The sequence below is a fragment of the Peromyscus eremicus genome, chromosome X (assembly GCF_949786415.1).
Source record: "Peromyscus eremicus chromosome X, PerEre_H2_v1, whole genome shotgun sequence".
In the NCBI taxonomy this organism is placed as follows: Eukaryota; Metazoa; Chordata; class Mammalia; order Rodentia; family Cricetidae; genus Peromyscus; species Peromyscus eremicus.
Window position 1 is genome coordinate 6,193,714 of NC_081439.1, and position 144,179 is coordinate 6,337,892.

The window sequence follows — 144,179 nt, forward strand, 5'->3', positions numbered from 1 at the left end:
CTGCTGAATCCAGGGATGAAACGGAGTTGCTGCGGTAGTCTGATGATTGCTTAGACACAAGGGAATGTGAAGTAACGTACCTCATCTCTGTATCTGGAAGAGGCATCTCTGACATTGTGAATGTTTTTAGCGCATTTGGAGAATGGGACTTGAGGCTGCCACAGCATCCCAAGAAACCAATTTGACACATGTAGCAATGCAACAACAGTGGACTATGGAGACCACCAGCACTAGATAATTAAAGTCTTGTGTAGCAGGTAAAGCAAAATCCAGTCATTCACAGAAGAAAATAGCAGTAGAATATGTCACATAAGAGTTCCTCTCACTTACAAGAAATCAAGCTAAGCAGGAGACGGTTGAAATAGCAGCTGCACATTGTTGCCAGGAACAAAGATTCCTTTCATTCTATTTTCTCTTCCCAGTTTGGGGTTCTTATCTTTTATAATGCCTGCTAGTCCAAGGTGGCTGTTGGAGCTCTGGTCATTACACATACATGTGAGCTGAGCAGCAGGAAAATGTGTGATGAAAGAATGGCCTTTTGAGATGAGTTAGTTCTCTGAAAAGACTCAGAATATTTATCTGTCTGTAATTTAGTCTCATGCTCATACAGCTATAAAAGAAACTAGGACATGAAATTATTTCTTTGCTGGCTGGCTATACACTGTAAGAAAGGAAAGATGGCTACTGGGAGGGAATAGACAGCTGCTGTTGTATTAATTCCCATGTGTATGCACATTTATTTGTGTTTTCAGTAGAGTCAATTTCCAGCAAGCTATTTATCCCAGGTTCTTTTACAACTGTAACTCACTCAAGTTGATTCTCTAAATATTTGAGCTTTGAAAGCAGAAAAGCATACTTGAGAGTGAATCTTGACAATCACCGGGTGAGTACTTCTTATAAGCTCCACAGTTTATAAGTAACTTTCTCATTATATCCCTGCAATCTACCTCATAAATAATAAAAATTCCAATTTACAGATAAGTAAACTGAGGTTCAGAGAGGCCATAACAGATACCCAAGACAGTTCAGTTTGGACTGAATTAATTAGAATCTGATTATTTGAAGCAGGAATAACCAAGCTTTCTTGCAAAATCAAGTCTTCTCAACTGAAAACAAAATGTGTCAGCAGGGTACATTCATGCCACTCAACCATAGAGAGTGAGTTGGAGGGGACGCAAGAGAATCTGTCCTGCTCACATCTTTCATTTTTCTTCCTACAGCTACAATCACCCCAGGGACCAATGTGAATCTGTGATTAAGCAGACTAGTGGGCCCCTTCATGAAGACAATAGAGCGGCCATCCTGCTGAAGCCTCAGCATACTAGGATTGACCCTAAAGATCATTCCTTCTCAGCCTCCACAGGCCACCTTCGCCTCTCCTCTACCTGAAGCCCCATTCCCTGGTCATTCTCCCCAGACAGGAATCTTTCTCTACCCAGAGCTCAGATCAAATGTCATCTCCCATATAAAGACCTTCTGGTGCCTCTGATAGGATGAATTCCTCTCCCTCATCCTTCTCTGCCCAGCTGTCTTTCAGACAATGGTTTGTCTTCAGCTGTGACACAGATTTGTCTGAGCTACCTGCCAGAAAAAGCAGGGTAGCCTTCTACTCCAGTGGTTCTCAGTGTGGCCCCTGGGTTGGGGAGAGGCAAGCAGCAGCACCTGGGAACTTGTTAGAAGCCACCTCCTTGCAACTCAGACACTCTGGGTGTTTTAACTAGAGTTTTTATTGCTGTGAAGAGACACCATAACCCATAACCATGGCAACTCTTATAAAGGAAAATGTTTAATTGGGTAGCTTACTATTCAGAAGTTTAGTTCATTATCATCATGGAGAGAAGCATGACAATATGCAGGCAGACATGGTGCTGGAGGGGTAGCTGAGAGTTCTACATCTGGATCCCCAGGCAGCAGGAAAAGACAGTGAGCCACTGGATCTGGTTTGAGTATCTAAAACCTCAATACCCATCCCCCAATGACACACTTCCTCCAACAAGGACACACCTACTCCAATAAGGTCACACCTCTCTATAGGCCTATAGGAGCTATTTTCATTCTAATCACCACACTGGGGAAGGCCCTACCATCTATGCATTTGATGATGGACAACAGCTCTATTTTCTTTTATTCCCTCCTTTCTGCCACAGTGTCTGGCTGCTGGGAACTGTTTTGCTGGCTCAGTTTAAACACTTCCAACACATAGGCATGACTAAGAGAAAGCCCAATTCTGCTGCTAGGTTCACCTCTGCTTGTTAGAGTCGAAATGTCTTAACCTTCTTTACTGGACTGGTTGTCAGAAAGGAAGAAAACCCTGTCGGGTTACATTAGGTAGAATAAATTGCCAGCTGACACTCTTTGCATGTAGTAGTCACAACTATTATAAATCATCGATGAAAGTTTAATGACAGCTTTCTTGCCCCACCTCCCTGTACACAATATCTTGTTAGCAAGTCATGGAGATGCTAAGCTAACAATATATTTACTGCATCTTCGAAGAATCTGACATTTCTTTGAGTTATGTTTCTTTTATTGTGTGAAACATCATAAAAAGAAGGACTAGTAGCATTTCATTTCTTTTTCTATTACACTGTCTTGCTGTTTTTATGATACTCTTTATAAAATATATAGGTATATAATAACACAAAAATTTGTTTCTGTAATAGACTAGATTACACATTATGTCCCATGGCCCCATGGTGTGTCTGTTTCCTACCTACCCAAATTTGTTCACATGGGAAATAATTCTGTCTATAATGTCATCTTTAAAGGGCGCCTCCAGTAATCACAGTGTTGCTGGCAAAATTGAGGTTTGCTTCCCTGCCTCCCATTATTGCTTTTCTAATTTGACTATGGCTCATCCAGAACTAGAAAATGTAGTCAGCTGGCCTACTGATTCCTTGCCCTAAAAATCATCCCCTTGTGCCTCAAGCTAAACTTATACCTTCTGCTTTAACTTGCTATTCAGAAGACAGATGCCGTATTTTCTTAATCCCCCTGAAGGATGGTGATCCTGCTGTTCCTTTCCATCTTTCCAAGTGTCAGCACTACCAGAGACTAATGTAGGTTAAGGAAGCAGAGGTGTGGAGATATTTTGTTCAAATATGAGATACGTGCTACATTTTTTGACTCCTGCCACCCCTCCATGGTTTTAATAGAGAACATCAGAATGCTTTGCCACAGAAATCTGAAAGGGTATGGGTACAGTAGCTTGGTTTCCCTTGTTTTCAGCATTCTCAGATAGACACCAAAGAATTTAGATGAAAAGGCTCTTAAAGACTGCCCTCCAAACAAAATTAAGATTTTTTTTGTGCATATATACTACTGGGGATGAACTCCAGGGTCTCATGCACTAGGCAAGAGGTCTACCACTGAACCACATACAGCCTCAAAATAATACTTTATGGAATCTAAATTTATAGTGTCTATACACAACAATTGGTAAAAAGCATGTTATATATAACTAAACAGAATCAAGAGTAAAAGGTTGAATTCCCCTTGATTCTCCTAACCATGAAACATCTTTTAAAATTTAACTCATACACATTTAGGGGTAAATTGCCTGTTGTGGTGATTTCAGTGAGAATATCCCCCCGAGGTTCATGGAGTTGACTGTTTGGTCCCCAGTTGATGGCACTATTTAAGAAGGTTTAGGAAGGTGAGTGCCCTAGCTTGCCCCCGACCCCATCCCTGGGCACCAGCCACTCTGGGGAAGACCTGCCCAACTTGGGCCCAGGTTCTGGTCCCCGGGCAGGTGCCCTTCTACCCCAACCGGGAAGGATCCCCTTCTCCAAGACCCCTGGCAGACCCTGCAGTCTCCACACCCTGCCCCCACGCCCATCTGCCTGAGACCCAAGCCTCTTCCTGAGACTTAGAGGCCGGCCCCCAGCTCCCATCTTGCCCAGGACTTCCCTTCTGAAGCACAGGTGAGTGCCCTAGCTTGCCCCCGACCCCATCCCTGGGCACCAGCCACTCCGGGGAAGACCTGCCCAACTTGGGCCCAGGTTCTGGTCCCCGGGCAGGTGCCCTTCTACCCCAACCGGGAAGGATCCCCTTCTCCAAGACCCCTGGCAGACCCTGCAGTCTCCACACCCTGCCCCCACGCCCATCTGCCTGAGACCCAAGCCTCTTCCTGAGACTTAGAGGCCGGCCCCCAGCTCCCATCTTGCCCAGGACTTCCCTTCTGAAGCACAGGTGAGTGCCCTAGCTTGCCCCCGACCCCATCCCTGGGCACCAGCCACTCCGGGGAAGACCTGCCCAACTTGGGCCCAGGTTCTGGTCCCCGGGCAGGTGCCCTTCTACCCCAACCGGGAAGGATCCCCTTCTCCAAGACCCTTGGCAGACCCTGCAGTCTCCACGCCCTGCCCCCACGCCCATCTGCCTGAGCCCCAAGCCTCTTCCTGAGACTTAGAGGCCGGCCCCCAGCTCCCATCTTGCCCAGGACTTCCCTTCTGAAGCACAGGTGAGTGCCCTAGCTTGCCCCCGACCCCATCCCTGGGCACCAGCCACTCTGGGGAAGACCTGCCCAACTTGGGCCCAGGTTCTGCTCCCCGGGCAGGTGCCCTTCTAGCCCCACTGGGAAGGATCCCCTTCTCCAAGACCCCTGGCAGACCCTGCAGTCTCCACGCCCTGCCCCCACGCCCATCCGCCTGAGCCCCAAGCCTCTTCTTGAGACTTAGAGGCTGGCCCCCAGCTCCCATCTTGCCGTGGATTTCCCATCTGGAGGAGAGAGAGAGAGAGAGAGAGAGAGAGAGAGAGAGAGAGAGAGAGGAGAGCACCCATCCTCCCCCGGACTTCCCTTCTGAACAAGAGCTTCCATCCTGCCCTGGACTTCCAATTTGGACAAGAGAGCTCCCATCTGGACAAGAGAGAGAGACTTCCTGAATCTGTCAGCTCTGAACCAAGTGTGCGGATAAGGCCAGGAACGAACCACAAGGAGATGGGCAGACGTCAAGGCAGAAACACATACAACAAAATGAATAGTAATACACCATCACCAGGACCTAGCCCTCCTCCAACACCTAGACCTGAACATCAGAAATTGGAAGAAGCAGAAGAAAATAGCCTTATGAATGTCATCATGAAGAAGCTAGAGGCTCGTGTAGAGGAAAAGACAAAAAAATGTGAAGAACGCTGTAAACAATTAGAGGAAAGGGCAAACAAATTAGAAGAAATCAATAAAGTCCTGGAAGAGAACAATAAAATACTGAAAGAAAATCAAGAAAAATCAATGAAACAAATGAAGGAAACAGTCCAAGACCTGAAAAGGGAAATAGAAAAAATGAAGAAGACACAAACAGAGGGAATGCTGGAAATAGAAAATCTGAGAAAACGATTGGGAACTTCAGATGCAAGTATAATCAACAGAATGCAAGAGATGGAAGAGAGGATCTCTAGCGTTGAAGATACAATAGAAGAAATAGATTCATCAGTCAAAGAAAACACTAAAGTCAACAAAGTCATGAACCAAAATGTCCAAGAAATTTGGGACACCATGAAAAGACCAAACCTACGAATAATAGGGGTAGAAGAAGGAGAAGAATACCAACTCAAGGGCACAGAAAATATATTCAACAAGATCATAGAAGAAAACTTTCCCAACTTAAAGAAGGAAATGCCTATGAAGATACAGGAAGCCTATAGAACACCAAACAGACTAGACCCCCCAAAAAAGTCCCCTCGCCACATAATAATTAAACAATTAAACGTACAGAATAAAGAAAGAATATTAAGAGCAGCAAAGGAAAAAGGCCAAGTGACATATAAAGGCAAACCTATCAGAATAACACCCGATTTCTCAATGGAGACTTTGAAAGCCAGAAGGTCCTGGACAGATGTAATGCAGACATTAAGAGACCATGGATGTCAGCCTAGACTAATATACCCAGCAAAACTTTCAATCGTCATAGATGGAGTGAACAAGACATTCCATGACAAAGCCAGATTTAAACAATATTTATCCACAAACCCAGCCCTACAGAAAGCACTAGAAGGAAAATTCCAACCTAAGGAAGTCAGATACACCCTCGAAAACACAGGCAATAGATAAAGCCACAGCAGTAGACCCCAACGAAAAAAAGTACACACACATCACCACCAAAAAATAACAGGAATGAACAATCACTGGACATTAATATCCCTCAATATCAATGGACTTAATTCACCTATAAAAAGACATAGGCTTACAGAATGGATACGAAAGCAGGACCCATCTTTCTGCTGCATACAAGAAACACATCTCAAATTCAAAGATAGACACTACCTAAAAATAAAAGGCTGGGAAAAGACTTTCCAATCAAACGGTCTTAAGAAACAAGCGGGTGTAGCCATCCTGATATCCAGCAAAATAGACTTCAAACTAAAATCAATCAAAAGAGATCAAGAAGGGCATTACATACTCATCACAGGAAAGATCCACCAAGATGAAGTCTCAATTCTGAACATTTATGCCCCAAACACAAGGGCACCCACATATGTAAAAGAAACATTATTAAAGCTTAAATCACATATAAAACCCCACACATTAATAGTGGGAGACCTCAACACCCCACTTTCACCACTGGACAGATCCCCCAAATCGAAACTTAACAGAGAAATAAAGGACTTAATTGATGTCATGACTCAAATGGACTTAATCGACATCTACAGAACATTCCATCCTAACAAAAAAGAATATACCTTCTTCTCAGCACCCCATGGAACCTTCTCTAAAATCGACCACATACTTGGTCACAAAGCAAATCTAAACAGATACAAAACAATTGGAATAACCTCCTGTGTTCTATCAGACCACCATGGTCTAAAGTTGGATTTCAACAACAACAAAAACTACAGAAAACCTACAATCTCATGGAAACTGAACAATACCCACCTGAATCACCAATGGGTTAAGGAAGAAATAAAGAAAGAAATTAAAGACTTCCTAGAGATCAACGAAAATGAAGACACCACATATCCAAACCTATGGGACACTATGAAAGCAGTACTAAGAGGGAAATTCATAGCACTAAACGCCCACATAAATAAGCTGGAGAAATCTCACACTAGTGACTTAACAGCACACCTGAAAGTTCTAGAACAGGAAGAAGCAAAGTCTCCCAGGAAAAATAGATGCCAGGAAATTATCAAAGTGAGAGCTGAAATCAATAAAATAGAAACAAAGAGAACAATACAAAAAATTAATGAAACAAAGAGTTGGTTCTTTGAGAAAATCAACAAGATAGACAAGCCCTTATCCAAACTAACCAAAAGACAGAGAGAGAGCATCCAAATCAACAAAATCAGAAATGAAAAGGGGGACATAACAACAGACATTGAGGAAATCCAGAGAATCATCAGGTCATACTTCAAAAACCTCTATTCCACAAAACTGGAAAACCTAAAAGAAATGGATAATTTTCTGGATAGGTACCACATACCTAAATTAAATCAAGACCAGATAAACTATTTAAATAGTCCAATAACCCCTAACGAAATAGAAACAGTCATTAAAAGTCTCCCAACCAAAAAAAGCCCAGGACCAGATGGTTTCAGTGCAGAATTCTACCAGATCTTCAAAGAAGAGTTAATACCAATACTCTCTAAATTGTTCCATACAATAGAAACAGAAGGAACATTACCAAACTCCTTCTATGAGGCTACAATTACCCTGATTCCCAAACCAAACAAGGATACAACAAAGAAAGAGAACTACAGACCGATCTCCCTCATGAACATTGATGCAAAAATACTCAATAAAATACTGGCAAACAGACTCCAAGACCACATCAAAACAATTATCCACCATGATCAAGTAGGATTCATTCCAGGGATGCAAGGATGGTTCAACATATGAAAGTCTGTCAATGTGATACACCATATAAACAAACTCAAAAAAAAAAACCACATGATCATCTCACTAGATGCTGAAAAGGCATTTGACAAAATCCAACACCCCTTCATGATAAAGGTCTTGGAGCAATCAGGAATACAGGGAACATACCTAAACATAATAAAGGCAATTTACAGCAAGCCAACAGCCAACATCAAATTAAATGGAGAGAAACTCAAAGCAATTCCACTAAAATCAGGAACGAGGCAAGGCTGTCCGCTCTCCCCATACTTATTCAATATAGTACTTGAAGTTCTAGCCAGAGCAATAAGACAACAGAAGGAGATTAAGGGGATACAAATTGGAAAGGAAGAAGTCAAGCTTTCCCTATTTGCAGATGACATGATAGTATACTTGAGCAACCCCAAAGATTCCACCAAGGAACTGATACAGCTTATAAACACCTTCAGCAACATAGCAGGATACAAGATCAACTCCAAAAAATCAGTAGCCCTCCTATATACAATGGACAAAAAAGCGGAGAAGGAAATCAGAGATACATCACCCTTTACTATAGCCACAAATGACATAAAATACCTTGGGGTAATACTAACCAAGCAAGTGAAGGACCTATATGACAAGAACTTTAAGTCCCTGAAAAAAGAAATTGAAGAAGATGTCAGAAAATGGAAAGATCTCCCATGCTCATGGATAGGCAGAACTAACATAGTAAAAATGGCAATCTTACCAAAAGCAATCTACAGATTCAATGCAATCCCCATCAAAATACCAACACAATTCTTCACAGACCTGGAAAGAATAATACTCAACTTCATATGGAAAAACAAAAAACCCAGGATAGCCAAAAGAATCCTGTACAATAAAACAACCTCTGGAGGCATCACGATCCCTGACTTCAAGCTGTACTATAGAGCTACAGTAATAAAAACAGCTTGGTACTGGCATAAAAACCGACATGTGGACCAATGGAATCGAATTGAAGACCCTGATATTAATTCGCACACCTATGAACAAATAATTTTTGACAAAGAAGCCAAAAGTGCACAATGGAAAAAAGAAAGCATCTTCAACAAATGGTGCTGGCAAAACTGGATATCAACATGTAGAAGGCTGCAAATAGATCCATATCTATCACCGTGCACAAAACTTAAGTCCAAGTGGATCAAGGACCTCAACATAAATCCAGCTACTCTGAACCTGCTAGAAGAGAAAGTAGGAAGTAGTCTTGAACACATTGGCATAGGAGACCACTTTCTAAATAGAACACCAGTAGCACAGACACTGAGAGAAACAATCAATCAATGGGACCTCTTGAAACTGAGAAGCTTTTGTAGGGCAAAGGATACGGTCAACAAAGCAAAGCGACAGCCTACAGAATGGGAAAAGATCTTCACCAATCCCACATCTGACAGAGGACTGATATCCAGAATATATAAGGAACTCAAGAAATTAGACATCAAAATGCCCAACAGTCCAATTAAGAAATGGGCTATAGAACTAAACAGAGAATTCTCAACAGAGGAAACTCAAATGGCTGAAAGACATTTAAGGAATTGCTCAACATCCCTAATTATCAGGGAAATGCAAATCAAAACAACTCTGAGATACCACCTTACGCCTGTCAGAATGGCTAAGATCAAAAACACTGAAGACACCTTATGCTGGAGAGGATGTGGAGCTAGGGGAACTCTCCTCCACTGCTGGTGGGAATGCAAGCTTGTACAACCACTTTGGAAATCAATATGGCGATTTCTTAGAAAATTGGGAATCCATCTCCCCCAAGATCCAGCTATACCACTCTTGGGCATATACCCAAGGAATGCTCAACCACACCACAAGAGCACTTGTTCAGCTATGTTCATATCAGCGTTGTTTGTAATAGCCAGAACATGGAAACAACCTAGATGCCCTTCAACTGAAGAATGGATAAACAAAATGTGGTACATATACACAATGGAATACTACTCAGCAGAGAAAAACAATGACATCATGAGGTTTGCAGACAAATGGATGGATCTAGAAAAAATCATCCTGAGTGAGGTATCCCAGACTCAGAAAGACAAACATGGTATGTACTCACTCATAGCAGGATACTAGATGTGGAACAAGGATGACAGGACTGCTACTCACATCACCAGGCAGGCTACCTGGAAAACAGGACCCCAAGAAAGACACAGGGATCGCCCAACGACAGAGAAATGGAATGAGATCTACATGAACAGCCTGGACAGGAGTGGGGGTAGTGAAGGGCGAGGGTCGAGGGAAAGAGAGCTTGGGTGAGTGGAGATCCCAGCTGGATCAAAAACAGAGAGGGAGAACAAGGAATAGGAGACCATGGTAAATGAAGACCACATGAGAATAGGAAGAAACAAAGTGCTAGAGAGGCCCACAGAAATCCACAAAGATACCCCCACAACAGACTGCTGGCAATGGTCGAGAGACAATCCGAACTGACCTACTCTGGTGATGGGATGGCCAAACACCCTAATTGTCGTGCTAGAAACCTCATCCAACTACTGATGGATCTGGAGGCAGAGATCCATGACTAGGCCCCAGGTGGATCTCTGGGAGTCCAATTAGCGAGAATGAGGAGGGTTTATATGAGAGAGAATTGTTGAGACCAAGGTCGGATAAAGCACAGAGACAAATAGCCAAACAAACGGAAACACATGAAATATGAACCAATGGCTGAGGGGTCACCAACTGGATCAGGCCCTCTGAGTGGGTGAGACAGTTGATTGGCCTGATCTGTTTGGGAGGCATCCAGGCAGTGGGACCGGGTCCTGTGCTCATTGCATGAGTTGGCTGTTTGAAACCTGGGGCCTATGCAGGGTCCCTTGGCTCAGCATGGGAGGAGGGGACTGGACCTACCTGGACTGAGTCCACCAGGTTGATCTCAGTCTGTGGGGAAGGCTTTGCCCTGGAGGAGATTGGAATGGGGGGCGGGCTGGGGGGAAGGTGAGGGGGGCGGGAGGGGGGAGAACAAGGGAATCTGTGGCTGATATGTAGAACTGAATTGTATTGCAAAATAAAAATTAAAAAAAAAATAAAAACCGAAAAAAAAAAAAAGCTAAAAAAAAAAAAAAAAAAAGAAGGTTTAGGAGATAGGGCCTTGCTGAAAGAAGTGTGTCACTAGAGGTGGGCTTTGAGAGTTTGATTTCTCTGATTTTTCCTTACAGTTCAAGATGTAAGCTCACAGCATCCTGCTCCAGCTGCGACACTGCCCTGATGTTATGGACTCTAACTTTTTGGAACCATAAGTCAAAATAAACTTTCTCTTTTAAGTTGTATTGGTCATGGTATTTAATCACAACAGAAAAGTACCTAAAATACCTAAAATGTAGACAGTTGCTCAGCTCTCCTCATAGGGTAGTAACAGTGAATTGTGTAAGGAAGTATATTGAAGCCAGGCCAGATGACACCTGGGAAGCTGAGGCTAGAAGGTACCAGTTTTTACCTTCTTGCCAGTTATGTCAGGAATTCAAAATTTGGGGTTTTCTTAGAAAGACTTTGATTAAGTAAAAAAAATTAACAAATAGCCGGGCGGTGGTGGCGCATGCCTTTAATCCCAGCACTTGGGAGGCAGAGCCAGGAGGATCTCTGTGAGTTCGAGGCCAGCCTGGTCTACCAAGTGAGTTCCAGGAAAGGCGCAAAGCTACACAGGGAAACCCTGTCTCGAAAAAACCAAAAAAAAAAAAAAAATTAACAAATAGTAAGTGAATTAGATTTTAATTTTCTTTTTACTTTTTGAGATTATGACATAATTACATCATTCTTGCCTCCCTTTTCCTCCCTCCAACTCCTCCTATAAATCTCTCTTTTATGTCTTTCAAATTAGTGGGCTCTTCTTTCCTTAATTATATATATATATATATATATTCCTAAACATGTTCCATCTATATAATGTTACTTATATGTATAAGTTTTCATGGATCACCATTTTGCATTGGATAACTAATTGGTGTGCTTTTCTGCCACTCTTGGCCTTCATTAGTTGTCTGTAGTTCTTTGTATGGGGTTGGGGCCTTGTGAACTTTTCTCTGTCCACATCAGCATGTCTGTTGGTATCATCCATGTTCTTCAGACCAAGGGCCTAGAGGCCTCTGATTTGAACCGCTCTAAGGAGACTACCTTTCATGGTACCAGAAAGTACCATGCACGCTTCCAAAGGAGGTAAGCAATCAACAGTCCTCCCCAGCTATGGTGCCTATGAACTACACAATGACCAACATAACATGATAACCCTAAGGGTACAGTAGTAACATGTATACCTTGGTAGTCACCAACAGCTCTCTAATTGGATATAAGACACACTCAAAAAGAGAGAAATCATGCCTGGTACTGGAAACCTAGCCAACTAGTGAAGTCATGAACCACAGAGGAGGACCTACAACTGCCACTTTCCCAGACCAAAATAATCCCTAATGACAATTTAAAATGTGTCCTTATTTCCATAGATAAGTGTAGTCCTACCCCTCATCAAGGAAACTGCTCTTTGTAACAGATGGAGAACATTACGGACAAGTACAACCAATCAAGATGAGGAATTGTGGAGTCCAGTCCCAACGGTGACATCTACAACACAACTTCTGGGCCTAAGGCTCAGGGATCATGGTAGAAGAGGGAGTGGACAGATTCTAAAAACCTGAGGAACAAGAAGTTTGCTGGGAACTTGTGTTTCCTAGGAATGTCAAAGCTATACCCATAAAGTCTCAGCAGCATAACTACCTAAAAATGGGCTAAAATGGGTTATTTCAAAATTATGTGCAACCAAAATCTGTAAGACCTGTTGACTACCTTCTCAAGTGACACTGTTTGTGGTTCATGCAATAGGTCCCAAATTTGAGAGCTACTTCACTGGCATGAATCACCATTGTACTAATGAATGATGAGCTGCTGAAGCCTCAGGGACTGCTAAATCACTGACTCATTCGCTACTGAGAGGCATGTATGTTCAGATCACAGTATGTAATGGTGAGTGCTATAAACACACAAAAGCAAACCCCAGTGCCTGACAATTGACTTCTCCATCAACATCTTAAAAACATAGCTAAACCTGTACTAGCCCACTGTGCCTATGAAACCAGGGATACAAACTGCCTGGGTTCTTGTCTGAGATGCCTCTCAGTTCGGCTGTGTTAAAGAGTAGCCTAGAGTATTTCTAAACAATGAAGGCTGTTTTTTATATTTTTCTGCCATACCATAGGGTTTTCCTATAGCCTTGAATATCAGCTTGAGTCCCTGAAAACCCTCTCCACAGCAATATGCCTTTTCAAAGAATTTGGTATCAGGGCATTCTTTCTCTTGGATGAATAAGAGAGTTTGAAAGTAATTGCAGAGTTCCTAAGTTAGTAGGACTTTGGAGAATATAGGCCAACTTGAACTTGAGGTACTTAAGACCCTTGTAAAAGTTTTATGGTTCTTTCATGCATTTGCTTTTGTGCTCCAAAATGCAGAAAGACCTTGAGGGAGAGAAGAAGAAGCAAAATATTATCAGAAGGGAAAAAAATCTCGTGAATACTACCTGTAGGGGAAAATGTGAAACTGTATCTTAATTTCTTTTCTTTTTTTCTAAGTATGTTACTCCTTGTGAAAAATGAGGCCTGTGAAGGACAGGAAATGTGGCAAAGTCACGCTTTGTAACAAATCCCCAATTCCATGTATATCCTGTGACTAACTGAACAAGCTGTAACTGACTGTAAGGGCTCTAGAGTCCCTGTATTGATTGCCAAAAGTCTCACTTCCCCCAATTTCCTGTTACCTATTATTTAGCACTCATTTATTCATTTATTTACTCGGTGAATAGTTTTGTAATACCATACCACATGCAGCATTATGTAATAAAGATAGGGTAGAGCTGAGTATGGCAATAGATACTTGAAATCCCAAGAATTAGGCAGTGGAGGCAGGAGGATCATGAGTTCCAGGCCAGCATGAACTACAGAGGGAATTCTGTGCAGTCAGAACTATTTAGTGAGATGCAGTCTCAAAAACAAAACAAAGCAAACAACAACCAACAATAACAACAAAATGCAAAGGATAAAAGGATATGACAATGGAGGCAGTTGTAAGCAAAACAGATATGTGCTGATAAAGAGAAAAATATTCAAGGCCATGATACTTGTGGAAGAGCATGAGGAAGAGTATTGCAAAAAGGACTGTTAGAGTCTGGATAAAGTCTGTCACATGGGTCTTGCAATGGGGAAAAGAAGTTGGATGTGACTCCTCATCCAGATAACCTGTTTTAATGGTCAGTCTCCCCATTTCTTTAATTATGCTTCTTGTTGAAGGCAATAATAGACATTCTTCCCTTCCTTCAAATAGTATAAGCCCCTTTTCTTATTTGGTGGAAGAAACTTGCTAGCTTGTAAAAATAATCAGGCAAGCACCTAATGAAATTTCTTTGAAAACAAGGGAAAAGCAGAGCTTATTGTCTGGAAACCAAGAATTTTTAGTTCAAAGGGCAACTAGTTTGACAAGATTTCTAGAGTTAAGGAAGTTATTTACATAAGACAAACAACTCACTGTTTGTTTCCTAGGGGAATTGCCCAACCACACAAAAGAGCTCAATAATATATTACAAGAAAAACTTGTCGTAATAATCCAATAAATTGTGTTCTTTTCACGCTGAAAAATGTAATTTTAGATTTGCATTGATATATTATTGAGCTCTTTTCTTATTGATGCTTTGAGAAAGGGTCTCATACTACATCCCAAGCTGGCCTGAAACTCACCACAATCCTCTTGTTTCAGCCTACCTTGGGCTAGTAGTACAATTGTGAGCCACAATATCTGTCTTATTATTGAGCTCTTAAAAAATGATAAAAATCTCTTACAATGAACATCCAATGTTATTAAATGATCAAACATGAAATTCTGTATCTAAAAACACTCTACAACTTTCTTATATCCATTCATTTTTCATCCTTCTCTTCTTCTCTTCATTATTTTGAAACAACTGTAGTCTTACTTTAGGACAAAATTGCCCTGTTTTTTTTTCCTTAATGAAAACACATTCTTTTTACCCTGTATACTTTTCCTTATTAAAAACATATCTTACCTTCCTTGAATATTTATGTATAGTCATTTCCCCTTCACCCTTATTAGTTCTAGAAGTTTTAATTACATATCTTGATTATAATTTTTAACTATAAGTAACTCTTCCTTTGCAGAGAAAACTAGGGAGGAGATAATTATAAAGTTATAGCAGCATCCTATACAAGCAGACTAGCAAATTTTATGAACACATATTTTATCTTGTATAGGTAAATGCAATTCCCACATAATATAATTTTTTATGATAATTAATAAGCCCCAATATACTCACTTCTCTATACTAGATAAAATTATTAAACTCAAAGTATATAAACCCAAATTTAGGTTCAGTAATTAGCATTTTAGTAGTTCATCTCATTTAGAAATTATCTAGATATTTAATAACATCCACTATTGATTTACTTTAGTGTAACTCTAAGTTTTCACACTACCAAATATTTTGGAAACCGTTTTCAGATAGGCATAGTAGGACAATGAACAAAGCTAGTCATCATACACAGTTATTTCTTTGTTAGATTTTAAAATTTTATATATTGAAACACAGGCTCACTATATAGCCCAAAGTGACCTGGCACAATGTTAGTGCATCGGCCTCCCAAGTTCTGGGGTTATAACTATCAGACCCTACCTGCTTGGAGCCTCACCCAGGGACTTATGGTGCCTAATTAGAACCTAACTTCTAATGACCCAAAAGTCAAATCTCAGGAAGGGCAAATTGTGTCAATCATAAAATAGACTAATGACTCTATTGCTGAACACACCACACACTTCAGTCATAGGTTAGGGAGAAATCGAGTTTATAGTGACGAGAACTAGTTTTTACAGTACAAAAAGGTATTATGTAGTTTGCTAGAGGAAAACTGTCACCAACAGTCTTACCCAGCTTCAACCCTGATGAACAAACATGGCTCACAAATATGTGTGTGATAGTGGCACAAATGTTATGGGGACAGTCAATGACTTTCTGGTTGGATTTAAGGCCTGTTCCATGGGAGGAAATACATGTCTGGTACAGCAAATCAGGCCAAGGACCCTTGGTCCAGGCCAAAGTTGGTAAGCTAATAGCTCCAAAGGGTAAAGATACACCTATTATTAGCCTACTAGACTGATAGAGTATCAAATTACCTTCTAACTTTGTATTTTTAGGCCTGTAAATTAATGAAGCCTTCAGATCTCATTGAAGAAGGTTTTTTTGTGTGTAGTGGATGATAGTTAACTCAGAAACTCACAAATGGTCAAAGCACAGAAAGTAAGTATCATTAGATTGCTCAGCTACAATGGCACATTATATTATCCCCCCCTCTCCATCATGAAGGCTCAGGGACCACTGTAGAAGAGAGTCAGAAATATTGTAAGAGCAGAGATAGGGAGAACCAGAGCAAAATAATGTCTTCTGGACATGACAGAGCCATGCTATATTTATAAACTCATAGCAGCTGTGTTACCTGCACAAGATCTATTTGAGATCAAGCCAATCAAGATTCTAACAGGGAGGGAAGAGGACCTCACAAGATGCCACTCAGAACTGAAAAATTATTGACAGTTAATGGTTTCTGGGAGAGGGAGAGTCCTTTTTATTTAAGATTGTAACTCCTGGTTTGTGGATTACATTACTATAGAGGGCCCCATGAATATTTGGGCATCAGAAATTGGACTTCGAGGTTATTAACTACAACCACTACTGCTACCACCACAACAACAACAAAAAAAGAAGATAAGGGGTTAGCAGTGAATGAGAGAGGAGTTTGTGGAGGTAGTGGGCATGAATATGATCAAAATAAACCATATGAAATTCTCAGTGAATAAAAGTAGTATATTTAAAAATATGCCCCCTAAAAATATATCACTTCCTATGTATTCAAATGTACACCATGCAAATGGCCTAAAGATAAAACTAAGCAACATATCTCAACAAATATAAAATCACCCTATTTACTCTCAATTATAAATTCTTTCTCTGAGAAATTGCTCACTGTGTTTCTATCTCTCACAGTATATATCAATGATGATGATGATGGTGATTATGATAATTACTTTACAAGACAAATCCTCACTATTAGGTCTTGATTGCCTAGAAATCACTATCTAGAGCAGGCTGGTATTGAACTCACAGACACATGCCTGCCTCCCAAGTGCAGGGATTAAAGGCATAAGCCATCATACCTGACTATATACTCTTTCTTAAAACTTTTCTATTAGTTATCTGGTAAATATTTTGATCTTAAGGCCTTCTGCTCAATGTTTCTTTTGTGATGTTTTAAAAGATGGCCCAGAGATAGAGATAGAGACTCTCACCTTGCTTCCCTTGATCATTGTTGACCCTGGTGCTGATGTCAATTGGCCTAGCAGCCTGAGCAACTGAAGGTCTCTGATGGTACAACTGTCCAGCGAAACCTGAGGCTTCTGGGCTGGAAGAGTGTGAGCCAGGGAGCTCCTTATGGAAAGTGTTACTTCTCATTTGAAGTTGATGAGCTCCAGCCAAAGATCTACTGGTGGGTCCTAAAGGCAACTGAAAAAGAAAGAGGGTGTACTATAGTTTATCAAAATGTATAGTTTCCAGGGGCTTCCTTCTGCTAGCTCCTCACTCTCTATTGCAGTGTGCTGAGAAGTGGAAGCCCATTCATGGAAAATCTACACATACCATGAGTATGACTTTTTCTTCTCTCAATCACTATTTCTGCCTTCCCAGCATATTTCCACTTGTCTTTGGAGTGAGAGGAAGAATAGTATGTGGCTTCTGTCTCTACTCCCTACAGAATAGGCTTCCTAATCTGGGAGGCCTTGACATTCACATTTTTCAAAATGGTGAATCCCCATTTTCCTCTCAACTGATTCTTGGTCATTTTGAGTGTGCAATCTTATTTCAAGGCTGATGCAGCTTGATACACAGATAGGGCTAGCTCCAGACTAAACCTAGGTTTCACCATAATGAGATGGAAGGTCCATTTATATTACAAGTATACTAAGATAAAGGTATACCTTGAAAGTCACTATGGTAAAGCCAGGTCTGAGAGAATAGGAGTAGTACATTACCCCAAGAGATGAATGTTGCATCTCTGGTAGGACCCATGATATGTTTCATATTTATGTACCCTGTGAATCATTCTAGATGTAGTTTCAAGAAGAGAAAGTAGGAAGTAGTCTGGAACAAATTGGCACAGGAGACCACTTCCTAAATATAACACCAGTAGCACAGACACTGAGAGCAACAATTAATAAATGGGACCACCTGAAACTGAGAAGCTTTTGTAGAGCAAAGGATACGGTCAATAAGACCAAATGACACCCTACAGAATGGGAAAAGATCTTCACCAACCCCACATCTGACAGAGGGCTAATCTCCAAAATATTTAAAGAACTCAAAAAGCTAGACATCAAAATACTGAACGATCCAATTAAAAAAATGGGCTACAGAGCTTAACAGAGAATTCTCAACAGAAGAATCTCAAATGGCTGAAAGGCATTTAAGGAATTGCTCAACATCCTTAGTCATCAAGGAAATACAAATCAAAACAACTCTGAGATACCATCTTATACCTGTCAGAATGGCTAAGATCAAAAACACTAAAGACAGCTTATGTTGGAGATGATGTGGAGAAAGGGGAACACTCCTCCACTGTTGGTGGGAATGCAAACTTGTACAACCACTCTGGAAATCAGTATTGTGGTTTCTCAGAAAATTGGGAATAATTCTTCCTCAAGACCCAGTTATACCACTCTTGGGCATATATCCAAGGAATGCTCAATCTTACCACAAGGACACATGCTCAATTATGTTCATATCAGCATTATTCATAATAGCCAGAACCTAGAAACAACCTAGATGCCCCTCAACTGAAGAATGGATTAAGAAAATGTGGTACATATAGACAATGGAGTACTACTCAGCAGAGAAAACAATGACATCATGAGATTTGCAGGCAAATGGATGGAACTAGAAAATATCATCTTGAGTGAGGTAACCCAGACTCAGAAGGACATGTGGTTTGAGTATCAGACAGACTGTGCCTTGTCAAATAAACTGAGCAATGTTCCTTCTGTCTCTATTTTGTGGAATAATTTGAGGAGTATTGACATTAATTCTTCTTTGAAAATCTGGTAGAATTCTGTGCTAAACCCATTAGTCCCTTGGCTTTTTTCTTTCTTTCTTTTTCTTTTTTGTTAGGAGACTTTTAATGACTGTTTCTATTTCACTTCATGTTATAGGCCTGTTTAAATTGTTTTCTGATCTTAATATAATTTTGGCAAGTGATATGCATCAAGAAAACTATCCACTTCTTTTATGTTCCAGTTTGATGAAGTACATGTTTTTAAAGTATGCTGCTTGTGATTCTCTGAATTTCCTCACTTTCTGTTGTTATATCCCCCTTTTCATTTCTAATTTTGTTACTTTGGAAATTCTTTCTCTGCCTTTTAATTAATTTGGATACAGGTTTGTGGTGATAATTATGTTCCCCAAAATATTGTGCACCCTAATAAACTTATCTGGAGTCAGAGACCAGAAAAGCCACTAGATATAGAGGCCAGAAAATGGTGGCACACACACCTTTAATCCTAGCATTCCAGAGCACAGATCCATCTGGATTTCTGTGAGTTCAAAGCCACACTGGAAACAGCTAGGCATGGTAACAAGAGCCTTTAATCCCAGGAAGTGATGGCAGAAAGCAAAAAGGTATATAAGGCATGAGGACTAGGAACTAGGCAGGTTAAGCTTTTAGGCTTTTAGCAGCAGTTCAGCTGAGATCCATTTAGATGAGGACACAGAGGCTTCCAGTTTGAGGAAACAGGATCGGCTGAGGAACTGGCAAAGTGAAAAAGCTGTAGCTTGTTCTGCTTCTCTGTTCTTCCAGTGTTCACCCCAATACCCAGCCTGGATTTGTTTTTATTAACAAGACCTTCTAACAAATCGTGCTACATCTGGCACCCATCGTTCTTGGTATGAATTCATGAAAAAGCTGCTTACCTGTGGCCTTGTGGGCCCCAGCTCAGGCCCGAGTTACACTTGGCCAGTTGTGGTGGCACACCCCGGTAGGATTTGCTGAAAGAGACAGAGGCAAGAGGATCCCGAGTTTGAGGCCAGCCTGGGAGGCTTTCTAAGGAGAAGCTGCACCAGGGCCCAGCCACAAACAGTGGTGGGACCATGGAGGCAGCCACTGCTGCTTTGAGTTGCTGGCTTCTTCTCATCATGTTGGTGACTGCGTTGATGCTGCTACCTGGGACAAAGGGTTTACTGCTGCTGGTTCAGAGAAGAATTGCCAGGACCATCATGTTACAAGAAAGCATCAGCAAAGGTCAGTTTGGAAAAGTTTGGCAAGACAAATGGTAGGGAGCAATTGCTGTGAAGATTTTCTCTTCTAGGGAAGAACATTCATGGTTCCGAGAGACAGACATTTATCAGACTGTGATTGCTCCAAACCACAGAGGAGGCACCAAAAAAAAAAATGTCTGCAGGGAACCATGACCAAGTCTAACAGCAACTTTGAAATATTCAAAAGGATGATGGGATCCCACAAAGGTGATTCCACATGGACTGTGGTAAAGCCATTAAGATGATTAACACCACAGAAAGGAAAGATGGGCTTTGAACTACAAACTGTTTAGGATAATCTCAAGATGACTAGCTGAGATGATCCAGCCTGACAGACTACTTGAGCAAGGACTTGTGACAAGCCCTGCATTTTCTCATTATGCAGCGACTGGACAAATGACACAGGACTTGACAATTAACCCAAAAAGTTTCTTTTCAGGATTCCCTAAAGATGTCTTCACCCCTAGAAAGCAGGAAGTAATTTTAAGAAAATGATGCCCACATTCCCAAGAGGTGGGGTGGATGGTTTTTTGGTTGTTTAATGAGTTATGGATATTGTCATTGTTTATGATGGTCAGTTACAAGTTGTTAATAGTTAATGGTCAGAAAAAAAGCTGAAGAAGGAGATTAGATTCAGAGTTTTTGTTTAAAAAAAAGAAAAAGAATATAGATATGAGGTAGATCATTGTATCTACTCTGAGAAAAAAAGATAAAGAAATAATAGGATAAATGGGTAGATCATTGAATCTACTGTAAAAAGAAAAAGGGGAAGATATAAAAATGACAAAAGGTAGATTATTGAATCTATTATGAAAAGAAAAAAGAGAATATGGCTATAATAAGATGAAAAGTGAGATTATTGAATCTACTTTTAAAAAAGAACTGCTTGTTTTACATAGGATAAGTAATGAAAATTTTTTGTCTGAATCAGTCAAACGTTAATGGGCTAGACATTGTTAATGTAATTCTTGACTGTATATATTGTATATACTTATTGGATATAGTTTTTCTTGTATTATAAGCTTTTTATAATTTTAGACAAAAAAGGGGAAATGTGGTGATATTGTGCTCCCCAATATATTGTGCATCCTAATAAACTTATCTGGGGTCAGAGAACAGAACAGCCACAATATTAAACATAGAGGTTAGGCAGTGGTAGCACAGGCCTTTAATCCTAGCATTCCAGAGGCAGAGATCCATCTGGATCTCTGTGAGTTCAAGGCCACACTGGAAACAGCCAGGCATGGTAACAAGAGGCTTTAATCCCAGGAAGTGATGGCAGGAAACAGAAAGGTATTTCAGGTGTGAGGATGAGAAACTAGAGCCTGATTAAGCTTTTAGGCTTTTGAGCAACAAACAATTCAGCTGAGAGGCATCCAGTCTGAGGAAACAGGATCAGCTGAGGAATTGGCAAGGTGAGGTGGCTGTGGCTTGCTCTGCTTCTCTGATCTTCCAGCATTCACCCCAATACCTGGCTCCAGGTTTGTTTTTATTAATAAGACCTTTTAAGATTCGTGCTACACAATGCACCCCTTCTCAGTTCTGGAGCAGTTCCAGAAGAATGAAAAGAATGTCTTCATCACTTTTAGTGATTTGATCTTGCTGATCTGTCAAGGGGAAAATATAGAGACAAAAGAGGCGAAAACAAAAGTAAATATGTCCATACTTTAACCATCAGACCCTAAATACCTGAAGCCACACTCAGTGACATGTGATATGCTTAGCACATGTAATTAAAGTAGAAATCTTAATGATCCCTGGAGCCTGAACTTGAATGACCAGTTTCAGAAAGGACAAAGGAAACTGTAAATATTACTAATTAACAAGATAGGGAGATGTCTACTTCTTTTTTTTTTTTAATGATTTACTTTATTTACCCTAAGTATCCAGTAACTTATTTTGTTGTATCCATGTAGAAATTCATTAGTGAACCACTTTACCTTCCTTTTATACCATTTTTAATTTCTTTCCAAAAATTTAAAAAATTTTCTATGTTTGAAATACTTATTTTTTTGTTCTTTGACAGTTCCATACATGGATAGAATGAAATTCCATCTTTCCTATCCCCAATTATCCTGCCTCATTCATCCTGCCTTACCCTCCCTTCTTCCATCACCAAACCCTGCTTCTCAACAAGTCCCCTTTCTACTTTTATCCTCCTCTCATCCCTCTTTTCTCTCTCTCTCTCTCTCCCTCTCTCTCTCTCTCTCTCTCTTTCTCTCTCTCTGTGTGTAAAATGTACTGAATTTAAATTAGGCTGCATGTATGAGCATGGGTCGGAGATTATTTCCTGGAACATGGGCAACTTATCAGTGGTTATGTTACAACAGAAAGTGACACCCCTTTTGCCCAGGGCCGTTGACTGTCAATAGCCATCCATGATGAAATGTTGACAGGCAGAATCTTTTGCAGAGCTTGTGTACTTTGCCACCCCAGCTGCAGTGAGTGTGTAAAACAGATCATGAAACAGTGTCTTTTGGACATAGTATGCCACTTCTTATTGGCCCAGATAAGAAACTATACAAATGGCTCACAGGCTAAGACTAAGCAACTTTTCTAAACCATCACAAAATGACCCCATTCCCTCTCAGGGCTCAGATTCTCTCTCTGAGAATGTTCCTGCTGTTTTTCGGTCTCTATCACTGCACATGTATTTTATTTAAATTTTTATATCAATTATGGTCTGGTAACAACTTTAACACCCCTTCCTCATGCCTTCAGCTTATTGTTTCTGGCACGACAGACAATGTGGGTTGGTCAGAGTTGAAAGAGATAGGCGATTGAAATGGGATATCTCAAAGGATTCAAGGGAGCTGGAATAATGAACGATTGTGGCAACGGGAATAGAGGATCAGAGATGATGGGAAGGAAGAGGCCTTAAAGAAGCTAGTGAGGGAGATCTCACATTTCTCAAAGAGACAACTAAGGTTACAAGTTATCTTAGCAAAATCATGCCAGTAAGAAATGAAATAGTCAGATTTGATAAAACACATAGTTATCAGGGGTTTGGGGAGCCGATTGGGAGATTCTCATAGGAGAAGTAGGATGAAACAGAAAGGAAAGAAAGACTTCAAAAGTTACCAGGAAAATAGAGCTGGAGAGATGGCTCAACAGTTCAGAGCACTTGCTGGACTTTCAGAGGACACAGGTTCAATTCCCAGCACCCACGTGGCAGCTCACAACTGTCTATAACTCCAGTTCCAGAGAATCTGATGCCCTCTTTCTGGCCTTCATGGGTACCAGGTACACATGTTGCACAGATGTATATGTAGATAAAACATTCATACATGTAACATTTAATTTTTTTAAGAAAAGAATTCTATTCTACAGAGTCAGGTGTAATCCCCACATGGACTTAGAAAAAGAGCCAGGAAGAATTTTCCAGCTCAGAGGCAGTCCCAGGAGCTAGGACAACCCTTACAAAAAGCCAATAAGAAGAACTTTAGCTTAGAAAATCCTGGCTTGAATAGTCCCACCCAAACTCATATTGAAATAAAATTGTTAGTGTGTGAAATACGAAAAGAGTAAGAACTGAATCCAACTATGATGGTGTTTAGAGGTGGAGCCTTTGGGAGGCAATTAAGATTAAATGATGCTGTTAGATTAGGACCTTAATTCAGTAAGAGTATAATTTTACAGAAAGAGAAAAGGAACCCAAGATGTGGAGCTGTGTCTTGCTCTCTGATATTTACCAGGGACTTCAAAATCTGCAGAACAGCATTGCCAGATAGTGCTGCTCAGTCTTGAACTTCCCAGCCTTCACAACCATGAATCAAACCTTTTGTTCTTTATACCTTTCTTAGTCTGTGTCATTAAGGTCTAGTAACAGAAAATAGCCACAAATACCTTTCAAAAGAAGACCAGGACTCTATCCCAGCTTCAAAGCACATTCTTACCCAAAATCATAACAATCAGAATGTACCTGCAAGATGCTTTAGCAGACTATTATCCAGAGCTCAGGAGTTAGACTCACCCATGGTATGGGTTCCTTAATCAGTACAGCTAGACATGAAGGCAGAGGTGTCCAATGTAGTTCAGAGCAAGAGGTTCAACTTTCTAATGGTACAACTGATCCTATCCAAGTCACTGGCACCAAAACTGTTAAAGGGAAAAAATGCATTGTGCCTAATAAAGACAGTATGGAAGACTATATTCAGTACTGAATTTTGTAAACAAATTTGAGTACCACTGCAGTAGAATCTTCCAGAGGGAAAGAGAAATGGAACTTATCTCTGACATGACAAATTGGGGTTCATAGCAAAAGGCTAGATGGGGAGAGTCAACGGTTGGAATATTAATAAGAAACAGCAGGAGTAAGGGTGCTCTTGATAGACTGAACTTCCAGGACTCTTCCTTAAAGTAGGTCAGATTGACCAATTATCTAGTATATTCAGCATGAGGAATTTAGTCACATATCCAAGGGTGTCAGAACCAAGTGGGGGTTTCACTAAATTGACAATAAGATTTAAGTTCAAATTGGATTCTGTACCAACAGGTGGGGAAACCTATGGTTGGGTTTACATGTTGAGGGCTTGAAGAAGCCTGATTAAAGTCAGGCCAGAGGAGTGGTTCTTTGTTATATCCTTTCTTCTCAGTATTTGCTATTTATTATATGCAGACAATATATATTTTAATAAATACTTTTATTTTATAATTAATTTAATTTTACATATCAGCCACGGATTCCCCTATCCTCCCTCCTCCCACCCCCCAACCTTCCCCCCCATCCACCCTCTATTCCCACCTCCTCCAAGGCAAGGTCTCCCCTGGGGATTCAGCCCATCCTGGTAGATTCAGTTGAGGCAGGTCCAGTCCCCTTCTCCCTGCACCCAGGCTGAGCAAAGTGTCTCAGCATAGGTCCTAGGTTCTAAAAAGCCAGCTCATGCACCAAGGACAGGTCCCAATCCCACTGCCTGGGGGCCTCCAATATATATTTTAAATATATTTTAAATGACTTCAAGTGTTGCCAAAGAATAGAGGTGGCAGAAATGTACAGGTAGGACTATTTGCTTTGAGAGACAGTTTTTGGCCCTAGGATAATGTTTAGAGCAATTTCTGAAGGCATAGTTAAGGCTTCAGGGGGATCTTAAAAGGGCTTTTGGTCAGAAAATGTCATGAATGCTTTTAGAATTGAAAGGCTAACTCAAAAGCTTGGTGTTTGGTGGGTTGAATTTGCTGGGAAAAGGCTCTAGAGCAGTGGTTCTCTACCTTCCTAATGCTGTGACCCATTGACACAGTTCCTCATGCTGTAGTGACCCCCAAACATAAAATTATTTTCATTGTTATTCCATAACTGTAATTTTGCTACTGTCACGAATCATAATGGAAATATCTGTGTTTTCCAATAGTCTTAGGTGACCCTTGTGAAAGGGTCATTTGATACCAAAGGGGTCACAACTCACAAGTTAAGAACTGCTGATTTAGATGGATGCCTGAACAAGCTTTGTTCTGGGAACAGGCCTTGATTTTAAGGATATTATATAAGTGATTGAAGAGGGTGAAAGGATTTCAAGATTTCTGTGGTAAGAGGGTGGACGAGAGATTGGAAAGCAGCAGGGAGGTCTGTCCAGGATCTAATTCAAAGGCTGAGGTGACAGTCACCCCAAGATGTGGTAGTGACTTAAAACAGGATGGCAGTAGAAGAAATCAAATGAGTTTCTTAAAATATGTAGGCCAGCATCAGAGGACTAGAGCAAAGAGCGAGCCATCTCATCTGGACATAGAGATGCAACTAGGCTCCCGACTGGTCTAAGCAGTTGTTGGTGTGGCTATTCTCTGAGACATAGACAAAGACAGGAGGGACAGGGGACATATATTTATGTGGAGAGGGATATATATGGAGAGGGCATACGGGAGAAGTACATATATTTATGTGGAGAGGGCATATGGGAGAAGCCTCTCATCTTTCCAATTTAAGTAGTGGATTTTAAATGTTAGATAGTAAGAAAGATGTTTCACATAGCTTCACTGTGCAAAGAGTGTAGAGAAGCCCCCAAATAGTAATGATTCTCATTCATATACCACAAATGGGTATTTTCCTATTATATTTCTTAAAAAAAGAAAAGAAAAGAAAAATCCAAGATGGCGACCAGAGAGGGCCGCAAAGCCACAGCTGCTGCAGTGACGAAAGCAGGGTGCATTGTGACTTATCTCACTGTGTCCTTTGTGACATGCTCAACCCTGGCGCTGCTACTGGGGTGCTTAGGGCCTGTCCGCCAGACAGATCTAGCTCCTGCTTGAGTGCGGAGTGCGGACAAGTGGTTGCGTCGGCCCAATTCTAACTTGGCCCTCAGCTTCCCAGTCATGGCAACCTCTACCACCTCACACCGGCCCATCAAGGGGATACTCAAAAACAAGAGTTCAACATCTTCAGTGGAGGATTCCACCCAACCATCGGGAAGACCTGGCGCTCAGGATTTGCAACGTAAGAAATCGCAGAAGTGGGACGAATCCAACATACTAGCAACCCACTACCCATCCTACAAAGACTATGACTTAATGAAGACGAACGAGCCCGGCAATCCCTACGCCAGTGTGCCACATGACGGAGAAGACAACACGAGTGAAGTTCAAGGAAAGGAAGCCATGACTGCTGCTGATATCTTAGCGAAGAAGCTCGCAGCCAGTGACACCTTTGGGACCAGCTATCAGGGTGAGGAGCAAGAAAGCAGCGGTGCGCATAGCAGCAAATTCTTCCTGGACAAACAAGAGCGACAACGGCAATTTGAGTTGAAAAGAAAGTTACATTACAACGAAGGACTGAACATCAAATTGGCCAGACAACTCATATTGGAGGAGCTCCAGTCTGAAGTAGAAGAAGATGACATCCAACCACATCTCCATTCAAGTTTTTGAAGAAAAGACTACTACAGAAGAAGCTCCGACAATTTAACATCTAGAAATTCCATCATAAACGCATATAACATCTGCGGTTGCCGCTGTCATTGCCTATCCATCGCTGCTTCTTGCTTCTTAGAACCCATGCTCTTAGTGTGACACTACTTGTCCACGTAACTGTTTAATTGTGTTTAATGGTCATGCAAGAATTAAATGGTAATGTTAGAAAACATTAAACTGGCTGAAATGTCTGTCTGTTGTGGCTGTGCTTTATTTCCTGCGCCAAATTGTCTTTGGCTTCCTTTTTTAAATTGAAAATTGTCTTGAGCTCATTTTAGATTGAGAATTAGTTGAGGGAAAGAATTCAGGGGGAAAAAAACCTGTGTACCCTTTATGTACTTGGTAATATGCTGGAAGTGGTAATTAATATATTACAAAAAGCAATAGTGCCCTTCTTATAGCCACATTGATTCCCCATTTCTAGAAGTTTGTTTTGTGACTGGTGAACAAGGTACTGGAGATATTCAGTGGTACAAAGGCACATTTCTAACAAGTGAGCACATACTTACCAAGCAGAGACATTTGTCAGGGGTGGTTGCCAGGAATAGGGAGAGAAAATGGAAGAAGTACGGACTCTCCTAGGGGTCTGGCAGGGAAGGAGCCTGCTTGTTTTTCAAATGGTGTCTATTAAAGCACTATGGTTGTTATTACATACCTACTTGAATGAGAAATGGTTTCCAGATGACTAGAGAATGAGCATCCATTTTCAGAAGAAGAATGCTGTCTTCAAAGTTCCTGTTGAGCTGAAGATGAAAACAAAGAAGGTTGGAGAGATGGTCCAGTGGTTAAGAGCACATATTGCTCTTGCACAGAGCCCAAGTGGAGTTTCTAGCACCCACAGTAGGTTGCTCACAACTATCTGTAACTCCATTTCCAGAAGACTCAATGCTCACTTCTGTCCTCATGCACACTCCCCCTGCTCAGCACACATACACACAACTAAAAAGAAAATACAGGGCTTAAGACACGTTCAGCCATTAATAGAATTTGCTGTCCTTGCAGAGGACCCAGGTTCAGTTCCAGGTGCCCATGGTAACTCCAGTTCCAGAGGATCCAATGCCATCTTCTGGCCTCAAAATTAACTGCATACATATGGTGCATAGACATACATGCAGACAAAACACCCATACACATAAAATAAGAGTAAACATTTAAAAAAAATAAAGACAGGGAAACCAGTTTGAGGACGTGTTTCTACTCCAAAGAAGAGGATGGTGCAGCTCCCACTGGGCTACAGTATAGGCAATACAAAGGTATAGGGGGAAACATTTGCTATTTGCCCATATGGGGAATGGCAGAGAGATAAGAATGCTGAACAGATTAACACAGGATGTCAACAGGATATGTATACTTGAAAATTCCCTTTCCACAAGGTGATTCTTGCTTTCTTGTTTCTACAACACAGTACTACATCAGTGATCAGGAAAATATGTGGGCATTGAAAGAGGAGAAAAGAATCTCTAAAATCAAAATTTGATGAGGAATACTATCATGCATTTCTTATAGACATCTTAAACAAATTAACACTACTATTTATAAAATCTGTAATTGGAAAGTTCAGTTCACACATGGATGGATGGAACATTCAATGTCAACATCCATTCTAGAATAGGCAGAAAGGCTAAGTTTCATGTAGTAGCCTACATGTGTAAGAGGCCTTCAAAGGGCTTCAGAATATAGGCTGCAAAGATCTGGTGGAAACTGAAAAAAATTGTGTGTGCTAGTGTGTGGTGTCTGTGTCTATATGTATGCATAGGAAAAGACACTTCAGGTATTTTTATCCACCAGCATAAACATGGTTCTCTAATATAATATTATACATTATTAGTGCCTTAAAAATATAAGAGTTGTTATCATTGTGTAGGCAGAGCATTTTTGCACTACTGAACCTGCCTATGCATACTGGGTACTAAACAGTTTATTCTTCCAAGGAACCAGCTTTCTTTCATCTTCCCCTCCACTGTTTTAAAGCAGACTCTTTAAAAGGTGCATATGAACTTGGTTTCCATAGCAATTGCAAGCATCAGTGATAACCAAGAGCTTCTAAGTTATAATATACAGTCTTCCCTACTAATGAATTTCAAACTGCATTTCCATGAGACAATGGCTCAGCCACTGATAGATAAGGTCAGACGCCATCTTCAAACTTTAAATTAAATCAGGATAGATCAAAATGCATCAGTGGGAGGAGTGTCCTTTTGGGAAAGTGTTCTGTTAAAAAATACACTCTTTCTGGAGACAAGACAGTCACTTTTGTGGTTTATAATACTCAGATGGAAAAATTCTAAAACATACACAAGTCTCTTCTGGGTTATTAATGTATGTCAGCATTTTCTTATGTTACTTCTGACTGAGTTTCACCCTTAATATCTCTGACTCTAAGAAAGCATACAATAACCATCGCCCCAAAGGCATGTGTGATAGTTAATCCTAGCCAAGTCAGGAGGAATACAAGTTCAATGATAACATCAACTTACTTTTAATTTGTGCCTCCATTAAAGGAGTCTCAGTTGTCTGGTGTGCTCAGCCATTTCCACCCTGTGTAAGAGTGCTTACAGGGGTCCTGGAAGGATATTGCCCAAGGTCTTGAAAGGCTTTGCTTTGGAATTGTTTTTGAGGATAGTGTCCAGAAACAGAGTTTAACCAAGTATGGACAGGTAGATATGAAAAGATTGGCATTCCATATACAAGTATGAAGCAAGGGAATGGTCTAACCCATATAGCACACAAAGACAAACAATGCGAGACACCATTTTTTTAAGCAAGAGTGGCCTGACCAGACTTCTCTTCCTGAGATCATCCTAACTGAAAGCATGGCCGTGAACCAACCAATGTAAGGAAGACAAAGCTAGACACAGTACACTGGGTTCCAGAAAGCTGAAGACTGTAATATTCAAGCACCAAATTCCTTATTTTGTACTCAACAAAGTAACAACTGGCACTATCCCAGAGCCAGACACACAGTGACCCCCTGACCAGCTGTATCTGCCTTACCCAGAGGCTGCTAAGAAGTCCAAATTCTCAGACCATATCCCAAGACCTCCTAACTCAGCGTGTCGGGGTCCTAGACCCAGCATTCTTAAACTTAATAAGCTTCCTAGGGGAGTCTCCTACGTAATCAAGTACTACAATATGATGTTTTATTTTCCAAGCTCCATTAGGTGGGGCAGATCTCAGTGATTCTCTCTATGTATGCTTTGTGAGTACAACTGTTTGCAAAAATACATTACATTGAATTTAAGGACAGCACACAGGTTTCTGAGTTTGATCTTTGAAACCCACATGGTCAGAGGAGAAAATCCAGTCCTGTGAGTTATGTTCTAACTTCCATATGTGTACCATGACATATGGGCACACATGCACAGATACATATATGTTTAAATAAATAAACATCATTAAAATATTTAAAAAGACATTTCCATAAGTATGCAGTCAGATCTCAGCAATACTCATTCTGTCCCCATCCTTAAGAAAACATTTCTCTAGTTCTTCCCCTTGGTACGGTAAGTATTCTCCACAGAGTTACAGGGCTTTCCCACATCTCCTGCTTTACTAGGGCCACTCCATTTACTCAGAATATACACCTTCTTGTTTACACTGAGTATTTCATGCGGTCTTCTGCATTTAGTACAAACTCGACCTCAGACACCCAAGTTAGAATACCAAGTTCCTGTCCTGGAGAGAGGCCGAAAAGTATAATGGGCAGTAAATGTTTTAGACTCAAAGAATCTGAGTTGGAATCCAGTCTCTGCAACAGGTTAACTGAATCACTCAAGGAAAAGAAAGCACTTCACCAGTTGGACCTTGTTTCCTCACAGCTGCATGAGGATAACAATTATAATGCCTTCTGTGGATGGCTTTTGGAATGACTAAATGGAAAGGTGTTAGTAAAACACGTGGCTTCTATAAATATTCAGTAGGTGGTAGATGTTATTGTTCTCCTCACATGCACACATTTCTGTTCATCTCTTAATCTGCTGATCATTTCCATTGACAGTGTTAGGCATTTCTAAAGTTACTTCTCTTTTCTCACTGGACAGAGAACCTTTCATATACAGGATCTGTGCCCATGGATCTGAAGTCTCTGAGCACAGTCCATGTTGCAAAGTGAAGCTGAGAGGATGAGCTTGAACATGTCTCCCCCCTGTTAAATTGGATCCCACAATCAACTCGGGACTAGTCAAACACAATTTGGTCTCTGAGACTACTTAAGCTTCAACATCATGAACTTTCATGGATACAGGTAGTCTCAAAAGGTAACAGTGCTTACTCAAAGCAGTGACAATTGCTTCACGTAATCTTCTCTTTGAGGATGTCCTTGATGTTTTTCATCATCCCTAAGCCTGAAAAGCAGAAGATAAAATGGGAGGACACTAAGCGGGACTTAGATGTAAAGCCAAACTACAGTTTAATTTTCAAACACATTGAAATTTCTAGGACACAGTCAAGTTTGGGAAAGAAAGGCATTAATTCTGTCTCATCCAAACCACAGGGAAGATTCACATCATCATTTACAGTAACGCATGGCACTTTATATTCACAGCACATTTCTAATTCTCACTTTTGCCTTCTGAACTTCTTTTACTAATTACTATTTGACTTCAACTGCAAGTTTTAGAAAGTGGAAGTAGAAAGGAACTTTTTGACCCTTTAGTCCAACTGCTTCAATTTATTGCCCAAGGTTCTCTGTCTTAGAAACAAGGGAAACCAAAATATCGCCCTGGGGTTAGAAAGCCCAGGGAACCTATGTTTGCCTATAGCCACATGCTACCTCCTTTGTATATATGGAACATATATTAACTATAAACCCAAATACAGTGCTTCTTGTTTGGAGACAGTTCTTGTGCTTTGAAACTCAGAAAAGCCTTCCAGTAGAGTATGTCCTCTTGCAGAAAACCTGACCTCAGCCAGCACCAGACTCTACACAAACAGCCCAAGAGATAAAACCAAGTAACTTCTCTTGAAAAGAAAAAAAAAATTTCTATCAGTCTGGTCTGGCAAATACTTTCTCCTTGTACCTTGTGCTTATCATTCCCAACATGTCATGCTTTAATAATAAATGCATGTTGTGGAGAAACAGAAGCACTGTGGATGAATTCTAAGAAAAAAAAAGTATCCCTCAGAGGGAGTGAAGCCCTTACATCATAGTCAAGAGAAGTGGCTTAGTCTTATCTCATGAGCTTTTAGTGTAGGGTCATTTGAGTGGGGTTATATTTAAATAGATAAGAAGTAGGCATTTCACCATATTGTTAAGTAGTATATTTTGTAACATCCTTTCTAGACTAGCCCCTTGGAATGAAGCACCATAAGTCAATTAGAGATAGACTCTTGTTGTTTGCATAAGGCAGTGGAAATCACTAGTCACACTCTACGTTCTGGTTTATTGTTTTAAGTCTACTGCCTGTACCTTTTTCCCCTTGACATATCAGCAAGACTGAATAGCTGACAATGGCAGAAGATCTTTTTTCTGGAATTGCTTCAGAGCTGAAGCAGGGATCCACGGGCCCTGGTAAGTGCTGCTAATGTGCCATAGAGTCAAAGTATCACAAGTCATGTATTTGTTACTTTTACATTGCTGTGATAAAGCACTGTGACAAAGACAACCAACAGAATGAAGAAAGGGCTTACACTTTCAAAAGGCTCCATCATGGCAGGGAGGCATGACAGCAAGCAACAGGCAAGGCAGTGGGGTAAGAAGCTGGGGGCTCATAGCTCCAACTCCAACACAAAGTAAAGAGAGAAAAGAAAACTGAAAGTAGAGTAAGGCCTTAGGCTCTCAAACCTCACTACAAGTGACATACTTCTTCAAATAAGGGCACACATCATAAGAGTACCCCTAAGCATTGAACAAGAGTTCAAATACATGCCTCCGTGGAAGATATTCTCATTCAAATCAACAAAAGGCATAGAAGGCTGGAACTGCATTTTTGATAGGAGAGGAGGGTGGTGACTATAGGAAGTTCAAGGCTACGCTATTGCTTGGAGATCAAGATGTAAGTAACATAGCTATTGGATGTAGTTGGTAATGTATGATATCCATGAGGTAACTATCTGGAGTTTAATGTCCTTTAGACTCTCTATGAAGAACTGTTTGGATATCTTAGACTTGACAAGGGTAAAGGAGTCATGTTTTGACAAGGAAGTTTGGCTTCTTGAGAGGAATTGAAGCAAAAAAAAACCAAAAAACAAAAAACAATGAGTCAGCTCCTGACAAGTACCACCACTTATTCGGTTTTTCAATATAGAAATAGAAACCGGGATTATAAATGTGGATAAGTGATGATAACCATCTAGGAATAGTCAAAGGAGTCTCCCTGAGGGAAGGGCTCTAAGATGAATTCTCTAAACTAGGTTGGTCGTACTGGATTTACAGGGACTAAGAGGAGATAGCTTATAAAATTGTATCATAGAGCCTTCCAGCTCCAAGTGCAGCTGCAGCCCTCATCAAACAAGGTGATTTTTACACTGGACAGCACTTACTATGGAGACTCACATCTGGTAAACTTGCAGTGAATAAGTGTCCATTGAGCTCTAAATACAACATCTACATCACATGCCCACACCAAAGGCTCAGAGAACATCACAGAAGAGGAAAAGGTGAAAAGATTGCAAAAGACAGAGGTTTGGGACAACTGCTGAAAAACAGTGTCCTCTGGGCATGACAGAGCATTGCATACGTGAACTCACAGTAGCCCTGACTGCCTTCACAAGAACTGTACAAGTTGAAGTCAATCAACATTCCAGCATGGATAGAGGAGGGACACTCTGATTCATAACAGTAGCAAAATTACAGTCAAGATGTAGCAAAAAAAATAATTTTATGGTTTGGGCTCTCCACAACTTGAGGAACTGTCTTAAAGGGTTCCAGCATTGGGAAGGTTGAGAAGCACTGGCTTAGAGTCTGTGGGTGGATTTTGAGGTAGGCCCAGTCTCTTAGGTTAACGTGGGAAGGTCATCCCAGAAAGGTAGAGTCAAGCTGTACTTATCTTGGTAATATTGACAGCCATGACTGTGTACTTACTTGTAACATAACATGCTTGAGGTATGTAAGGAGTGTCTGGATCTAGGAAGAGGCCTGTCTGGAGGAAAGGTCTACCATAAAAGACTTCATAGGGGATGGACTGGTTGTAATAACAGCTTCTGGTCTGAGCTCTATAACCAAACCCCTGTGGTACTTGTGAATTCCAGCTCTAAGGCTTCTCCAGTTTTTTGAGGAATGTATAGCGCATGTACAATGGTGGTTAGTATAGGGATAGGAGCTGAGCAGCTTGAAGTAGGAGCCAAGCTGCCTGTTTAACTTATAATCCCCTTGCTTGTTAGTCTCACAGATGTCAGAGTGGTCCTCTGGGTCAGCTTGGAAATGTACAATGGACACCTGGATTGGAAGTCAGATAGTTTCTGGAGACTCAAAGCCTCAGAGTGCATGTTTAGTACTGAGGGCAGTGAGAAGACCCCCTAGCCTCCAGATGACTGCATGAATGTGCCTTAAACAGAAAGCCTTAGGAAAATCTGTGCAAATATCAACTCTAATTCATCCCTGTCTCCAGCTGGAGAGTCCTAGAGAAGGCAGCTAGTTCTGATTTGGGGGCTGGCATATGACTACTTATTGCTACATCTTGACTGTAATTTTGCTACTGTTATGAATCAGAGTGTCCCTCCTCCATCCATGCTGGAATGTTGATTGACTTCAACTTGTACAGTTCTTGTGAAGGCAGTCAGGGCTACTGTGAGTTCACGTATACAGGCTTAGTGTCTGAGATATTTAATAGTGTATGACTTGAAAGCCTTTGGCCTGCCACCGTAAAACAATTTCCACCCATGAGCAGCTGGCCTGAAGATTAGAAAGTAGAGAATTGTCTAGATCTACTTTATAACTGTGGGGAATGTATGTAGTTTCTGTACAACAGGACTGGAGATAGTCCTCAAGGTTTCGATCTGAGAGTAAGGTAGCAGGATTTCAAGTGTGTCAAGGTATTACAATGAGCTCTGGACTTGGTAAGACATGAGTCTGATGCATGCTGATTCTGTTATCTGACACCTAAGTGTTTCAAGGACATAGTAAGGTTCTTTGAAGTGGCTAAATCTGATTACTTCAATAACTGTCTATAGGGCTTTAACAGTTTTATGCCCCCAGCTGAACCAGGTCTGTTTAAGAATCCTGGTTGAGGACGAATACAGTTCTACTTTGTAATATTTGTATTTATTTTCCATTATTATCCTAGTTTCCTTTCCTGTTGTTGTGATAAAATACTCTGACCAAAGTAACATAACAGAGGAAGGATTTATTTTAGCTCACATTTTCATGTTAACGTCTGTCATAATGGGGACATTAAGGCAGCAGGTGCCTGAGACCGTTGATCATATTGCATCCACTGTCAGAAGAAAAGAACAGTGAATGTGTGCTGCTACTCAGTTTTCTCTTTCTATTTATACAATTCTGGATCTCCTGTTCCTTGGCTGGTCTTACCCACAATCAAGAAGGACCTTGTACTCTCTCTTAAGTTAATCAAGATAATCCTTCATAGACATGCTAAGAGATGGTTCTAGGCTTTGTCAAGTTTGTAATTAACCCTATCACAGTTATACTTTCCTAATGCATGTTCACAACCATGTAGGTGGTCCGAACCTCTTTTTGTTATAATAGTCTGGTGAGGTTCCTTAGGTGGCTACTCTTGAAGACATCAGAGGAGCCCTTTGGCTCCTTCAGTTTTTCTTTATCATTTGTGTTATCCGCTAGGGCAGCAGGTGTTTTCTCCTGCTGATCGTGTGGTTTTGCTTAGAAGCATGAAGGATGTTTTCCTCTGTAGTGATCTTCCTTTTTATAGAATACATGTTGGCTAAAGACTATGGTGGTTTTAAAGGGAAATGTCCCATACCCATATAGGCTCAAGCATTTGAACACTTGGTCCCCAATTGGTGGCATTGTTTGGGGAGGTTACAGAACTCTTTGGAGTGTAGTCTATCTGGAGGAAGTCTATCTCTGTGCGTGGACTTTGAGGACTGACAGACTAACTTCATTCCCTGCTTTCTTTCTCTGTGATTACTGTGTAGGGTTGAGATGTGATCTCTCAGTTTCTTGCTGCTATGTCTTCCCCATCATTATTCACTCTAACCTGGAACTAAAGTCAAAAATAAACCTTTCTATGAGTTACTTTTGGTCATCATACTTTATCACAGCAACAACAAAAAATAATTAATATTGAAGTTGATACCAGAGAGAGTGGGGTTGTTGCCATGAAGAACATCATTTGTTTTAATGTGGAAGACTTTGCAACTTTGGACTAGAAAAGTAATTGAATGTTGTAAGCAAAGGTTAGTGACCTTTTCTATTAGGAACCTGAAAGACAGTACTATGGAGAGCAGACAGTGGAGGCTCAACTCATGAGCCTGCAGAGGAGAACAAAGACATCAGCAATTGAGGGAGAGGTCAATCATATGATATTTCGGCAAATAATGCAGCTGCATTCTGCCTGTGTCCTAAAACCTTATCTATGGATAAATTAAAATAAAAGATCAATTTATTTGGCAGGGAAAATTTCAAGACAGCATAACATTTATGTCTGTTGAATGGTTATTGCTGATTACTCTTAGGCAGATCTACCATGGAAAAGAACACCAGGAAACAGAGTTGTCAAGTTATGTACTGAAAAGGAAGCTGTAATTTTTAAGGTGATGAGTGTTGTTATAGAGAGGTCTACTGCTCAAGAGCCTACATAGCTAAGCCTCCAACTTATATATGGGGTTCCTTCCTTCTAGAAAGTACCTGCTGAGGGAAATTTCAGTTCAGTATATAAAAACAGCTGCTAACATGGTCCAAGGGGACCAAAGATTCATCACACCCTGGCAACCTACCCAGACAGTGTTATCAACATGGTATTAATTTTAATAACAAGAAAGATTTAGGGATCATAGATCTTTCCTCCATGGTTACAGAGAGCTACTAAGATCAGGCAATGTGTCACCAGGATGTGGAGGTTTTGTCTTTTGTTTTTTTGTTTTTAAGAAGGCCCAAAGAGGCCATTCTGTGAAGCTGTGAAAGTAAAGCCTGGGTTGTGGTAAAGATACCAAGATGTTGGAGATGGCAGATTTGTATATAGGGAGTGGAGCCAGCTCAAGAAGGAGATGTATGTTGCAGTAACCAAAGCTGAAGGAGTGAAGCCATCTAAACCTTTTGAAATTAAAGCCCCAGATACCAGACTTGGAGTTAAAGAACTTGGTATTTGCCCTGTGAAGTTTCATTCTTGCTTTGGTGCAATCTATTCTTACCATGCCCCTCCCTTATTTTTGGAACACTAATGTATTTTCTCTGCCATTGTATGTTGGAAGTATGTGTTTATTTTTCAGTGTTTTAAGGAATCACAGTTAAGAGATTTACTTGAGTCTCAGAAGAGACTTTGAACTTTTGAAGTTAGACTAAATAATTTGCATTATGACAAGGCCATGTTCCCATGGGAGCCAAGGGGCTGAATGTGGTGGTTTGAATGAGAAATGTCCTCCATAGGCTCATGTATTTGAACACTTGTTCCCCAGCTGCTGGCATTGCTTATGGAACCCTCGGGAATTCAGCCTTGATGAAGGAAGTAGATCACTGAGTGTGGACTTTGAGGATTTACAGCCCTATCCACATTTTTTTCTTTTTGTTTCATGTGTGTGATTGAGATGTGATCTCACAGATTACTGCTCCTACCACTTGATAATTTGCCTTCATCACCATCATGAACTCTAACCTTCTGGTACCTTAAGACAAAATCTTTCTTCTGTAAGTTGCTTTTGGACATGGTATTTTATTACAGCAGCAGAAAAGTAACTAACATAGAGATTAACCTCTGGGAGTTCCATGCCTTCTCTCATAATAGAGGAAAAGTGACTTCCTAGAGCTGTAGGACCCTTTTGAGGCATATCCTCTGGTCCCACAGGAGATAGCTAACTCTGGAGCGTATTCTAGCTTTACTCCTTTTGTTATAACAAAACACCTTGACAAAAAGCACCTTATGGTTTATTGTCTCATAGGAAAGTTAAGGCAGCAAGACCTTAACAGCTAGTCACATCACATCCACAGTTAAGAGCTGTACCAGTTAATCCCTAACAACAAGCTATAAACAGTTGTCTTTATACTCACAGATGAGTACTTCACCCCTCATCAAGGAAACTTCTCTTCTCATCAAGATAAGAGATTGCTGCAGAAAACTACAACTGATTAAAATGCAGAGTTGTGGAACCCAGCCCCAATGGCTATATCCATAAAACACTCCTTCATCTAATGCCCTAGGAACATTGTGGACTAAGGGGTGAAAAGATTGTAAGAGCCAGAGGACAAAGGTATTTGCTAGGAGATTGTACCTCCTAGTAATATCAGAAACTGTACCCATAAAGTCTCCACCAATGACTGCCCAAATATGAGCTGAACAAGTACAACACCAATTGAAATGCCACTGAATGGGGCAAAGCCCATGAGGCCTCAACCCTACACAAAGAATTATAGGCAACTGAGGAAACCTGAGTGTAGGGAGAGGTGGTCTTCCCCAGGGAAGAGCACAACAAATGGTTGTCCAGTGCTAAGGACATCCCTTAAAAATACACAAAAGTTACACTATGTGGGTCAAACAGATTATATTTAGGAATGTGTGTGTGTGTGTGTGTGTGTGTGTGTGTGTGTGTGTGTGTGTATGTGTATGTGTGTGTGTGTGTATGTGTATGTGTGTGTGTGTATGTGTATGTGTATGTGTGTGTGTGTGTGTGTGAAAAGATGCTATGAATTTGAAAGAGAGGGAAGATGTATATGGTTTGAAGGGAGAGGAGGAAATATTGTACTTATAATCTCAAAAACAAAATCAAAAGAACAAAGTAAGGAAAAAACGAGCCATGATGCCTAGTTTTATGTCAATTTAATACAAGCTGAGTCATTTGAAAAGAGGGAACCTCAACTGAGAAAATGCCCTTTCCAGACAAGCACACAGGTTAACCCAATAAAGAGCATCCCTCACTGGGTCTCTTTTCTCAGGTGCATCTAGGTTGTGTCAAGTTGACAATTGAAGCTAACCATAACAGAGCAGGGAAAAACTATTGGCTATCCTCTTAGACTCCTTAATCTCCTTGGTTTGGCCTCTAATCATGGCTGTCGGATACTCAGAATATCGATTACAACAGTCTTCAAGAACAAATGTCCCTAAAATTTTAGTTGTGGGGCATTTTATTGACTAAGGATTGATGTGGGAGGTATCAGATCATTGTGATCAGCACCATCCCTGGGTTGGTGGTCCTGAGTGCTTTAAGAAAGCTGCCTGAACTAACCATGAGGAGTAATCCAGAAAACAGCACTCCTCCATGGGCTCAGCATCAGCTCCTGCCTCTGAGTTCTAGCCCTGTTTGTGTCTCTCGCCTGACTTCTTTCAGTGGCGGACAGTGACACTGAACTGTAAACTGTAATGTGTGGGAAGAATATGAAAGGATGGATAGAAATATCATCTTCCAGCTGCTGCCCCTAGGCCACCTCCAAAGAAGATGGAGCACCAACAGGCTGCACCTGGAGCTTGCTTCAATATCACTATGACAGATAGCCTCCCTACACCATCCTGGATGCCCCATAATATGGTCAGGGATGCTTCTCCACTGTGATCATAGGCATCTCTCTGAGAAATCTGGATCCCTTAGGCATGCACCTAGATTAAAATCCATCCTACTGTACTTACCCTTTACTCTGACACCCACCCAGTGTCCTGTTTGCTCATTCTCTTTCCTTCACTCAAGGATATCTTCCTCCCTCCAGCTCAGTGGTGCTCAACCTTCCTAAAGCTGTGACCCTTTAATACAGTTCCTCATGTTGTGGTAACCCCCAACCATAAATGATTTCCGTTGCTACTTAATAAACTGTAATTTTGCTACTGATCTGAATCCTAATGTAAATATCTTATAAGCAGGATATCTGATACAAAATCCCCTATGAAAGGGTCATTTGACCCCAAGGGGATCATTACCCACAAGTTGAGAACCACTGCTTTAACTGATCATAGGCTCTTCCCATTCAAAAACTGGACTTTTCAATTACTGTTGCCTGTCTCCTAAAGTATCTTTCCCTGCTTGGACTTAAGAGATACCATTAAGCTGCACGACCTTCTTTTTCACTGCAATACAGCTTGGCCTCAAAACAAGCCTGACAATCAGTGTCAATGGCCAGAAAATGGCATATTTGATTTCCAAACACTCATGGATTGCGACAATTTTTGGTACTGCACAGACAAATGATCTGAAAATCCCTTGTCTCTGCGCCTTCTTTGCTCTCTGCTCTGGCTTTATCTCTAGACCTTTTTTGCTCTCTGCTTTCTTCTCCCCCCCCCCATCACTGGGCTCAGTATTACAGAGATTCAAATGTCTTTTAGATATGAAGAATATTAGAAATTGTCACATATTGTCCCCCTCTACTAAAAAACTGGCTCTGGATGGGATTTGGCCTGCCCACTTTAGATCCAAGCACGTTTGGTTTGTATAAAGTCTCTGTCCTGGGTCAAGCTGGCCCCCTGGCTCTGCGGCAGGGAGAAGATGAACAATGTGCAAGAAAGGAGACTCTGAGCTTGAGAACAGCTAAGAGGCAAACTAATCTCAATAGAGCTTACTATTGCTTATCACAGGGTATTTAAATATTTTTAATCAAGAGAAATTTCTTTATAAAAGTAAAATTGCTAAATGTAATCACAGATGCTTAGCTCTGAGTACCGCCCCCTTTTCTTGGTTTGGTTTACTAAAATGTTCTCCTATTCAGGGTTATGGATACCTTCAAGGCTTTTGTTGAAGTGCAAACTTCCTTTATCTCAGAATCTATAAGAGGGGTGTGGTTTAAAAAATCCCATTCTATTAAAGGTCCTGGGTATCTTTGAAGCTTTTGTTGAAATGTAAACTTTCTTTATCTCAGGATTTGTAAAACCAGTGAGAGTATAGTTTAAATCTCTGTAAAATTCTGAGCAGAAGAAAAATTAGCTTAAAACTTCCTACAAAAAGATAATTAAAAATCCATACATAGGTAATGTTAATTTGCTACAGCATAACATATATGTAACTTGGATTCAACTCTTGTTTGGGAAAATAGATTTTTATTAGACTAAAGAGGTGACTTCAGGCCTCCAAGGTGGTTTGCTTTATGCTATTTTCCCTACACTAAGAAGGTAACAACAGGCCTCTAAGATATTTTGGATAAGTATTGTTTTTTGTAAGGTTATAGTGGTCTATTCAGGCTAACAGAAAATGACTTAAACTGACCACTAAGGTCTTTCTAACTTTGCTAAGATTTAGTAGTTTGGAGAAACTGAGTTATATAAGAAACTGTGATATTTTATAAAAGTAAAGATTAAAAAGATCAGGAAATATTTATGGTTTAAAGTTTATTTTGAAACAAAGGGATCTTCAATTCAAAAACTATAAATTGTAAAGCTCACCCTTACTAGATGATGGCCCTCAAACCCCTAAGAAAACTCTGTGGAATATGGCATTTAAGGTCTTTAATGTGTGGGAAGAGCACTAAAGGATGGAAAGAGCTCCCCATGAAATACTAGCTTCTAGCCGCAGCCCTGAGGCCACTTCTAAAAAGGTAGGGCACCAAGACTGCACATGGAGCTTGCTTCAAGTGTGGCAGCACTGGTCACTTGGCAAAGAACTGTCCTTCACCTCACCTATGGCCTAGAACCTACCCAAATTATAAACAGGCAGGACACTGAAGGGTAGAATGCTCTTCTTTGCCTTGCCAAGGTAGATCAGTCCTCCAAGTTCCTCCTCCACAGGAGAATTTTTGGCTCTTCAGGGCTTAGCAGCGAAAGATGGACACTGCCTCAGCCCCTAACAATACTGATGATATATTATCATGGATGAGCCTATGGTAACTTTGTTCATACAAATGGTAAGTCTCTCTCATTTTTAATAGATTTGGGGGTTACTTGTATGGTGGTTTGAATAGGTATGGCCCTCATAGATTCATGTGTTTGAATGCTTGGCCCATAGGAAGTGACACTATTAGGAGGTGTGGTCTTATTGGAGTAAGTGTGGCCTTGTTGGAGGAAATGTGTCACTGTGAGAGCAGGCTTTGATGTCTCATATGCTCAAGCTATAACCAGTGGGACACACAGTCTCCTTCTGCTGCCAGCAGATCAAGATGTAGAACTCTCGGCTCCTTCTCCAGTACCATGTCTGCCTGCACATTGCCATGCTTCCTGCCATGACAATAACAAACTAAACCTGTGAAACTGAAAGCCAGCTCCAATGAAATGCTTTCCTTTGTAAGAGTTGCTGACATCATGGTGTCTCTTCACAGCAAAGACACTTGGTGCTGTGGGATGTTCTGTATGGCAAATGTGTTGCTAATTAGTCAATAAATAAAACACTGATTGGCCATTGGCTAGGCAGGAAGTGTAGGCAGGACAAGGAGGAGAATAAAGCTGGGAAGTGGAAGGCTGAGTCAGAGAGACACTGCCAGTCGCCACAATGACTAGCAGCATGTGAAGATGCCAGTAAGCCACGAGCCATGTGGCAAGGTGTAGATTAATGGAAATGGATTAATTTAAGCTGTAAGAACAGTTAGCAAGAAGCCTGCCACGGCCATACAGTTTGTAAGCAATATAAGTCTCTGTGTTTACTTGGTTGGGTCTGAGCGGCTGTGGGACTGGCAGGTGAGAGAGATTTGTCCTGACTGTGGGCCAGGCAGGAAAACTCTAGCTACACACTTGGTCTATACTTCCTGCTTACTCTGGTCAAATTTATTCTTCTTAGATTTTTATGATGGGTATTGACAGCTGGCCTAACCATCCCAGGGCTACAGGCCCTTTCATCCTGTTCCCTCTGGGATCACCTGATCACTCAATCATTCTTTGTTATGCCTAGTTATTCAACCCCATAATAATGGGCAGGGAGACTGAGGCCCTCTGAGTGTAGATGACAGCTATGCAGCTTGGTCTGTTTGTGGGGACTCTAGCAATAGGATCAGGACCTTTCCCTGGCACATGAACTAGCTTTTTGGAACCTATTCCCTATGCAGGGATGCCTTGCCCAGCCTTGATGCAAGAGACTTGCTCCTTTCTGAACAGAGGAGGAGTGGATGGGGGGGAAGGGAAGGTGATATATAGGAGGTCAGGGGAGGAAATCAGAAGAAAAGAGGGAGAGGAAACTGTGGTTAGAATGTAAAATAAATGAAAAAAAATCTAATAAAAAATAATGGGCAGGGATATCATGGCTAAATTATGTGTTACCTTTTATTTTAATTCAATTCCTTCAGGAATTTTCCCTTTCTAACCTCTGAAGAGCCTCCTTGTCCACTGACTGGCACTAATGCTTCACCCTATCCTCTTCCAGACTTCCTCGGTGACCCAGAAGTACGGAACAGCTCCTTTCCTGCAATGGCTTCTCATCATTCCCCTGTTACGATCCTCCTCCAGGACTCTACCTCCTAACCCTGTTGCTCTCAATACCATCTTTCTCTTTAAGACACAGACAGGGCTTAAAACCTATCATACAATACCTTCTTAATAGTGGTATTCTCAAGTCCTTCCACTCACTCTATAACACCCCTATCTTGTCAGTTCTAAAGCCTGATGGTCTCTACTACCTAGTCCAGGACCTCAAGATTATTAATGTGCCTGTTCTTCCTAGCCACCCAGTGGTGCCTAACCACTACATTCTGCTTCCTCAGATTCCATCCTTTAGACCTTAAAGGTGCTTTCTTCATCATTCCTTTATATCCAGAGTCACATGACCTCTTTGTCTTCACCCAGGAGGACCCTAATACTGGAACAGCCTCTCAGCTCACATGGACTCTTGAATCTCAGGGCTTCTGAGATAGCCCCCATTTCTTTCACTAGGCTCTACACTGATCTCCTTTCTCTTGACCCATCTTCCAACCATTTAATCCAAAATGTAGATGACATTTTTCTTTGCAGCATCTTGCTATCGCTGTCACAACCGCATACTGCTCAACTTCCTAACTTTCTAGTTAACAAAAGATACAGAGTCTCCCCTTTCTAGAAAGCCCAACTTTCTACCCTTTGGGTCTGTTTTCCTCTAAGAACTGAAAGCTCATGTTTGATTGCAGACAGTACCTGAGGTCCCTCATACCTCTAACCACCAAGGAAGAAAGTATCTCCTTCCTCAGCCTGATGGATTCCCAAAATTTCTTTTCTTGCCTGCCCTCTCTATAAAGCAGCTAATGCCCCCCCATTTGAGCCTGTGGAGCCTACTTAGCCTGTCACATCTGCCTTTTCTCACCTCAAGATGCATTCTTACAGACCCTGCTCTGGCTCTCCTAGACCTTGACCAACCCATTATCCTTTATACTACTGAAAACTGGGGAATGGCCCTGGGAGTTTGAGGACAAATTAGAGGGCCTACCTTTGCCCCTGTTGCCTATCCTTCCAAAAAGCTAGATAAAATTGTTGAGAGATGGCAACTTTGCCCATAGGCACTAGCAGTGGCCTCCTTATTGGCCCAGGAGGCCTCTATGCTCAGTTTTGGTTGCTCTCCCTCTGTCCTCTCCTCAGATCAGCTCAAAGAGCTCCTATCACATAAGAGCCTCTATTCTTTGTCTCCTTCTAAGCTTCAACCTTTTCACATAGAAAATCCTCATTTCTTACTTGATTCCAGCCCTCTCAAGCCTGCCACACTTCTTCCCACAGCCACTCACTATCCTTACCCATTCCTACCTAGAATCATTTGAAACCCTTATCTACAAAAATCCAGTTTTCTACTTCCCCTGTTATATCCTGACTGTGCTTTGTTCATAGATTGATCCTTATCTCTCAGCTCGACTGGCTTCTGCCAAGCAGGTTATGTCATAGTCTTTGCTGACCAAGATGTAGAGTTTGCCCCATTACTGCCAGGCACTACTTCTCAGCAGGAAAAGCTCACGGCCCTCACTAAGGTCCTCACCTTAGCATGGAATAAAACCATCAACATATACCCAGATTCTAAATATGTATTCCACATCCTACACCACGCTTCCATTTGGCAGGAGAGGGACTTCCTCACCATCAAGGGTACATATATTACCAATGGACCTCTAATTTTAAAGCTACTAGAAGCCTCTTATCTTCCTAAGAAGATAGCAGCTATCCACTGTCAAGGTCATCAGGCCCCTACTAATGGCATAATTTTGGGAAATGCTTTTGCTGACAGGACTGCTGGAGAGGCCAGCCAATATCTCTACCTTCTTTCCTCTATTTTCCTCTTGGCTCTGCCAAGCTTAACTCCTACCTACTCTGAGTCCCAATGATAGCACCCCCCCCCACACAGGATATGGGGGTTGTTGTGGGCCCTCAAGGCTGGCTCCATCCTTATACAGAACAGGTACTGTGTCCTTGACACTTGAGCAAAATCATTCCTGACAGCTAGTCTCAAATCCTTTCACATTGGTTCTTGACTTCTCTACTGCTTCCTCCAACTTCTCTTCTTCTACCCAGCCTTTCTGGCCTTCTTAAGTCTATCTCAGGGATGTTCCACCTGCACCCAAACCTCCCCGAAGAAGGCTTGCAACCCCCTCATTTCTTCAACCCACATCAGTTTCGGGGTAATCCTCCAGGGGAAGACTGGCAGATTGACTTCTCACACATATGTCTAAACAAAAATCATAAATCTCATTTTTCAATGGTAGACACTTCCTTAGGATGGAAAGAAGTTTTCCCTATTAGGGCTGAAACTAAAGAAGTGGTCTGCTTCCACCTCGTGAATGATATTTTAACCAGATTTGGACTTCCTAGATCCATACAACCAGATAATGGCACAGCATTCATCTCTAAATCACTCAGTTACAAGGGACTAAAGCGTACAATGGTGTCGGCACATTTCCTACCACCTCTAGTCCTCAGGAAAGGTAGAAAGGGCTAATGGGAGTATTAAGACTCATTCATCAAAACCATCTTCTGAAGTTCACCTTCCTTGGACTCAACTCCTACCTCTACCCTTAACTCGAATTTGGGTCACTCCTCAAGCCCCCTCCTTCCTCAGCCCATTTGAGTTAATGTACACACATCCTTTTCTCTGGGAAAATTTACCCTGTCTGGAAGCAGCCCCACTCCATGACTGCTTACCTTCTTTGACTCTCTTCCTCTGTGAACATGTTTATTGTGTCCCCCCTCAGCCTTCTACTGATCCTATCACCTAAACCATTTCACCAGGAAACTGGCTTTATTTGAAAGCCTTTCACCCACAGGCTCTCAATACACACTGTTTGGGTTCATATTTTGTCATCCTCACCACACTAATGGCATCTAAGCTTCAGGAGTTCATAACTTGGACCCATAGGTCACAGCTCACACAGGCTCGGGATCACTTGTCGGATAAGTAGTTCTGTCTGTCAATGGCATCACTAAAGCTTAACCTCTCCCACTTGCCCCCCATCCCTAAGGATGCTGTCTCCTGTCTACTGCCTATTCCTAACATTGGGCTCTTTCCTTTCCCTGCTCATGGAGCTCTTCCACCCTCTCAGCTACCAAGACTACATGACAGGCCTGGAAGTTTCAAATATATCCCCAGTATAAAAATCCCACTGAGCTTCTTAACTTTTCCCTCTGTCCATAGTCTATATCTGTCTCAGCACATATCTGCTCAGCTAGTAGATAAAATCCAGGAATCATCTTCAGCCCTGCAACTGCTCCAAAAACAACTCATCTCCCTAGCCTCAGTGGTCCTACAAAACCAGCAAGCGCTGGACTAGTAAACTGCCAAAAAAGAGGCACTTTCCCCTTCCTCAATGAAGAATTTTGCTACTATCTGGACAAGTGAAAGAGAGGATTACAAATTTACACAGCCTGGCTCAAGAAACTGTTACCACCTCCAGGGCCTCACTCCAGTGCTGAATTCTCCCTATAATCCTCTCTGGGGCCATGACTCCTGCCACTACTCAGCCCACGGCTCTCTATCTTTCTCATAATAATTATTACTTCCTCTCCAGATTCCTTCAAGAGAGAATTAGTGAAATAACCTGACAGGCAGTAAACCAGACGCTTCTGATAGAGTTTCTTCAGGTTCCTTCTCATTGCCTGGTCGCTTGAGTGCTTGAGTCCCTGCTTTGGACCAGCATTCCAGACTCCCAGGCTCAAATCCCCAAACAGCAAAAAGTGTCCTGAGGGTTATTATTGCCCCTTTATCATCAACAAAAGGCTGGAATGTTAGGTACAAAGTGGATCTCAAAAGTATCAGTGCTAGTGACAATGTCCTAAACAGAAGGACTTTGACTATGTAAATAGAAGGGTTGTTATTGGGTAAACAGAAGCCTAACTTAGCAGCATTCCTTGAAAGGTGGGTTTTTGTTAATCAGGAAATCAGATCTCCTAAGGCAAGTTTCTGTTTACCAGGAAAACCAATACCTCCCTTATCCCCCAACCCCAGTGGTCAAATACAAAGCAAATACAAATGCAAAGGCATCTTGTTTCCAAAACAATCTGTATTATCTCAAAGATCACCTTGCTGACTATCACATCAAATCTGCTTGCTTTCCTGCTAAATTGCTGTCCTTTATTCTCAGAGGCATCTGGCAAGCAGTTTACTCTGCCAGTAAACTTTTCTTTCTTCTCATGGAGTGGTCCAGTTTGGTGGTTTCACTGCGCCCTCACTTATAACAATCTCATAAATAAAGAAAAATGTAAAAAATGAAGCCTCACTGGAAGACGTGGTTTTCTAGGGCAGGTCTTTCCATTATTTTGTCTATGGTCACTTCCTGTCTGTGGTGGTATTTTATGTTAATAAATAAAGTTGCCTGGGGTCAGAGCTATTAGAGCCATAGCAAGTGCGTGGCAGTGGTGGTGTACGCCTTTAAGGACCTGGAGGGCAGTACATACAGGCAGTAACGAGGCAGTCACATGATTGGGTTTACAACCAATCAGAAGCCAGAACAGAGAGACTATAGAGACAGATACACAGGAAGAAGGGCTCCTCTTTCGGAGAGCTCTCTTGGCTGAGGAGGATCCCTGAATCAGGAAGGGTGAGGCTCTTGGCTCTGACCTCTTGGCTTTCTTCTCTGAATCGGCTCTGTGTTTTCTGTCTGATAAAACCGTTGGCTACATCTACACTGAATTACATCTACACCTGTCTCTGACTGCTGCCACTACATCATGAGGTAAGCAACCTTACCTCTGCATATGTTCTTGCTGCCATTATGTTCTACCGAAGTCCATGGGTCAAAGCCATGATGGAATAAACTCTCTGAAATTGTAAGCCAAAATAAACAATGCCTTCTTTCACTTTTTGTCAGGTATTTCAAAACAGCTGTGTAGAAATAACTAATCCAAGAAGTTTTGTTAAAATAAAGGTTAATGAAAAAAAGTAATGCTACTCTGTTATCATATGTTGAAAGTATATAAATTGTTTCTGGTTTTATAAGAGCCTGTTGGACTCTTAATTAAGAGACATTGGACTTTTAGGGAGACTTTGGAATTTTAAATTTGGACTTTTTTTTTTGAGACAGAGTTTCTCTGTATAACAGCCCTGCTGTCTTGGAACTCTCTCTGTAGACCAGGCTGGCTTGGCCTTGAACTCACAGAGATCCACCTACCTCTGCCTCCCAAGTGCTGGAATTAAAGGCATACACCACCCCTCCCAGCTTGAATTGTGTTTTACTTAAGGGAAAAGTACGAATTTGGGGCCAACACATAGAAATTTATGACTTAAAGTGATGTGTTTGAGTGTTAAGTTGACAAGGGGTGGAGCTTGATGGTTTTAGTTGTCAACTTTCAAGTTCCTGCTGCTCTGACTTCCTTCCTGTGATGAACTGAAACCTGGAATTATAAGCACAAATGAACTCTTTCTCCCCTAAGTTGTTTGTTGTCTGGGTATTTTGTTACAGCAGCAGAAATGAAACTAAAACAGTCATATTAATCTCTCTTTTTCATTTTTTACAAATATAAGTAATTTTTCATAGGGGGATAATTGTTTAAATTCATAAGTTAAATTGTCTTTGGACTAAGATTACATGTACATTTTTTTCTTATCACTAAACTGAATCAAACCTCTTTTAGGGAGTGGGGTGGCACTTTATCATATAAACATCTCATAACATATATCTAAAGGAGGCACAGAGAAACATACATACTGATAACAAAAATATGAAAACATACATGTAGGCTAACAAAGGCACTGGCTGACAAAACCACACATAAATAATTACATGAAATTAACAGTTACTAAAAGCACTCAGATAAAATTTTAAAAGAAGATGCAAAATAACTATATTTAATTAGGGTACACTCAGTAGAAACATAGAAAATGTATACTCAGAGACACAGAGTTTAACCTAAACATTGAGAATAGTCTAGTGAAGGTGAAAAAATAAAAAACAAAGCTTGAAATGTAAACCTAGGTTAAAGAAGAAATCTACTTAGTAATGAATAATCAGGCAAAGAGCTAGAACTGAAGACCACTTACATGGTGAGGAGAGATCTGATGATATTTCAAGATTAGGGTCTGGTAATCAGAGTAGTTTCTGAGGATGTATACAGTGTTGAGTTTGAGGAGACAGAAGGCATAAGATTTACTGTAGGTCCTACCACAGGTGTAATGCTCACCCCAAAGGTCTAGCCTAGGGGCAATGGACTTCCCCTCTTTTCAGGTGTGAGACCCAGTCACTCTACAGACTCTGAGGGTAGGCCTTTATCTGGGCAACCCTGAGAAACAGGACATTCCTGGCCCATGGATGTGAAACCAGTTTTACTCTGCAGTTAAATCCATCTGGTTGGTCAAAAGGACCATGAGTTAGTCATGAGGGAAAAGATGACTCATTGTTTTACAAAAAAAAAACAATAACATGGTTACCCATAGTTCTCCTGAATCAGGACCTGTGGCCAGGAAGAGAAAATGTCAGGAATAAACACCATCAGCCAAGTGCTCTGCTCCCTCATCTCTGCAGAGAAAGCAAATGCAGGAAAACACAGGAGTAAAGGGACACAGGGAGAAGGGAATTCTCACATTATTTGTGGAGTCACTCTAGAAAAGCTAAATGACACATTAAGAGTGAATGGAGTTTTCTAGAAGGGAGAAAAGTAGCCCCTTACACCCTGCAAAATACAGTGGGCTTCTTTTTTTCTGTTACCTTGAGGCCTCATCAAAGTTTGAAACTGGTCAAAACTATTCAATTTCTAATGGAAAGTAAAACTTTCCACAAGAGGCTGAAAGGAATTCCTTAGTTTTCATAAGCAATAGCAGCCCAGAGTAGCACTACAGAGGCTCTCCTATTTCCCTATAGAGCTACCCCAGTCATATACTCTCAATTACCCATGGGCCATGCATGTGGCTTACCATCTCTGAACCACCCAACTCCCTGAGTGTCAGAAAAGGAAGCACTTAGGGTAGGTAGTCTCACAGACTTTGTTCTCTTAGCTTCTTCAATTTTGGCATGCTAAGTCATCTCTGTCATAGAATTTGTTTGAGCTCATGAAGTAATACATGAAGGGTCCTAACACAGTAAACATCCAGTCTACATGGGATAAACTCAATATTCTTGTTAGCACTGTTCTGGAGGAACTCAGTATGGGCTTCTAGCTTTGATGACAACCAGCTGAATCAAACAAGGACAAATTCTACAGATAGGCAAGATTCAAGAGACAAATCAGAATGTCCTTCATGTCAGAAGTCAGACTTTGTGTTTGAACTGAGATTCAGCTGTGATCAAACTAGACTTTGTGACCACCGTGACCCACCATCTAGATGCCTTTTTGGATCACAGCTTCCTAGAGAGTGCATGTGGCATATAGTCCTCATTTGTTCCCTTCCAGCTCTCCATGAATATCTCAGCTAATGGGATACATTTGACTTAAGATCAGTCTCTCAGATGGCCCAAACTCAAAAACTGCTCAAAGTCTGAGTCTAGGGGGTCTGTTCATTTGGGCCTAACTTGAGACAGTTCTGAAAGTACTCTGGCTTCAGCGCTCCCTGGTTAGCTGGCTGAGGGGCCTTATTGTGGTATCACCACAGTCTGACTCCTCCTTCTCCTCAGGCATTTTCTTTCCCTTCCTTATTCCTGGGGTTGCTGGCAGAGTTCCCCCTCCTAATTATCCTCTACATGGATGCCAATGTCCAACTTAGCACCCAATTCACCCAACCAGCAACAGGTGTGGAATTGGACTTAAACTAGTACAAATCAACTCCTCTGTGCCCAGGCCTCAGAGATGGACTACCTGATGGGCACTGTGGCTGCTGCTCTTTCAGAGCCGTGTCTGGCTCTTGGCTCATTCTTGGCAGCATAGACAGCAAATGCTAGGAGGTAGCCAGAAATGTGAAATGAGCAGAAGGTAGAACACTCCACTGCCCTTAAGCTTGGCTACACTTAGAAATTCTCTTCACAGCATCCTTCCAACTCCACCTCTTGACATGGACCTTTTGAAGAGGCAGGATCTTGCAAGACCAACAAGACCTCTTTTTTTAAATCATAAACATATCAGGATTTTTGGTCATAGTTCATCAGATGTTAGTTAGCAGGGACGGTCAGAGCCAACACAAGGACAAGCCAAAATCTGCCTGACAAAATACACATTAGCCACATTCTTAAAGGCCAATCAGATGCACTTAAAAATATAGACAGCCACATTCCCTGTTATCATCATGAGGTAGAAACTCTTCTTTGTTACCTTCGAAGTCTGTTGAAGCTTGTAGATAAGAGCCTTACACTTAGTCCATGGAGGCTCTAATCTATGCCCCTCTGGCACCTTGTGATAAGAAAGAAAAATCAGCTTTTTTATTTTCTATTTCTTCTATTGTAAAATTATCTACTCTTTGTGACAGTGGAAAAATTAAAATGGAAAAGAATAACAGTTATATATATATATATATATATATATATATATATATATATATATATATATACTATTAATATTACCTAGTTATTTTCATGCACTATCATTAATATTCATGAAGTATTCAAACATGTATATCACATCTATTTTCTTCCTGATACAAACCAAACTTCCATATCCTAGAAAGCTTCCATGCCACAGCTCTGAAGCTTCAGAAAGAATGTGGAAGGTACTCTGCAGTATATATCCACCTTGGGAATAGAAGGAACAGAATGAAAAACATAACCATAATGGCATGCGAGAAGCTATGTCCTCAAACCTCATTTCGGGATCAGAAAGGAGGGTAAGTACTGCTGAAGATAACGGGTCTCAGCAGGTTCATAAGCACCTAGGCTTCTGGCTGCTTTTCTCTTTTAGTTTATTTTAAAAAACTTTATTTATTGATCTGTTGGTGGCTGAGCCCTTTTGACATGCAAAGAAAACGAGTGGTATGAGTTTTCTAAAGAAACATGCACAGTGACAGTCTCACTTTCATAAATTTATTGTCTCCAACATGTAAGAATATGGAAGTAAATACATAAGTTTAGTATTGCCACTTAATGTCCCTTTAAATAACTTTTGGCACAAATTTCTGAGTTTGAATTTTTATATAAAGTTTGTGTATACTGCACTGTGAATGCAAAAATAAATGAGCTGGTTCATGTTCCCAAGGAGCTCTTTTACCTGGGACAAATGTTTGCTTGCTAACTGTGACATATCAAGGAAAGACTTAATAGTCTAATGCTAAGGAAGTACAGATAGAAAATACTGAAGATCCATTTTATGGAGACACCCCCCCCCACTTCTATCCACACAGTTTTCACGGCATCACATCTTTTGTTAGTGCTTAAGAAGAGGAGAGAGCTTTATGTGTTAATCCCCAACTTAAATGGCCTCCGCTGGCTCTTTAATCTTCTTATGCATGCTGAAACAAGGACTATTGGAAAGAACTTTATAAGGAGTAAGAACACATATTTACGTCAAGGATCTGTTTCATATTAATTGACTCGAAGAGTGATTTGACTGACTCTGTGCTTTTATCATTTGTGTCTAAGGAGACAATGATAAAACACAATTACTACTGCTGCTGCTACCTAAGAGTTCTGGGATAGTTGCTGTGGCCTACACCCTGGTCTAAGAAGTGAAAACCACTGTACTTTCTTAGCATCACTTTTTGAGGAAGTTACTATTATTATTTTAAGTTTCCAGTTACAAAATATTAAGTACCAGGAAAGGGAAGTAGGTTACAGAAGATTTGGATAGTTCTCAGCAAATTAAGTAGCCACTCTGAGACTGTGCAGTGTGCAGTTTAGGCTGATACATCTACCATAAAGGGTTGAAATATGACTCCACTGACATATATGTAAATATTTGATAAACAGGAAACTTTGTAAACATGTACACATTGATTTTAATTGTGCAGTATGAGTAGTTTAATAACAATTAACATTTGCATATAATTGTTCAATTTGCATCACGTGTAATTTAGCAATAGTGTATGCTAGCCAGCATTCTAATGTTGAGAATACCAAGGAAACTTCTGGGAGCAGAATTAGAAATATGGACCCACTATATAACAATAAGTATAAATGGCCCGGCTCTTTCCAATAAATCTCTTTGCCATAGAACAGACTTCAGTAGAAATAAGCTTTACCTAAACTTCAGGTAGGTTCCTTCAGAGGAGCAGGCTTGGCCTCTTCTTTCCAAATCCCAATGAAATGACGCTAAAGACATACACGGGAATAAATGCATCCATAAGATGTCTGTAGTTGTAAAAAGGATACAGGCTAAGGACTGACCAGAGATTTTTGACAAAATGCTGCAAGACTAGACATTTAGGTGGCACTTCAGCTCAGCACACAGGAGAATGCACCAGAAAAGAGACAGCTGAGAAACCTCTGATAAGTAGAAATTTGGAACCCAAAGCTCCAAAGTTGGTATGGGGAAAAGGTGGAACTCAGATGGAAACACAGTCACCCTAATAGCTGCAGCAGACGTGGCACTCTCACATCCTTGGGAATGGAGACGCCTTTGCTTTTCACTAGAAAAGCTATTGCATTAGAAGGATGGGAAGGTCTCAAGTCCTGCAGTGCTTCTCGAGTATCTCATAATAAATCCATGCTTGTTTTGACAATAGAGACTGTGTTCAACCTGCCTCCCTATTTCTGTCTTTTCATCTTCTAAAGTAAAGCTCCCCCAAAGATACTCTGCCTTCCATCTCAAGCAGAAAAGAAGATTGACACAGCATCAGGAGAAATCAATACAAACTATTCTTTTCTTCCTCAAAAACCAACCTGCCTCCACCTTTCTAAGTTCACATATACAAGCTAGGATTGCATGGCATTTGAGAAAACCAACAACTCACACTAGAGAACCTAATGCAATGGATATTTTTAAAGACTCCATAGAAAAAGGAGATAATTCAAGTAATAGAAGGTCAAAATAAATCCATTTGAAATCTTTTTAAAATTAAATTAAAATATGTTTATATTTATTTTTACATGTATGGGTGTTTAGCCTGCATGTATGTCAGTGTGCTATATTAGTATGATGGCCACAGAGTCCAGCAAGGGTGCTGGATCTCCTGGAACTGAAGTTTAAGATGGATGAGCATTACCATGTGGGTGCTGCGAACTAAATCTGCGTCCTTTGGACGAGCAGCCGGGGCTCTTAACTACCCAGCCATCTCTCTAGACACCCCTTTGAAATCTTTAGAGTTACTGCTATTACTTCCTTCTGCCTGCTGTCACAGGCAGGGGCATGTGATTGAGGTCTCTTATTTTCAGAGACCTCTTTTTCTATCCTTTGGAGCTGCATACTTTGTCTATGAATATGGCTTCCTTTCCCTACAGACCGGCACCTCACAGACTTAAAGAAGAGCATAGTTTCCAACTAAGATGTAAACCTAATGGTAACAAGAAGCATGGTCAGTCAAAATAGGATAGTTTCTTACAGACCCAGCCACTCTTTTCCATACCCTTTCCCTAAGAGATTCTGATCTCATCCTCAAATGTTTATTTCTGATCTAAGACTAACATTCTAATCACCCCTTTCTAGGGTCCTATTTTAGTCCTTTCTACAAAAAACAACAAAGATAATTCAGTGTTTATTTTTTGAACTATGTGGTAGTGAAATACAGCCAAATCTCATTTCTATGTCTAATGTTCTACAAAGACAGAGTTGAATCCTTGCAATAGTCTAGAGATCTCGTAGCCTCAAAATATTTACTCTACCTCTTTTAGAAAAAGGTGCTGATTCTCAAGTAAATCATGAAGAATAACACCTAAGGTAAAACAACAAGATATCTGTTTGTCACAGATATTATGCTTTTACTTTTTATGCTTTTTTTTTTTTTACTTTTTTCTCAGTATTTAGATATAAAGAAGTTTGGTGCATTACCTTTTCCAGGACAGATGTGACCTAACATCTCCTAACTCTGGATAGGGCACATAGAGCAGACTCATTTTGAAATGGTTACACTTAACTCTACCTTTTCAACCTTCAAGTAGTAAAGGGCTACCTACAGGGAACTATGCCATCAAAGGAAAGTCTCCCCACCAGTTAATTGCTTATATATCTTTGAGGAGAGACTAATGAGTTCCGGTCCCAGCCGCAAGTCACTGTAATTTTGTATATATCCTCAAGGAAGGGTGGGGCCTTGTGAGCCCCCACCCAGAAACTGTTAATTGTTTATATATCCTCAAGGAAGTTTGGAGATGTATAAGCCCACTGTCAGCAACTATTAACTGCTTATGCGTGAGTCCCCTCCCAGTAACTGTAAACTGTTAACTGCTCATAGATCCAGAGGGAAGGGTGGGGCCTTGTGAGCCCCTCTTTACAGTAACTGTTAACTGCTTGCATATCCCCAAGGAGGGATGAGGCCTTATGAATCCCCCTCCTATCCAATGCCTCTTGAGCCCCTCCCTCCTCTATGATGAAATTCTAATAGGCCCCAGTTTTGTGCAGGTTTCCTGAAGGGCAAAGGTCAAGTCATGCCCAGAGGACAGTGTTACACAACCTTCCTCTCTTCCTTCTAGTTTTGACTTTCCTTCTGCCCTCCCTTCTGGGATGTTCTCTGAATATTGGTGGGAGTGATAAAGGTGTCTACTTTATGGCTAGGTATTCACCAATCAGTTATTCTTAGTGCTTTGACCAGTATGATTCTTGACAGCAGCCCCCACCCACTGTTCGGAAGGAGCTGACAGTAGAAGTCCTCTCCAAGCACAAACACAAACATTTAGAATGCAAATTGACATAGTACACATTGATGAAAACAATCACAAGAGTTTCCCTCCTAGGACCTATGACATATGAAGCCATAGGCTTTTGACTAGGTTTACAGTACTAGACATGAATTCCTTCCTGTGGAGTGGGCCTCCAGTCTAATTGGAAAGTCATTGCTTCTGCTCCTAGTAGTTGTGTTATTTCATCTTGCTTAGCGTGTTGATAGCTCTCAGGCTTCACAGCTTGCATCTCCCTCTGCTTCTTCTGTGCACTAGTTTTGCACTATCAAAAGGGTCACTTCTCTGATTGCTGTTCTTTCCCTAATGCAAGGCAGAAATCACGTAAGTAGACTTTTCTTATCTCCAATGTAAAGCTATGCCTTTTCCTGCCTGTCTGATTAGGTCATTATGAGGTGCCAGTGAAGTAATGATGGCAGTGGCTTGAAAAGAACAGAGGTGCTTATCAAGGTCAAGGTCATCTTATTCCTCCATTACCATTTCTTCTTCACAGAGTATCTGAAAGCAAGTAATGGCCTACCTATTCGGCTAGGAGGAAGAGGAGGACTTAGCTGGCTTTCTCTTACTGTAATTCCCCTACTTGGCATTCTCCTTCCTCAAACAACCTCTGGAATGCATGGGAGCCACAATGGTGTGATTCCTGGAGCAAGGGCCCTATTGAGAGGCCTACTGTCTCTGCCTCCTTTGACATTTAATTCCTCTTTAAATTGAGGGAATCTATGTGTTCAAACCATTGGAATTATTATCCAGTGTTTATACTGGGCATTAGGAAACAGTGACTTGTTGCCATAGAAACAAGGTTTCTTTTGAGTGTTTTTTTTTTTTTTCTCCAGCTCTGCCACCCTTTGTTGTCACAAGGACAAAAGAGTACTGTATTTGTTATCTATGGCCACATAATAAATTACTCCAAATTGTAATAGTTACAAATAACAAATATTTATCATCTCCTAGCTTGTGCTCCTAGTAGTTGTATTATTTCATCTTGCTTAGCATGTTGATAGCTCTCAGGGTTCACAGCTTGACAGAGATGGTCAATGACAATTTTCCTTTATCAGCCTGTATAGCACCATCTTGCACTATGTGAGGTAGCTAGCATGGGAGAAACTTCCATCCTGGCTACAGTTTGATTTTCCCTTGTCCTGTGACCAAAGAATATGACATCTTCAGCAATGGAATCTTACCATCTAGTTCTTGTGAGCAACGAACATCAGTGGCAATGGGCCTCTATTATTTTAGCAGACTCAGAGACACCCCCTCACCCCACACCCAGCAATTCTAGGGAGCTATCAAAGCCCTGGAACTGGGGTTCTTTTGTGTGAGTCATATTCACTTATTATTCTGCAACTGTCTTTCCAAATCCAAACTTCATTCAAACTCTTTAACCATTGTCCTAATGTTTACAAGCACAGGTTTTTTAAAGGGTTTTTCAGTTTGTCAGGTATCGTCTGTTTCCCCCAGCAAAAACAAAATTCACAGCCATGCCTGAACCTTGCATCCTATGTTAACTGTGTACTGTTCCTCCTTTGGGTGTGCTTTCACATCTTTTTGATGCTTTTCTAAATCTGTAAATCTCTCAGAGGCCATCATCATATCGTCTGTAACGTAAAACCACTTACGGGAGTGTAGGATCTCTGAAGGCCAACCACTCTTCATTCCAAGCAATTTCCAATTGGTCTCAGAAGTCAGCAGCTACCGGGACACTGAAGAAAAATGTTAGCATGTCCAATACAGCATGAAAACATTTAGTCATTTATATCAGTTATTTCCTCAGAAGATGTATGTTGGGCACTATCAAGAGGGACAGGGAAAGGATGCACACTCTGTCACCTGCAGCAGCCTGAAGAGTTCCCCTAATATTTTAGGGACTTCAACTTGGGCTAAACTAAGACTTGTGGCTTCCATGCAGAAAAGAACTTTAGGACAAGCCGGTATGAATCAGAGATGTCATTTAATAAAGGTATTTGAATATAACTGTAATCAAAAAGGGGAATGGAACAAAGATGACAATGTTCAGGAAGAAACAAAGAACATTGGTGTGGCCTTTCTAGGAGAGAAGGGCACTTCATTGTCTTTAGAATTGTCAGATAGAGAATTCTGGTGGGTGTTGAAGCTGTTTTCTTCAGAGAGTTGATAAGTAACCTAAATGAGATCAGAGGGTGGTCCCAGAGGGTGCTTTATAGGATTATAATTGATAAGATCACAAGGATGAAGGAAAGCAGGGTGCCTACAGTAAACTATGCAAGGAGTTAATGATCTTCTTTAAGATTCCCAGAAAAGGAATGAGGCCTTATCCAAGGTCATACACATTCAGATGACCTTAAGCCTGGTTCATTACCACTTTGACATAAACTAGTACTTTGTGAAAAGAATGTTATTTATATTTTAGCAATATCTATAGCCAGTGTTACTAATTGTACTGGACCTCTTGATTCTCAGCTGGTGAGAAGGTTCAAACAAACTCCAGGATGTGGGGCTTTTAACTTCCCCTATCACTAGCCTTTTCCTTGCATTTCTATCCTGCTTCAGGAACAGTGGTATAGATAGAGAGCATTATCTCAGTTAGCCCTTTATAATCTGCACTCGTTCTCCACTAGCTGTCCTACTTCCTCACCCTGGGGTGCTGCCATTGGGTCCTCATGCATCGTTCCACTTTGTACCTCTGACATGTTTCATGGAGCCAGTGTAAGCTGCTCAGCCTGGCACAAGGCCAAGAGGGGACAGGGCTGGGATCCTGTCTGCCATGTCTGCAACAATTACTAATGAGCTGACATTTCAAGCATGGCAGGTCCTAGGCGGGGGCTATGGCTGAAGCTGCCATCCCTCCATCAAGCCACATTGGAGTGCTGTGATGGCAGCAGACTTAGTGACCAATCTCCTCCCCCCACGCCGCCCCCTGGCCCCCACCCCCTGCTCTGTGCACTTTATTGAAAGACGGATTGTAAACAAGTTACTATAGGGAGATAACTTCTTACACCCAGGACAAACTCAGTCTTCTTCATTTGGATCCTTTTTAGCATTTACACTATCCATCAACTGCCGCTCAGATAATAAGTTGTCCAATTCCTCATTTGCACTTAACTTACCTTTCTGTCAACTGTTCCCTAGAAACTTTGGCCAGACACAGATCATAGCACATTGGCCTTTGAATGACCTAGATAGAATCCATTTGTCTGCTTTTTCCTTTTCTATTCTCCTTTTGTGTTCTTTAGCACTTTTTTGAACCCAGTTTACCTGCCTATCTAAATCATTCAGCTCTACCAGAGGCTCTCCCACCTTGTATAGCTCATGTGCTACCATGGAGCTTAGAAAAATTGTTATATCTATATACCAGTCATAAGGTTCCCATTGAATCAACCTCTTTCCTAACTCTCCTGTAAGCACAGTGCTGTCTGGCCTAGTGAACTGGACATCAAACACTGCCTCCCTCATGTCCAGTTTCTACAGTGATGCCTGTCCTTCCTCTACTGTCCTCCAGCGCCTGATGTTCTTGAGGACCTCAGGTGGCAAAGAACAAATGTACCTAATAGCTCATGTGAGTCTGTCCATCACAGCTGATTTACCTTCTATTGCTCAGATTAAGCAGCTTTTGTCTTATGGATGAAGTGACCAGTTATGCTACTGTTTCTGTACTTCCACAACCCTCAGACTTCTCCCATCTATGACTAACTATCAGTCTCCCCAGGCAAGCTGTAAAGGCCTCTTTCATGCTTTTTTTTTTTTTTCAAAAATCTTCCCCAATTTAAGCAGTTCAAAAGCAGGGTACTCCCTGATTACAATAGTTCCCTCTAGTGTGCCATTACTGAGGTCATCAACTGTGTACTGTCTCACTGAGTTTTCTCTTCCACTGAATTAAGGGTTGGACATGGAGTTTCTTCTATCACTTCTACCTGACTTTCTTCCTTCTTCTCTTCCCATAGGTTCCAAGTTCATGGATCCCAGGGGAGACAATTTAGTACAGATATAATTTGTCCTCTTCTTTTTAAGACTTTAGTCACAAGAGATAACAAGACAATACCTCATCTTTCTGGCTTTCCACTTTTCCTGCCAATCCACAGGCAAGTGCAAGTTTAACATCTGTGTTAATTCTCTTGTTATAGTCACTCCTTCATGTGACTGAGGGAGAAAGCTCAGCCTCAGTTGTGTGTATTACCACCCAAAGCAATACCCACATAACTGATGCCACAGTCTGATTATGATCTCATGCCATACATGCTAACTTCAGGAATTATAATATATTCTATGGCCAGTCATTTGGGAACATCTCTGTCCTCATGGTAGACACCATCCATCAAGGTTTGTCACTCTATGTCACCATGGAATGCCCTCTATAGACAGACTGCCTTTTGATGGAGCAGCCTTAGTCGCATATCATTTCATTCACTGCAAAAGTTAGGTGTGCCATCCCATACTACTGGGGGAATGATGGCCACATTGGTATGACCTCCAGGATACACCCCCCCTCCCCCGGGACAGATTATCTTCCATTGCATATTTTTATCACTCACTCACTCCACAGACAATTCAAGTGCTCCTCTCAAATGCATCTTTGGGTCTTCAGAGCCTCCCATTGGACATCAAGTATTGTACTAACTTTTATGGAGATATGTGAGTAAATATGTACTTATGTCAGATATGGCACCAACAAGATACCAAAGAAATAAGTCCATTCAAGTCTAGTTCGATGAACCTGTGAATTTAACTGGAGTTACTTATATAAGCATGTGTGGGAGTCACTTACAGGATTATAAGCAACTTATAGGTGGCCACACCACTGAAGAAAATGTCCCTCCCCTCAGCAACTACCAACCCCCTCAGGTAGGGGCTCAGGGACTCATATATCCCTAAAGATAAACAGTGGTTGATAGCATATATGTGAAGGGGCACTTTTTTCAGTGCTGTAATCATCCAGAAGTGCCCATGCTACTACAAAGTAAAATCAATTAAACTCATTGCTTGTTGGACTTGGGTGGAACTGTTTCTTTAGTTTGTTCAAATCGCTTTATTAACACAAAAAAAGTTAGTGCAAAAATGCTACTTGAATCTGTCCTAGCTGGAGGTCAGAAATGCCAGAATGTTTGGAACCCTAATTTCTTGTCTGGCTTCTTATAATCTTTCTTCTCCTTTCTCAAAGCTGCCTGGAAACTCTATGTGAGGATGTGACCAAAATTCCAGTTCAGTTGCCCATCCCTTTTGTTGAACAGCACTAGAATTGGATCTATGGATCTTTATGGTGGAAATGTGCTATATCTCTCATAACATAAATAGCAATGACATTAATCTGTGGACCTTGTATACTCAGCCACTCTCTTAATTTTATCTCCTCTTGTTTACAGTTGATGTACACTCAGACGGTCCCACTGCAGTTTAATTCTAATATTTGAGTCTCCTTGGTCACTTTCCAAGGCTTGAAAGTCAGCCAGAAAGGAAACTCTAAACCTTCACCTCAATTTCAGCCCATCTCCTGAATGACTTTAGGGTATCAACTTTTTTTTTAATTTTTGAGACAGGGTTTCTCTGTGTAGTGCTGGCTGGACTCACACTCAAAGATCCACCTTCCTCTACCTCTTGAGTGCTGGGATTAAAGGTGTGAGCCATCACTGCCAGGCCAAGGTATCAACTCTTGACAGAGCATGTCAAATAGCTTGGAAGCCACTGAGGATGGACCTCGCCTTTCCATTTTCCTGACAGCACTAGGAAAGGAAACATCAACTTTGTACCTCCTTAGGGGCCAAATATCATTGGAAAAGGTGGAGGTGCCACAGTGTTTTTTTTTCTTTGTTTGGTTTTTTTTTTTTTTTTTGAAGCTCCTTTCTCCCAGTAAAATAAAAAATTTAAAAGGCATCTGAGTTCTATCTCTGGCCCTGGGTGGAGATATGATGTTCAGATCTGTTCCAAAGATTAGAAAATCACATACTCCTCTAAGAATTAGTCCAGGTAAACCCATCAATCAATCTACTGGCCAAGAAATTAGCCCAACAGGAAAAGTGGTCCACATGGCAGCTGTTTGACCTGACAACATTCTAAAGATAATGGGAAGAATAATTATTCCCTTCATGAAATGATGTGATCCCTCCCAGAAGCTGTTTCCCAAGACAGTGCTTTCCATGCTAGGCCTGCCCACCTTTTGGAGTTCTCTCTAAAGTCCTAACTTAAATTTTCTCTTCTTTCTCTTTTGGGGATGCTGACCAAAGGCCTAAGTATGTTTTTCCTGGCACTGGGTCTTTTTCTCTTTCTCTGAAGTGACCCTGCCCTTCCACTATGCAGCTTCTTGTTAAGATCCATTATTGAATGCCAGGCGGTGGTGGTACATGCCCCCGGCTATCCTGCTGTTTTGTTTTTTTTTTTAATTATTTTTATTTTTATTTTGCAGTACAATTCAGTTCTACATATCAGCCACAGATTCCCTTGTTCTCCCCCCTCCCGCCCCCTTCACCTTCCCCCCAGCCCACCCCCCATTCCAATCTCCTCCAAGGCAAAGCCTTCCCCACGGACTGAGATCAACCTGGTAGACTCAGTCCAGGTAGGTCCAGTCCCCTCCTCCCAGGCCGAGCCAAGCGACCCTGCATAGGCCCCAGGTTTCAAACAGCCGACTCATGCAATGAGCACAGGACCCGGTCCCACTGCCTGGATGCCTCCCAAACAGATCAAGCTAATCAACTGTCTCACCCATTCAGAGGGCCTGATCCAGTTGGTGACCCCTCAGCCATTGGTTCATAGTTCGTGTGTTTCCATTCGTTTGGCTATTTGTCCCTGTGCTTTATCCAACCTTGGTCTCAACAATTCTCGCTCATATAAACCCTCCTCATTCTCGCTAATTGGACTCCCAGAGATCCACCCGGGGCCTAGCCATGGATCTCTGCATCCAGATCCCTCAGTAGTTGGATGAGGTTTCTAGCACAACAATTAGGGTGTTTGGCCATTTTTGGCTTCAGTCAAGGACAAGAATGCTCCTTTTTCCAGGTCTCTGGACTAAAACTGCCCAACCAGTTTCTATCTCCTGTTCTTGTCACAAGAAAGATGAGTGTATTGGGTATTTGACTAGGTTTATTGCTGTAATGAACAAAAGAAGATCCTGTGACTAAGGAAGAAGGAGAGATTGGCATTGAGATGGCAGCTACCAGAGTGAATCTCAGCTAAATGAACCCCTCCTTCAGAGTTGGCCTTTTTTGCCTCTTCACACAAAAGACAACTCGGCATCCCTAGGATGTGAGTGATAAATAGTGTTATGCTGATGGCCCAGTGGGCAAAGCACTTGTGCAAACAAGAGAAGTTGTGCAAATCTCCAGGAATGATGGAACCAGATACAGTAGCACATACCTACTATACTCCTGAGTGGCGAGGACAAGAAAATCCTTCAGAGGGCCAGCCGGGAAGTAAAATAAACCAGCTTAAGGAGTGTGTTGTTTATTCTGGCTGAGCATCTGGGATACGACATATTAGGATGAAGAAGACACAGCAGCAGGAGCATGAGGCTGATGGTCGTCGGGCGTCCATAGTCTGCAAGCAGAGAGGAATGAATCCTGTGATTCAGCTTCCTTCCTCCTGTTTCCTCAGTCTGAGCCCCCGGCCCACAGAATGGTGCTGTCCACATTTTGGATGAGTCTTCTCACCTCGGTTAGCCCAGGTTAAACACCCTTTCACAGACATGTCCAAAGATATGTCTCCTAGATGGTTCTAGATCCTGCTAAGTTGACAATCAGTGTTCACCAGTATTAGTAAACAGGAAAGAAAGAGCTCTCCTGTGAACCTGTAGCCACAACCCCAGCCTTATATTCACAAACCAAAACCCTGGAATCTGTGTGTCCCTTAATTAAAAATTCAAAATGGCAAAAAAAAATGCTACTTGGATCAGAGAACACAAATGATGGGAAGAATGTGCAGAAAGAAGTGTCACCCATGGGACTCTGCAGCTGATAGTAGGTAACTACCTGCCTGCTTCCTTAATGCAGTTTTGAGATGATGAATTTTAAGGGTTTTCAAAAGATGGTATTGAGACTACTAGCATGTTAAAAATTCAGGTTTTCAGGCACCATTAAGGCCCTCTAAAAGAGAAGCTTGGAGTGAGACCAACAATTGATGCTTTAACAAGGCCTCCAATCATGCTGAAGGTTGCAAATAAAAGTTGTTCTAGACTTTATGGACAACACAGACTGCTTCAGTATTAACAAAGCAGAAGGAAGAAGTAAGGCCAGTGTTGACCTAAGTACAAAGGGATACTAAACATGTTATTGAGGAGATCACAGAGTTAGATGGCTGAGAAATCTAGATAGATGGAGGGAGAGGGAGAGAGAAAAGGAGGAGAGGAGAGAGAGAGAGAGAGAGAGAGAGAGAGAGAGAGAGAGAGAGAGAGAGAGAGAGAGAGAGTTAAGAAGTATCCCCAGCAAAGAAGATGCCTGTACATAAACTGTCTTTCAGCCCTTGTAATGAGGTTAATAGTTACAGACTTTCCAATAGTCTTTGGTCCGTGGATAACCAGTAGATTCAACTGCAGATATTATAATGATTAATTCCCACTTCATGAAGAAGAGAAAACATGAAAATCCAGCTCAGACATTAAGGTTACTGAGAACACTCATCTAGGAGGTAATATACAGGACACTGGAGCCAATCAGCTGGCTGCGGAGAGGATCCTTTAGCTGTACTCAGGAAGAAACAGTTGGTAGCTTTATAGTTTGGACAAATCACAATCGAATCTCTTTGCACTCTGCGAGGCCCTCAGAGGAAGCACCCCCCTTCTGGCCTAGGTAGAAATGGTTTGAGGGTCGTCTAGAGCTTGTCAAAATTGGTGATAGCAAAAAGTTTGATGCAAACTGTTTCAAGAACCCCTGTCTAAGGCTGTGCCTTCAGGAGCGAGCCTAATCAGCTGCAATTGTACTATAGTTTTCTCAGGGTGTCAGTGGAGTGTTCCAGATGGCTGGGAGTAGCATAAAAGGTTGTCCAGTTGGCTGTTTGACTGACAGTCTTTTTGCTCAAGGCAGCCAGGGCAGCAAGCAAGCGTCCAGCAGATGCTAACTAAGGCATCAAATTATCACATCCCACAACTGATCTTTGCTTGATTACAGAAAAATGAACGTCATGAGTGATTACGAATATAAGTTTAAGGAACAGGCTATGTGTAGTGAATCATCCTGTAATTCTAGCATTTAGGAAGCTAAAGGAGGAAAATTGCAATGAGTTCATGACCAGCCTGGGCTACAAAGTATGATCCCATCTGAAAGAACACAAGAAACACCAAAGAGAATTTAGCAATAATCTTAATAGTTATTGTTAAAAGATATTAATAGTGATTTCATGGTATTTAATACCTACTTGGTGCCCAAGAGAGGTGGATCCTCTTCATCTGTCTCATATGACTTCAGATTTGTGTGTTGCCAAGGGTGTGCTCTTTCTGTTATAACACATTCTTTCCTAGGAGGATAGTAATGGTGGCATCTGTTACTATACTTTTGGGTTCATCTAGTTGGGATTAAATATCCTGGATATCTGATTGAACACAAGAGTTTCAAAAACTGTTTGGCAAGCAGTATGCAGAGGAGTGTGCTGAATGTGGGTTCAGAAGTATACAATACATTAGATATATTATTTTGTGCCTTTCTTATAGAGATCCATAAGCATGGATAAGGGGGAAATGGTTATATAGCTTTAATACATTCATTCAGACAATAGAATTTCAAGAAGCATGTCCAGCTCATGAGACCAATTATGCATTGACCAATATGACTGTGGTGATGGGGAGTATGAAGTTTGCTAAAGTGTGTGTGTATGCATGGTGTGTGTGTGTGTGTGTGTGTGTGTATGTGTGTATATTGGTGCATGAAGTCTTGAATGCATATGTGCAGACATGAATATGGAGGTCAGAGGTCAACACTGGCAACCTTGGGTATCATGCCTCAGGAGACATCTACCTTGTTCTTATAAACAAGATCAACCACTGGCCCGCAACTTAAAATTGAGTAGGCTAGGCGGGCTGGCCAATGAGTCTCAGGGAGATGTGTGTCTTTGCCTCTCCATACTGGGATTAAAAGCATGTGCTACTATGCCCAGCTTTTGAATTCTGTGTAGTCTGGTGCTCGAACTGGGGTCTGCATGCTTGTGTAGTAAGCAATATATGGACTGAGCCATCTTCCCAGCCATGCCAAAACATTTCTTTAAGTTCAGTGTTTCTGTTGTTTTTATAAACAAATGACTAAAATTATCCCTTGACAAATTTTTCTTCAGAGATATGCAAAGAGTTTACTATAAAAACGTGAAGCAAGCAAGAATTTAAAAATAAAAATTACAGAAGCACTACAATAGACTATAAGCTCCTTATTTATCAGTGTCTGGCATTGTACCTTCAGTGTTCAAGGTGTTCAGAATATATTCACAAAATAAATGGTAAATGTGCCATAAGACATTTTCATAGTGGTTCTGGAAAGAAATTGCTAAGCACAGTAGGCCTATTTACCAGACTATGTTAATACATTTCAAGATCTTAGACTATCATAGCAGATATTGATAAAAGGGTAAGTTACAGAAAACACAAAATCCTTATAGATATTTAAGAAACATTGCATATAAAATACAATTCATGAAAAGGAACAAGGAAAGATGTAGGTATAGTCTTGAAAATTAAAAGAAGAGTTCACTTAATTTGAGGAAAGGGATAGAAAATATAAAAGAAAATCAAGAGACACAGACTAGTTTGTCCAATAAGTTGAATATCTCTTTAATCAGAGATTCATAAAAATGGAGCAAGAAATTTGAGGGAAGGAAACAATCAAAGAAACAATGGATTAATGTTTACCAGGATTTAATAAAATCATATTTTCTTTTTTTAAACTTTTCTTTATTCCTTTTATTGAAAACATTTTTTTCTCACAATATATCCTGATTATGGTCCCCCCCCCCACACACTCCTAGTTCCTGCTCAGATCCCCTCCTGTCTGGATCCACCCCTTCTCTGTCTCTCATTAGAAAAGAACAGGATTCTAAAGGATAGCAACAAAATAAAATATGATAATGTAAGACAAAAACTAACATGTCAGAGTTGGACAAGACAAACAGAAGGAAAAGAGCCCAAGAGACAGTGCAATAAGCAGAGAGACACTTGTTTACACACTCAAGGGAATCCCACAAAAACACTAACCTGGAAGCCGTAATGTATACACAGAGGACCTGGTGCAGATCTGTGAAGGCCGTGTGCATGCTGAGAAGCTTTTCAGTTTCATCAAGTCCCATTTATTAACTGTTGATCTTAGTGCCTGTGTTAAAAGTTTTCTTAGTCAGGGTTTCTATTGCTGCAATGAAACACTATGACCAAAAAGCAACTTGAGGAACAAAGGATTTATTTGGCTTACACTTCCATATCAGGGTTCATCATCAAAGGAAGTCAGGACAGAAACTCAAACAGGGCAGGAATCTAGAGGTATGAGCTGATGTAGAGTCCATGGAGGGGTGATGCTTACTGGCTTGCTCCCCATGGCTTGCTCAGCCTTATTACTTTATTTTTTAATTTTATTTAACATTTTTTTCATTTATTTTACACACCAACCACAGTTCCCCCTCCCTCCTCTCCTTCCATTTCCTCCCATTCTCATCTATCCTCCCCCTCCATCCACTCCTCCTCTATATCCCTTCAGAAAAGGGGAAGGCTTCCCATGGGCTTGAGCAAAGCATGGCACATCAAGTTGTGGCAGGACCCAATTCCTCCTCCCGCATCAAGGCTGGAAAAGCTAATCCAGCATGGGAATCAGACTTCCAAAAGCCAGCTAAGTGCCTGGCACAGGTCCTGATCTCACTGCTAGGAGCCTTACAAACAAACAGACCAAGCTACGCAACTGTCACACACATGCAGAGGGTCTAGTTCGATTCCATGCAAGCTCCCTGACTGTTGATCCAGAGTCCATGTGCTCCCTCCTCCAGCTCAGGTCAGCTGTCTCTGTGGGTTCCTCCCTCATGACCTTGAGCACCCTGGCTCTTATGATCCCTCTTCCTTTTCTTCAGGAGGACTCCCAGAGATCTGCCCAGTGCTTGGCTATGGATCTCTGCATCTGCTTTCCATCAGTTACTGGGTAAAGGGTATCTTATGACAATTAGGCACCCTCTCTACTATTTCTGGGAGACTTAGGTGGGGTCATCCTTGTGGATTCCTGGGAGTTTCCCTGGCACCAGGTTTCTGCCTAACCCTGAAATGTCCCCCTCCCCTATCAAGATGTCTTTCTTTACTCTCACCCTCAGTCCTGCCCTCAACCTGGCTTTCCTGCCCAGCCTGCCCAACCCTCTCCCTCAAGTTCCCATCTCCCCATCTCCTCCCACCCCCAGTTTACCCAGGAGATCTCTTCTCCCTCCCAGGGAAATACATGCATCCCTCTTTGGGCCTTCTCTGTTGTCTAGCCTCTCTGAGGCTGTGGATTGCAGTTTGGTTATCTTGTACTTTACTCCTAATATCCACTTATGAGTGAGTACATACCATGTTTTTCTTTCTGGGACTGGGTTACCTCACTCAGGATGATTTTTTTCTAGTTCCATCCATTTGCCTGTAAATTTCATGAAATCATTGTGGTTTTTTTTACAGCTGAGTAATACTCCATTGTGTAAATGTACCACATTTTCTTTATCCATTCTTCAGTCGAGGGGCATCTAGGTTGTTTCCAGGTTCTGACTATTATGAATAATTCTGCTATGAACACAGTTGAGCAAGTATCCTTGTGGTATGATTGAGCATTGTTTGGGTATATGCCCAATATTCATATAGCTGGGTCTTGAGGTAGATTGATTTCCATTTTTATGAGAAACCACCATATTGATATCCAAAGTGGCTGTACTAGTTTGCACTCCCACCAGTAGTGGGGGAGTGTTCCCCTTACTCTACATCCTCTCCAACATAAGCTGTCATCAGTGTTTTTGATTTTAGCCATTCTGACAGGTGTAAGATGGTATCTCAAAGTCATTTGGATTTGCATTTCCTTGATGACTAACTATGTTGAACAATTCTTTAAATTTAGTTAGGCCATTTGAAATTCTGTTGAGAATGCTCTGTTTAGATCTGTACCCAATTTTTTAATTGGATTATTTGGTATTTTGACGTCTAGTTTCTTGAGTTCCTTACATATTTGGGAGACCAGCCTTCTGTCATATGTGGGGTTGGTAAAGATATATTTCCATCCTGTAGGCTGCCATTTTGTCTTATTAACCATGTCCTTTTCCTTACAGAAGATTTTCAGTTTCAGGGGGTTCCATTTATTAATTGTCAATCTCAGTGTCTGTGCTACTGGTGTTATATTCAGGAAGTAGTCTCCTGTGCTAATGTGTTAAAGGCTAGGTCCCACTTTCTCTTCTATCAGGTTCAGTGTAATTGGATTTATGTTGAGGTCTTTGATCCACTTGGACTTGAGTTTTGTGCAGGGCAATGGATATGGATCTATTTGCATTCTTCTACATGTCCACATCCAGTTATTCCAGTACCATTTGTTGAAGATGCTTTCCTTTTCCACTGAATAATTTTGACTTCTTTATGAAAAATCAGGTGTTTATAGGTATATGGATTTCTATCATGGTCTTCGATTCGGTTCCTTGTGTCTGTTTTTATGCCAGTACCAAGTTGTTTTTATTACTACAGCTCTATAGTAGAGCTTGAAGTCAGGGATTGTGATGCCTCCAAAAGTTCCTTTATTGTACAGGATTGTTTTAGCTATAATAGGTTTTTTGTTTTTCCATATGAAGTTGAGTATTATTCTTTTGAGGTCTGTGAAGAATTGTGTTGGGATTTTGATGGGGATTGTGTTGAATCTGTAGATTGTTTTTGATAAGAATGCCATTTTCACTATGTTAATCCTACCAATTCATGAGCATGGGCGATCTTTCCATTTTCTGGTATCTTCTTCAATTTCTTTCTTCAAAGACTTAAAGTTCTTGTCATACAGGTTTTTCACTTGTTTGGTTAGAGTTATCCCAAGATATTTCATATTATTTGTGGCTATTATAAAGGGGCTTGTTTCCCTGATTTCTTTCTCAGCCCATTTATCATTTGTATATAGGAGGGCCACTGATTTTTTTTTTTTTTTAGTTAGTCTTATGTCCCATTACATTACAGAAGGTGTTTATCAGCTATAGGAGATCCCTGGTAGAATTTCTGGGGTCACTTTTGTATACAATCATATCATCTGCAAATATTGAAATTTTGATTTCTTCCTTTCTAATTTGTATCCTCTTAATCTCCTTTAGTTGTCTTATTGCTCTAGCTAGAACTTTGAGTACTATATTAAATAGATATGGAAAGAGTGAACAGCCTAGTCTTGTTCTTGATTTTAGTGAATTGCTTTGAGTTTCTCTCCATTTAATTTGATGTTGGCTGTAGGCTTGATGGATATAGCTTTTACTATGTTTATCTAGCCGGGCGGTGGTGGCGCACGCCTTTAATCCCAGCACTCGGGAGGCAGAGGCAGGCGGATCTCTGTGAGTTCAAGGCCAGCCTGGGCTACCAAGTGAGTTCCAGGAAAGGCGCAAAGCTACACAGAGAAACCCTGTCTCAAAAAACAAAAACAAAAAAACAAACAAACTATGTTTATCTATGTTCCTTGTATCCTTGATGTCTCCAAGACCTTTATCATCTAATGAGATGATTGTGTTTTTTTTTTCTTTCAGTTTGTTTATATGGTGGATTAACTGTCAATTAATTTTATATGTTGAACCATCCCTGCATCTGTGGGATAAAGACTACTTAATCATGGTGGATGTTTTTTTTAATGTGTTCTTGGATTTGGTTTGCCAGTATTTTAATGAATATTTTTGCATCAATGTTCATAACAGAGATTGGTCTGTAATTCTCTTTCTTTGCTGCACCTTTGTGTGGTTTGGGTATCAGAGTAACTGTAGCCTCATAAAAAGGCAATGTTCCTTCTGTTTCTATTGTGTCAAACAATTTGAGAAGTATTGGTATTAGCTCTTCTTTGAAATTCTTGTAGAATTCTGGCCTAAAATTTTCTGGTCCTGGGCGTTTTTTGGTTGGGAGATTTTTAATGACTGCTTCTATTTCCTTAGGGGTTATAGGTCTATTTAATTTATTTATCTGGTCTTGATTTAGTTTTGTTATATGGTACTGATCAAGAAAATTGTCCATTTCTTTTAGATTTTCCAATTTTGTGGAGTACAACTTTTTGAAGTATAATCTAATGATTCTCTGGATTTCCTCAGTGTCTGTTGTTATGTGCTCCATCTCACTTCTGATTTTGTTAATTTGGATATTCTCTGTCTGCCTTTTGGTTACTTTGGATAAGGGTTTTTCTATCTTGTGGATTTTCTCAAAGTACCAACTCTTTGTTTCCTTGATTCTTTGTATTGTTTTCTGTTTCTGTTTTGTTGATTTCAGCCTTGGCTTTGATCATTTCCTGCCATCTACTCCTCCTAGGTAAGTATGCTTCTTTTTTGTTCTAGAGCTTTCAAGTGTGCTGTTAAGTCACTAGTGTGAGATTTCTCCAAATTCCTTATGTAGGCATTTAATGCCATGAACTTTCCTCTTAGCACTGATTTCATTGGGTCCCATAAGTTTAGGTATGTTGTACATTCATTGTCATTGAAATCTAGGAAGTCTTTAATTTCTTTCTTTATTTCTTTCTTGACACAGTGGTAATTCAGTTGAGAGTTATTCAGTTTTCATGAGTTTCTAAGCTTTCTGTAGTTTGTATTGTTGTCGAATTCTAACTTTAACCCATGGTTATCCAATAAGATATAAGGAGTCATTCCAGTTTTTTGTATCTGTTGAGATTTGCTTTTTGACCTAGCATGTGGTCAATTTTAGAGAAGGTTCCATGAAGTGCTGAGAAGGGGTATTCTCGGTGTTTGGTTGAAATGTTCTGTAGATGTCTATTAAGTCCATTTGAGTCATAACTTCTGTTAGTTGCCTTATTTCTCTGTTAATTTCTGTCTGGCAGACCCGTCCATTGGTGAGAGTGGAGTGTTGAAATCTCCCACTATTAATATGTGGGGTTGATGTGTGATTTAATCTTTAGAAATGTTTCCTTTACAAATGTGGGTGCCCTTGTATTTGGGGCATAAATGTTCAGAATTAAGACTTCATCTTGATGGATGTCTCCTTTGATGAATACAAAATGTCTTTCTCCATCTCTGTTGATTAATTTTTGCTTGAAGTCTACTTTGTTAGCTATTAGGATAGCTATACCAGCTTGGTTCTTGGCTCCATTTGATTGGAAAGTATTTTCCCAACCCTTTACTCTGAGGTATTATCTGTCCTTGAAGTTGAGGTGTGTTTCTTGTATGCAGCAGAAGGAAGGATCCTATTTTCATATCCATTCTGTTAGCCTATGTCTTTTTATAGGCAAATTGAGTCCATTGATATTAAGGGATATTAATTACCAGTGATTGTCAATTCCTGTTACTTTTAGTTTTGGTGGTGGTGGTGGTAGTAGTGTGTGTGTGTTTCCATTCTTTGGGTTTTTCTGGTGTGAGATATCTGTTGCCTCTGTTTCATGAAGGCAGCCAACTTTCTTGGGTTGGAGTTTTCCTTCTAGTACTTTCTTTAGGGCTGGATTTGTGGATAGGTATTGTTTAAATCTGGTTTTGTCATGCAATATCTTGTTTTCTCCATCTATGGTGACAGAAAGGTTTGCTGGCTCTAGTAGTCTGGGCTGGCATTCATTGTCTCTTAGTGTCTGCAAAACATCTGTCCAGGACCTTCTGGCTTTTAGATTATCCATTGAGAAATCAGATGTAATTCTGATATGTCTGCCTTTATAGGTTAATTTGGCCTTTTTCTTTTACAGCTCTTAATATTCTTTCTTTATTCTGTATGTTAGAGTTTTGATTATTATGTGATGATGGGACTTTTTTTTTTCTGGTCCAGTTTATTTAGTGTTCTGTAAGCGTCTTGTACCCTCATAGACATGTCCTTCTTTAGGTTGGGGAAGTTTTCTTCTATGATTTTGTTGAATATATTTTCTGTGCCTTTGAGCTGGAGTTCTCCTTTTTCTATCCCCATTATTCTTAGGTTTGGTCTTTTCATAATGTCTCAGATTTCCTGGATGTTTTGTGTTAAGAATTTTTTGGATTTAACATTTTCTTTGACCGATGAATCTATTTCCTCTATCATTTCTTGAATGCCTGAGATTCTCTCTTCCATCTCTTATATTCTGTTGGTTATGCTTGCATCTGTGGTTCCTGTTTGTTTACTCCGATTTTCCATTTCTGGATTCACTTGGTTTGTGTTTTCTTTATTGCCTCTATTTCAGTTTTCAAGTCTTAAACTGTTTGCTTCACCTGTTTGATTTTTTTTCCTGGCTTTCTTTTTGGTATTTATTGATTTCTTCCAATTGGAAGAAATCAATCTGTTTGTCTTTTCCTCGATTTCTTTAAGAGAATTTTTCATTTCCTCTTTAAGGGCCTCTATCACCTTCATAAAGTTATTTTTAAGGTCATTTTCTTCTGCTTCATCTGCATTGGGATGTTCAGGTCTTGCTGTTGTAGGACCACTGAGTTCTGGTGGTGCCATATTGCTCTTTATGTTGTTGACTGTATTCTTACACAGGTGTTTACCTATCTGTTCTTCAAACTGGCGTAAGTGGTGCTTGTGCCTATAAGGGCTGGTATGCTTCCAATTGGTGTGGGTGGTGATTGTGCCTCTAGGGTCTGCTGATGTTGGAGGAGAGGGCTGTCCAGTGGAGGATGCTGGGATAGGTGTGGTTTGGTGGTGGAGTGGATCTTGTGGGAACAGAGTCCACTGGGTGGCAGTGCTGGTGCTGCCTGCAGGTCTCTCCCCTGCTGACTGCCTGCTGGGGTCTGCAGCAGAGCAGTGGGGTTCCACCAGAGTGGGGGCAGGACCCAGCTGCCTTGGTGGGTTGAGATGGGAGGGGGATGGGCACAGGATGTGCCCTAGGGTTCAGGGCCTAGAGATTGGAGCAGTTTAGCTGGGAGATCTGGGACTCAACCTGACCTTCCAACTGGTGTAGCTGGTTTTGTGCCTCTAGAGGTTGCTGATGTTGTGGGGGACAGCTGGCCAGGGGGAGAGGATGATGGGCTTGGTGGTCTTGGGCTGTGAAGTAGGTCTTTCAGGTCATAGGGTCCAATGGGTGTCAGGGGTGGTGGTGCAGCCTGCCTGAAGGTCTCTTATCTGCTGGCTGCCTGCTGGGTTGAGATGGGAGGTGGGGGGGAATGTGATGTGGCTTGGGGCTTAGGGCCTGGAGGTTGGGACAGTACAGATGGGAGAGCAGTCACTTACTTGTTCTTCCAACTGGTATGGGTGGTGCTTGTGCCTATAGGGTCTGCAGATGTTGCAGGAGAGGGCTGTCCACTGGGAGAATGCTGGGGTAGGTGTGGGTGGGCAGTGGAGGGTGTTCTGTGGGAACGGAGTTCCGTTGGTGGCAGCATTGATGGTGCCTGTCAGCAGGTCTCTCACCTCCTGGCTGGCTCTAAAATCATGTTTTCAATGTTAAAGGTCCTCCCAAATGTGAAGCACAGAAAAGATCAAATTGAGAAACACATAACTAAAAATTCAGAATCATAACAAGAAATGCCTAACAACTTTTGGCGGGTAGGAGGTTAAGTTAATGATTAATGGAAATAAAAATATCTAATTATGCATAACATTAGAAAGGCTAATCACTAGAAGACAGTGTCTCAAGGTTTTGAAAGAACTTTTTTTCTTCAGTACAGTATTTTATACTTTAGAAAATTATTCCTATACCATGATTGGAAACCAAATAAAGATTTTTAAGACAGTCAAGGATTGAAGAGACCTGAAACAACACACATTTTTAAAAAGTGTAAAGATAACTTTAGAATGTGATTTACCCAAACCAAAAATATAATAAATCCAAGCATGCGAAAAATAAGGACCACTTGAGATTCAAGAAACCCCACAATGAAAAAGAAAATTCCAGAGTGACAATTTTACAGCTAGTCTCTAACACAACAGGTCGATATTAAACATAGACATTTGGGAGATCTATGATGAATTTCCTTAATTATGTAGATTCATTTTGACAAAATGTATGATTTTGAAGTGGATAATCTTGGTGATTAGGTAAAAACACCTACTGCATTTATCAACAGTTTGAAAAGTGATGGGCAGTTAAAAAACTCAGAGTATAAAAATTAAAAAAGTGTATGTTCAAAGTAATAAAACAAAATAAAATGTGATATAATTTTCATCAAGTAGGGGCCACTAGGATAGAAAATTTGAGGACTTTTGAGGAGGAGAAAGGAGCTATAAAACTGTTTTAGCAAATTCTCAAATATTCTCTCATATACAATATTAGGCAATAATGTCCAGAAGACACAGACAGACTACATCTCATAAAGATTAACACTTTTTTCCAAAGAAGTAGAAGGCCACACAATGCATTGAACATTAAAGCCAAGTTGCGTACAAGTTAACCATTGATGGTACAGAAGAAATGCTAAGATCATACACTGAACTGGACATAGTGACACAGCCCAGTTCAGTTCTTGGGATGATGAGGTGGGAGGATCACCAAAAAGAAGCAAGAGGATCAGAATGATGTCCGTGGAGCAGGGGTGGGTGTGCACTAGACCCTGCTTGAGGAAAACATATATTGATTGAACGCTATAACTATAAACATCTTGTCCGATCAAAGCATGGAAATATTGGATAATTTTGTGGTACATATATAGCCAAAGAGATCTTTATTTTAGCTTTATTTTACAATACAGATATAGATATTAAAAACTCAGTCATTTTAAAAAGAGTTATGAGCCGGGTGGTGGTGGCGAACACCTTGAATCCCAGCACTCAGGAGGCAGAGGCAGGCAGATCTCTGTGAGTTCGAGGCCAGCCTGGGCTACAGAGTGAGTTCCAGGAAAGGCACAATGCTACATAGAGAAACCCTGTCTCAAAACAACAACAACAACAACAAAGAGTTATGAAAACTCTGAATACTTACACATGTTGATTATTGACATTTAAAGGTAGAAATTACTCTAATATTCAACCGATGAACTCATTAATGACAAGTAGAATGGGAACCCTGCTTCAACTCACCCCAATCGGCTCCCATGGTGCTTTACCTCAATCATAGTCTTCGCCAGCTCTCAGGTATCATAATGCTTTTGTCTGAAAGGATAATACACAGAGCACCAGAAATGACGTAGACAGGCCAAAAGGTTCCAGATCTTCCAGGTAAGTTGGGTACCCATGAGTCTAACCCATCCAATAATTATTTCAGTCTTACCTTCTTCAGCTTCCCTGTTAGATATATGATCAGTTGGCACCTGAAAAACAGTTGGCTTCTGCTGCCAGTAATTGCCACAAAATAACTCCACTCACCGCTCTATATAGCTGCAAGTTCCGTGTCAGCAGATTCCACCAACCAAGGATCTAAAACATTCAGGAAAATTTTAATTAATTAACCAATTAAGTTTCATCTGTGCTGAAAATGTAAAGACTTTTTCTGTTATCATTATTTCCTGGACAATATATTGTAACCAACATTGATGTAGCCTCTACATTGTATTAGTTATGTTAGAGATGATGTAAGTTTATAGGTGTTTGTATGATCTATATAAATACTACACTATTTTTATGAGATTTAAGTACTCATAGATTTTTGTATCACTAGGGTGCCTTGAAATCAGTCCCTCAGACATACCAAGGCACAATTATGTCTCATGCCGAAAGACACAATGCATTTATTGATATTAGAACAATCAGTGTCCTTTAACTCACATGAAAATGTGGTTTTGGCATCGTCCAGTTGCATAAATAGCCAGCCATGGATAGCAAACTTTGATACCTGATACTGACCTGGGCTAGTTTTCGCTTGCCCATCAGGGTCTTCACATCTTTGAATTCTTTCTCTAGCACATTCCACTATGGCCTCAGGCACTGGTCTCATCACTCACTTTGTGCCCACTGGCAATAACAGCCTGTTCTGTAGCTTTAAACTCATAACATCTAAATTTCTATTTCGTCTATTCCACAGCTTGGCATAGTTTCAGGTTTGGGGGACCCTGTCAGCCATAAACCCTGTCACAAACTCTGTATCCAAAATGCATAGATGAATTTCCTTTGAAAACTCAAACGTGTGGCAGGCACATTGTTAAGGTTTCAATGTGAAATGCCCCCTTTATAGGCTCCCGTGTTTGAACACTTGGTTTCCAACCTGTAGTACACGTTGGAGAGTTTAAAACCTTTAGGACACAGGCATAGATGAGGGATGTGGGTTCAATGGCAGGGAATCTTAGGTATTATACTCTGGCCTTGCCTCTGGCCAGATGGCTGTCTCTGCTTCCTGGCTGGTGCCCATGGTGTTCCTGCAACCACCAGAGCCATAAGTTATTCTAACTGCTGTTCCTTCTCCACTGTGATGGACAGAAATCTCTCTCAGACCATGAGCCAAGACAATACTTGCTCCATTAGTTTCTTATCAGGTATTTGCTCATAGTAAAGAGAAAAGTAATGAACACACACATAAAAGGAACAAGAACAAGTTCACATGGACAAGCCTGACCAAGCATAGACTTTGAGAAGCTGAGCCTGCTGAGCAGTCTCCAGGGACCATGGCTACACCCATACAATATTACATTCCCTGAAAGACAAACTCTGCCCTACTTATTCTATGACTCACTCAGCGCCTCTTTCCCTCTTGAAATTAACTCAAGAAAAAGAGTCCTCTCAGCAAAACCAAGTTTGCCTGCTTCTTTATATGTGGCCTTCTTATTTCACTATTTGAGAGCTCTGCTTCAGAAGCACAGAACAGCCCAAGGGTATTTTTTCTCCATTTTATATTGTGTGTCTTCTTAAAATTGTATCTTGGCTAGAGCTACTCTTTTTCCCTTGGTGGTTTCATAACTCACAAGAAGAACTACAATGCCTTGGAAGATCAACAAGAGTGCCCCAGGGTAGGTAAAACAAGTATCATATATAATAAACATGCTTGCTGGCTCTGGAACAGGAGCCTCAGGAAGACAGTCCAGCATTCTGTGTGGGATGGGAACAACAGGGAAAGGCATATTAATACTTCAGGGTGACCTCACCCCCAACAGGTACAGTAGGGTGACCAGAAGGGATCTCTGAAAATGGCCCTGGCTTTGAGTATGAAGTGAGCTAGTGGATGTCCTTAGTGTTCTGAACACCTCACTAGTCTAACCTTACTCAAGTTTCATGTCCAAATCTAAACATGTGGCTTCCTAGATCTTAGCCTAGCTTGTCTGTTGCCTGAGGCAAAAAGCTCTCTGTTGCCTATAGCAAGTCCAGGAAAATAGGGGAAAGAGAGGAAGGACACTAAGGTAGAGAAGGCAGTAGAAAAATAACACAGGATATGTTTTTAAGATAGCCACTGCTTTGGAATGAGTGTAGGTAAGTGCCTGGTATTTTGAAACATCTTCAGAAAGGATATATGAACTATTATACTTCAGAACAGTCTATAGTGTCAGGAGACAGAATCTTTTTCCTGGCTTTGTGTGGTGTTGATTTCCTGTAGTGGATGAGCTAATCCTCAGGACTGAGACACAGGGTCCTGCAGTTGCCAAGGATATTGGGTGACTTGAAAGTTCAAGCCATTCTTCCCATTCTTCTCAGCAAACTGCCCTGTGCCTAGAGTCACCATAATTTTTGGAGGGTAACAGGCTACCAGATAGTCATAACTTTATGTTTCGAAGGCAATTCAGTCCCTGCCACAGGTACTGAAGTCTACCAGTATGTACTGAAAGCAATTAGAGACAATATATAATTAAATCAATATGCTTGGGTTCCAATAAAAAGTTTTTATTTCTACAAAGATAGCTGGCAGTATATGGGTTGATAGGTCATACTTTGCCTACTTCCATCCTAAGCTAAAGGAAGCTGCTTTGAACAAGGACAGACTCCTTCCCAGGGATGTGTATCCATGGGCATCATGAGTGAACAAAATGCTCACTCTGCTCCCTTAATTTAAGGTGTTTCTGAAGGACTCCAACTATGGCTGAAGTCTTTGTTCTGATTATGCTGGACAGTAAAGTTTCCCCTATACCCAATCTGACAATCAGGCTTTTCTCCCTCCCCTTTAAGAACTGGTTTGATCAAACACCTTTGTAAATCTCCTGTATGTAAATCTCTTTCTTAGGCTCTTCATCTTGCATAAACCTATACAAAGACCCCCAGAACCCAGGGATTGATTGCTCTTACAAAGTTCTGGAAACAGAAAGAATTATCAGCAAGTGTCAAGGAGTCTCACTGAGGTTAGTTTGATCCCTTGAAGCTTCTAGCCAAAGCTTCTAAGCACTAGGAACTCATTACATTAAAGGTTGGGGAGAATTATCAAACATAAAAGCGTAGCAGAGCTGCCAAACCTACTCATCAGTGAAACGCCCTGCCACTGCTATAGCACAGTTGGCTTTCAATACTCGCTTTATTAGGTAAAGTCCACAGTAGCTCCAGCTGTCACAAGACAACTCCAAGAACCCACTTTTAACAAAGCAGAGAACCAAGTTGGAAGAGTGTGACCAGAGGCAGAGGAATATTCTTACGTGAAACCAACTACTGTTTTTCATCACAAAATTTGGGAAATGATATTTCCAGTAAGTGCCTTGTTTTGAAGCCATATCTTATCACAAGGGCATTGTAGAATATTATATTAACGAGGCAAAGATGTATTACATTTGTTTATTCTGCAGAATATTACTTTAACTGTGTAAAGGTGTGTTACTTTTGTTTATGTTGCATTTGTTTAATGATGTAAGGATGTGTATTTAATTATGTAAAGATGTGTTTCATCTGTTTCATCTTTCCTGCCTAAGGTACCTGATTGGTCTAATAAATAGCTGAATGGCCAATAGCTAGGCAGGAGAAAAGATAGGCAGAGCTGACAGGGAGAGAGAAGAAGGAAGAGGAGAGAATAAAGGAGACACCCAGGGCCAGAAGCCAGGCAGACATCAGTAGCCCACATGTAGAGACAGCAAGAAAGTAAGAAAAGGTAAAAAGCTCCAAGGCAAAAGATAAAAAGAAACAGGTTAATTTAAGTTAAAAGAGCTAGCCAGAAATGTGCCTAAACAGGCCAGGCATTGAAAACTAACAATAAATCTCTGTGTCATGATTTGGGAGCTGGTTGGTGGCCTAAAAGAAAAAGTCTGGTTCACAAGGGCCTTGAAAAAATTGCAAGGAGATGCCAGTATCTTAGTTTTATGTCCCCAGAATCAAGCTTAGAAACAGGAATCTAGGGGCAAATAGTGCATTTCATAGGTGATCCCAAGAAACACCAGTAGAGTGGTGGAGGAAGAGAGACAGGGCTGACTGGGCAGCCACCTACGAATGTGTTACCCATCTACTATTACTGTGAGTGACTGAAGAACAGTCCTCCCCAACTCTGGGGACAGTGTAGGATATACCTCCCTTATTCTTTTAAAAATGAGCAGAAGAGCCTGATTGTTGATGTCAGTTCTCATGAGTCATCATTGGTAGAAAGCTAACCACAGTGGGGGGCGGGGTATTTCAAAATTTAGTTTAAACCTATGGCAGGCATGGGCAGAGCAGTCTTTATCACAAGATAAAGCATCAATCACAGAAACATAGATGCTAGAAGTTGGTAGATGTGTTAGACTTCCATTGCAGTGCTAAGATATATGCAAAGCCAACTCATGGAAGGAAGGATTTATTTTGGGACATAATTTCAGAGGCTTCCGGCCATGGTTCGCTATTTTAGGCCTTTCAAAGATTTGTGTATAAGAACCCATTGCTGACTATACAATACACTTTGATCATAGAACATGGAAAAATCAATGTAGAATTTATCTACAAATATCCTCCTTGTGGCTAGCTTGCATAGTACCGTAAGGAGCTTTGTAGGCTACTGGAAGAGAAAGGCCAACATTGTTTTTCTACTTTCTTTCTATTGCTGTGATAACACACTCTGACCAAAAGTAACTTAGAGGAGGAAAGGATTTACTTGTCTTACAATCTAGGTACATCAATGGGAGAAGTCATGGAAAGACCTCACGGTAGGAGCTTGAACCAGCCACCATGGGTGAAGCACTGCTCGCTGGCTAATTCATGAATGCTTAGCTCATTTATATAAGTCAGGAGCATCTTCCCAGGGAATAGTGCCTCCTAAAGGGGGCTTGGCCTTTCTACATCAATTAACAAGATAATCCCCCAAAGACATACTTTCAGGCTAATGTTATTTGTGAAATTCCTCCAATGAGAATCTTTGCTCAGGTGACTTTAGGCTGCATCAAGTTAATAGTCAAGCTAAATAGCACAACAGTCCTCCACAGCTGTGAACCAAAGGGCCTACAGTAATGCACAGCATAGCAAGATATGCCCACTGGTGTAATAACATAAGAAATGCTTTAGAGATAACAAACGGTTTTCTGTTTGCACTTATGAAATGTTCCAAAGGAAGAAATTCATGTCTTCTGCTGTGAACCTGGCTGTGGTAGTTTTAGTGAGAATGGCTCCCACGGGCTCACGTATTTGAATTTTTGGTCCCAAGTTGGTAGAACTGTTTGAGAAGGATTAGGATGTGTGGCATTGTTGGAGAGATGTGTCACTGTAGGTGGGCTTTAAGCCTCCAGAAGCCCATGCTATCCCTAGTTAGCTTTCTCTGCTTCCTACGAGTGGTGTCTTGAAATACCTAATTCCTCCACCTAAGTCCTAACCCCTGATGGCCCTTTAATGCATGACCTAATTAACGGATTACTACATCAGCACTCTTCAGAATCCAATCATCACTGCCTGAAAATCAAGCCTTCCACATATGAGCTTTTTAGAAAGACACTTTAGTATCTAAGTCACAGTAGCATTTAAATAAGGATGTACTAAAGTTAATTGGGTATAGAATACTTTGGGAACTGTGTTGACTTTCAGTTTCCATTAGTAGAGTTTAAAATATTTTTCCTTGTTTCTGAGGAATCTCTGAATTTCACTTTTTTGTGTGAGTCCCTTCACTTAAGTGTGGGAAAGACACATGACTTTCTTTCAACCAATATAATATGACAAAAGTGATGGGGATGCCACTTCCACAGTTAGGGCACATATAATTGTGACTTCTGTCATCCTAGCAGAGTCTCTCTTTTCCTGATTTTAATGAAATTAAGCTACAGGCCCTGTTATTAGTGTGAAAAAGCTCAGAGGTGCTGGATTCCTGATGCCCAGGAAATGTGAGATTCATTTCAGCAGCAGAAAGGATTCTAAAATATTACTATGAAGTGACAAGACATTCTAGTGGACACCAAGTTGAAATGTTTGATAAAAGAACATCCAATGAAAATTTGTGATACACATGTTAGAAACCATTAAACAGTAATAAAGAAGAAACATGTTATTATAAATCATTGTACATGCTAAGACCTTAGTACATAGTTTTAAGTTACTTCTTTCTTTTGTTTTTATTTTTTTGAGACAAGGTCTCACTATGTATTTCTGGTTGGACTGGAACTTGCTAGGTAGACCAGCCTGGCCTCAAAACTACAAAGACAGAGAGAGAAGCCTGTCTATGCCTCCCAAGTTCTGTAGTTAAAGTCATTCATGACTATGCCCAGCCCATGCTTTTTTTCTGTAAGTAGTTTTATGATTATAATAATGACTGTGGTTGGCTAGGAGTTAGATGAAAACTTAAATCCCATACCCTCCATGAGAAATACTGAAAAAGAGGAAGTGCAACAGTCTAGGTAAATTCTGCATTTGCCCCCTGTTTCATAGGTACTCTCAAAGGGACAGAAGACAGAAGACTACCACTAAACATGAACCAACCTCACAGAACTAAAAGGTGATGGTATGATGATATAAATTATTTTCTTTCCATTTCATGCATGTGTTAGTCAGCTTTATGATATTTTAACAAATACCCAAGATAATTATAAGGAAGAAAGATTCATTTGGGCTTACAATTCCAGGGGTCTCAATCCATGATCACTTGGCCCTGTTGTCTTTGTGCCTGCACCAAGGTTGCATCACAGCAAGCAGTCCATTGGTTCATTGTAAATAAAGCCACATGGAGGCTGGGAAGCAAAGATAGAAAGAGTAAGACACCTTTGAGGGCATGCTTGCAGTTACCCAAAATCCCCTGACAACCCTGCTAAACAGTAGTGAGTGTCATGGGATGGAATCTAGGCAATATGAGAATCCGAAGAACAGGAATGCAGTGATAATATGACACACATACTAAAGAGTGAATCTTAGCTGCAGGAAGACGCTGTATATTGGTGAAAACTATGAAGGAATCTAGTTCTGTTGTGGCTGATGTTTTTCTGTCTTTACTCTCAGAATCTGGCAAAAATAAATATTTTGCGCATCTAAAAGTGGAGAGAGAGAAAGAGGAAATCTCTCCATCAGCAATCCATCCTTCTAATAGTAACCAAAAGCATCTTTCTTTCCTTCTGTCCCTGTAATAGCAGATAAATTTCTTCCTCATATTTCTGAGATTTAAGGTCCAAAATAGTTCTTTTGTGGCTACAGGAAGGAATTGAGAATTGCTGTATATGTTATCTATGGTCCATGCAAGAATAGTTAGTGGATAGAGGGTGACCATTATAAACCACTAAACTCCTGCCTCTAAAACTACAGTTCAAAAAGCCTATTTATAAAGTGCTATTAAAATGGTAGTATTCCTTCTATATTTGAAAGCATTGTCCTCGACTTTCTGAAGTAATCAAATAAATAGCTATAAAAAACAAAATAAAAAAGAACTTAGCAAGCATTTGAAACACAGAAATAGTACCATTGAAACAATTTGGGATAAAACAATTGATAGGGAAATCACCCCCAGAACAATAGATTTTTCTGTGCATTCAACAACTGCCTAATAGTTATGCCCATCAACCTAAGGGGGAAAATACATACTACTATAGAAACCTCGGAATGCACTTTACAATAGCTACAATTTCACAGAAATGAGACTTTATTTAAAAGATGGATTCTTAAAGCCATGGCAGTTTTTTTGAGTCACACTAATAGGCAGGGGAAGGGAAGACTGCTTCAGTAATAGTGCTTTATGCTTCTGTGAAAATGCTATTCAATAGCCCACATGCTATTTTCTCCTTCTACGTCATTCTTGATGCCCAAGCTGGGGTCCAGGTGGAGAAAAGGAGCTTGAAATATTAAATGAAATCAGAGGACCTCCACCAACAGGAGCCCCTCCTGACAATCTCACTAGTCAATTATCTACTTTTCAATTTTCTTTTAATTTTATGAATATGGATATTCTGCCCAAACACGTGTCTGAGCACCACATGTATGAAGTACCTGTTGAAGCCAGATGAGGCCATCAGACACCCTGGAACTGAATTTACAGATGATGGCGAGCTGCCACGTAGGTGCTGGAAATTGGAACCAGGCCCTTTGAGGTTGTGGTCAGTGCTCTTCCTTAACTGAGCCATTTCTCCAGCCTGGATTTGTAAGTTTTTGTCAGCTTCACACATGTATAGAAGGTACTTCAGTCATTTCTCCCCTGCTTTACCCTCATCACAACCCCACTCTTACTAAACCCTACTCTTTCCAGCAAGCTTGTTTTTGCTTCAACACATCTTTTGTTTGGGGTTTTTTGTTGGTGGTGTTTTATATTTTGGTTTGTTTTCGTGTGTGTGTGTGTGTGTGTGTGTGTGTGTGTGTGTGTGTGTGTGTTGTCCATTGAGTTTAATTAGGGTTGCTTATGTGAGTATGGGTAGGGCTTATTTATGGGAGCCTGGGTAAACTTACCAGTGACTATTCCACTGAAGGAAACGATTCCCCTCCCCCAGTGACCATTAACTGGCAATAACCCCTAAGGGAGGGGTGGAGCTTCATAAGTCCCTCACCCCATTCTCAAAGGTGACAGACCCATCTTGTGCAGGTGGTCACAGCTGCTGTGAATTCAAGAGTGTAATGTGCTGTACCCAGAAGACAATTTCAGGGTACGTCTCCCAGCCTCTGGCTTATATTCTTCCACCCTCTCTTTTGTGATGGTCTCTCAACTGTTTTCTAAATCTGAACCATGCCGTTTATGAGGAAGAAATCACCTCTTTACAATTTTTGTTGTGTTATTTAAATATACAGTGTGCTGGTTAGTTGTTGCTGTGTTGTTATCTGGGAAGAAGGACTTCTAAGAGATAAACAACCTCAGTCAGATTGGCCTGGTGGCAAACCCATGGGGCACTTTCTTGATTGGTGTGGGAGGGCCATGTCCAGTGTGAGCTGTTCAACCCCTGGGCAGGTGGTCCTGGGTTATATAAGAAAGCAGACTGAGCAAGCCGTGGGGAGCAAGCCATGGGGAGCAAAGCCAGTAAGCAGCATGACTCCAGGTTCCTGCCTTGAGTTCCTGCTCTGACTTCCTTCCATGATGGATTGTTATCTGGGAGTTGTAAGATTGTAAGAAATAAATCACTTCCTCCTCTAAGATGGTTTTGGTCATGGTGTTTATCACAGCAACAGAAACCTAACTAATACATATAAGGACTGAACACTGAACACTAGATATGAAAAGTTACTAATATAAGTTTCTTTTAAATATGTATAAATAGATTAACAAATGAAAAATGAGCAAAACCACAAAGTGACAAAATACAAATTCATAACACAGATAGTGCAATTAAAGCAGATGTGATATTAGCCACCTGATATTCACAGTGTAAACATACATTCATTAATGAGTTTGTTTAATCATTCAAACATTAGCTGGCACTTGTTGCTTCCAAAGGCATTTTCTTAGGAGGTGTAGATACATCAATGAGCTAAATAAACTGTCCTACACTCATGGAGCAATATTAGAAGAAGAGCAATAATCAATTAGGTAAGCAAAATACATAGTGTATAAGATGATGAGGAGCGCTAAATAAAAAAATTAAGGGAGAAAGAGATATTATTTGAGAAAAGGAGTAGCAGTTTGTGACATATGACATGAGCATCAAATTTAGATAAAGTGTGCCAGGTGTGGTGGCACACACCTGTAACCCCAATGCTCAGGAAACTAAGGCAGAGGAATTTCAAGTTAAGGGTCTGCCTGGGCTATGGAGTGAGACCTTGTCTCAAAAAGCAATCAAACAAAAATCCTTAAACAAGGTGGAGTGAGTACTTGGTAACATGATGTGGGTTAAGAGGGACTTTTTAAAACAGAAGGCTCTGGTCCTATTTCTGTGCAGTTCTGCTATATAGCAGATTGAGTTCAGCAAACTTTTCCAACTCTATACATAAGTAAAGCTCAATTCTCTCACTTTTTCTTTTCAAACTACAGGTCATCTTTGATTGAAAATGATTTGATCTTGGGATCTCTGACTTTACAATGGTTCAAAAGCCTCCTGTACCCAATTGGAAGCATACTTGACATTTGGGTCCTTGAATTTGGATCTTTTTTCCAGGCTAGCAATATGCTTTCCTCTCTGGTGAGGTTAGGTGGGTACTGGCAGTGAGCCCCAGCTCCCAGGCAGACCTCTGGTCCTGAAGGGAAATAACTTGTACTCTATAGTGTGAAGCTGAGACAGTGGTCTGAGAGTAATGACAAATCCTTCGGGTTGTGTTGTAGAAGCCTGTGTTGGTAGTTTTAAGATAGTTATTTTTCAAACACCATGACATGAGATAAATAAATCAGGCATCCCCATTGATATGAATGCAACTAGCAGTATTTGTGGAAATAATTGGAGAACGTTTATAATATTGAAGATGAAATTGGGAAAGCCAGGCATAGTGGTGCACGCTTTTAGTTCCAGAACTTGGGAGGCAATGGCAGAGAGCTATCTATGAGTTCCAGGCCAGACAGGGCTACATAGTGAGACCCTGTCTCAAAAAAATTCAACTAAGATGAAATTGGGAGAGAAGCTAGGTGTGTTGGCTAATGCCTAAACTACCAGAGCTTGGGAGACTGAGGCATAAGGATTGCTGTGAGTTTCAGGCCAAGCTGGTCTAAATAGTTAGTTCCAGGCCAGTCTGAGCTATAGTATGAGACCCTGTCTTGAAAAAAAAAACATTGAAAAGAATGAAATTGGGAAAGAACTCTAAGATATTTTGCAAAGGAATTGGGCATGGTGAAAAATATAAATTCTTACCAGGTTATGGTCTAGATAAATGGATTGTGATTTTGAGCAAAAATTCTTAAAAGCATCACATAGAATAGTAGATTATGTTGATAGGGTCTCCTGATTAATATGAATTGCATATAAATGCTTTAAGGTGTATTTCTACATGCAGAAAAAGTCTTTGATTTCAGTATGGACTTCATGATAATCTATGATGCAATCTCAGCATGATAATATGCTTCTTAGAATACTATAATATAATACAATGTATTTCATACATAGGAAGTTTATGTTATTCTATGTAGTAATAATATAAATTCCATATGTATAAAACTTTTATCTGGACCAGTGAAATGGCTCAGTGTATAAAGAAAGGTGCTGCCGGGCGGTGGTGGCGCACGCCTTTAATCCCAGCACTCGGGAGGCAGAGGCAGGCGGATTTCTGTGAGTTCGAGGCCAGCCTGGGCTACCGAGTGAGTCCCAGGAAAGGCGCAAAGCTACATAGAGAAACCCTGTCTCGAAACCCCCCGCCCAAAAAAAAAAAAAAAGAAAAAAGAAAGGTGCTTACTGCCAAGCCAGGTATATATCCAGAGATTCATCCTGGAAACCCACAATGTGGAAGGAGAGAAGCAGCTCCCATAAGTTGTTCTCTGATTTCCACATGAGCAGTTACAAGCACACATAATAAATACATATTGTATATATGAGCTTTCTGCTTACACTCTTACTGACATCACCATCTTCTCCTGCCTTCCAGAATACATATACTAACACAAATCTAAGAGACACTACTGTCTGGAACCTCATACAATTACCATATTATTGATTAGCATCAAAGGATAACAAAGAGAACACTCACCTCTAAGAATTCACATCTGTATTTTCATATAGTGCTAGAAGACACATGGCTTCTGTACCAGCACATGACTTTTTAGAGGTAATGTAGCATTAGGGTAAAAATCAGGCTCCAGAAGCAGACTATATACCTTGAAATCACAACCCTATCCACTGCTTGCCAACTGTAGGAAGCCCTTAACCTTCTGTATACCTTGACTTGCTAATCAGTAAAATAGATGAAATGATTTTACATAAATATGTGGTCATGAGGATGAAGTGAATTAGGATTTGTGGATCATTTAGCATAGTGTTTCACACATAGTAAGCCCTTTAGAACTAAATAAGTACAAATAAACAGATAAGTGAATGATCTGTGTGTTAGGAAAATTAGTACTGATTTCAAATTGTTAAGATAAAACAATAGAGGGATTCACAAAAGGTTCGATGCCTGCAGTAATAACAAGGTCTTCTGTTTTCAATTTGTGGGATATTTTGGCTGTGCGGATCACGTTTCTTTTTTTAGTAGAAAGCAATCAGTGCCTCAGAACTATGTGGCATTATTTTCCCCCAAGATGAAGCATGAGTTTGCATGAAAAAGTAATATATATTCATGAAAATGCACTGATAGTCTGAGAAATCAACAACTGCTTGACATTCCTGCAATGTCTTTTTCAGTATATCACAAAGTAGCTCAGAAAAGGAACTGCCTATAGAATAAAACCTCCATAGATATTCAGAAGAGTACAGAGCCAAATGCCCTTCATTGTTTCCAGGATTCTTGCTTTACATATTATGAGCATGAGAGTGGATGCATTGGTGTGCTGCTAAAATGTTACCTTCAAGATCAAGTACTTATTCCCTCAGTTTGGGGGAATGTTGAGAACTGACAGCTTTCTGTTATTAATCCATTCTAAAAATTATCTTTGGGCAAAGAGCTATGCTTTATGCAAGGCCATAGTCTCTTCCTGTGGGGAAATGACCTTCAGTGATAAATCTATCTGAATGTATAAAGATTCTACATGCTACCTTCAACTTATGAAAATTATTTTGGTTGATTTCAGGTCATCAGATCCCTATAAGGTCAGTTGAATCATTTGTTGAACTTACTTCTCAATTCAATAGATTTGCTGTCTGTTCTTTCTTCCTTCATTCCCCCATTTTTGTTAATTCCCAAAGGACTTCCCATCAGACCCACGTGTAAATCTGTCTCAAGGTCTAATTCATGGGACTTGACCTGAAACATGTATTGAGTAGGGTATATGCCAGCTGTCATGATATCAATTAAATTATGGACATTATGATTTTTGATTTACCTTATTGACGATGATATTTGCTGAGACCATCTTTAAGTATTTACTTAACTTCTTCAATAATGTCATCTTCTGTTGGTCCCTATATCAGACTTCATCAAAACCTCTAACCACACTCAGAATCAAAGAGTATAAACAATAGCCAAGTTTAGGATGGAAACAAGCATATTATATCTAAATAAATCTTGGATGAGTGAGATTATTTGGTCCTTATTATGATTGTTAAAGATCAGCTGAATTAATATTGGATAAGATTGAATCATTAATACCCTCCTTTCATGAAGAACACCAAGAAGTTTAGCATATTCCAGAAAAAGGGCTCTCTTCTCTCTTCTCTCTCTCTCTCTCTCTCTCTCTCTCTCTCTCTCTCTCTCTGTGTGTGTGTGTGTGTGTGTGTGTGTGTGTGTGCTGTTAAGACATGTTGTTTTTTATAGTTCCTCAAACTCATTCTTACAATTGCATATAAGGAAAGAAACAGTAAGGATAGTGAGGAAAGCTTGTAGAGCATGTTTTGTTCAAATATATCTTATGTGAATGCACAGTAAAGATTTTAATTTTTCATCAGAGGCCTAGAGGAAGTGGTATGCTTTGATACTTCATGTGAGATAGCTAAAGTTTGAGACGTAGATGAACTAGGCTATTTGTTCTTAGGAACTTCTAGGTCTTACTATGTCTTGGTAATATTGTCACATTTTTGAAGAAGCATAATTCCAGTTGTAGTAATGGCTTGAAGAAAGATACCCAGTATGATAAATAAGCTATGTACCCCCTTTTCTTGTGATTGTGACAGATGTAGCTAGTATGAATATGTTGAAAAGGCAGCATAAAAAGATAAGTATGTTAGGAGATCAGATAAGGAAGAGTAAACAAAATATAAATTATAGCAGTATGCTATTTAGAAAGCTTATGCTTGCTATTTTGATGAATACCTGATGATTCTAAGAAACATAACCAATGGATGTTTTGAAGAAATGAAGTTTGAAAGCATTATTAAGAGTCATGGTTCGCCGGGGCGGTGGTGGTGCACACCTTTAATCCCAGCACTCGGGAGGCAGAGCCAGGTGGATCTCTGTGAGTTCAAGGCCAGCCTGGGATACAGAGTGAGTTTCAAGAAAGGCACAAAGCTACACAGAGAAATGCTGTCTCGAAAAGCAAAAGAAAACAAGCAAACAAAAAAAATGAGTCATGGATTCTAGAGAGAGACACAGCAGTGTGCAATCAATAGACAGAGATGCACACAACGGAAATGACCACAAGGTGTAGAGTCATTTTTCCACTGAATCTAGGCCATGTGAGCTGCTCACAGGGATCAGTTTTCCAGATGTAGATTGATATATTCTTTCAAATGTGGTCTACCTTCAGGCATAATTGGAATGATAGTGAATTTTGATTATCAACTTGATTGGATTAAGAAAGCCTAGGGGATTAGTGAAACCTACTTATGTGTGTGTGTTAGTGATGTGATTAGATCCTGAGGGCTCAGATCCTCATGAGCTGAATACTTCTTTAACAGATTCATAAAACCATGACATTATTTGGAGGTGGCAAAGAGAAGAAGAGGATCGTCTTTAGAGTAGGTAGGCCATGGGGTTATGGCTGTGGGAACCATACTTTTCCTTGACTGCTTATGATCCTTCTCTCTGCTTCCTGGTCCACCACTCCAAGAATAGACAGGCCTTCTGGACAATACTTTCTGCACCATAGTGGATTAAAACCTCTGAAACCTTGGAAGAAAAGAAATATTTCCTCCCTTTAAGTTCTTTTTTTTCTCAGGTATTTTGTCACAGCGATGAGAAAAGTAATTGATAGAATGAATCTGCACTCAGCATGCTCAATAATCAAAGCATATCTTTACACCCTGATTCTGTAGATGTGTATCCAAAGTGATCAGCAGACTTGACTGTGTTAAGAAAGTCAAGATGACAAAAGATTTAAGTTTGTGGCTTATGCATAATATCTAGTTCCCTAAACAGGTTTTTTCTCATCTAGACCCTTGCCCTCAATATCTCCTCCATTGAGTGAAAAATCATTTCAAATCTTGGTTAAGCTCAAATCTCTTTTGCTAAATAATTTCCTTGGGCATGGACAATTAGAAATATTCATTCAATTAAGAAACACTATTGGATTGCTTTGTTGTAGTCTTAATATACAAGGCATGCCTTTATATATTATGTAAGGACCCTCTCTGAAATTATAGTGCTAAAATAGATGACACAGCACTGCTGCTGCTGCTTCTACTTCTGCTTCAGCAGCAGCAGCAGCAGCAGAAGAAGAAGAAGAAGAAGAAGAAGAAGAAGAAGAAGAAGAAGAAGAAGAAGAAGAAGAAGAAGAAAAAAAAGAGACAGACAGAGAAAAGAGACAGAGAGTAGGAGTAGTATTTTCATTAACAAGGATTCAGCAGAAGCAGAAGCAGAAGAGGCAGAAGCAAAACCAGAAATAGAAGCAGCAGAAGGAGCAGAAGTAGAAGTATCAGAAGCAGAAGCAGCAGAAGCAGCAGCAGAAGCAGCAGCAGCAGCAAAAGCTGCAGAAGCAGAGGAAGCAGCAGAAGCAAAAATAGCAATTTCTTTATGAGCTTGATTCTACTTGTGACATTTACATTTCTAAACAATGAATGATTATGCTGGATGGGCTAGTGAGGTAGACTGCATTACCTTACAATGGCCTACACCATGTGTTCTACAAAGTGAACTTGTCACCACTTCAACAAAAGATGGAGCCTCTTCTTCCTTGTAAAATGAGATAGATAGGCTCCATGAATACTTTGAACCATTAAACTATGGAAGAAGTGACACGTGTATTCTTCCAGATAATCCTTAAAAGCAACTGCCTAGGCCTTTACCCTAACACTGAAGAACACTTTGTGTTGAGCATTGCTGAGGAGATTAAATTCAGCTGCTTCTTTATTCTGAAAGAGTCACACCATGTGTAAAATCAAATCAAGAGACCTAGCAACTTCATATTGCTGTATTTTGGTATCTAGCCACTAGGAGAGGAATCTAACTGTTCTGAGACCACCATATATTGACCATCACACAGTGATAGTGGGAAATTTCAATACCCTACTCTCGCTGATAGACAGGCTACCCAGACACAAACTAAACAGAGAATACTGGATGAAACAGATATTATAAGCCAAATGGATCTAACAGATATTTACAAAACATTTCACACAAACACAAAAGAACATACCTTCTTCTCAGCACCTCATGGAACTTTCTCAAAAATTGACCACATACTCAGACATAAACCAAGTCTCAACAGAAAATTGAAATAGCTCCCTGCATCTTATCAGATCACCACAGACTGAAGCTGAATATCAACAACAAACAGCAGAAAGTTTACAAACTCATGGAAACTGAACAACTCTCTACTGAATGAAAAAAAATAGGTCAAGACAGAAATAAAGGAAGGAATTAAAGACTTTCTAGAATTCAGCGAAAAAGAATATACGGCATACCCAAACTTATGGCACACAATGAAAGTGGTGCTAAGAGGTGTACTAAGTGCCTATATTTAATAAAAAGAGAAAAAGAAAAAGAAAAGAAAAGAAACAGAAGAGATCTCATACTAGCAACTAACAGTATACATGAAAGTTCTAGAACAAAAAGAAACAAGCACACCCAAGAAAAGTGGACAGCAGAAAATAATCAAAATGAGGGCTGAGATCAATAAACAAGAAACAAAGTAAGGAATAAATAAAGAGTTTCTTCTTTGATAAACCTTATCCAAACGAACTAAAAGACAGATGAATATTCAAATTAACAAAATAAGAAGCAAAAAGGGGGACATAAAAGACACCGAGGAAATTCAGAGAATCATAAGCACATACTTAAAAAAAACTCGTGCCCCTCCAAATTGGAAAAGCTAAGATAGATGGATAATTTTCTTGATAGGTATCACTTACCAAAGTTAAATCAAGATCAGATAAACAATTTAAAAAGAACTGTAACCCCTAGTGAAATAGATGCAGCCATTAAAAGTCTCCCAACCAAAAAATGCAGGGACAGATGGTTTTAGGGACAAATTCTACCAGACGTTCAAAGAACAGTTAGTACCAATACTCTTCCAATTATTATTCCACAAGATAAAAACATTGCCAAACTAATTTTATGAGGCCACATTTACCCTGATACCCAAACCACATAAAGATTCAACAAAGAAAGAAAATTACGGACCAATTTCCTTATGAACACAGATGCAAAAATATTCAGTAAAATACTTGCAAAGTGAATACATGAACACATCAAAAAGATCTTCTACCATGATCAGGCAAGCTTCATCCCAGAGAAGCAGGGATGGTTTGATATATATAAAAATCTGTGAATGTAATCCACCTCGTAAACAAACTGAAAAACAAAAACACATGATCATCTCATATGCAGAAAAGGATTTTGACAAAATCCAACCCCCCTTCACGTAAAAGTCCTGGAGTGATTAGAGATGCAAGGGACATACCTAAACATAATAAAAGGAATTTACAGCAAACCTATAGCTAACATCAAATTAAGTAGAGAAAAACTTCAAACAATTCCATTAAATTCAGGAACAAGACAAGGCTGTTCATTCTTTCCATATCTATTCAATGTAGTATTTGAAGTTCTAGCTAGAACAATGAGACCACTGAAGGAGATAAGGGAATACAAATTGGAAAGGAAGAAATCAAAGTATTGTTATTTGCAGATGATATGATACTTTACATAATTGACCACAAATTTTATCAGCAAACTCCTGCAGCTGATAAACACTTCCAGTGAAGTGGCAGGATACAAGATTAACTCATAAAAATCAGTAGCCCTCCTAAATACAAATGGCAAATAAACTGAGAAAAACATCAGGGGTAACTCTAACAAAGCAAGTGAAAGACTTTTATGACAAAAACTTGAAGTCTTTGAAGAAAGAAATTGAAGTAGATATCAGAAAATGGAAATATATCCCATGTTCATGTATAGGTAGGATTAACATAATAAAAATGACATTCTTACCAAAAACAATCTACAGATTCAGTGCAGTCCCCATCAAAATCCCAGCACAATTCTTCACAAGCCTCGAAAGAACAATACTCAACTTCATATGGAGAAATAAAAAACCCAGGATAGCCGAAAAGAATCCTCTACAATAAGTGAAGAACAAGACAAGGCTATCCACTCTTTCCATATCTATTCAATATAGTACTTTAGTTGTCTTATTGCTCTAGCTATAATTTATTTTTAATAGTATCAAAGGGACACAAGTTGGAAAGGAAGAAGTCAAACTTTCAATATTTGCAGATGATATGATTATATACAAAAGTGACCCCCAAAATTCTACCAGGGAAATTCTACAGCTGATAAACACTTTCAGTAATGTGGTAGAATACAAGATTCACTAAAAAAAAAAAAAAAAAAAAAAAAAAAAAAACAGTAGATCTCCTATATACAAATAATAAACGGGCTGAGAAGGAAATCAGAGAAACAACACCCTTTAAAATAGCCACAAATGATATAAAATACCTTGGGATAACTCTAAGCAAGTGAAAAACCGGTATAACAAGAACTTTAAGTCTTTGAAGAAAGAAATTGAAGAAGATATCAGAAGATATAGAAAGATCTCCCATGCTTATGGATTGGCAGGATTAACATAGTAAAAATGACAATCCTATCAAAAGTAATCTACAGATTCAAAACAATTCACATTCAAAATCCCAACACAATTATTTATAGATCTTGAAAGGACAATTATTACCAGAGGTTTCTCCTGATGAATCTCTCCCAACTGTGGTCCCACAGCTGCTAATAAACACACAGAGGCCTATATTAATTAATTAATTTCAAACTGTAAGGCCTATGGCTCAGTCTCATTATTAACTAGCTCTTATAACATAATTCAGCCCATTTCTAATAATCTATGTTTTGCCACATGGCTTCATGGCATTACCTGTTCTCTCATATCTGGCTTCTCCTGGCGGTGGCTTGCAGTTTCTCCTGACTCATCCTTCTTCGTCTCTGTCTTCAGTTTGAATGTACTGTCTAAACTTATTCTGCCTTACCATGGGTCAAACAGCTTTATTTATTATCCAATGGGAGCCACAAATATTTACAGCATACAGAAAGATATCCCACAGCAGACAATTCTCAACTTCACGTGAAAAAAACAAACAAACAAAAAATCTAGGAAAGTAAAATCCTGAACAAAAAAGAACTGCTGGATGTATCACTATCCCTGGTTTCAAGCTGTACAACAGAGCTATAGTAATAAAAACCACATGGTACTGGCATAGAAACATACAGGTTGGTCAATGTAATGGAATTGAAGACCCAGAAATAAATTTACACACCTATGGACACGTGATTTTTGATAGTCAGAAATACACACTGGAAAAAAAAACCAGCATCTTCAACAAATGGTGCTTGTCAAACTAAAGGTCTGCTTATATTTATCACCCTGCACAAAACTCAAATCAAAGCAGATCAAAGACCTCAACATAAAACCAGATACGTTGGACTCCATAGAAAAGAAAGTGGAGAATATCCTTGAACTCATTGGCACAGGAGTTGACTTTCTGAACAGAACATTGATAATCCAGGCACTAAGATAAATAATTAATAAATGGGACCTCATGAAACTGAAAAGCTTCTGTAAGGCAAAGGACACCATCGATCAGACAAATTGGCAGCCTATAGAATGGGGAAAGATTTTTACCAACTCCACATCTGATAGAGGACTAATATCCAAAATATATAAAGAACTTAAGAAACTAGATATCAAAAACCAAATAATCTAATTTAAAAATGAGGTACAGATCTAAACAGAGTTCTCAACAGAGGAATCTCAAATGGCTGAGAAACACTTAAAGAAATGCACAACATCCTCAGCCATCAGGGAAATGCAAATCAAAATGACTCTGAGATTTAATCTTATACCTGTCAGAATGGCTAAGATCAATAACACAAGTGACAGCTCATGCTGGTGAGGATGTGGAGCAAGGAGAACATCCTTCCATTGCTGGTGGGTGTTCAAACTTGTACAGCCACTATGGAAATCAATACGTCAGTTCCTCAGAAAATTGGAAATCAATCTACGTCAAGACCCATCTATACCATATACCCAAAATACAATCCATCCTACCATAAGGACACTACCACTAGCAGCTTGGATCATAATAGCTAGAAACTGGAAACAATCTAGATGTTCTTCAACCAAAGAATGGATAAAGAAAATGTGATACATATACACAATGGAGTATTATTACTCAGCTATTTAAAAAATCACATCATGAAATTTGCAAGCAAAAGGATGGAACTAGAGAAATCATCCTGAGTGAGGTAACTCGAATACAGTATGTATTCACTTATAAGTGGATATGAGCCATTAAATAAATAACTAAGCTAGTTTTTTAGACCCAGAGAGGTTAGGTAAAGAGAAGAGGGCTATGGGTGGGGTACAGAGATCTCCCTGGGAAGGGGAAATAAAATAGATTTTATGGGTAGATTGGGGCAGATGGGGCCAGGAATAGGAGGGTTCAAGTTCGAGGGGAAATAGGATGAAGGAAGTGTGGGGAGAGATGGTTGGAATTGGGGGAAATTTGGAGAATGGTGTGGAAATCTATTATAGTGGAAAGTTCCTATAATCTATGAAGGTGATCCTAGTGAGGATTCCTAGTAATAGGAAATACAGAGTCTCTACTGACTACCTCTTGTAGCCCAGTCAAGGCTTCTAGTGGAAGAACTGGCTTGCATTCAACTGAGTTGTTAGCCAAGGAGGTCAAGACAAAGGGTTGCTCTCTGCAAACTGATAGTGGGACCCCAGTGCCTAGGACAACATCCCCATAATTCATTGAACATGGAGAAATCAAGCTGGTTCCTACATGGAGCTTTCACCTCCCCCCACCCCACCCCTTTCTAGTTTCTTTGTTTCAAGAAGGTACTCTGCAGGCTACTGAAAGAGAAATGTGGACATGAATCCAGCCACCAAACCCTTACCTACAAGGTTTGATCTGTCCAGATTACAAAATATGCCAGGGCAATGGGGGCACAGAACTTGTGGGAGTACCTAACTAATTGTCTGATCTAATTTAAGGCCCACTCCACGAGATGGAATCTATACCTGATACTGCTGGGGTAACCAAGAACCAGAGACTAGATATCCTAGAGGCCTAGCATAAAAAAAAAAGTCAATAAAATGATTCCTTATCCAGCCGTCATTAGAGAAGCTTCCAGCAGCAGATGGGAACAGATGCAGAGACCCATAGCCAGACATTTTGCAGAGAGAGAGTCTAAATCGGAGGTCTCCATCAAATCCCTACCCTCAGAGCTCAGTGAAACCCGTGGGAGAGGATTGTACAGCTATTCTGAAGACTGTGTGTGATATTTTTCATCTTTTTTATGTTTACAATCTTAAGATTGTAAGAGCCAAAGGGGATGGAAGATGCCAGGATGACACAGCCCTCTGAATCAACTAAGCAAGATGCATATGAGTTCACAGTGACTGAAGCAGTTAAGCACAGAGCCTACATGGGTCTATACCAGGGCCTCTGCATATTATATCTACTAGCTTAGTGTTTTTATGGGTCTCATGACTATGAGAACATGTGGATCTTTGATTCTTTTGCATGCTTTGGGGACTCTTTTTCTCCTGTTGGGTTGCCATGTCCAACTTCAATATGCAAGTTTTTGCTTCATCTTATTATATTTTATTTTGTCATGTTTGGTTGTTATCTCTTAGAAGCCTGCTCTTTTCCAATGAGAGACAGAAAGGGAGTGGATCCAGAGATGAGGGAAGGAACTAAGAAGAGTAGAGGGAGGGGAAACTATAATCAGAATATATTTTAAGAGAAAAAAACTGCCGGGCGGTGGTGGCGCACGCCTTTAGTCCCAGCACTTGGGAGGCAGAGGCAGGCGGATCTCTGTGAGTTTGAGGCCAGCCTGGTCTCCAAAGCGAGTTCCAGGAAAGGCGCAAAACTACACAGAGAAACCCTGTCTCGGAAAACCAAAAAAAAAAAAAAAAAAAAAAAAAAAGAGAAAAAAACTATTTGCAATAATAAATAAATAAAAAGAAAATGATAAAAATTATGTAAACATAAAAAAGATGAAAAATATCACACACAGTCTTCAGAATAGCTGTAAAAAATAGGAACTATTGTTTGTTCTACAGTCCTCTTAAAAGTATGTCTAGTCCCTATTTTATCCATTAAACAGTTTTTGGCCCTTTTGGTTAAAAAAAGGCTAAATTCCATAAAAGTTGAAATGCTTCATAAAGGGGTACACACAGATCAAGAATCAAGGTGGTATAGGCAGATTTCCAAGGAAAATCACCTTGGAAATACATCTTCCCACCCTAGTTACCCTAATACCCAACTGAACACTTAATGAATTTTTTATTATAAAATTTGAACAAACTAAAATGATTCCATCTACTAAGTTTTGGGGGTGGTTTGTTATATATTAATAGATAACTGAAGCATAGAGATTTGTAACTTGATTAATCAAATATATTTAAATATCCTTCAAAAGCCCACATGCTAAAGTCTTAGTTGCCAATCTATGGTACTATTGGGAGATTGTGGGACCACTGGAAGGTGTGCTCTGGATGGCAACATTGGGGTTTCTGTTTGACAACTCCCCTCCGCCCCGTCACTCTTCCCTTTTTGGCAGCAGTGAATTCATTAGCATCCTCCACCAGAACCTCCCATTGTCATTATGTACTATACTACCAAAGGTCCAAAGCAATAAACAGTGAGTATAAACAGACAATTCCCCTTTCAAAGTTGTTTATCTCACATTATTTGTTGCAGTGATAGAAAGCTGACTAATGCAGTTGGTAAATATAGGTTAGGAATAATTGCTGAAACTTGATTCATACTACCTGCCTTCAGCACTGACATTATCATACAAAACTACTGTAATAATGAGAATCCCATGTGTCAGTTTCTCTGTACATAAATAGAAATAATAATAAAATAAAATAATAACAATAATAATAAACACTAAAATACATCACAAAGTTATTATAATGATTTATGTAATTAAAACCTAAGGATCAAAATATTTTAGTCACTTAGTATGTCTTGTAGCTGGTCACCAGTAGAGTGCTCTTGAGATCAGCATAGTTGGAGTAAAGTTTTAGATTCACACATATATGAGATTAAATCCTCTATCAACCATGTATGTAGAAATTTTTAGCCTTTCTGGACTTCACTGTTCTCATCTAAAGTATTGGATAGTAACACATAATTCACAAAATTCTTTTAGGCACTACATGAACTAACCAGGTAAACTATTGGATTCAGCTTGGCAAGTGGTGGACATTCAATAATTTGTTGAGTCCTTTGACATTCAGCCTCTTGATTTGTTTCTACACAAGGTGCACCTCTTTCAGAATAAAGAAGAGGCCAAATTTAATCTTCTCAGAAATTCTCAATACTAAGTGTTCTAAAGTGTCTGGGTTAAGGCCTAGTTCAGTTGATCTGCAAGAATATTGTCTTAATCTGTTCTATGTTGATTTAACAACATTGCCATATGTGTAATTTATAAAGAATAAAGGTCTATTCAGCCCGTGTTTCTGAAGCCTGGAAAGTTCAAAGTTGTATGGCACATCTGATCAAGTCCTTCTTGCTGATGGGAACTTTCTAGAGTCTCAGAATGATGCAGAAGGTCATACATCAAGGCAGGCAGGACATCTTAGTACTGTTCTAGCTCTTCTGAAGAAGTCACAGTAGAATAAGCCTCCACCCCTATGGTCCCATTCAACTGTAATTACCACCACCTATGCTTTGAACCTGAACTATCCACCAGTTCCATTATTTAAATACCTTGTAGTACTATTTAAGGCTGTATAAGCTGAAGGTCTTTGTGGTTATACTTACCTCTATTCTAACCTGTTCACTCTGCTTCCTCATCCAACATGAAGTGAGACGTCTCCACTATACAGGCCCACAATCATGATACCTTCCTTACCATGATGGGCTGAAGTTCCTCTAAAACTATGAACCTAAAGGACCTTTCTCCCTTATGTTGTTCCTATCGGATAATTTGATCACACCAGCATGAAAGAAACCAATATACCTCCAAAAATCTACTTTCAGGCACCTTACTTTGTTAATTTCTACCCTCTCAATATCTCAGAATTGAGATTAAAATTCAGCCTGAGTCATGGTGAAGACATTAAAAGCCACAGCAAGTATTTGTCTACAACAGTAGCCGGCTGAAGCCTAGTTAGTTTCCTTTTAACCAGGTACTACTCTTGTCATACACAGCTATGTTGTTTAGGTACTGGTAACTAGCAGAAGCTGAGAAGCATCTATTATCTCTTAAACCCTCAAGCTATCAACTAAAACACAAGTTATTTCACATATCCTAGGTAACTAAAGGTATCAAGCTAACCAGAACCCCAAAGAACTTCTACACTTGACTGCTAAGCTACAAGAAGGCGCATCACAATAGGGGCCCTTTATTCTGTCCTGCCCACTCTAGATGACATAAGATGTAGGTCAAATGATGAGGGTAGTGTAGGAAGCACAGTGAAAAATCCCAAGACTGAAATAGAGAATGTAGGTATTAACTCTGCTATAGAGAATAATGAAAACCTCATTAAAATACACTAAAAAAGCATTTGCCAGTGACTCCTAGAGACTTGACCCTGGACAATTGGCTTAAGAAAACTAGAGTGATGTCTGCTCATGAGAAAATAATGGGAAAGTCAGAATATATAGAGAAGTGAATCAGAACAAATCACTTTTTAAGTGAGCAGAGTCAGGTACAAGGATGGTCAAAATTCCCAATACTTGTTTTATATCAGCAAGGGAAACTAGCTCATTTTAGCCTGTCATTGGACATAAATCACTCCCAAGTTTTGTGGAGTCAGAAATTCCTTGTCTAATATATCATATTTACCTGAAAAAGGGTCACCATAAAATGATAATGGTAGATTTTGCAAAGGAATGTGTCAAAATGTAAGTGTTGACTCCCAAGAGGTATCATGTGTGATGGTAAAGAGTGAAATACATTCTTAGAAAACATTAAAGCGTAAGTAAATTCTTGCTATAATGAGGAAATAAAGTAGGTATAGTATCATAGTATAGGGAATTCAAACTCACGACAAAAGAAGCCCAATTGTTCAGGTTCCTAAAGTATTGACCTCCTTCTTACTTGGTGATCTCAGTAAATTCAAAGCAATGAAACTAGGCTTGTAATCCCAGCACTTGAGGCAGGAGGATTTCCATAAACTCAAGATTAGCTTGAGCTAATAGAGTGAATTCAAGGCAAGCCTGTAACACTTTGTCTCAAAAAAGCAAGCAAACCAATCTCAATGAATTGTATTATAACACGGAATTTACTGAATACTTGCTGTGTGACTGGCTTACAGCTTCTCCTTCCCAATGTGTACCGTCCTCTCACCTCTATAGTAACCCTATGATAGATAAACCATTTGAAATTCTGAGTATTTAGATACATTGATTGAGATAGAAAAATGAACTTATTCTCAAAGCTACTAGCAATTGAATCAGGAAACTCCTTGACTCCTCAGTAATCACTGTCAGGCTCTAAGTTGCTGCCTCTTTACATTCTACATAGTACCTATGTACTCATGAGGAACTTCCCAATATAATTACATAGACTAAGGCATTTGATATATTCAGGTAACTTTTACATTCCTCATAAAATAACTGTTGCAGTAAAGAATTTAATAAATAAATATAGATCTCCTGTAAAAAGAGCATGAGATAGAACCTTGGACCTTGAGAACATTCTGTACTGTTTGAACACTTGACTGTCTTCTACACAGAGAAGATACACAACAAATATTGTTCATTGATTGGCAAACTCCTAACTGACCTCAGAAGAAATGTTCTCATTAGGTCTATGGTAAGCAGCCCATTAGAAGGCCCTCAGTGGTTCCTGCCTCCTAATATTCATTTACCTTATATAATCTTCTCCCCATGAGTATGAGCTAGACATGGTGGTTTGTTTTTCATTACAGGTGCTTCCCCACTTATGATGAATTTCCATGCTGATAAATCAAGCCACTGTAAGTTATAAATATTGTATATGGAAATACCTCAAATACACATAGCCTATGACCCTTCTCATCCTAGCACTGGCACCCTGTAAATTCTAGTGTGGAGTGTGAACTGTTTTCCTTCGTGATCTCAGGCTGACAGGGAGCTGCAGCTACTGCTGAGACCCAGCATCACTAGGGAGGCTTGGATCCTATCACCAGGTCACGGAGAAAGAAGATTCAAATTCAAAACAAGTTTCTTATTAGTTGCAGCTATATCATTTTGATGTGACTACAGTGCCTATCCCCAAGTTAATTTGAGCCACTGTGTGTCAGGAAACATTTAGTTTGATATGTAAAATCATGGGAGATTCCTTTAGAGATTAGGTACAAAATGTCCTCTTTGTCTCTCTCCTTCCCTCCCTTCCTCCTGATTTGAAGAGAAGCAAACTGACAAACTATAAACTTCTCTGTGGATGTGTCAGGTGTTGAGGAAATACGGACCATCTTGAAACATTCTCAGTCCAGTAGTCTCCCACAACCAAACTTGAATACAGCCAACTGTGGGCCAAGTGGGCTTGGAAGCTGATCCTTCCCCAGATGACTCTGTGGGCCATCTGATGGATGACACGGTGTCTTGATTGCAGCCTTTTGAGAAACCAAACTCAGAATCCAGTCAAGTAGGCCCTAGATTGCCAAATCACAGAAGCAGCTGGGAGATGATAAATATTTGTTATTTGTAACTATTACAATTTGGAGTAATTTATTATGTGGCCATAGATAACAAATACAGTACTCTATTGTCCTTGTGACAATAAAGGGTGGCAGAGCTGGGAAAAAAAAAACACTCAAAAGAAAACTTGTTTCTATGGCAACAAGTCACTGTTTCCTAATGCCCAGTATAAACACTGGATAATAATTCCAATGGTTTGAACACATAGATTTCCTCAATTTAAAGAGGAATTAAATGTCAAAGGAGGCAGAGACAGTAGGCCTCTCAATATGGCCCTTGCTCCAGGAATCACACCATTGTGGCTCCCATGCATTCCAGAGGTTGCTTGAGGAAGGAGAATGCCAAGTAGGGGAATTACAGTAAGAGAAAGCCAGCTAAGTCCTCCTCCTCCTCCTAGCCAAATAGGTAGGCCATTACTTGCTTTCAGATACTCTGTGAAGAAGAAATGGTAATGGAGGAATAAGATGACCTTGACCTTGATAAGCACCTCTGTTCTTTTCAAGCCACTGCCATCATTACTTCACTGGCACCTCCAATGACCTAATCAGACAGGCAGCAAAAGGCATAGCTTTACATTGGAGATAAGAAAAGTCTACTTATGTGATTTCTGCCTTGCATTAGGGAAAAGAACAGCAATCAGAGAAGTGACCCTTTTGATAGTGCAAAACTAGTGCACAGGAGAAGCAGAGGGATATGCAAGTGATAATTTCCCAAATTCTAGACCTTTTCCCCACTGCCCCTTTCTGCTGACCAGACTGGCCCCTCCCTAGTCTGGATACAGCACTACTACTTCGGGGTATTAACTGGGACACACAATGAAGCTTTTGCAGTTAGCCGTCCATAACTTGTGGGGTATACATCCATGGATTCAACCAATCATGGATTGAAATTATTTGTGGAAAAAACACATAGAATCCTTTCTTTAAAAAAATTTCACTATCCCTTGAGCAATTAAGAATAACAACTATTTATAAAACATTTACACGCTAACTATTCCATATATAAATGCAGAGCCAGGATACATATGGGTGCTGCACAATTACTATGCCATTTTATTTTTATTTATTTATATGTGTGTGAGAGACAGAGACAGAGACAGAGACACCATGGGCACAAATGTATATAAGTGTGAAGATCAGAAGACAAATTTCAAGGATTTCAGAAACCAGTAGAAATCTCCTTCTACCATGTGGAGTTCAGGGATCAAACCCATGTCTCCCATCTTGGTTGAAAGAACCTTTACCTGTTGAGCCATCTTGCCAGCCTGACTATGCCATTTTATATAAGGGACATTAGCACCCTCAGGTTTGGGCATCCATGGAAGCTCTGTAACCAATCACTAGTGGATACCGATGTATTAGCATATGTCTTTTGGGAGTGTGGGGAAGCCATCTATCTGTACTGCTGTGGCATCTGAGAGGTCACCTTCACATTGTAAACACTGAAGTCATTCTCATTATCTGCCTATACAGCAGCACATTTTCACACTTAATGTGTGTGGAGTTATCTAGGAACTGAGTTGCTGTGCAGATTCCTATGCCCCATCTCTCAGAGATGGTCATTTATTTACCAGTATGGGCCCCATGACTCCTTTTTTTCCCAAGCAATTTCATGTTATTCTGATGGAGGTGCTACATGACCAACTTTGATGCATGCTGCCCAGCTCACCTATACTGTGGTCTAACAAAGAATTCCTAAAAGACATGCATGAGACATACATGTGAACATATACACAGTGCTTTACACAGTAGAGTAATTTCTAAAGTGGTTGTATGCAAATCATATTTTACCCATCAGTTCACACATGAAATATGCTATGCTCACACATTCTTTCTCTTCAGGTGAAGGACTCCACCTTCAAGGTTGGTTGACTCTTAGCACAATGCCCGATGCCTAACATTGATTGTGTCAATGTTGATTTAATGAGTGACTACTGAGTGGCTTTGCTCAAAGTAGGTCTCAGTATAGCATGACAACCAAAGACCTCTTCATCTTAATAACATTCACTTCTCTCTCCACTTAATAACTGTAACTGCTCTTCTTACTGTAGGATTCAGAAAAAGCAAACCCCAGATAATACAGACACCAGCACCTCCCTAAGAATGCCAAGTCCTTAGGCAAGTAGCTATTCTAGTATCAGGGTCCTTGTTTCCTCTCTAACCTCAAAAGTTATGGGCTCTATCTTTCCAGGAGAGTTTGTTTTATCACATTTGGAGCCTCAGGATGAGGAGAAGGGATATGATAAATGGAACAACACAAGGTGTCCAACTCCCCTACACAGGTGTAGACCAAGGATCCATATGCTCACCAGAACAAAAGTAATTAAGAGTCTTGCTGATCCAGATTAGCATACCAAAATGCAGCAAAGGGAGAGTTGGTTTGGGTATGCCTTTGGAGGAGGCTTTTTCCTTGAGCTGTTAAATAGGGGTTTTCAGATTTGTTGATGTGGCAGCTTGCCTGTTAATAGCAAAATATTGATTCCTATGGCTCAACAATATGGGACATAAACCATTTCATCCCTAAATTCATAAATTGGTACTCAAATAATTGAGCTTTCACAAGGTATCTTACAAAACTGCTTGACCTCAAACATTTGATTGCACAAGGTAATGATATTTTTCTAGATTCTGAAGCTGAAGGCCAAACTTCCCCTTCTTTTCTGGATTGACTTATTATATAAACCTTTTAAAAATGGAACTTCGACTTAATGTGTTTTATTTTAACTTCAGTGGGATATGCACCTGAGCATTAAATATTTAAATTGCTGTGTTATGTATGTTGAATAAATAATGAATCTAATAATGCTCTCAGATATTATCCTAGAACAGCCAGAAGGTAATCGGGGTTAAAACAGAAGCCAGAAGATGGGGATGGAGAATGATTAAGTATGTGTCATATCCTCCTGATTTTTGCCAAACAAGACTTAAAAGATTTAAAACTACCATATACTGTGTGATCATCGTGGATATGCTCTCCATCCTCCACGAAAAATCTTGTTGAAGCTTGTGTTCAGGAATTTCATCAACGCTTAATAAAACTGATCAGGAATAAGCACAGTTAATAACATTAGTTCACATTGTATGCTGCTTTCCCCTAAGTCCTTGAGCATATAATTTCTCATTTCATTATTTTAATTGTCTTTTCATGTAAGCTATAATCATTCTGGTCTGATTCCCCTTTCCTTAATTACCCATAGCTTCTTTTGAGATATAATTGGCATATCACAAGCTGCACATGTTGCAAGTGTATGCTTTGATGAATTTTGACACGTCTGTACTTGTGATACATTTACCCCCCCCAAAAGTTTACTCATGCCCACCTCCCAAACAGTCTCTGTCATAGTTTATATAGGTTACTTTGCTTAGATTAGAAAGATTGGAATATTTCAGAGTGATATTGTAAGGATTATGTCCTTAATTACGTCACCAGCCTGCGACGGTGTCTCAGCCTAAAAAGCGGGCTTGCCCTCTCTGTGCCCTCTCTTTTCTACACTCTTTTTTTTTTTTTTTTTTTTGGTTTTTCGAGACAGGGTTTCTCTGTGTAGCTTTTGCGCCTTTCCTGGAACTTACTTGGTAGTCCAGGCTGGCCTCGAACTCACAGAGATCCGCCTGGCTCTGCCTCCCGAGTACTGGGATTAAAGGCGTGCGCCACCACCGCCCGGCTCTTTTCTACACTCTTTCCTTCTGTACTCTCCCTCCTCCATGCAGTCTTTCTCCTCTCTCTCTCTCTCTCTCTCTCTCTCTCTCTCTCTCTCTCTCTCTCTCTCTCTCTCTCTCTCTCTCCCAATAAAACTCTAGAAAGGTAACCATGGCTCATGACTCTTCTGTCACCGATACATCGATACATCCAGCACTCTCCTCCATTTGGCATGGCCACCACGGGCAGCCACTGCTTAACCAACAGATATATAAACAGAAACATGCATACTATAGTCCTTGGTGGGAGGAGGTGGTCTGGATTCTTTCACTCAGTGTAACTGAGTTTTATCCACATCTTTGCATTATTAGTAGTTTTCCATTGTACGGGCATACCATTATAGTGGTTTGAATGAGAATTCCCTGACAGGCTCAGACATTTGAAAACTTGGTCCCCTATTGGAGACATTGTTTGAGGAGGTTTAGCATGTGTGGAAAGAATTATGTCACTGAAAATGAACTTTGAGTATTAGAAGTCTCTCCCCACTTTCAGTTTGACTTCTCTGCTTCGTGCTTGTATTTAAAGATGTGAGCTCACAACTTCCTGCCTCCATGCCTCCCACTTTTCCCTGTGCCTCACTGCCATGATGGACTGTTATTTCTCTGGAACTCTAAACTGTAATAAACTCTTCTTTACGTTGCTTTTGGTCATAGTGCTTTATCACAGCAACAGAAAAGGAACTAATAAACTCATTTTGTTGGCACATTCGCTTATGGTGGACATTTGGGTTGCTTCTAGTTCAGAGCTATTGTAAATAAAGTTGCTATGGATATTGAAGTTCATTTTTTTGTTAAATAAGTAGATCATATGGTAGGCCTATAGATTTAAAGAAACTACAAATACATTTTCCCTAATGGTTTTATTGTTCTGTGTTCTCAGCAATAGTACATAGTCAGTCTGTGGAATTTAATGTTAATAAATGTGTAGTGGTATCTCATTTAGTGTAACTTACACTTTCTTAATGACTAGTTATGCTAATCATCTTTTTGTGTACTCATTTGACACTAGCAAACAATGTCTTAGTTAGGGTTCCTATTTGTTTGAAGGGACACCATAACCATGGCAACTCTTATAAAGGAAAATATTTAATTGGGGTGGTTCATTTTCAGTTCATTATTGTCATGGCAGAAAACACGTCGGAATATAGACAAACATGGTGCTGGAGAGGTAGCTGAGAGTTTTATAGTTAGATCCACAGGCAATAGGAAGTGACTGCCACACTGGGCCTGACTTGAACATCTGAGACCTCAAAGCCCACCCCCTAGTGACATGCCTCCTCCAACAAAGCCATACCTATTCTAACAAAGCCTCATTTCCTAATATAGTACCACTTCCTATGGGCTTATGGGGGCCATTTTCTTTCAAACCACCACATTCCACTCCCTAGCCCCCATAGGCTTATAGCCGTATCATAGTACAAAACTGCATTTAGTCCAACTTCAAAAGTCCCCATAGTCTATCACAGTCTCAACCATGTTAAAGAGTCCAAAGTCTAAAGTCTCTTCTGAGACTCATGGGAATCTCTTAACTGTAATCCCCTGTAAAATCAAAATGAAAATGAGATCACATACCTTCAACATACAATGGCACAGGTTATATATTATTGTTCCAAAGGGGAACATAGTGAGGAAACACCGGACCAAAGGAAGACTGAAAACCAGTTGGGCAAATTCCAAACTCTGCATCTCCTCTGATGTCAAAACACTCTTTAGATCTCCAGCTCCTTTCAGCTTTGTTGACTGCAACACACTTCTCTCTCTTGGGCTGGGTTCTATAGCTAGAGTTTTCCTGCCTGGCCCACAGTCAGGACAAATCTCTCTCACCTGCCAGTCCCACAGCCGCTCAAACCCGACCAAGTAAACACAGAGACTTATATTGGTTACAAACTGTATGGCCATGGCAGGCTTCTTGCTAACTGTTCTTACAGCTTAAATTAATCCATTTCCATTATTCTATACCTTGCCACATGGCTCGTGGCTTACCGGCATCTTCACATGCTGTTTGTCATCGTGGTGGCTGGCAGTGTCTCTCTGACTCAGCCTTCCATGTCTCAGCTTTATTCTCCTCCTTGTCCTGCCTACACTTCCTGCCTAGCCAATGGCCAATCAGTGTTTTATTTATTGACTAATTAGCAACACATTTGCCATACAGAACATCCCACAGCAGGGTTCCACTCCCTGTTAGCAGCTTTCCTCGGCAGTTATACCATGATACCATGACTCTGGCATCTCCAACATCCTGGGGTGTCCAAGGCAATCCTGGTTTCACATTCACAGCTTCACACAATGGACTCTCTAGACCTCCTTGCAGGAATACCCCCTGACACATGCCTGGCCTCAGCAGCTTTCCTTAGTTGCCGAGGGAGATTCTATAAAACCTGTCTTCTATCCTTGACTTTAAAGCCAGAACCATGTGGCCAAAGCTGCCAAGTTCTGCTGCTTACTGGGGCTGGAACATGGCCCCCTCATTCAATTACATCTTAACCAGCTTTCTGTTTTCAGTGGTTTCCTTCACTGCCTAAGCTTGGCTGTCCTGGAACTTACACTGTAGATCAGGCTGGCCTCAAACTTGGAGATCCACCTGCCTCTACCTCCAGAGTGCTGGGATTAAAGGCTTTCACCACCAAATCTAGCTCTAAGCTTTTCTTTAATTTTTTTCCCAAGTTGGAAGCTTAGCTGGGTGGGTTCTTGTCCTGAGGTCACCACCCCATTTATTCCATCTAATATCAGACTTTTCTTTAATCTGTTTATCTCCTTGAACATAGGATTTAGCTCCATTTCACTTCCTGGTGTCCCTTTTCTCCTTGAATTGTACATTTTATATATATATATTGCTCAGCTTGATTCTTTTCATTATAGATCTTCATAAGAGTGAAAACTAAAAACCACACAACAGTGTCAATACCAGGCTGTTTTGAAATTTCCTCTGCTAATATCATTAATCTAAAGCTCTTCCAATTAGCCTCAGGCAGACTTTTTAGACAAGGGTAAAAAACAGACACATTCTTGTCACAGGAATGGTCTCTAGGCCACATTAAAATATTCTTCTTCTCTGAAACCTCTTGAGCCAGTCCCCCACAGTTCAAATCACCCTCAGTACCACTGTCTTCCATGTGTCTAATGGTCCAATTTGCTGTGGGATGGTCTGTATGTCAAGTGTGTTGCTGATTGGTCAGTAAATAAATCACTGATTGGCCATTGGCTAGGCAGGAAGTATAGGCGGGACAAGGAAAAGAATTCTGGGAAGTGGAAGGCGGAGAGGGAGACACTGCCAGCCGCCATCAGGACAAGGAAGATGTAAAGTACCGGTAAGCCACAAGCCACGTGGCAAAGTAAAGATTAATAGAAATGGGCTAAATATAAGAGTAAGAGCTAGACAATAACAGGCCTGAGCTAATGGCCAAGCAGTTTAAATAATGTAAGAGTCTGTGTGTTTATTTTATAAGTGGGCTCTGGGACTGGCGGGACTTGGTGGCGGGAGCTGGAGAGAAATTCTCCAGCTACAACAATTCAATGGCACATTGAGCTTCACATAAAGTATTCAACTACTTTTCTAATCCAAAGTCCTAAAGTCCACATTCCTCCAAACAAAACCGTGGTCAGGCCTATCAGCAATACCCTTGTCCCCGGTAATACTTCTGTCTTAGGGTTTCTATTGCTGTGAAGAGACACCATGACCATGGTAACTTGTAAAGGAAAACATTTAATTGGGCCTGACTTACAGTACAGGGTCCATCATCACCATGGCGGGAAGCATGGTGGCATGCATGCAGACATGGTACTGAAGAGTGAGCTGAGAGTCCTACATCTGGCTCAACAGGCAGCAGGAAGAGAATACCACACTGGCCAGACTAGAGCATTTGAGACCTTAAAGCCTGTCCCCAGTGACATACTTCCTCCAACAACACCCACCTACTCCATCAAGGACATAGTTCCTAATAGGGCCAATGTTTATGGGCCTATAGGGTCCACTTTCTTTCAAGTCACAGTAGTACATTTGATAAAGTGCCTATGAAAATCTTTTGCCCATTTTTTATTGAGTTTTCAAAGCTCATTCTCAATGTCTCTCTGTCTCTCTTTCTCTCCTTCTCTCTATCATTTTGAGACAAGTTTTCACTATGTAGCAAAAGCTGATCTCAAACTATCAATTCTCCTTCCTCAGCCTCCTGAGTCCTGGGATTACAAGTGTGCAGCTCCATGCATGATATGTCTTTTAATCTGTGACAATGTTTTCTAAAAAGCAAAAGTTTAGGGATGGAGAAGTGGCTCAGTAGTCAAGAGGACTCACTTCTCTTGCAGAGTGCTATGGGATAATGCTCTTGTACACTGATTTAATAAAACACTGACTGGCCAACAGCCAGGCAAGAAGTACAGGTGAGGTAAACAGACTAGGAGAATGCTAGAAAGAGGAAGGACAAAATCAGGAGTCGCCAGCCAGACACAGAAAAACAAGATGACAAGACAGAACTGCAAAAAGGCACCAAGCCATGTGGCTAAACATATATAAAAATTATGGATTAATTTAAATGTAAGACCTAGTTAATAATAAGCCTGAGCTAATGGCCAAACAGTTACAAATAATATTAAGCCTCTAAAGGATTATTTTATAAATGGCTGTGGGACCTTGGGACCGGGCAGGACTGGAGAAAACTTCCAGCTACAGCTCAGTGGTCAAGAGGACTCATTTCTCTTGCAGAGGATCTGGGTTTGATGCCCAGCATCCTTATAGCCAACTGTCTGTAACTCTAGTTCAAGGAGATCTGATGCCCTGTTCTGGCCTCTCAGAGCATTGCACAAGATTAGGCCTGTCAATATTCCATCATGGAAAGAGGACTACCCTTCTTTAATGATTTTTAGGCAGTTAACAGTAGGCACCACCCCTCCCTAAGGATTTATAGGCAGTAAATATTAGCTAGAGGGAAGGGCATATGGAGGCCCCAACCCTCCCTGAGGATTAAGACAGTTAACAGTAGCTAGGTAGGAAGAGCTCCCAAAGTCCCACCCCTTCCTGTGGATCTAGAGGCTGTTAATAGCTGATAGGGGAGATAGAGACATTTTCTTCAGTGGTGTATTGACTGGTTATTTACAGGCCATGTTCCTGTAAGTAACCCTAATTAAACTCATTGGATGACACACACACAAACACCCACAAGGAGTGTTGTTTTATTTTTTTCTAACCAAAATGTTTTTCAAAAAGTTTTCACTGAACTGTGCCACCTGGATTGCAATGTTCAATGGAGAACCTACTATTGCTCCTGGACTTAGGTTGAAAAATCATAGTCTTTCATTTTTAAAGAGTCTTAGCACTACATGTTTTATGCAGGCAAATATTCATTTTCTATTGCTGCATATCAAATTACTTTGAAGTTTAGCAACTAAAACAATAAACACTTACTATTTCTTATTGGCTTAGCTGTATGTCTCTGTCTCCAGGTCTCTTATAAGGCCTTGAAGCAAAGCATTAGCTGTAGCTGTTGTTTTAGCTGAAGCCTAGCTTGTTACTGTGAATCACAATTCTCTTTAATGGATTATTAGTCTCATTGATAAAAGAATTTGAAAATAGAGCCAATAGAAAGCTCAAGGATAATTTTCTCAGAATTTCACAGGAAATCACAAAGCAGAGTAACTGAAAATCTTGGCCGCTGCTTGAAGGAGGGAGCTAGAGAAGAGGAAGAAAGCCATGCCTTTTTGCCTTTTGGGTTAATGTCTACTGCAGGGTCAGTCATGGAGAAGCAGTTTAGGGGTGTAGGAGGTGGGGCATTTGAGAGAAACAGAATTCTCAAGTAAGTCTGGTAAAAACATACTTAGGATTTTAGCAGGTATCCATAAAGGAGGTAGAAAAAGGGAAAAGGAAAATTTATGTTTTTTTTTTAAGTTCTAAGATCAGTAAAGATCTATGAGCAACTGAATCAAGGGAGGGGGTTCTGGGGTTTAAAAGTACATTATTTTATTAATAAATTACCTACTTTAACCTGCTCAGAAGTGGACCTAGTAGTAGCACAGTAATTGTCAGAGTCAGAAATATACTCAATTATGTTGTCTCCCTTTTTAAAATCATCATCTTAAAAATACCTACACAACTGGTGAAACTCCAGTATACCCAACATAAAGTATTTTGCAATTGTTCATTTGATTTTAATATTTAACTTTTTTATATTCTCCTAAGGAACAGAGGTGACCCATTATCTAAGGCTACTTATCTATTCTCTTTATCGATTTAGTATATTACATTCAAGACTTCCATTTTTGAAAATAAGGTGGAGGATTTTTTTCTCTCTTTTGGCCTTAGGTAAATACTAACTTGTATTCTTAAATCTTAGTCTCTCTTATAGGTAATGAATGCACTTTTCTGGTCTTTGTCCTTTCTTGTTTTATCCTCTGAAAGAGCACTACTCTATAGTTATTCTTCATCAAATTCCAGCTATTGTTTCAATCTTAAACCACAGTCTGTTTCTAAAAAGGAAGTCTTTTACACCCACTGAACTTAAGTTTCCATCTGTATAAAATCATGGTGGCTTTATGTGAGCAAGATGCTCTCAGCATCCCTCTGACCTCTGAGGCAAGTTTTCTGGAGGCTAAGCTTAGTTACTTCTTTCCCTAAATTAAACAGGAGTTGAGCCTTCTTCATATGCTTTCTCTACTTTTTTCTTTGTTATATATAGTTTATACCATAACAGGCTTCATTATGACAGTTCTGTACATGTGTGTTATTTGCTTTGCTTGTATTCGCACTCCTTGATGACCTTCATTTGTCCCATCTCACTGCTTTCACCAATCCCTTTCTTCTGCCAAATAGTTCCACTTCTTTCATATCTTTCCTTGTAGCTATTGTTTATCTATTCTTCTCTCATACAATACATCCCTACTGCAGCCTCACCTCTTTCCACTCCTCCCAATCCTCCTACCTCCACTTTCCTCCACATCCACTGCTCCTCTGTTTCCCTTTAGAAAAGATATCAGCCAAATACGACATAAAAAGATGCAATAAGACTAGGCACAAACCCTCATATAAAGGCTGGACAAAGCAACCCACTAGGAAGAAAAGGTTCCCATGAGCAGCAAAAGAGTTAGAGACACCCTCCACTTCCATTGTTATGAGTCCAACAAACACTTCAAACTAAACAACCACAGCATGTATGCAGAGGGCCTAGTATAGAACCATGCAGGTTCTGTGATTGCCACTTCAGTTTCCGTGAGCCCCTATGAGCCCTGCTTATTGATTCTGTGGGCTGTGTTCTCTTGGTGTCTTCAACTCCTCTGCCTCCTACAATCCTCCCTCCCCCTCTTCCAGTGAGGTTCCCTGAGGTCCGCCTAATGTTTGGCTGTGGATCTCTGCATCTGCTCCCATAAACTGCCCGAGGAAGCCTCTCTGATGACCATTGGGCTAGGCACCAATTTTTTAGTATAGCATATCATTAGGAATCTTTTCATTAAATTTTTGTTGTTGTTGTTGTTACCTGTTGTGTATGGTGATATTTTATTTGTACTGCAATGTGATTTTATTTGTATGTTAATAAATAAAGTTGCCTGGGGGTCAGAGCTAATAGCAAACCATAGCAGAAGCTGGGCTGTGGTGGTGCACGCCTTTAATCTCAGCACTTGGGAGGCAGAGCTAGGCAAATCTCTGTGTGTTCAGGGATACAGCCAGCATGGAGACACATGCCTTTAATCTCAATACCAACCATAGAAGACTTGGAGGTCTGTATAGATGGGCAGTGATGAGGAGGTCATGTGGTTGGGTTTACAACCAATGAAAAGACAAAATAGAAAGTCAATAAAAAGAACAAACACACAGGAAGTAGGTCTCTTGGCTGAAGAGGACAACAGCAGCAGTGAAGGGTAAGGTTTTTAACTCTTAGCTCTGACCTCTTGGGCTTTCATCTCTGCATTGGCTCTGTGTTTCTTATTTAACAAGACGGTTACATCTACAGTTGTGTTTGGTTCTTCCCTTGGTCTCTGGGCCATCCAGCTCCCAGTTCCTGACCATCATGGCAGTAGTGTCTTGCATTGGACTTCCTTGCATGGAGTGGGCCTCTCAAGTTAGACCCATCATTGGTTGGCCACTCCCACAAGCCCTGAGCCAGCATTGCCCCAGCATGTCTTGGAGGTAACACAGGTAGTAGGTCAAAAGTTTTGTGTGGCTGAGTTGCTGTCCCAGTCCTACCACTGGAAGCCTTGCCTGGTTACAGAAGATGGCCAGTTCAGGCTTACCTTAATTATATTCTGAAGTGGAAATATGTAGCCCCTCCACTTCGTCTATAAAGCTGCCTGACACCAATAAAGCTAATAAATCTCCTTGAAAGATAAATAACATTTAAAAATTCATTCAATGCAGAAGTCCTCCCCCCCCCCGTTTAACCTGAAAACAAATTTATTAGAAAGAGGGGCAAATGTCTTCTGCTTGCTCAATATTGAATACATGAAAGAATCAGTGTCTGCAAAGAAGAGAAAGTCATTGGCAACCTGATTCTCTAGAATGATGAAACCAGGCTCAGCTGATAATATATGCTCCTCCTTCAATAAATAGATATGGATTGAGCATTAAGATGACTGTGGAATAGAGAGTTTAGAGAGCCATCCATGCTTATACAGAGAAACATTTGCAGATATTGCAGGCATCCTTAAATTTTATTGTCTGCTTGATACATCTGCTGCTTTGAGGTTTACACTTAATATGGGTCTGTTAAATGATTTGCAGGTTTACTTATACACTAAGATGAAGGACTTTATTATAAATCTCCCTCCTTGGGCTATAAGATACTGCGTATTTTTCAGTGCTGTAAACATAAATAGAAAAGTGTTTTGTCTGTGACAAGGACAAATGTCGTTGGAAAAGCTCTTAGAAATGCAAGTTTTGAATTTGAGTTCCCATTTTATAGCATTCTGATTCAAGATTCAAGCATAAAAATGCCTTACATTGATAAATTATATTTCGTAAATCTTTTGTAATAAGGAAAAAAATAGAAGTTATTATATAAAAGTAGTTTATACAGAAAGCAGAGTTAAGCAAAAAGGAGAAAATAAAATTCATTCCTGTCCCTAAATGGAGATAATCACTAATACATTAGCCATATTTTCCTCCATATTTTCATATTCATATTTAATTCAGAAGTGTAATTATACTGAAAGTATTATTTTGCTAAATGTCTTTTCATATACTGATATGGAAACTATCATAATGTATAAAAATTCTATGGCTCATCCTTTCCCACTGCTGCCTATTCTTTCAATACCCATAGCAACTGTAATTTACTAACCTGAACCCTTCATTTGGGGCACTTTGCTTGTTTCCAGGATTTCTGGGTCTCCACATCAGAGTACTAAGTAGAAGTGTTCTTGCTGTAACAATTGTAGGTGCATTCCCAGTGGTTTCCTTATAAATCTCTCAAAATTTATGTGAAACCCCAAAGTTTCGACACTGAAAGCATCTGCTCAAAATATTGACTTAATATCTCACAAATCTGTGACATAATTTACAATATGATTTAACTTGTAAATTCAGCCTTTATGTGGGGAAAGTTTTTTTTAATAGTTTTATTTATTTATTTAGTGAAAGGGGAAGATACATGCCTTGATGTCTGTGTGGGAGTCAATTTTCTCCTTCTATCACCTGGGTTCCAGGGATTGAACTCACATTGTAAGGTTTGGGGGCAAGTGTGCTTATCTTCTGAGCCATCTCACTGGCCCAGGGCAAGTTTAAACATTTGCATTAAATGGTTGAGGAAATCAGTGTGCAGTAAATGAAAAGGACATAGTACTAAGACCAGAATTATAATCATACTGCCATACTTCCTACATTTCTTGTACTCTTGTTTTATTTAATTAATTGTATTTTATGAGTGTTTTGCCAACATAATGTGTGTATGCACCATGTATGTGCTGTTTTCCCACACAGGCCAGAATAAGGTGTCATATTCCCTAAAAGTGGAGTTACAGATTGGTGTTTGTGAGCTGCCCTGTGGGTGCTGGGAACCAAATCTGGGTCCCTGCGGGAGCAGCAACTCCTACTCTTAACTGCTGAGCCATCCTGCAGCCCCTATTACTTGTACTCTTAAAACAGTGGACATTCTATTTACCCAAGCAGTATTTGGAAGAATCTAGTCTGAGAGAGTCCTTGAAAATAATTAGGGTTTCTTAGTCAAATGCTCAAAGAAAACTCAACCTGTTAGCACAACGGATCATGCTGCAGCCTGGCTTTTAAATCTAAGTCGTTTGCCATGAGGAGGCAGCAGGAAGAAATCACTTTCATCCTCTTCCCAAGATTATAAAAATGTGTTCTGAGAAGTAAGTCTCTGTCACCTTGCCATTCACTGTTAAAAGCACTAATTAAAAAGATTTGTTTTATTCCCAAACTAAACATTTATGAAATTAGAAGATTCACTGATTCAAATGGGAAAGATTAGGTGCCCATCAACAAAGAAATAGATAAGGAAAATGTGGTTCCTGTGCTGTCCTGGTTATTTTTTTTTTCAACTTGACACAAACTAGAGTTATCTAGGAAGAAGACACTCAGCTGGGAAAATACTTCCATCTGATTGGCCTGTAGGCAAGCCTGTGGGACAGATTCTTGATTAGTGATTGATGTAGGAGGTCCGGGCCACAGTGGGTGGTGACATTCCTGGGCTAGTAGTCATGGCAGCTGTAAGAAAGCAGGCTGAGCAAGCCATGGTAAACAAGCCAGTAAGCAGTGCCCCTCCATTATCTCTGCTTCAGATCCTGACTCCCGATTCCTGGCCTGACTTCCTTTCACTTAAAGGAAAATTTAATATGAAGACATGCTTTCCACTCCCAAGCTTGTTTTAGTGTTTTATCACAGCAGTAGACAGCAGACTAGGACACATGCACAGTGGAGTGTTTTCAGCAAGAAAGAAGAATGAAGTTATTTTGTTTGCAGGAAAGTGGATGCAGCTGGAGATAGTCGAATTTAACAAGCAAGTGACTTTCAGACAAATAATGTGCGTTTTGTTTCATTTGTGGTCCCTAGACTTTATAGATCTAGAAAATCATGTATGTACATATGACATGAAGTAGACACAAAACTGTCTAGGGAAACAAAGACTAATGGAAAGGAGAGGGGTGAGAGAGAGGAAGATGAAGAGGGGATATGATCAAAGTGCATTATATGCTCACATGAAAATCCATGATAATCTACAAAGAATATATATCTATACATAGATATAGATATATATTCTTCACTGCATAAGAATACCTTAATTCTTTCCAGGTTTGGAAGCACTTCCTTAATCTAATATCTCCCTTTCAATTTTAGAGTCAGTGTTTCTCTCTATGCAGCTCAGGCTAGCCTCAAACTCATAAACCTTCTGAATCAGCCTCCCAAGTCTTTATACCATTACATCTAGCCTCTCTTTCAATTTTTTAGCTTCCGACTCCAAGGTAGACTGGTTGGAAAAAAATGATACATAAGATTCAACGCCTGTCTGAATTTATGAATTTTGCCATGTGACTTGAAGGCACTCATTAAGAGGTGGCATTTAGATCACCATCCAGAGAAACTGTACTAGCCTTCGGACTAGCTTGCATCTCAGTAAATGTACTGAAACAGTGAGTTGCAGTTCTAAGTCTAGATTTCAGAAGACTGAATACTGCTCACTCTCTTGAATCCAAGAGACAGTAGGAAAGACTGACTCCATTTCCTGGGGAAGAGACCACATTTAGGAGAGCCATTTCAAGCAAAGTCATCACAGACCAGCCAGCTCTTAATAATCAGCCCACTGACCTCTCATAGGAGTGCTTCAGATGACCCAGACCAGAAAGCTCAGCCAGCTGATCCACAGACCCCTGATCCATGGTTTTACTGGGGCTGGGGTGGGGGAAGAAATCTTATGCAGCATTATGTAAAGTAACAGCTGATGTTTTTCACCTAAATAATGATTATATTTAATTCACCTCTGGGGAATATAGCATGAAAACAGTCTGTGAGGGGAAAGACCCAGATTCAGGTTTGACTAGTTTTCTGGCTATGGATCCATAAAGTTGTGTGTCTACGTAAATTACTGGTAAACACCCTTTGATGCCCATCAGACTTAAGAATTAGCTTAAAAATAACTCAGTGGCCTGATAACCAGCCATCCTCAGTGATGTATCATGATCATATTAAACTACTGCTTCTCCAAATGCCTGAAACCCGCTAACACTGGCAGATTTTCACTTAAAACGCATCCTCTATCCTAGTTCTCTTTGTGAAAATACCTCAGATGGTCTAAGAAACAGCTCAATTTCTCTGTCAAACATTCCCAAATGGCAAATCACCTCCAGTCAGCATAAACTCTTTCTCTTCCTTCTCTGTTTATTTTTATAAGTTCTCCATTAAACTTCAAACTCATATTTCAGTATGATCTGAACTGAAATATCTCAAAGTCTGCCAGTATCATCCAATCTTGGAGACTAATAACAAAACAAAGCAAGTCTCACACAAAGTTTCAGTTATTTTCTTATCCAGTATTGCTATGATTTTCTGTCCTTGTGGGAAAAAGAAGAAAAAATCATCTTAGTCATATCTAAAGTTCAGAGAGTAAGATTATCTTAATTCAAAATATACTAGTAACTTTTTACTGGTCATCACAACATGGCCAAATTCTTATTATGACTATTAAATTGTATCTCCTTAAGGAAAATGGAGCAGAACTTCTACTTCTAGAATATTCTCATCGAAAGAGAAAAGAAAGAACTAGTCCAATTTAAGGGAAGAGTGGACTGGTAAAAATCTTACCAATGTCCTACATTACTGATTCAGAGAACTGTGTTCTATATAATATTTTAGGTAGAATTTATCGTATCTTATTAAGGATTCTAAATTCAACCCCTGGCTCCAATGTGTGGGTCCAGGATTGAAAACTTGAACATGCTTTCTATTTTAAACTCTTTCTGTCCTGGTAGAAGAATATCACCATTTATCAACATTTGCATTTGTTATGCTTTACTGTATAACTAATAGGGAAAAATTAGGAATGACTGGTTAACACTGATTTACTTAAACTCCAGTTTCAATAAGTTTTTTTCTTTGTTGAATAGTTTATATTAAATCACTCCATTGAACTGACATGTGTTAGTAAACTAAAAAGAAATAAAATCAGCTATAAATCAGCAAGCAAGGTTAGAAGCTGTTTTATAGGACAAGATCATTGCAATTATGCATTCATTTCTAGGGACTAGCACAGTGTCAGGCATATGGTATGGACTCAAGAAATATTTTGTTACAATATATATTTCTCTATATATGCATATATAATTAAGTAGTATAAATGTAAATAATATTGTATAAAACATTAATAGAAAGGCCTGGTGGGGGGAACCTGGATTTCATCACAAAGTCATTGTGGGATCAATAGTCTACAATAATGTGGGCACAAGAATCTGTCAATGACAGAAGACATTCAGTGATTTATGAGTGCATTAAGTTCATGAAAAATAATGAGCCTACAATGTTATATACTATCCATTTTCTGAATCAATAACTATGGAATTAAATAAGTGAAAATGGAATGTTTTAAAAGGTGTGATAATAAGAATGATGGAGGTGTGCAAAACTTCTTATTACATAAAAAACATTAAAATACTTAGTATAGAATAAATTCAGAAATGTTCCCCATAATAATTCCATTAGTCAATGCATTGGTAGATCATGGCTAATTTTTCTGTATGAAGACAAAGATCTCTCTCAAGTAGATCTATTATAGAGTGGAAAATTTTTACATGTTGAGTGCATTTAGCCACTTCCACTGGGTCTTATCTTAGAGGAGGAAGTGCTTTGCAAGCAGCCAGGAAGCTTGACTAGAATGAGGTGAAGACAAAAGATCTTGAAAATCTACAAAGACAGAATAAACAATCAATGATATCTCTCTCTTAGCCATTCTACTACCATCTTGTCTTTATTAAGAAGCCAAAGCAATATTGAAAGAGGTTTCATTAAGACTCTCATGATATTGTCTTCCTGAAATATGCTTTACTCTGAACAAAGTTTCTCATATTTCTTATGCCAGTTTCTCTATATACTCTTCTATAGTTTGGGTCATATATGTGTCTCAAAGGCTAATGTGATAAAGGCTTGGGCATCTGGCTATGGCACTACTAGGAGATGGTGGGAGCTTTAAGAGGTGGGACCTACTGAAAGAACCGTCATTGTGGGCGACTTGTAGAAAATCTAGAACTCTGTCTCTCTGTTTCCCTCTTTCCCTCTGTTTCTCTGTGCATCTCTCCCTGTCTCTCTGTCTCTGTCTCTCTCTGTCTCTAGCTCTCTGTCTCTCTCTGGCTGGCCAGCTGGCTCCTGCTTGTGAATCATGTGTAGGCTTTCAGCTATTTTTCCAGCATCATGCCTGACTGCCTGATACCATGCTCCCCACCATGATGTTCATGGGTTTACCCTCTGAAACTGTAAGCAAGCCCCCAGTACCCAATTAAAGGCTTTCTTTCATATGCTACCTTGGTCATTGTGTCTCTTCATAGCAATAGAACAGTAACTAACACTGAGCATATACCCAGAACATGAGCCTTTTTTGGGGAAGAAGAACCTGACTTGGGTTTTGAAGGGGAAAAGCCTCAGAAATGCTCAAACTTTAGAAAAAGTCTTTGTGAAAACATAATGTGGAAAATGCAGTAAGAGCAGGAGAGGGAATACAGGAATAGCTGCAGAAACATCACCTTTACAGTCAAGATAGCATGGCATGGCATCTGTGTAATTTATTGTCAATGGCAGACTTATTACTTTTAATGCTGTAATTTTCACAGGGTCACTGTTCTACTTTCCCTGTTATATCTGTTACATAAAACTGTACTTTTGCTTTTCTATTGTATAAAGCAAAAATTCCAGTAAAAGAAGCTGCTTTTGGATGACATCATATTTCCATTAAAAAAAAAACCCACTTCACACACAACCTCACTCTTACTTCTTCTTTTATGGTTATTGCTCCCATGTCAATCCCATCTTTCCTTCTCCCCTTGTCTCCAACTGCCTTGCTTGGTGATTCAGTCAGGACTAAGGTGACAGGTCCTGAGGTTCTTGTTAAAGTTATTAAGACTCAAAGTATAGATAGATAATTTTCTAATTATCATTTATCAATGGATACTTCAGCCAAAATAAATCTATCCTCACTCAAAGCCATAATACATACCTGGAAAGCCAGGTTGCTTTTTGTGCACATGCCTGAATCATGGACTTTCAGGGTTCTTGTTGTTATTTTACTTTACTCTTTTGGAGGGGTCCACTAACCAGCTTCCAAATAAATCACACACAGAGAGGCTTATTCTTAACTACAAATGCCTGGCATTAGCTTGGCTTGTTTCTTGGCAGCTTTTATTTACTTAAGTTTTGCCTCTGGGCTTTGACCTTTCTCTATTTCTGTAGAACTTTTCTTTCTTACTCTGCTGCTGATTGTGTAGCTGAGTGGCTGGCCCCTTCTTTTCTTGATCCTCGATCTTCCTTCTTCCTCCCAGATTCCTCCTTCTATACATTCTCTCTGCCTGCCAGCCCCGCCTATCCTTTCTCCTGCCTCGATATTGGATGTTCAGCTCTTTATTAGACCAATCAGTTGTTTTAGACAGGCACAGTAACACAGCTTCATAGAGTTAAAACAAATGCAACATAAGTGCTAGAGAGGCCCACAGAAATCCACAAAGATACCCCCACAACAGACTGCTGGCAATGGTCGAGAGACAGTCCGAACTGACCTACTCTGGTGATGGGATGGCCAAACACCCTAATTGTCGTGCTAGAAACCTCATCCAACTACTGATGGATCTGGATGCAGAGATCCATGACTAGGCCCCAGGTGGATCTCTGGGAGTCCAATTAGCGAGAATGAGGAGGGTTTATATGAGAGAGAATTTTTGAGACCAAGGTCGGATAAAGCACAGAGACAAATAGCCAAACAAACGGAAACACATGAAATATGAACCAATGGCTGAGGGGTCACCAACTGGATCAGGCCCTCTGAGTGGGTGAGACAGTTGATTGGCCTGATCTGTTTGGGAGGCATCCAGGCAGTGGGACCGGGTCCTGTGCTCATTGCATGAGTTGGCTGTTTGAAACCTGGGGCCTATGCAGGGTCCCTTGGCTCGGCATGGGAGGAGGGGACTGGACCTACCTGGACTGAGTCCACCAGGTTGATCTCAGTCTGTGGGGAAGGCTTTGCCCTGGAGGAGATGGGAATGGGGGGCGGGCTGGGGGGAAGGTGAGGGGGGCGGGAGGGGGGAGAACAAGGGAATCTGTGGCTGATATGTAGAACTGAATTGTATTGCAAAATAAAAATTAAAAAAAAAAAAGAATGCAACACATCTTTGTATCATTAAACAAATGTTCCACAGCATAAACAAAGGTAACATCTTAAACTAATATTCTATAACAGTTCTGATTAATCATATTCTAAATCTGGAATGTTAAAAAAAAATGAACCTAATCCAGTGGTTGAGAAAATGAGGAGTCCGAGATGGGGCAAGAAGATGCTCATGGAAACGGGGTAACTGGGATATTGAGTAAAAATTGAGTCTCCCTGACAAAGCCACCAGTTTTTGTTGCAGCCTGCTTAGCAACAAATAGAACAAATAGACCATGTGAGCTGGAAGACGGGAAGTGGGCACTGTGGGCATTGGGGGTGCCCACTAACATGAAATAGAGACGCAGCACTCTGCCACACCTCTGATGGCTCATCCTGGCTGCAAAAGCCAACTTGCTTTTCCAGTGCCAGGTCTGCAGCTTCACACTCTCCTCCCTGGCAGGGCCATGCCTTGGCTTCCATTCAAGCAGAATGAAAAGGTTTCTATAATTATCGCCCCAGCCTTGGCATTTCCACACAACTGTTTCATCTCACTCAGATCTGCCTAGTCTTAGAGAATGAGTCCCCAAACAAGAAGGCCACTGTGCTTGATGACATCTCTTTACCTTCAGATACCCCAGCCATAAGCAAAGTGTTAACAGGCCTGCGGTCAGATGCTGGCTAAGACATTTCCTGAATCTTTCTGGTCCTTTCTGGGTCAAGTTGGCATACACTGTGAGAGGAACATAAACACTGGATTCCATGTCTTCCTGGAGGCACAGGCCATGCATATTGCCTGTAGGACCAAAGGGAGAGAGGAGAAAGAAAATTAAGAATATTTCACTGCCAGTTTGGGTGTCAGTGAAGGAATTCTGTGAATTCTGCTTTTTATATTTTAGCCCACCATGGAGGCCCAGGTCAAGTTTAGAAGTCTGTTAAAAATTTTCCAAATTGGAAAGGACTGTAAATGCCCCATAGTTCAGCCTCCCATTCAGTACAATTGCCACCTAAAACTGTCCTGGAACTGCCATCCTTGTTTTCCTTGGATGCTTCTAACACTAGCCTGTGTATTTCTCTTCCTGAAATATTTCTGTTCAGGTTACCCTCTCTTTTTCTGGTGATTGCCACTTACTGGAAAGAATGTCTTATTCTGGGAGGCCTCCCCAACTTCTAACTGTACTGCAGTGTTCTAGTATAGGTTTAAAATAATAATTCCCTTCTTATTGAAGGCATTTCAATTGTTTTTACTATTGGGTTTATAATCAATTAAATTCCCAGGCTTCCTCATATAAACTACTGTGAAATCAAACTTCTTCCTAAATTGTACTCATGCCATTGATTTCTGTTTTAACCACAGTGAGGGATTTTACATTTACCCCTGTCAGATTTTTTATCTTATTTACATCTGTCCATTTTTCCAGATTATTAAATCCTATTATTTTGTTATCTAGTATAATAACTTTTCTTTCATACTTTGAATTGCTAGCTAATTTGAAACCCCCACACACACTGTGTGTGTGTGTGTGTGTGTTCATTTTTATTGATAATGAATTCTGTAGAGGTAGGCATTGATCACCCGCTCTTGTTGACAGATTTAGTAGTATAACGCAGTGTTTTAGTTAAGGTTTCTATTGCTATGATATACATCATGACCAAAAGCAACTTGGAGAGGAAACCTCAAAGCCCACCCCCATTGACATACTTCTTCCAACAAAGCCATCCATTCTAATCCTCCCCAAGCAGCAGTAGCAGCTAGAGACCAAGCGTTCAAATATCTGAGACCATGGAAGGCATCTCATTCAAACCACCATAGATTGTGCGTGCATGCATGCGTGCGTGCGTGTGTGTGTGTGTATGTGTGTGTGTGTGTGTGTGTGTATGGAGGGGGAGATAAGCAGGACACAGAACACATCTATGCAGGTACTATGTCAGCTGATAATACTTCAGGAAATATACACTGGGAAATGCTGCTTTGGCTACTATCAAACCTGAATTTCAATCTGTGCTCCTCCCTTTAGCACTTAGAATAATTTATTTAATCTCACTAGCATTTGGTTTTCTTGTCTATTGAATAGACACAATCTTACCTGGAATATTTATGGTGAGAATTAATATACACACAGGTGCATGCCCTCAAACTATTTTACCATGGGTATTTTGTTTCACATTATATACTCACAGATTATAGAAATACTGTTACACTTCACCATTTGGTGACATGCTACTAGATCTCTCAATTAAGATTAAGGTAATGCATGCATGAATGAGTGCTTTCTATCACATTAAGAGGCTAAATACTCAACAGGGGTTAGTTATCACTAAAAATAGGATTACAATAGTTTTCATCATTAGTATAACTCTGATATTAGTCTAGTGATTAGGCCTACTATATCAAATATAGAAAATATAATATTCTACCTTAAGCAAGGTAAAAGATAACTATCAAACTGAAAATATTACTTATATGCTAATAAATGATGAATATCCTTAATATTGTTTTACATCTCATGAATCCATAAGAAAAAACTTTATGTATTAACACTAAGTAGTCAAAGAATATGAGCTAATAATCCACAAAATAAGAAATATTAGTGGTCAGTAACACAGGATTACTTACATAAAATTAGAAATGTTTTTATTTTTAATGATTTTTATAAGAATTTACTTATGGTATGTGTTCAAATACATGTACACAGGGAGGTCAGAGGACAGCTTTTCAGGAGTCAGTTCTCTCCTTCTACAGTGTGGGCTGTGAGGAATGAACTCTGGTTGCCAGTCTTGGTGGCAAGTGCCCTAGCTCCCTAAGATATATTATTAGCTCCCAAGAAATCTGAATTTTTAGTGAAAACACCTCTACAGGTTGCTGGAGTGTTGAGAAATAGGCATTACTGGTCCCAATACCAAATAAAATCCACACAAATAAGAGCTAACAGGCAGTTAGTGTTTTAATCAGGCACCCCTCTCAGAATAGGTATTTTACTCATTAATTTCTCATAACAACTGTGTTGAGTAGATATTTTATTTATTACTACTTTGCAGATGATAAAACTATGTACATGAAGTTACATATACCCTTCCTAGAGCAACATTAGTGAAGAATAACTTGACAGCATGAAAATATACTTATCACCTGGCGGTATGGGATAACAATATCAAGACCTACCTGTGAGACAGAGTAAGTTCAAGACCAGCTTAAGCAGCATAGCAAGACTATGCCTCAAAATAAAAAATAAAACAGGGTTGATGTTTGAGTTCAGTGGTATGTGCTTACCTAGCACATGAAAAGCCCTAGACTAAGCCACCAATAGGCAAACAAAGAAGCTATTGCTTTGATATGATGTAGTGGAAGCTGATGTATAACTCAGATACTCTTAAGGACTTACTCTTCCAGCTGCTACTAGATAGAAGTCCTTAGCTCTCAGTCCTCTTTATATACTATCCTTAGCTGCCTTGACAACATATAACTTGAGATCATTTCATATACAATGAGGAAATGTAAAACTTTCCTCTCACTGCACAAGAGACATTTCTTCAGGGCCATTTCTGTTCTAGAGCTTTCCATGGCATAACTTGATTCACTGTTAAGAGTCTGTAACAAAGAGGCAGAGAGGATAATGGGGGAATTTGGGGGAGAGGAAAACATGATCAAAATATATTATATAAAATATTTTTAAAGTAGCACACAAAATAAATAAATAACAAAGAAACACACACACACACACACACACACACACACGTCTATGATAAGCAATCTTTTTCTCTTGCCCAGATTTATATCTTATCTTCTCTTTCCAGAGTTTTGATTCAAAACAAACAAGGGAAAGATTCTTGAAGGCCTGGAGACATGGCTCAATCTGTGGAAAAAGTGTCTACCATACAAGCATGTGGACCTGAGTTCAGATCTCCAGCATTCACACAAAACAGTGGTGGCCCATGCCTGTAATCCTACTGCAGGGGAAGTAGAAACCAGAGGATCTTTGGGACTACCTGGCCATCTAGTCTTGCCTAGTCAGTGAGTTTCAAGTTCAATAAGAAATCACATCTCAAAAAATAATGTGGATAGTGACTGAAGAAGATAACTTATGTCAACCTCTGTCATACATGTGCTCATGTACCTGCACATATGCTTGTATATCCATAAATACATATATATGCATACAACACACATGCAAAAATCATGACTAGGTTAATGTGGGTCTGGGGATGTAACTCAGTTGCTAGAGTACCTGTATAGTATGCATGACACTCTGCCTCAAACCCCAGCATGTAATTACACATATGTAATTCTACCACTCAGAAGATGGGGATCAAAGGTTCAGGAGTTCAAGGTCATCCTTGGCTACAAAGTGCATTAAAGGCCAACCTGGGGTGCATGAGACTCTGTCTAGAAATAAACAAACAAACATTCTTGCAAATGAATTTCCATATGGGAGTCTGTTTCCTGGAGAGAACACATTGTGATATACAATAAATTAATGTCAAAGACTTAAATCTTAGTTACTTTTCTATTGCTATCAAGAGACACCATGACCAAGGCAACTTATGAAAGAAAATATTTAATTGGGGTTTGCTTACACTTTCAGAGAATTAGTCCATGATCTTCATGTCAGGGAGAGTGGCAGCTGGCAGGCAGTCATGGTGCTAGAGCAGTAGCAGAGAGCTTAGATCTAGTTTGAGAGTTGGAGGAAGAGAGCTTTGGAAGCTCCAAAGCCCACACCCAGTGACATAGCTCCTCTAACAAGGCTACACCTTCCCAAAACAGTTCTAACAGCTAAGGATCAAGCATTCAAATATATGAACCTATGGGGGCCATTTTTATTCAAAGCACTGCAACTTATCGTGACCCCGTGGTTCTCAACCTGTAGGTCACATATCAGGTATCCTGCATATCAGATATTTGCATTATCATTCGTAAAAGTAGCAAAATTACAGTTATGATGTAGCAGTGAAAACAATTTTATGGTTGGCAGTCATCATAACATGAGTATAATAATAACTTTATTAAAGGGTCGCAGCATTAGGAAGATTGAGAACCACTGTCCTAAATAAAAGACATATTGTGCATCAGGAATTATATAGAAGTCCTGGTAGACACAAGAGGAAGAAATGTAGGTCTCAGAGTCAATGTATGAAAAATTTCATCTACAAAATTGAGCTTGGGGATGGAAAAACACTGCTTCCAGCTTTTCAACAATGATAAGAGAAAGAGAAACAAACTCCAAATTAGTGACTTCTTTTGAAGGCACTAGAAGAATAACCTGGAAAGAGAAAGTTGCTCACAGAGAGAAATTGCATTTGTTTACCAGGTACAGGAGCTACCAAAGGTCTTATAAGCCAGGAAGGGAGTTTAGCCTTAAGTTTGAAGGGTCAAACTGTGAAAGGTTGAATGTGGGCAAATGTAAGAGTATAAAGTCCTGAGATAAGGGGGCATCACAAAGTTCACACCTTGCTGGGTTTTTTATTTTTTTCTTCAGTATCCCAGTGCGTGCTCATAGGAGAGAAAGTGTCCACATGGAGGACTGACTGGCAGGCAGGAAATAGCTCCTATGTGCTGTATTTTTGTTGTGGTTTTTATTTGGTTTGCTTGACTTGACACAAACGAGCAAACTAGACGAAACCTCAACTGGACTGAGAAAATGCCACCCTCAGATTGGTCTATGGGCAAGTTCATGGGGCAATTTCCTGATGAATGATTGATGTGAGAGGACCCAGGACATTATGGGAGGCACCACCCCTGGGAGGAGGGTCCTGGGAAGTATAATAAAGGTATCTGAACATGAGCTAGTAAGCAGCGCTCCCCCATAGTCTCTGCTTCAGTCCCTCCCTGTATGTTCCTGCCATGACTTCCCTCAGTGATGGAGTGTGATGTAGAAGTGTAAGCCGAAATAAACCCTTCCTTTCCCAAGTTGCTTTTGCTCATGGTGCTTATCACAGATTGGACAGCAAACTAGGACACACTACCTCCCGTAACAGATGAAAGCCTGTCTCTCTTGAATACACAAACTGCAACCTGGTGGTAGAAAGCAGAATTCACTGGGAGAAAGGAATGGAACCCAATCTGTCCCTGGGATTATGTCAGGACAGGCTCAAGTACTTCTGAAGGCCAAGTCCTCTGGCCTGGCTTCCTAATGCCTGCTGAGTGTCGATCAGGGTGTGAAAACATTATTTTCATTTATCTACTATCACCACACTAACAGTTTGCCATATAAAAATCAAAATTTGATAGAACTGGGGGAATTAAAAAAGCATGGCAAAGAGGAGACCCAAACTCAGTGGAAAGTAAACTTCAGTCCAAAAAGCCCATCTCATTATTACATTCCTGTGATCTCTCATGCTGTAGGCAAAGCAGAAGGAAAGCCATGCTCATTCTCAAGCAGAAGATAATTCTGTCTTTGTATCTACTATTAGATTGCATAACATATTCCACTTTCAATTAATTCAGAGGCATTTCAAAAGGCAAAACAACAACAAATATAAGATGTAGTCTCAGTTACGAACAAATTAGGAAGTAACAGGGAAAATATTGTGGTCAATTGAAAAGAAAGGGTCCAAGATATAGCTCAATGGTAGTGTTTGCCTAGCATATGTTGGGACACTAGATTCTGATGCCAGCACAACCAAAACAAAAGCAAATGACAGACACAGTGTCAAAAAAGACAGTTAGCTTTGTTATCTCTCTCTCTCTCTATATATATATATTATATATATTTAAAAATATAAAAAACATATTTATATAAACATTTAAATATATGACGTTTTATATATATATATATATATATATATATATATATATATATATATATATATATATAGTTTTCACTATAAAGCTCAGGCTGGCCTTGAACTCATGATCCTCCTGCCTCACCCTCCCAAGTGCGGAGCTTACAGGAGTAAGCCACAATGGTCTGATAGTAGACTTTAGTAGAAAAAATAATGGAGATGGTAGGTGGGAAAAATATGTAATACTACCAGTGAATACAGCTACAGGCTCATCCTGCCATAGTGCTTTCCCTGTCAGAATGAGTGGACTGTATTGCTGTGCTTGTGAGTGAGAATCCATCCTTCCTCTCTTAGTTCCCAACATGTATTATGTGATTTAGAAAATGCGAATCAGATCAACATATTCCAGAATGATTGGATGGAGAGCGGCTCACAAAGCCCCACCTCTGAGGAGCTATTGGCAGGAGGTACCTGTTGGGCAAAGGAGAGTCAGTTTTCTTTGGGATTTGGCAGCTGGTAAGTTGACCATGCTCCAGTGGATTTTCCCACACCTCTGAGAATGTGGGTAACTAAATTGAAGTTGGTAGGTTATAAAAAAAAATCAGAAGAAGAGGACATGAGTTGGGGTGGTCTGGGATGAGATGGAGGGAGAAATGTATGATATATAAGAATAAAAATCTCTGCAACTGAAGTGCGAGGTGACTGCTATGATAAACCTGACCATATAATGTCTAGGTCTTCATGACTAGTTTGTGAGAGGAATTGGATGAGGTTGTGTAGCTTCAAGGTAGCCTTGAAATGATGAAAGCAGAGTTTAATGGGCCATGCTGGTAGGATGTGCAGAATGCTTATAAAACAGGATAGCAAAGGCTGCTCAGAAGGCTGCCCTTCCTACTATACCCTGACAAGGAATCTGCTTATGTTCTGCTTGAGTCCTGAATGTCTGAGGGATGTCGAATTCACAAGTGGTGGCCTAAGCTGTTCAGTGGAGAATACTTCAAGATAGCAGAGCAATCAGACTTGGAGCTCTTAATCAGATTTATAGTAACAGAGAGTAAAGGCTGAATCAAAAAGACTTGAAAACTGTGGCATTTGATGAGGAACAGAGCCATGAACTCTGCAAAAGATGAGGACAGAGTGGGTGTGGACAAAGGGCTGTAATTGTCTGATTGGTGCCATCAAAGAGAAACTAGGCAATTTGCTCCAAGGCTAAAAAGGTGCCTAGAGGTATGACTTCACTCACTGAAAGTTGTAGGCAATGAAAATGTAGATGAATTTGAAAAGTTTCATTTATAAAGAGAGAACCTTAGAAGACATAGCCTCTAGAGTGGTCTTCTCATTCAGAACTGTCTAGGAAAATGTTTCCTCCAGTTCCAAAGGGCAGGTAGCACTCACAATCCTCTCAGCTATGGTTGAGGGGGCCAAGGTATATTTCAAGCTGGAAGGAGAGCTTTGTATCCTCCATGTGGTGCTGGCTTTGTGAGCACGTAGAATGGAAGGGCTAGAGTCACAGAGGCACATACAAAGTTTTAAGGAAGTGTCTCAGGTCAGGCAACATGTGGTAGGGTCAGACTACTGACCTTCACGGAGGCCTTGAGATGCTGTTGCATGAAGGTGTGAAGGTAACACCTGAGTTGCAGTGAAGACCCCAAGATATTGGAGATGCCAAAGAAAGCCGCAGGAACTGAGTGAAGTCAACCTTTTGTAAGTTTCCAGGCAAAACAGATAGGGTTACTCAAGCCCACTGCAGGTCAGATGTTTCCTCCACAAGCTCCAGATGCCTGCCGAGCTGCAGGATTTGGCATCTGCCATGCTGGGTTTGGGGCTTTTTCTGGTTTGATTTTTCTCTTGCTAGGCCCCACTTCTTCCTTTTAAGATTAGAATGTTCTCCCTGTGCCATTGTATACTGGAAGTATGGGATTTGATTTTTATTTACCCAGGGCTCACAGTTAAGAGATTACCTTGAGTTCCCGGAAAGACTCTGGACTTTTAAACAGTACTGAAACTGTAAATCTGTAGGGACATTTGAAGTGCTGGTTGCATTATGAGACAACCATGAGGCTGTTGGGGACAGAGAGTGAATGTGATTATTTGAATATGAAATCTCCACTTGTGTTGCTCATGTGTTGGAAACTTGCTTCCCAGAAGGTGGATCTCCTTTGGGGGCTTGTGGAAGCTTTTGAGCAAGGAGCCTGGCTGGTGGGCACAGCAATTTAGGCACAGGCCTAAAGTGTTATAGGTAAGCTCAACTTCTGCTCCAACTCTCTGCTTCTTGTCTGTTGTCACAATACAAGCAGTTACATCACACTCCTGGCTGCCACAGCTAGGAAGCTACTCCACCTCCATGCCTTCCCTTCCATAATGGACTATTCCCTCTCAAATTATGAGTCAGATTAAATTTGTTCTCCTGTAAGTTGCTTTTGTCGGGTATTCTAATATATTAATGGGAAAATAAAGTGTTGGTTATTGGATTAATCCAATACTCATTTCATCTTTACACTGCTTATAAAAAAGAATTACTTCTCTTGAGGAAAGGGTAATTAAAGGACAATGATATACCTCAGTGGGCAGGGATGCTTGCTGTACAAGTCGACCTGAACTTGAGCTCCAGAATCCTTGTAAAGGTGTACAAAAAGAACACTGACACTCCACAAAGTGGTACTCTGACCTCTACACATATACCACGGCATGTGCAGCCCCCCTGCACCCATGCATCATGTTCACACACTAATAATATACAAATATTTTAAAATTTTTAATAAAATAAAAAACGCAGCAACTGAGATGAAGATGGTCTTTGAAGTGCTTACTAATTAGACCCAAAACAGGCAAAGAAAAATTAGTGATCTTAATAATAGGTTCCAACTGAAATATAAAACAAACTGAAAAAATTAGCAAGCAAAACAGAGGATGCAAGACTAAATGCCAGTAGTAAATGGTTTAACAAATCTGTAATGAAATTCCACAAAGAAAAGGAAAAAAAGAACTCAAGAGAAATAGTTGAAGATAGTGTAAAATAATGCCTGAGATTTCCTAAAATTAATGACATATATCAAACTACAAATCTGAGAGATATAGAAAAGAAGAAAAAAATAGATGTTATTCCTACCCTATGTCTATTGTAACAAATGATCACAAACCTGTGGGTTAAAATAGAACACGTACATAGTTCTTCACCACCCTAGAAGGCAGTAGTCTGAAATTAGTGTCAGGCCACAATCAGAGCAGTGCCATGCTCTCTCCCAAAGCTGTAGAGAAGTATCTTGTATTTGCCTCTTTCAGCTTCCAGTGACTGTCAGCTATTCATTGGACCTGAATGAATTCATCATTTAACATCAGCATCTTCAAATATCTCTGTTCTCCCTTCATATTTTCTTGTTCTCTGCATGTGTAAAAACCACAAGAAACAGAATGACAGATTAGCATTATACTACTATGTGGCATTGTAGCAGCACACAATCCACTACACGGTTTCATTGGTCTTTAAAGTTAAATTCAGATTGTCTTGGTTTCTTTTCTGTTACTGTTATAAAATACCCAGGAATCCACAAGGACGATCCCAGCTTAGACTCCTAGCAATAGCAGATATGTAGCCTGAACTGGCCATCTCCCATGACCAGATTGGTGCCTAAGCCAGAGAGGCGTCATCCAGCAACTAATGGAAACAGATGCAGACCCACAGCCAAACATTAGGTAGAGTTCTTGGAATCCTGCAGAAGAGAGGGGAGAAAAGATTGTAGGAGTTAGAGGGGTCAAGGACATCACAAGGAAACCCACAGAATCAACCAACCAGGGCCTATAGGGACTCACAGAGACTGAACCAACAATCAGGGAGCCTGTATGGGTCTGACCTACATCTTCTGCATCTATGTTACAGTTCTGTAGCTTGGGATTCCAGTGGTATTACTAACAGTGGGAGAAGGGGCTGTGTCTGACTCTTTGGTCTGATTTTGGGACCCTTTTCCTCCTATGTCCAGCCTTAGTATGAGGGACGCACCTAGTTTTATTATAACTTGATATGCCCTGTTTGGTTTATAGCCCTGCGAGACCTGCCCTTTCCTAAACAGAAACAGAGGAGGAATGGATTGGGGGTGGGAACAGGGAGGGTGGAGGAGGGACTGGGAGGAGAGGTGGGAGGGGAAACTGTGGCAGGGATGTAAAATAAATAAAGAAATATATTTAGATAATTATATTTAACAAAAAAACAGCTCTTAGGAGATGAGGGAAATTTGCTTTCTACTTCCCAAAGGATGGAGTTCACCATGGTGGAGAAGACAAGAGAGCAGACAGAAAAGGCAGGCAGGAGCAGGAGGCTGGCTGCTCCCACTGTATTGTCAATACTCAGGAGACAGAGAGGGAAGAGGAAGTGAGTCTGGGCTGCAAGGCCAGTGGTGGACTTTCTCCAGTGAGGCTCCATTTTCTAAAGGTTCCATAGCAGCAGCTAGGGATCAAGTGTTCAAACATTGGAGCCAGTGATGGGCGTTTTACTCACAAACCACAATACCAATTATCAAACGTACATTTTTAAGTCATTACACATGCTTTTTATTTCCTAATTTAGTTTTATTTTTTAATTCATTTTACGTACTAACCACAGTTCCCCCTCCTTCCACTTCTCCTGCTCCATCCTCTCCTCCCCCAACCCACCACCATCCACTCTTCTGAAAGGGGAATCCCTGAGATTTTTAATCCTATTTTACATCCCTGCCACAGTTTCCCCTCCCACCTCTCCTCCCAGTCCCTCCCCAACCCTCCCTGTTCCCACCCCCAATCCATGGGGAATCAACAATGCCTGGCATGTTCAGTTGAGGCAGGACCAAGCCCAACCCCCATCACCACATCAAGGCTGAACAGGCATCCCACTATATGAAATGGACTTCAAAAAGCCAGCTCATGCACCAGGGATAGATCCTGGTCCCACTGCCAGGGATCCCACAAACAGACCAAGCTACACAACTGTCTCCCATATGCAGAGGTTCTATTTTGGTGCCATGCAGGCTCCCCAGCTGGTCTAGTGTCTGTATTAAACATTTTTTTAAAGATTAATTAATTTACTTACTTACTGTGATAGTTTGAATAAAAATGGCCCCCATAGGCTCAGGGATTGGTACTAGTAGGAGGTGTGGCCTTGTTGGAGTAGGTGTGGCCTTGTTGGAGTAGGTGTGCCACTGTGAGTGGGCTTTGAGGTTTGAGATGCTCAAGCCAGGCCTAGTGCCTCTTTCTTCCTGATGCCTGCAGATATGGATTTAGACCTCTCAGCTCCTTCTCCATTCTCCAGCACCATGTCTCCCTGTGTGCGATCATGCTATTTGCCATGAAGATAATGGACTAAACCTCTGAACTGTAAGTCACCCCAATTCAATATTTCCTTATAAGAGTTGCCAAGGTCATGGTGTCTCTTTACAGCAATAGAAACCCTAAGACACTTACTTGCTTACTTATGTGTATGTATGTGCCTGCATGAGTTTATGTGTACCACATGCCTGTAGGGTTTGCAGAGGCCTGAGGGCCTCTCAGATATAGGTAATTGTATAGGTGCTGGGACTCAAACATGCAAGAACCGTAAGCATTCTCTGCAGACCTACTAAACATGTTTGTTTTGTTTTAGTTGTATTTTTTGTTTTATTTTTTGTTTTTGAATCATGCCTGTTAAACAGCTCCTTGCTCCTTTTTCCTGTGGGCCTTGACAGCACCTTTCTATTTTTGGTTTCTTATGAATCTGAGAACTTTAGATACCTCACATAAGTGAAACCACAGAGTATTCATCTTTTAGTGACTGGCTGACTTCACCTAGCATAATGTTCTGATGTTCTCAAGATTTATCCGTGTGTGAGCACATGTCAGAATTTCTCCCCATTTAAAGGAATATTACACTGTGGGAATATACCATGATGGACACTTGGGTTCGGTTGCTTCTACCTCTTGGCAACTGTGAATAGCATTACAGTGAACATGGCTGAGCAAATATCTCTTAAACATGCAGCTTTTGATTGTTTTGGATATATACCTAGAAGTAAGACATTGGGGTCATAAAGCAATCACATTTGTAAGTTTTGGAAGAATTTCCTTACTGTTTTCTGCAAATTGTATTTTTAATTGATGTGTATGTTTTCTCTGTGTAGATGCCATGTATGTGTTGGTGCTTGAAGGTGACAGAACAGGGTGTTAGAGTCCCTAGAGCTGAAGTTAGAGAGGCTGTTGTGAGCTGCCTGACATGCATGCTGGGAAGCCAACTCTAGTCCTATGAAAGAGGACTAGTACATCCTCTTAACCACTGAGCCATCTCTCCAGCCCCATCTTTATCCAGTGAGTCATCTTTCTGACACAAACATTTTTAATGTGTGTGTGTGTGTGTGTGTGTGTGTGTGTGTGTGTGTGTGTGTGTGTGTGTAGGTGCTTTTGAGACCAAAATAGGGGGTTAGATCCCCTGGGGCTGGAGTTGCAGGTGGTTGTGAATTACCCAGTGTGGGTATTGGGAACTGTCAGGTCCAAAGGAAACTATTCTCTCAAATTCTTTTAGTTAGACAAAAGCCAGCATCCCTCAGGAACTTGTGAAGCTGGTTCCCTCTACTAAAAGGAGCCATTTCCTTTATTATTGGCAGAAGGGACAAATGGTTTTCTGTGGTGCCTATTTGCATAACAAAATGCATGCTGGCCTCCAGATTCCTTCAGTATCACAAGTACCTGTTACACATTTCAGAGTCCATGCTAACATCCTAGATCTCAGCTCTTCTCACCTTCCCTGTCTGCTAAACTTCTCCAGCTCACGGGCTTCTCAAGTCCCAGCTACTCATTCCTCTAACCCTGCTATTTTGTATATGCACTTCTCTTTAGCCCCTACTCTTTCTCTTAATCTCTCGCATCCCCCAGCCCTCCCACTCTCTTATCTCTCTGCTCTGCTCCTGCTCCTTTCATGGCCAGGTCCAGTCTACTCCCATGATCAGTCTACTACTTTCTCTCTCTGCTCTGGACGCTTCCAGGGTCCTCTGGCTGTTCTCCCCCTCATAGCGACAATAAAAACCTTTCAGTCAACAAATACCATGGAGCGTTCATACTATCAGTTTCTATAAGAACCAAACTCAGGTCCTCTGGAAGAAGAGCAAGCAGTTTTAACAGCTGAGCCATCTCTCCAACCCCTCATACTGCTTTTCATACTGACAGCACCATTTCACATTCTAATAAATACTATACAGTGTTCTAATTCCTATACTTTCTGTCCACTAACTGTCATTTCAACCGTCATCTCCTCCCTGTTTTACTCTAATGGCCATCCTAAGGGGTGTGAGGTGAGCTCTCATTGTTGTTTTGATTTTCATTTCCCTAGGGGTTAATGATAGGAAACATCTGTTCATGCATTTATTTGCCATTTGTGCATCTTCTTTGGAATCCTGTTTATTCAAGCCCTTTGCATATTTTTAAATCTACCTCATTTTTATTTATCCTCATGACATTCCCTACTTAAAATGTTTTTATGGACATCTTTAGGTTTTTATTATTTTTTTCCATTTAGTTTTACATACCAACCACAGTTTCCCCTCCCTCCTCTCCTCCTGTTCCCTCCCCACCACCTCCCATCTACCCCCCCCCCCCAATCCACTTCTCCTCCATCTCTGTTCAGAAAGGGGAAGGCCTCTCATGGGAGTCAACAAAGCAGGACACTTGTAGTTTTAAACTTTTATTATAAAAAAAGAAGAGCAATGTGTGTAAACATCTTTCTGCATGCTTATTTGTATACATCGGGAGGTTAATTTACATATGTGTATCATATTGACCATGATGAGACATTTAAAAGGAAATCGCATACATAATATCTATAAGTAATAAAGAAATAGAATCAGGCTGAGAGAATAGGTGCAGTTTCCATTTTGATGGATCCTGACAGACAGCTATCTAAAATGGTTGTGCCTGTTTGTACCTCTGTCGAAAATAATATGAATGGCAATTTCCCTACACCCTTGTTATAGACATGTTGAGAGAGTTAGAGTTACTTCTTTTGGGAGATGGGAGATATCTTGTACAGAAGTTTATAACTGTAAAGTATCCAAACATATCAATATTTTTTTGCATGACATTTACATTTTTTAAGAATCCTACCAAAAGGTTATAAACACATTTTTCTTTGTATTTTTTCCACTAGTGCATGACTTTAAGAAAGTTGAGTTTTTTAATCTGTTTGAAATATATTCTAATGACTCATGTTTAAGTGGGACTCTAAGTATATTTTGCAAATGGTTAGCTATTTTGCCATTATAATGCTATGATAATCACTAACATTTATTGAACAATATTTACATGAGCTTTATTTTATTAAATTTAATAAAACCTTATCAGATTGGTCTTCATGATCAAATAAATATTTTTAAGTAAGAGGTAAATGGTTATCTGGTTTGCTCAAATAATGTGGACATCCTTAGTGGATTCAGTAATCTAACCATAACATAGTGACTCCATACTAATTGACCTTCCAATGAAATTTCCTTTTCCCATATACTTGAAATATTACCTTAAGGATATACCAAATTCTCTTAAATACATGGGTTTCTTTGGTGACTTTCTATTGCATTTCATGATTTTCCTGTTCTTATACTATTCTGTGATTTAAAAGACTACTTTTATTGTGTTATTCACACCACCTAAGATTGTAAGAACACTCTATTGTCCACAGCATCGAGTTCAAACCATTTGGTATGCCACAGAAGTTCCACTCTCTTCCATTTCCTACTCTGAGTCTCACCATGGGCACAAATCTCTTAACCCCATGGTTTTTCTGTGTTCTAGTAGTAATAACTATTTTTTGTTTTATGTAACCAGTTTTTAATACCTTGGCAGTGGACAGTATACAATTCCATACACCCCACTTTTAACCTAAGACTAAGTTTCATACACAAGTGAACCATTTTTTGAGATTTTAATATAGTTGCAATACTTCTTTCTTCTCTTTCCTCCATCAAAACCTTCTCATACATCCTTCACTGCTATTCTTCAAATTCACGACTTCTAATTTCACCAATCATTATTGCATGCATACATATATACATCTATTTTCCTAAATGTAACAGGATCAATCAATATAATGTCACTAGTATGTATGTTTGCTAGGCTGATCATTTGGCACTGAACTATCAGAGAAGAGCACATCTTGGAATCATCTAACTAGGCCAGTCATCTTGACAGCACTTGATAGGTGTGTGTTCATGCTTCTGCTCATACTACTTCCTATCCTTCAACTTCTTTGACTCTTTCTGGGACAAGTGTTAGTCAAAGTATTTCCAACATTACCACTCAAGGTCTTCTTTCTTCCATAACCCACACAAATATAAAGAAAATCATTAATCTTTGTATATTGCCAACTTGCCTGGTACTTCGGTCCTAATGCTGCTGTTTTATATAGTTGAGGAGACTTTATGGGTGTAGCCTCTCTGACATTTCTAGGAGACACAATATAACAGTAAACTTCCTGCTTTACTGGCTCTTCCAATTTTTCCAGCCCCATTTTCTGCAATGATCCTTGAGCCTTAGGTGCAGAAATTAAGTTGTAGATGCATCAGAGGGAACAGAGTACCACATGATTTTGTATTCTCTGAGTTTTGGTTTGTTGTGGTTTTCTGTAATGGTTTTTGTCTGTTGCAAAGAGTAATTTCTTTGATGAGGAGTGAAGCATATGTTTATCTGTGTTGATAAAGATGAATACTTAGAATATAGTTAGGGATTACACTGGTTTAATGAAGAGGAGGTTGTAGATCCTCCACCAAGATCTGTAACTTCATTAATCCTGTGTAGTTGGCTAGGATTCTAGTACCAGGCATGGTTTCCCTCTTGTTGAGTGGGTCTGAAATCCACTTAGAGAGCTGTTGGTTACATGATATGTGTGCCACTATTGTGTCCTTAGAATTATCATGCCATGCAGGTCCTTGTTGTTCAAGGGTGTCTTATGGTATCATAGAAGCTAGTCCTCAGAGAGGAGGATTTCAGATTAAATACAGCTCAGTCCCTCTGGGTCTTGTGTATAAAGTACATGGTATCTTCATAAATAGGGACTTACCTTCTACCTCTGGGAGGAAAACAAGGGCAAAACCAATAGCCAATAATGTCTCTTGGACAGCCCTGACTAACAACTCAAAAGAAGACATATTATTTCTAGTATTGAGAGTTTTACTGAATGGTCTATAGCTCTTGTGGAGAGCATTGCCAGCTCAGGAAAATGTTATTTAAAAGAATATATATATATATATATATATATATATATATATATATATATATATATATATATATATATATACACACACACATACACACTTAAATATATTACATGTAATTTTAGATAGATAGTTGTCTTTGCTAATGTTACTATTATGATGAAACACCATGACCCAAACCAACTTGGTTGGGGTAAGCATTTATTTATTCCATTCTGAGTTCCATATAACAGTTTATCGTCAAAAGCAGTGAGGGCAGGAACTCAAGCAAGGTAGAAACCTGAAAGCAGGAGCATGAAGGAGTGCTGCTTATTGGCTTGCTCTCCATAGCTTGCTCTGCCTGCTTTCTTATAGGACCCAAACCGGCCAGCCCAGGGATGGGACCACCCACAATGGGCTGGGTCCTCCCCTATAATTCACTAACTAAGAAAATGCTCTACAGGCTTGCCTATAGCCTGTTCTTATGAAAATATTTTCTCAACTGGGGCTCCCTTTGCTCTAATGACTCAAGCTTGTGTCAAGTTGACATAAAACTCACCATCACAGTAGTTAATAGTATGATTCCTTCTAACTTTTCAGACATCTTCACTGCTATTTTACCCTCTTCTCTCTTTTTATATTTGTCTTCCTTTCCTCTTCCTAAAGCCCCTCCCCCGTTTTCCCCATTTCCCCCTTCAATCCTTCAAATTATTTGTCTCTCTTATTCCCCTCTCTATTGCTTTTCCTTTCCCACCCCATGGTTCCCCTTTATTTTGCTGGTTTCTGCAGTTCCTCTGGGTGAAATATTCCTATCTGAGGACTTATTTGGAGGCAGAAATCTCAGATGAGCAAGAAGATGTGATGTTTATCTTTCTGGATCTGAGTTATTTCACTCACACTCTTTTGTAGTTCCACGTATTCACCTGCAAATTTTATTTTTTAACAGCTGAATGGTTTTCCATAGTGAATATGTACCACATTGTAATTAACAACTCATTGGTTGAAGGAGGTTTAGTTTGTTTCCATTTCCTAGCTATTGTGAATAGAGTGGCAATGAACCTGTCTGAGCAAGTATATATGGAGTAGGATGCTGAGTTCTGTCAGCATATACCAAGGAGTGGTAGGGCAGAGTGATACGGTGCATTCATTTTTAGCTTTTTGAGGGTTCTCCACACTGATTTTCCTTTGCAACTCACCTCTAAAGAAGAGAAAATTGGGAAGTTACTGGACTTAAAAGGCAACTAAGACTAACTATCAGTGAATGTTATGTGGCTACCACATAACCCTAGTTACCAGGGCCTAGTATTTATGATCAGAAGGGCAACCCTACTAACCACAAGAAGTCTTTAGACAAAACTAAATAGTAAGACATTCTATAAAACACCCATCCACTACTCTTTAAAAGTGTGAAAGTTACAAAAAAACAAATAAAATTGGAACTGTTTTAAATTAGAGAAAATAAAGAGATATAATAATTAATGTCACATTTCATAAAGAAGACATTAATGAAAAAGTGATAAAATCAGATTGAAGTATGTACTTTATAGTGCTGTACGAACTTTTAAAAATCTTTGTGTGTGTTTGTATGATCTGTGTTTATATGTGTGCATTTACATGTGTGAGTGTGAGTGAGCACATGTAATGGCGAGCATGTGGAGGTCACAGGACAACCTTGCGTGTCAGTCCTCACATTCTACCTTGTTTGAGGCAGAATCTCTCTCTCTCTCTCTCTCTCTCTCTCTCTCTCTCTCTCTCTCTCTCTCTCTCTCTCTCTCTCTCTCTCCTTCTACTGCTGCATAAGCCAGGCTGGCCCAGGGATTCTCCTGTGCTGGTATGGCACACATGGGCTACTACTGTTGAACTCTGCACAGCTCCAGGGAGTTACCTAATTGTGGTGTCAAGGGAATGAAGGAATAGTAGACAAAATAGACAAAAAATTGGGATTAGGTGAATTGGGCTTTGACGGAGAAGCTACGGGGCCCTGGAAGCACAGAATGTATATTATATACAGTTCAACCAGGAGGTGGGGTTATCACATACAGAAAAATAAGGAGGCAGGGTTATTATATACAGTGGAACAAGGAGGCAGGTTTAGCTAATCTTGGTAGAAACAATCTCTGTAGAGGAGCAGTCTTTAGGCCCTAAATGTCCAGGGGAAGAAAGCTACAGTGTGTATTTTCTGCACACACTCTCAACATCTTCCCATGGACCAGAGAAAGGCTTCGCCATCCTTCTGAGCCTCCCCTTGGGAGGGTTTTGCCATTCCCACAAGTCTGAAACACTGGGGTCCTTGATATGACTGTGCCCATGTCAAACAATACACATTTATTTACTCAGGAATTGACTTGCTTCTTACATGCCATCATATCCTCTTTCACATGGGTTCTGGGGCTCCAAACTCAGGTCCTTATGCTCGCATGGCAATGCTTTACCCGCTAACACATATCCCCAGCCCATGAAGTTTAATTTCCTACCTTTAATAACTATACTATGTATAGAATTTTAACACTAAGGGAAGCCAATAAGAATACCTGAACATTCTAGGGTGTCTTTGTATGTCTTATGCAAACCTAAAGTCGTTTTTAAAGTTTTAAAAAGTTTTTATTATACTAAATATACCCACACTGCATTTATGCATAAGAAATTAAGTTCTGTTTTATCAAGTTTTTGAAATTTTTGAGCGCTTGTTTTGATGAAATTAGTGTTATCCTAATACACTACTAATTTTGATCATTAAGCAGAGTCTCTTCAAATAAATTCCATGGTGGCATTTTTGACCACTCAATCAAGAAGAGATTGTATACTTCCTATTAGTTTCAGAAAAGATCCAGGAGAAATTGATTGGCTGTACTCTTTTTGCAAGCAGTTCTCCCAAATGAAATTCTAGGATATTGTCTGTGTGCTCTACTTTCATTCTTTTTATTTTTAAAATATTTGAAATACAGTAGGAGCATTGAAATGGGAGCGCCTAGAACACCCAAGAAGCAAGACTTTAGCAGGACACTGAATGACAATAGATATATAGCCATACATTTAAATGCCCTTGGGAGCCGCACAAGTAATACAAACATTGGAAAGAACTAAGGGGAGATAGCATTTACAAGCATTTGAAAAATGCATTTTCCCCTTCAAATAGTTCCTTCCTTCCTTCCTTCCTTCCTTCCTTCCTTCCTTCCCCATTTATTTTTATGGTGTCAGGAACCAACCCAAGGTCCCACAGTAACTAGGCAAGAGCTCCATGACCAAGCCACACTTTTTTCTTCTTCAGTGCTTTTCTTCTTTTTTTTTTTTTTTTTTTTTTTTTTTTGGTTTTTCGAGACAGGGTTTCTTTGTGTAGCTTTGCGCCTTTCCTGGGACTCACTTGGTAGTCCAGGTTGGCCTCGAACTCACAGAGATCCGCCTGGCTCTGCCTCCCTAGTGCTGGGATTAAAGGCGTGCGCCACCACCTGGCTTTGCTTTTCTTTTTTTAAAAAATATTTATTTATTATGTATATAGTATTCTGCCTGCATGTGTCCTTGCAGACCGGCAGAGGGCATTAGATCTTGTTACGGGTGGGTGTAAGACACCATGTGGTCACTGGGAATTGAACTCATGACCTCTGGAAGAGCAGTCAGTGCTCTTAACTGCTGAGCCATCTCTCCAGTCCCCAGTGCTTTTCTGAATACGGTGATATCAAATGAAAGAAGTTTGCCATGTTGAATGATCTAAGAGTGATATACTATGTCCACTTATGTAATATAGATTCAACATGGAAGAGAAAGGAAAACACCTTTCAAATTTGAGGAAGATCATGATGAAAAAGAACTGGTAGAGAATTATTGGAGTGTAGCCTGGTATTTAAGGATAGAAGAGAGCAGGCATTAGAGTTAGAAAATATGTGGCAATCATGTAGTTGAGTCAAATGTGTGATGGAGCTCTATATTTCTATAGCTTTGTGGAACTCCAAAATCCTGGAGAGAGGACCTCTGAAAACTTACCTTCCTACCCATTGCATTTGACGGCTACATGGTTTTTCCCTGTGATCATTTGTTTGAATAACTAGTTTTATGTAAAAAAAAAAAAAAGTTTGTAAAACGTTGATCTCAGACTCCTCTAATCCTTTCATCAGTTATAAAGTCACATAAGAAGTTGTGTTGATTTGTTCAATGTTCAATGTTCTGAAGCCATATATAATATATATATTATATATATTTGACTTATAAACATGGCTCTAAACCCAATACTGTTTGCACTATCCTATCTCAATGCAGATGAGTGTGGAACAACATTGCTTCATAAGAGGACTCTACATTTCTGTTATTTCCTACTGTTTGAGCTCCATGCTAGGTGTTGATATGGGTCCAAGAATTTGGGATGACAGGGGCCTCGGTGGTGCATACCTTAGTCCCAGCCTCTCTAAAGGATAAGGCATGAGGGTTGGGTTGCTTGACACCAAGACTTC

General features: G+C 40.2%; 1 protein-coding gene and 4 long non-coding RNA genes across 5 annotated transcripts; 1 reads left to right on the forward strand and 4 right to left on the reverse strand.

Moving 5' to 3' along the window:
• Window positions 1–17,097: 17,097 nt before the first annotated feature.
• LOC131899048 (uncharacterized) lies at window positions 17,098–51,096 on the reverse strand. The gene is made up of 4 exons (XR_009376051.1): window positions 49,863–51,096; window positions 31,360–31,432; window positions 27,745–27,832; window positions 17,098–17,393 (listed from the first exon to the last, which is right to left on the reverse strand). It is a non-coding gene; the product is annotated as an uncharacterized LOC131899048 (long non-coding RNA).
• Ppp1r2c (PPP1R2C family member C) lies at window positions 26,392–27,280 on the forward strand. Its single transcript, XM_059250412.1, has one exon. It carries the CDS (start codon window positions 26,496–26,498, stop codon window positions 27,045–27,047), a length of 552 nt encoding a protein of 183 aa, XP_059106395.1. The 5' UTR covers window positions 26,392–26,495; the 3' UTR covers window positions 27,048–27,280.
• Window positions 51,097–51,927: 831 nt separating the features above from the next.
• LOC131899965 (uncharacterized) lies at window positions 51,928–63,603 on the reverse strand. Its single transcript, XR_009376156.1, has 4 exons — window positions 63,436–63,603; window positions 57,735–57,818; window positions 53,532–53,601; window positions 51,928–52,089 (listed from the first exon to the last, which is right to left on the reverse strand). It is a non-coding gene; the product is annotated as an uncharacterized LOC131899965 (long non-coding RNA).
• A 1,824-nt stretch (window positions 63,604–65,427) lies between these two features.
• Window positions 65,428–74,568, reverse strand: LOC131899915 (uncharacterized). The gene is made up of 3 exons (XR_009376149.1): window positions 74,330–74,568; window positions 67,247–67,361; window positions 65,428–65,526 (listed from the first exon to the last, which is right to left on the reverse strand). It is a non-coding gene; the product is annotated as an uncharacterized LOC131899915 (long non-coding RNA).
• A 1,733-nt stretch (window positions 74,569–76,301) lies between these two features.
• Window positions 76,302–100,531, reverse strand: LOC131899903 (uncharacterized). The gene is made up of 3 exons (XR_009376141.1): window positions 100,015–100,531; window positions 82,931–83,043; window positions 76,302–76,447 (listed from the first exon to the last, which is right to left on the reverse strand). It is a non-coding gene; the product is annotated as an uncharacterized LOC131899903 (long non-coding RNA).
• Window positions 100,532–144,179: the final 43,648 nt, after the last annotated feature.

Bases quoted from the DNA above. Each gene is read 5' to 3' on its own strand.
- Ppp1r2c (XM_059250412.1), top strand. From the start codon at position 26,496: ATGGCAACCTCTACCACCTCACACCGGCCCATCAAGGGGATACTCAAA.